Raw genomic sequence first — 144,179 nt, 5'->3', positions numbered from 1 at the left:
ATGTGTGGATTCATGCTTGTTCACATAGTTTTCTCGATTGTGGCTATGGCCATGAAGGCTTCCATGGTTGTATGGAAATGGTATTTTTGTTGAATAATACATGGTGATGGATGCTTTTGGAGGCTGGGTTTTTCCCTCAATGAGGGTTTCCTAGGGTATATCTTGTGTCACAATTTTGTGGGTATGTTGTCTATTCTCTTGCATGTATATTTTAATTTCATATTTATTTTAGATCTATTATGGGTTATGTGGAAACAGTTATATTCTTTGTTGCCAAGTTTCCTTACACGAAGGCCACTCCACACCTTTATCCACACCCCTATCCCCCGACTACTTTGGATTGTACCCAAGCCATTTCCACTTCCACTTTGCCAGAGGTGACGGGGACCTCTTCCACTTGCATCAACTCCTCACCTATATGTTTCTCTGAGTTTAACCATGCCTCCTCTATGTTTGATCACTTGACCATAGCCATTTGGGAGTCAAATTTCCTTTCCATCCCCACTACCCTATCCATAGTTCCAAGCACCATAATGCATGCCCTATGAACCATTGGTTCGATGCTAACTATAAATCCTTTCACTGCGACTTGACTTTAACCTTTGAGACCTCCCCTTCGGCTATCAATGATTTTTGGCATTCCTATAGCTAGTTTCTTCATGTGAATAAACACACTTACATTGTTTCACATTGTAGATCCTTATACGATACACTTTTCCAAGACCCGAAGCTCTTTTGGCACACCTTGTTCTCACATTACCCACCCTCGCCTTCCTCCATCGACCTATGCTCCCTCATCTCCCACACCACCACCCTTTATGACATCCCAAGTCAACCACCTCTCCATCTCATCTCACTCCCTCACTATCATATCTTGACCACTTCTATCATCCATGAGGCCATCAAATCTATGACATGCAATAGGGCTACCGATGAGTATGGCTTCTAGGCAGAACTACTCAAGCTCAGTAGTTTGGTGATTGGCTCCTATCTCACCACACTCTTTAATAGAGTAGTTTGTACTGGCTTTCATAAGATGAGGTTGATTTCTAACCCCAACAATTACAAGACCGTCGTGATTGGGCATATCTTTGCCAAACTTTATGCCACAACACTGAATACTATTCTTTCAAGGGAACTAGACACAATGAACTATAGGGATAGAGGTCAAGTTGGTTTCAAAGTAGATTATCAAACTATGGATCATATATTGACCTTACAAGCGGTCATCAAGGAGGCTCGCCACCGCTCTACGAAAGTCTACTATTATTTTGTGGACTTTCGTAAGGCATTTGATTCTATTCCTAGAGTTTGCCTTTTTCAAAGGCTTTGAGACATTGAGATATTAGAGATTCTTTTGACGACCATTATGAGACTCGATGAGTGGGTTGAGGGAAAATTTAGGGCTCCATTGGGGCTCTCTAATCCTATTTGGAGCATTATTAGGGTGAACTAGGGGTGCCCCCTCTCCCCCACTCTTTTTGGCATCTACATCAATGAGCTTGAGGGATTTATCAGAGACTCGTCCCTTCCAGGTGATGGTTGTTGCTTACATCAGGTTTTAGTCTCCATCCTTCTTTTTGTGGATGATGTGATTCTTTTTGCCTCCTCACCCAAGGGCCTTCAAAGAACTCTTGACAGCTTAGCCTCATTTTCTGACTCGAGATAGCTTGTGGTTAACTTGGCAAAGACTCGAGTGATGGTCTTCAATTGGTTGAAGACCTCACGCTTATATTTCTACTTCTAGGGTCAGGAGATTGAGATTGCCTCCTCATACACTTACCTTGGGGTCAAGTTCTCTAGTCCTCATTTTAGTTTGAGACCTACCATTCAACCCTATATCAATAAAGGGATGGGTTCCCTTGCCATGATTGAGAGATAGTGCTCTATACACCATTTCCAAGACACCTCATCCAAGCTATCCCTCCTGGACTCTTTGATCAGACCTATTGTTCTATATGATTCAGTCACTTGAGGACCATCATTGCTTGATTTAGATTAGGCCTCCATTGAGCGTATTCAGACTCTCTTCCTTCAGTGGATTATCAAATGTCATCGCTTCATCTCCCACAATATCATTCTAGCTAAGTTCAGAGCTCATCCCTCTGGATTGGGGGTTGTTTTTGACCTGATATCTCCACCATCTTCATTGCTTTGCAGATTCCTTTGATGGTCAAGACAGATACTCTTACCTTCCATACTACTCCTTAGTTGTGTTTGCCAGATCCAACACCTTTGTGAGAGCTTGTTGCTAATATGCCCAGGCCACATGCCTTCTGAGCTCCATCAGGATTGACATTGATCACCTACCCCACTTTTGGTTCTTGTTAAACACTCCTACTCATCTTCTTCCTTCTAGACAGGAGCTGAACAAGCATGAAAAACTTGACATCTGTAGATAGTACCTTGTTGCGAATTGGACCAACCCACCTGAGGGATTAAATCCAAGGATGGTGTTGTATGCTGAGCACTTTGTGGACACACGAGATGGGATTATTGCTCGACCTATATATTTATCACAAAGTTGTTACCATGCTCTTTAGTTCACATTAGGATCTTTCAGGGCTAGTTCCCACTGTTTATGGGCCTAGATTGACCACCACATTAATAGAGAGGACCGTATTTGCAAGCTATGCACATTGGCCAAAACCAAGACTGAGTTGCACTTCATTTTCTATTGCCCTATTTATTATGAGATCAGAGGGAGATTTTATTATTTATTTAGAGAGTTCAACTCATTGACCTCCTTCTCTAGCTACATTGATCAAAGATGTTTGGTACTTTATCTTCGGGAGGTGATGCAACTTCATGATCACACCTTATAACTTATTTTCCCCTAGAAGCAGGTTGTAGAGTAGCTCACTAAGGACTTCTTCTCACCCCTGCCCTCTAGGCAGGGTATGAAGCAACCCTCAAATACCTCCACCACTGTTTACTCCAGATCCATGCGACCCAGCAGGGATTATTTTCATCTTCATCTCCATCTCCATCAATGTCATCCCACGAGTACATCTCAAAAATGGCTACATGCTCTCCCCTACTTGGGTACGTATCCCTCACTACTAGACTTCTTCCATCCTAGGAAAAACCCTTAGTCTACATCTTGTATCTGGTTCTCTTTTCTCTTTTGTTTACTTTCCCAACCACTGTTTGGTGGTCTACTAGTTCTTTGCTTCTTACTTTGTAAGTTTTTTGTTCCATAGACCCTTGTTGGTCTCCTGTTGGACATTAATAAATTTATCTTATCTTATCTTATCTTATGTAATATTTTTAGTGTCATATTCAATCTATGTCTTTTATTCAAATATCACTATACCTTAGCATAGTTTACTCTACACACACTCATTAATATTACTTCACTCACAAAAGCATTATAGATTCTCATGGCTTGCAACTATCCTCACAAAGTGGCAAAGTCAGGCTACACCTAAGTATACTGCAACCTAATTTCACACAAAGAGTGACACAAAAATGGTCACAAAACCTACAACTTCATAGAATCTAAGTAATTCACTCTTACAAATTCACTCAACTCCACCACCAATTGACAACATTTTTTTTAACCTAAGCATGCCACACTCTAACTCCACCCCTCTACGCAATAACAAGCACAACTTCTCTTCAATATATTTTATGCTAGTTAACACCTGCCCCTTTGTATTACCTCATTCATTCATGTCCACCAAATACTATCAACATCTTGCATAATTACAAATCCCAACATCCTTGACATTAGTGGATACCCTACAGGAAACATAACCACTCATCAATGCAATCATCAAAAATCCCTATTAGTCCTCCAAACTCATGCTCCAAGTCCATCAAATCTATTTTTTCACAATACCTTATCAAATGAATTGTCAATTTTGAGAGACAATCCATAATTGTGGTGTTCTCTTAATACAATGGCAAATTTGAAAATTCTCCATGCTCTCCAATATATTGCAAACACATAATTTGTTCGGTTGCCAATTTCATATTTTCTAACATCTAATAGCATTGAGGATGATTTGTGAATCCCCTTCCAATTGTATTCTCCTAAATTTTATTCTTTTTCATAACCTTAATGCCATCTAGGGAGCCTAGAACTTGACCTTATTATTTGTCATATTCTATAGTTGTCTTGCATCCAAAACCACAGTAATCCAATTGTGATCTCTTATAAAACACCCAATAATTGAGGGATTCTAGTTCCCCTAAGAAGCTTTGCCAAAATTTACCTTCACCCATTAATCCTCTGAAGTATATCATTTTGCCTTTGTCTAGGATTAAAACTTGGAATAGCTTACTCCTCTTTGTGAACAAGGGGTGAATGATGCCTCTTACTATAACATAATATTCATTGTTTTTTTTGTCAATAGTGGCACGTTGTGATGGTTAGGTAATTTTATTGGTTTCTTACCATCAAGGTTCAAATCCTATTAGAGACAAGGTCCCTCAATGGTAGCCTTATCAGTTTTTTCTAGATCAAAGTGTTTACCTCTCTTTAAAATTGCATGGACCATATCAAATATCTTTGGGGTTGTAGAAGTTGATAATGATATCAACCCACAAGCCAAGAATTATCTACATGTACACCATCTATCATGAAGAGAAGATAAAACTAGCAGTTGCACGTTTATGTATGTGAAATGATTAGCCAATAGGTATGATTTTTCTAATTGAATGCAAGGAAAAGAAGAGGTTTTATGTTGCGATGGAGAAGAGGTATCAATTTAATCTTAAATGATGAGTATTGTAATGTAAATCTCATATATTGTGTTGAGGTGACAAATTAGAAAGATTTAAAGGAAAAAAAATAAAAATAAGAAATATTACAAGTAAACAAAGATACTCATTGATTAAGTGTGAACATAACCACTATGTGCAATGTGACACTTTAGTATTATGTTTAAGAGAGAACATAAATAAGTTAAAAAATAATAACAAGGAAATTTAATATTTTTAATCAATATGTGTTTCAATAAATTTCATTTGTTGTACTTAAAATCTATGGCGTTTGAGCTTATATTAGACATATATTTGAAGAAAATAAATTATTCTTCAAATTTTAAGTATCTTATTTGAGAAGTACAATTAGAAATCATATAGTTAACAAACAACCTAAAACATAATAGTAAAGAGTGTAAATCTAGTTAAGTGTTGTAGTTAGTAGTGTTGAAAATTGTATGTTGAAAGTGGTATATTGTAATCTACAAAAGAGCATTAGAATCATTTTAAGTTAGCTTAGTGAAATTTGATAATTCTCATGTAAATAATTTGTATTTTATCTTAATTTATTTTAATATTTGTAAATATATTTAAAAATATAAAATATTGTACACATAAAAAGAAGAAAATGTGATTAAAATGTATTTAACTTCTAAATAAAAAATCTACTTAAAATTATAATATAACATAAATTGAATTCACAAAAGATAAATCATATTAAAATTATATCAACATGTTTCCTTTAATTTTGATAAAATAGAAAATAAAACTCAAATATATAAACTTACAATAACTTTACAAAGAAAAATCAAACCAAAATTAAATAAACATACATTTAAATGCTTACAATAAAGTTATATGCATTTTAAATTTACAAAGGGAAAATCAAAATAAACTTAAATATAGCATGCAAAAAATCATATTTAATATATAAAAATCTAAAATGATACGTAACATGCATTTAACTTTAACTTCTAAATAAAAAATCAAATAAAAATTCTTTATTACATAAATTAAATTTCAAAAAAGATCAGTCATATTAAATTTATATAAATATATTTTCTTTAAATTTGAAAAAATTTCAAGAATATTTTTATGATTAACATATATTTGACTTCCAAATAAAAATCAAATTAGAATTATGTAAAACATACATTGAATTCTAGAAATAGACAATAAAACTATAATTATATAAAATTTGAGATAACAAAAAAGAAAAATCAATCTAAATTGTGATATTGCTATTAGGATTTATCTATGTGATTTTGAGTCAAACTCATTGACCCATGTTTCATGAGTAGTGATTCAACATGAATCCATCTCTCATGAGAATAAATGGAACACTTAGCCCTCATTGGATCTAGGTGATGCTCATAGGGGTGAAGCACCGAGACTTCCTGGGAGGTCACCCATCCCAATACTACTCCAACCTAAGAGTACTTAACTATGGAGTACTACTCAGGCTAGAGTAGTACTGGGATGGGTGACCTCCCGGGAAGTCTCGGTTGTTCACCCCTATGAGCATCACCTAGATCCAATGAGGGCTAAGTGTTCCATTTATTCTCATGAGTGATGGATTCATGTTGAATCACTACTCATGAAACATGGGTCAATGAGTTTGACTCAAAATCACATAGTTAAATCTTGATAGCAATATCACAATTTGACTTGCTGTGGAAATTATCTCCTACTTATCAATCAATCTAAAGTTAAATATAACATGCATTTAACATACTTTTAATATAAAAAATATCAAATGATACATAGCATTTATTTAGCTTCAAAAGAGAATTATCAAATCTTTGACCCCCCACTATTTTGCATTCAAATCTTACATGTTCCTTGAGTTTTCCTCTAATGATAATTTTTTTAATAAATGATGAACATGCATTTAACTTGTAAATAAAATCAATTGCATATAAATTATATATAATATAAGTGGAATTTCACAAAAGATGAACCACATTAAAATTATATAATTATAATTTCTTTAATTTTAACAAAATTTCAACAAAAATATTATGATTAACATATATTTGACTTCAAAATAGAAATCAAAATGAAATTAGATAAAATATACATTGAATTTTAAAAAATGAAAAATCAAACTACAATTACATAAATTTACCGATAACTTTACAAAGACAAATAAACATGCATTTAACCTTGATAATGAAACTCACACTAAAATTATATAATCTTATGTAACAATCATTTAAATTCAAACCAGAATTATCAACATTTGGTCGATGGTATTTTGCATGCAATTAATACATGTCCCTTCAAGACTTCATCCTCCATCCTCTATCCTCTAACTATACAAAAAACTCATTCGACCAAAAACTAAACATGTACTGTTGTAGAATAATAAAAGAAATTTAATTACAACATTCTTGGATTCTAATAATTTGAATAAGAGAATATCATTTTGCAAATTAAGAGGTCTTTTAGTATTCCTACAAACTAAAAGATCTAGAGATAGTTCTTGCTGTTTTGAAAACTACAAGGTTTTCAGATTTGATATGATTTCAACATAAATTATTTAGCCAATAGGCTATATGTGAGAACTTTGTTCCCATAAAATTATTTTCTTGGCTGAAAAATTGTCAGCCTTTGACCGGAAAACTGTTAGCCCTTGCCATTAGTTATTTTTTGACCAGTTTTATCTCACTCCAACTTTAACTCTCTTTTTTTTGCCTAATTATTTAATTTAATCAGCTATTATCTACATTGTTAACTCTTTTTTCTTTCTTATTTATTTAGAAAATTAATTAGTTGTTATCTTCACTTTTAACTCATATTTTTCTTTCTTTTTATTTAATTTTGATTTTTTTTTTTAATCAGTAAATGACCGAAGCCTTTGATTATATTAATTTAAAAATAAAAATACAATAGAGTATCTCTATTCAAACGGGCACCGACAGGAAATAACAGAGAAGAAAATCTCTAGTCTTGCCCAGGACCATAGTCCTTTATTATTACATCATAAAAGGGGCATACCCCAGTTGCCATATTTCAAATTTGATTGCTATTACAAGGAAGTGGTTTATCAATTCGAATGGTACCTTTACAAATCAAACATAATCCTATTCCAAGAAAATCGTTCTTGCCCAAATTTTTATGCTCTTAGTAGGTAACCCTTCTTTGTTATTTACCTGAAGCTCATGTATCTTACTATTATGTTGATTAGTTAAGAAAACTTAGAAAAAACCATTAGTATTGTTAGTTAAAAGCAATTGAGAATTTAATTTCCTAGTGGGATACTAAAAGGCTTTGATAATCGAGATCAATCCAAAAAAACTAATCATTTTCAAATTTGATCAAAATATTCACTTAGTCCTAATTTTTTTAAATCAAAACTAGATGCCACTTTAATAATTTAGAATCTTTCTAAAAACTGGGTTTTAATATGTTAGTATAAATCTCACTAGACTAATAGTAATTACTTCTTTCATATGAAAAAGGGGGTTTCATCCTTACTTATATCAATAATGCCATTAATAACATCGTATTAAAATGATGTTCTTACTTGAATTGCATTTGTGGAATGTTCTATAAAGTTACTTAATTACCCTTTTGGGATGCTTTGAATCATTTAAAGTTACTTAGTTTTATTATTTCCATTAGTCTAATTTTAATAAACATTTCTTCTATTGCAGATGTAAATAGAGCCTGAGGTTATTAATAATAAATATGTAATTCTTCTTGAGTGAATTCAATCTAGCTATTTTGCATCATTCAAAGGAGGTAGGGCATAAAATCACCATTGATAGAGAAGAAACATTCAAATACCAATTTCTCATTTGTACTTATTTTAGATGACTCTGCAAATTACTTTATACATAGTTATGTTTCACCGAGCTAGAGTAGATTAGGGTCTACATATTTGATTAGTTTATTACCATATTTAGATTATGAGTTAGATACACTTGAACACTACATCTATAATGTGATAAGCTAGAGAGAATAGGGCAAGGCTAAAATGGTAAATTAAAATAGTATAAGAAAACCATCCCAAACAAACAGCATCATTTAATAATCACATCAAAACAAAATGTATATAATTCATACATATTTATGAAAATGAGATATATAGAATGGTGTCTTTGGATAGAATAAGCTTAACTAATATATATATCCATACTAACAAACTGATTACTAAGGAAAGTACTAGAATATAAAGCAAAACAACCCACATAAGCTAGACTTCTTGAAACCTACAAAATTTCCAAACTTAACATCCAAATAAATTGTATGTTGTAATGAGCCAAACTAAGAAACTAAGAAACCAAAAGGAAGCTAGCTAAAGATGTATATGATTAGAAGAGCAAAGAAAAACCTACAGAGCAAAAATTGGCCAAACTGGCAGATAGGGCCAAAAATAGGGGAGGGAAGCCAAAAAACCCCAAGCTAAAAGAAAATAAGCGACATGAGAGTGAGAAAAGCTCTCCAAAATTGATACCTATTTCTAAAAAACCATAATGATCTTTGTGATGTCCTTGGGGTTCTCTACCTAGAAATTTGGTGGGAATTCAAAAGCACTCTTTTCCCAACTTGATTTTTCAATGTTTAGAGTGCAGAATTCTAGTGCCTCTAGATTGTCAAATTCCACACCCAGGTGGATGTATGCCTTAAAGATTCTGAGGTAATTTTCAAGCCAAATCTTGCTATTATCTTCAATAATCCCTCTCCACCAAAGGAGGAACTAGATGTTGGGCTCCATTTTGGGCCATTCCTTTTGAAAGGCCACGATCTCTCAAATGACCAAGGTGGGATGCCTGATAACCATTGCCAAATCAAAACTACCAGGTGGGTGTGCCATGTATATCTCTAGGAAGGGAATCCTCAGTTTCTCATCGATGCTTTTACTGACTTCTTTGAGACCCACACACCAAATTAAATCAAAAATATTAATACAGAGTCTAATCATTGCCCATTTTTCAACCTTAGCTCTGGCCAAACAACCTATGACTGTCCCTAATATGTCACTGTTAGTTTTCCAAAAGAAATTGTAACTAAAGGTACCTTCTTCAATGGCATGACTAACAGTTATCCTTGTCATATTATCCACTAGTTTCAACAGTCGATTCCATCATTCGAGTTTCACTTTTCCTTGGAACACCATGGGTCACACCTTTGAAGCATGCAATAAGAAGATGTTAGTGTCCATCATAGGGATTACACTGGCCAAACTAACAGAGGTGAGGAGGAAACTAATAAATAGAAAGTAACAAACTTCCATCGAAGGGTCTAGAAAAATCTAGATAGTTGATGTCACTATCTAAAGCCACCACATGACATCAGATCTTAATAATGATTCATAGATTTGGTGTCCTTATATGATGAAAAAAATTAGGGGAGAGATTGAAGGGTGAGCTGAAAGGGTGACAGGGTAACGACATACCCAAAAATGATTGATGCCTACTTGAAACTTGGCTAGAAAGTGTCTAAAATTTCTAATAATAAAACACAAACTTACCACCTTGATGTTGGCAATGACAAATTGAATTATATTAGGAAAGCCTTCTATGTTCTATAGTTTTATTTTAAGTATACCTGCTATGTTCAGACTGATATATGGGCCTAACTACTAGTGCACCATCTCCACCCATGGATGTTATATCGATGTAGATTGAATATTTATACAAACAGAAGGGTATATCTATGAGAGATTTAAAACATCAATAGATTGGGCTAAAGGGACAAATTTTTCAAAAGAAATGAGATATAAGTGCCCTAAAAAGAAGACTTGAACTTTCAGGCTACATTAGTAGAGATGATCAGCTATATAAGGAATTTAATCTTCAATTATATTGCTTAAGAATAGGAATTAAGAGCTAAATTAATGAACTCGGGATACCTGTTAACTATTAATCATTAGAGACTAAAAAAAATTCACCCTCAACCCCCTTATTAGCCAACTGATCCACCTTTTGGTTCCCTTCCTGGAAGATATGTTGGATCTGAGTATCTGGGAATCGGTCCAAAATATTAAAAACTTCTTCCAGTTTTTAATTTAGGACCCAATTTGGTGTAGGTATTTTCCTAATGGCATTAAGGACTATCTGAGAATCACCTTTGATAAACCTAAATCTAAGAAAATTTGGAGACCTTCAAGGACTTCAAGTTCCACAAGATTGTTAGTTGTAGGCTCTAAGAGTTTAGCTCTTCTAGCAATCCATTTGCCTGAAGCATTATTAATGATACAATTGATTCCTGCAATGTCAAGATTGACTCTTGAGGCCCTGTCAAAGTTTAGCTTGGTCCATCCCAATGGTGGGGAGGACCATTTACAATTCTTCCTTGCTTCTTTTTTCTTTTTTTTTGGTATATGAGTAGTGGGTTGATAAGGTTTTTCCATTTTTTTGTCATTAATCCATCCCAACTTGAAAATGTTCCTTCCTCCTTCTAGGTATTCCTTAGATGAGAGTTTAATGTCTCCACTATACAAGCTTCAATTTTTTTAATAATCTCATTTGCTTGCATATCTTGATTACAAAATATTCTTCTATTCCTTTCTTTCCAAATCTCCCACACAAGGATAGATGGATAGATATTCCATAGTTTACTATATATCCTTTGCTCCTCTGTATGGATCATTCCTTCAAGAATTCACTAAGGGATACTAGCATGGGAGTGATCTAGCCCAACATTTGTCTAAGCCAATCCCAATAAATTTTTGTGTATGAGCATGTATATAGGATGTGATTAGCATCTTCACTATCTTGTCTATAGAGTACACATCTCGATGGGCTCTCAACACCTAACTTACATTATCAATCTGCTGTTAGGATCCTATTCTGAGATTCTAGCCATAAAAAGAATCTTTCCTTTGGCAGACAGGCCAAGTCCTAGCAGAGAATAAAGGGATTGACTACTTCTTCCCATTCTCGGGACTGAGTGATAGCTCTATATCTATTTTTTACAGTATACCTACCATCTTGTGATGTAGCTTAGATGAGTTTGTCTTTTCTATCTAGTTACTTGATTTTCCTATTTTGGATTAGTTTCTCGAGTATCTTTTTACTTGCTAGATCTAAATCTAATTTTTCCATCAATTTCCATTCCCATCTTGTGGAGCCATCACTGCATATTTTGTTTTTATAATCACCGACATTGCACCCCCAAAGTTTAACTAGTTGTTTTTTTACATACTCTAGGATCCCCATTCTATATATAGGGGGGAACAAGTTCCATGAATCTTCCTATAATAAAGTCTCATCCCCAAATCCGACATCCCATGTAAGGTATTTACTAATTAGGTCTCGGCTTTAAACAAGGAAGTTCTAACTTTCAGATCCTTAAGGTAGGGACCTCATTCTAAAAATAGAATAGGGGTTAGCTCCATTCAGGTATTTTTCATACATGATTTTAGCCCATTTGTGGTCTCTTTCTACAAAAAGATGCCAGGTGAGTTGAGCTCCAAGTGCCTCATTCTACTAGCTTAAATTTTTTATGCCTAAACCTCCTAGTTCCTTAGGTTTACAGATGTTGTCCCATTTAATTAGGACCAATTTTTTACAATCAGTTGAATCATTCTAAAGGAAACTTTTTGAATTTCATGTCAAATTTCTTATTGGTATGTTTAGCTAGAGGAAGGTAGGAAACAGGGTAGGTTAGCAGGGTAGACAACACTGCTTTAATCTTAGTGACTTACCCACTTTGGTCAACCATTTATCTTTCCAGCCTCCTATCTGTACATATCCAATTTTTCATGAATACTATACCATGCCTTATTAGATTTACTTCCTTGTCTAATTTTATACCTAAGTATTTGCATGTAAATGTTCTTTTCTTGTAACCCACGATATTGCAAATCTATGATTCCTTGTCAGGCTTGGTGTTAATGAAAAAAAATTCAAATTTTGTAGCATCTACTTTTTTCCCAGAAGTTTCCATGTACTTTTGGATAATAGCATTGATATTTAGAGCCTCATTTATTGAACTAACACTTGGCAGGATGGCATCATCTACATATTATTGATGGGTAATATTGGGAACCTTTTCAATTATTGTAATTGCATTTATTTTCCTTCTATATGGGCTTTAGTTAAAGCTCTTCCAAAGGCTTCCACTAAAATAATATATAGGAATAGAGCGTTAGTGAACATATTGCCCTTTCAACTAATTTAACAAATTTACTCTATACCCAAGGTGTGAAAAGCACAAAATGCTCACAATAGTTAAGAAAATCTCATGTTATTTGACTTTCTCTCTGATTTTCTTTAAAGGTACAACTCCCTTATTAGATTTGCAATGAATTCAAATTATCTTTTCACTTTTGCATGAAAGTGCCTAAGGATCTCTCAACTACTCCTAGGTAGAGAGGTGAAAGAATCAACTCAAAAATCTCAAACTAACATTCACTATATATATATGTGTGTATATATATATATATATATATACAAATTCTACTTTTAAAGAATGAATAACATCACAAACTAATATCAATCATCCGAGCACCGTAACTAAAATGAATTTACAAAAAGAACAACAACCAATATCTTGAATCGTTAAACCAAAGTCCACAAAGTGACAAAGATTTGAACACTTCGAACACCAAGTTTCAAAGTAAAATCTAAAATGATTTATATATGTATATTAAACTTTTTCGTGCACATAGTCATTTGAGAGAAAAACATCCATATACTATCCTTTGATTGCTACTTTAAAAGTACCTATTTTATAAAAGTTTTTCTACTATCTACCTTCTAGCTATCTATTGCTAACCTTAAACTAGTTCAATGCCCTAGCATTTATAGTTTTTTCATATAAATCTGAAAGGCCTCCATCAAAACCTAGCCATTTTGGTTAAAACAAGAAATAGTTACAAAATAAGAAAGCAGTTAAAAAAAGAGCACCAAAAAGTAACAGAAAGCAAAAATTTAGTTCAAGCGTCGTCGCCAGTTTTCTCCTCCTCGCTGATGGTTTGACATACCAGCTTCCAACTTTGAAAAATATTCATAAACTCCTACATCACATGGGAGTGTGGATTCGTCAGGCTCAACAATTAGGCTCTACATGCATCCTTCTACCATTTGAATTCCTTTATCTTTAAACTCTGACACAACATCAGGTTCTTGTTGAGACACAACATCGATTCAATACTTGCCAACATAGTGAAATCATTAGCACTTGGTGATTCACCATCCCTAGTTTGTTCCATGGCTTCATTGAAGCTCTTCGTTAGTGTCTCAACATCCATGTTCCCATCATTGAACTATATGATCCCTGTAGGATTAACTACCTTCATATCCTTAAGGAGTTCTTTGTGCATTTCAGTAATTTTATTTTCTATGCCTTGCACTTCTTTAATTGTCTCCTTGTAAATTGATTCCTTCCAGACCATTTTGTTCTTCATAATGAACGACATGCAAGGATCCATTTTTTTCATTGGGTTCTCATTCAGGAACTTGAGGACCTTGAACTTCTTAACTTCAGCCACTTGAAAAACAACTGCTTGACATTGACCTAGCTCTGTTTCCCAAGCTAGAACTAAAGTTTGGATCTCTCCCAGTAATGATTCTCCCTCAACATAAACATTAGCGAATTCTAAAATAAATTTATTACCTTCTTTTATGATGATGTCCACCCAGTGCTTCACAGTATCGGTTAACAACTTCCCTTTTCATAGTTGCTTCATCAATTGTTGACTTCTTGTCGAATTAGGATCAAAGGGCTGTGGAGCTTGAATAATTGGCAATGCACCAAGGTTCATTAAGGAATTGATATATGCATCCATTGTCATCACCATGCATTTTAGTTCCTTTTTCTCTTTGCTATCCTTCTTAGATTGTGTCAACATATGATTAGCAAAGAATTTAAAGAAGTGATTATTGGTGCTTCTGTTGATAGTTCCCAATTCAACAAAGGTAACTTTGAAGCCTTCATCATCAATATATCTGGACTCCTTTTGTTTATTAGTAGCTATTTTAGTAGTGATTCTTCCTATTACTAGGTCTTTGGTAAGGTGAGCATCTGTCTTCGACTTCTTTACCTTTGAACCCCTAGCTGCATATTTAGTGACAATGTCTTTCACTAGTGTGGACACTGGTTGCAAATTCCTTTTCTTGCTGACTGTGTTAGATAGTCAAGAAGGAATAGTAGGGCTCACATACACTGCCTGAGCATCTCTAATAGGAGTTAGGAATCTAGGCTAATTTACCTTAGGAGCCTCGATGAATTGAACATCACCATCCACACCATCTAAGAAATTAAGGCCATCATTCAAATCCTGCCCTTGAGTCGACATTCTCTCCTTCTGAACTTTATGTTGCTTCAAGGCTTCAGACTTAGACTGAGATCTAGTTGTAGGGCCCATTTGTCGTTGCACCAAAAGCCATGACTGTTAGTGAACATGGAACACCACATAATTAACCACCTGTGGGCAGGGGAGCGCGTCGCATCACCCAACAATCTCCCCCTCGACGCGCATACCAGGTGCTTACGCGGGTCGAGAAGGCACCGGGGAGATTTGAACCCATGACCAAGCCAAAACCAGGCTCTGATACCAATTGTAGGGCCCATTTGCCGTTGCACCAAAAGCCATGACTATTAGTGAACATGGAACACCACATAATTAACCACCTATGGGCAGGGGAGAGCGTTGCATCACCCAACACTAGTCCTTGGAGTCATTGTTTGAAAATGAAGGGGCATCTTCTTCTATTAATCCTGAGCCAATATACTACCTGTAATAGGAGAAAGTGGGACGTCAGATGGAGATGGTTCAAAAAAAGAAACCACCCCTAAAAAGGGTTCATTGATAATTCATTTTCTCTTTTTCTTTAACTAGTCATCTGTGAAGGTAAGCATAAATCTAGCCGTTAGATTGATATCATCTTCTTCATCCTTATTCTAGTCAACTGCCAGAGACTTCAATTTACTAGATTCATCCCAACTAGGTTCAATTATATCCGAGCCTTCCTCAACCACTCCCTCTATTTTTAACTTCAACCTAAAGGAATTAATTTGCTATAGAGTTAGCCTTGAATGATCTTTTCTCAGAACTTCTCCTTCATCTCTATAATCTTTCCATAGATCTTCCAAATATGGAGTTATCGGCGGATGAACTTCAAGACCAAGAATTTGGATTGCATAACCTTTACTGTCGAAACTCCTCCTACTATGGTAAGAGCCAAAATTGAACCCAAGCAAATTACTCCCAATGATAGTAGTGTTGGTCATGCTACTACAAACCAACGAACCCAGCTTGATAGGAAAAGTTGTTTCCCAATCCTCTTGAGGTAAATTATCTTTTATAATAGAGAAAAGTTGCCTACATATCTCAGCCAAAACAAAATAGTCCAAAGCATACCATGGCAACTTTGTAGGTTCTTCTTCGAATCCACCTATCCTCAAGTATGTGAACCTGAGAAACTATATGAAGTAGCTTCCATATTGTTGAACTAACCTTTGGGCTTTAGGAGACAACCTACGTATCAGCATATTCTTTAGAGACACAAAAACATTCTTCATCAACACATCATGAACTTTCCTGAAATCTTCCAAGACTCTATCTTTCTATAGTAAAGGGCAATACTGAAAAACTGTTATTTCTTCACTCCATGAGGGAGAGGAGTAAGATCACAAGTATAGGCAATGCAGTAAGTTAAATAGGAAGCCATATCAAAATCCTCATGGGATTCCTTAGCACGTTTGAGTTGAGCCCTCAGTGAATTGGAAATAATCTCCACCCAATCCATCCATTGTTCACCCTTCAAGATGATTTCTATGTACCTATACATCCATTCTTCAAAAAGAAGCACATCGGCTGAACCTTTTACCCTATGCAACAACACCACCAGGTCATGAATATGGGGCTTCAGGTGGCCTTTAGTGATGACCTTGGGTAGCCTAGAACCTCCACTGTACATGGTCTTGGTCCATTTTCGAGCTAGGGTATTATGAAATTGGTTTGGGGTTTCTTGATATTCGGCCTAGGCTTGAACAGGGGAAAATGTAGCAAAGGTATTCCCTAGCAAATGTAGTACAGAGGCAATAGTGTCTCTTGAAATTGAGAGTATCATGTTGCCATATTTACTTACAATACTCTTACTTTTAATATCGTCATGATCAATACAAACTTGAAGAAGTTCAGGACTCACAAAGGCTGGGGGAAAAGAAGTATCCTTAATTAACCCACTAGTTAGGACTTCGATACACCCATTCACCTCATTAGTATATTCAAGAAAATTTGCCCGTAAATTCTCCAACTTAACCCCCTCTAAATTTGTATCACAAATGATTGGCTTTCTACATTCTAAACTTGAGACATTACCGAAGAAATGTAATACAGACCTCATTCTTAATCAAAAAACAAGGCTTCAAACAAATAATGTTGGAAATACAAAGATTTGCAGAACAAAACAAGAATTGCTAAGTTCTCACCAATATTCTGCTGAAAAAAATCAACAATTTTCTCTGTCTCCCTTAACATCTTCTTCTCCACACTTTCAATTCTTTGTATGATAAACAGAAAAAGAAAGCTGAGCAAGTTTTAAAAGGAAAGTACTTACGTGCGGAAATATAGGCTCATAATAAGGCATTAATGATACATCACTCCTTGTTAACATTCGCATGTTCAAAAGCCTTGTTGCATAAACTTTCCATTTAATGATTTCTTTTTCGGATGTATTAGTAATGATTTGTTTCAATGCAACATCCAATCCCTTTTCCAGTTGAAGATTTCTCACTTTCCCCATAATGATGATTTTTCACATTGGGAATAGAAATGTCCTTTTATTCATTGTTCTCTGAAATGACCATCAATTGCCTTACGAGATGATGACGTGTTGTACACCAAGATTTAATATCGCTAAGACACCTTCACCATTGAACAACTTTGAACTACTTTGAACCGAGGTTCGAAGTGGTTCAAAGTTCGATTCAAAGTAGTTCAAAGTGATTCAAAATAAAACTTTGTCAAATTGTTGCATATCTCCTCCAAGAATAGCTGTTAGTACAAAATCTTTGGTTGAACTAATTTGAACCAAGGTTTGAAGTGGTTCAAAGGGGTTCAAGGGAAGGGACAGGAACTGGGGACAATAGGGACTTCAAATAATCACTTCAGGAGATGGTGAGTATGTGAAGTGATAAGGAAAAGACTTCAACAAATGGATAGGCAAAAATTGAAGGAAAGACCTTTGAAAATGGTGACTCAAAGAACTACTAACATGGAGACAGCAGGTCTCCTTGTCTTATTCGTCTTGAAGTATCAAATAAACCTTCGAGGGTTCCATTAATAAGGATGGAGATCTTGGTTGTGGAGATGCATTGTTAGATGAAGTTAATCCATTGGGATGAGAATCCAAAGGCTTCTAAGACTTTGCATAAGAACCTCCAATCAACCATGTCATAAGCTTTTTGAATATCCAATTTCATGAACATGCTTGTCGATTTATTCTTGTAGGCTGAGTGTAGCATTTCTTGTATAATAAGAATACCATCTAGGATAGATCTGCCTGGAACAAAGCCGATTTGTTCTTCTGAAATAATTTTGGGGAGAATCGATTTAAGACGGTTCGCTAGAATTTCAAACATAAATTTATAAATGGTATTGCATAGGGCTACAGGTCTGAAGTCTCTTGGGGTTTCAAGGACTTCTCTTTTGGGAATAAGGGTGAGAAAGGTGTTATTAATTTCAGATAAGATTGAACCACCATTCCTTGATATTTCAATAGCTTTCCACAAGTCAGACCCAATAATGTCCTAGCATTTTTGGTAGAAGAAAGCTTGGAATCCATTGGACCTGGAGATTTTTCTGGGTTCATATTGAATACCACAAGTCTGACTTCTTCTAGTGAAATGGGGCTATTTAATGCCTTATTATCTTCTAGAGAGACTACCCTACGTATGTATTCAAGCATTTTTGTTTGCACTACCATATTCAAGAAATCATAATTATTTAATATTTTATGAAAGTGACTAACAAAAATCTCAACTATTTTATCAGGATTATCTATGATGATGCCCAATGAATCTTTGATGTTAATAATTTTGTTGTTGGCTTTGTTATGAAGGGTGCTATTATGAAATATTTTTGTGTTTCGATCTCCTTCCTCTAGCCATTTCTCCCTTGACTTTTGTCCCCAAAAGACTTCTTCCTTGGCCAGGATGAATTCCTACTTGGCAAGTAATTCTTTCTCTAGATTTTAGCTGTCATTATTGTAAGAAGATAAAGAACAAAATGAAATGAAATGAATCGAAGAGAGCTTGATGTGAAAATAGTTACCATAAACTCAAATCCAAAGAAAGTACGAAAGAATGAACAACCACCAATGAATCAATAAGAGGAGACAAAGATTTTGAAAGGGGAAAGCAAAGAAAACCCCTTGTGAATAATATGAATGAGGCAAATGCCTAAAGAATGAAAGAAGGAGAGAGAAGAGAGAAAATGGAGCCATAGGCTCATTACAAGAACTACATAGTGATTGTGTGTTGTAGAGAATGAGAGAGAATCATCTCTTATAAAGAGATGAAAAGAGTAATTATTTTTAACTCCCATGTGAATGATCGCCACATTCATAAGTGTGTGTATAACAAGTGTCATAATCCTCTTAAGGAGGAATAAACTATTTTTCTTAATAAAGGACATACAAAAAAAGACTTGTCCTCACATGTGGACTAGAGGACAAACAACATAAGGGATACCTTGGTTTATCCCATTTAATAAATACAACCAAGGAAAGATTATCAATTCTAACAATTCATCCCATTTTTAATTACTTCTAAGTTCAATTCTTTTAATCTTTCTTCGAAGTCTATTTTTTGTTTAAATATATTATTGAAGTGTTCGTTGCTCCACTTAAATATCTTTTCTTTAATCATTTTCATTTTTGAGATAAAAATATGCATTTTGGAGCCTTTAAAATTGTCTCGAGACCACCATTCTCTAATAATTTCTGTAAGTTTTTGTCTAAGAACCACATCTTTTCACATTTGAAAGGATTTCTAATTGGTTTGTTAGGTTTAGAGAGTTTGATATGAACAAGATAGTGATTTGATCCTACTATAGGAAGAATTGAAGATTGGATATCAAAGTTTAGTTTGCTCAATTCTCCTTTAAGAAAAAAATTGTCTAACTTCTCGACTATATAAGTAAAGTCTTTCCTTTTGTTGTTCCATGTATACTTGCCATTGTTGAGCGAGATATTTATTAGGTTGTTAAGATCTGACCAATTCTTGAATTCTTTAGTTGCTTGGGAAGTTTGTTGAATGCCTCCAAATTTCTCATCTATATTTAAGATAGTATTAAAGACATGTCTGATAAGAATGAGTTCATTGTTGTGATTATTAATAAATATACCGAGTTTCATCCCATAACACTTTTTTATCTATGTTAGAGGTTGGACCATAAATGTTAACTAGGATGAATTGTGGGCTAGTTTTGATGCTTTTGACTCTACTACTTACCGATAAATTATTTGAATTTATTAAATTTAAAGTAACTTTCCTAGGGTTCTAGATCATACATAAACCACCATAAGCTCCTCTAGATTCATGTAGGTAACTATTCAAACTACCTAGTTTATTTTCTAACTTAATTCCTTCTTCTTTATTTAATTTTGTTTCTTGTAATAGGATAATTTCAGATTTAAATTGTTTTAGGTTCTGTTTTAATAGACATTTCTTACTTGGGGCATTTAGGCCCCTAGCATTCCAAGTAGTGATCTCCATGCTACCTTGGGAAGGATCCTTCCCTTCCCTAGATAAAGTAACTGATTGATCTTTTGTTGCTCTTTTGCCTGCCCATAAGCTTCTCTGAGCTCCTTAAGAGATTTCCTTCCTCTTTTAACTTTACCTTTACCATAATTGGGTGAGTTTATCCCTTCTTGGTTCATCATGATACCCAGTTGATCTATGTTTTCATGTGCATTTAAAGCGGTTTCAGATTGTTTACCTTTTTGTTTCCTCGTTATCTTCATTAACTAGCTCTTGCATTATTTGTTCTGCAATAATAGTCTGATCAATTAAATTTTCTTCTCTCAGATAATCCTTTGCATGACTGCCCTCATCATGAGCATCACCTTGTGTTGTAGGTAATTTATGTTCTTGTCCTTGTAAAGTTGTACTATTCTTTTCTTTGTCCTCAATTAATAGCAGATGCTTTTTCAGATCTTCATAAGTATAGTTGTCTCCACTAGTTTTAGTACTTGTTGCATACAATTCTCTTTCTGTGATTCGCTGCTCTTATCTAAATACTCATAGTTAAATACTTGGATCAATTCTTTCGCTAGAAGTTCCAAGTTTTACTTCTCAATCTCATTTAGCATTACCATTTCCTAGTCTTTAGTTCTTTCCATATATTGTTTAAAAAGTCCTAAAGATCTTGAGTTAATGTTCCTTTTACCTTACCATGTATATTTCCCTTTGCTTTGTGTTCACTTAGGTTATGATCTGGAGATTCTTTCTTTGTAGATGGACTTTGCCAAAATTTGGTAAACATATTTACTGCCTTGGCGTTGAGAATTTTGGTTTCCCTCATAGTTTCTCCTTGCTCTTTCTATGGGGTCTTTGGATTGCCTTCCGTGAATTTGGTATTTCCATAATTTTAATTTTCAGCAAAAAATAATAGGTTATTTTCCATCTCTTCTATGCTATTGATCATGTTACCAGGAAACTTTTTAACCAGGATCCTTGGCTCAGTATCCGATAATTTTCATTCTCCATTAAGCCCTTTAGGTTTCTTTCCCTTCTTCACATATTTTGAATTTTTTTAAAGCTCTTTAATGCTAAGAACTATATTTCCTCTTCTTGTATTGGCCATATCTTGATTAGTCCAATTTATTCCTCCAATGAGATCTTTGCAACTTGTGTCATTTTGCTTAGGCTGGATTTCCAAGTTAGGACTGATACCTTTTGATTCCTTCAGATCTGACACTTTAGTGGTTCCTTGATTCTTAACTGATGATGTGAGAAGTTCCATTTTTGTATTTCAAGATCTTTCCTTTTTGTCCTCTTATGTTGGTTGAAGTATTTTCTTTTGATCTTTCTTGAGGGTATGTAGACTATTGTTGTCCTTTGTAGGAGGATTTGACTTGGTTGTGTTGCCGTTCTCTACTACTCCAATATCTATCTCAGAGCCTACTTTCTCCGTCAAGTCTTGAGGAGACTTCATATTTCCTTGCTCAAGTATGGATTTCTCTTGATATAACCTTTAACTTCTTATGTTCATCATGGGAAAGCTAGCAGGAAGATCCATAGTAGTTTGCAACTTTTTAAAGGTAAATTTCCTATCATCATCTAACTATCTAATAATCTTTGAAATTTTTCCTTCATATCTCTAGAAGTTTAGTTTATAGAGAGATCTATTGGTTATTACTTTGATGGGATTGAATTCTATGTTATTAGCCTTACAATTAATCAAAAGTTTGATGTTATTGCAGAATTCAAAAGAGGCATCCAAACCAATCAAATCTCCAAATGAAAGACCTATTTTCCTAATGATTTCTATTTGCATTAGTTTCAATGGGATGGATTGGAGGGAGATCCAGGTGGGAATCAAGAAATTTAAACTCTCTTCCTTACAGTCAGGAGACCACTCAAAGAATTTAAGCACATATCCTTTAAAGAAATAATCAAAAACATAGAGGAAGTCTTTTTTGACATATTCATCACTACAATGAATGCATAGTAGTTTATCAAAATGGTGAGAACTAATTACTTGGTTTTTACAAAAATCCTCAAGCCAAGTAATGAGATTGAACATTTCTAATTTAGGCCCATTCCAGAATGCAAATACACCAACATTTAGACACTCCTACCATTGATTCTCGCTATCCTGATTACTGATAATAAGGACCTTTTCTTCAAATTTGATAGGGTTTGGGGTGAAAGGTAGAAGGGACGGAGTAATAGGATGAGAAGGAGAGAAGGGATCTAAATTCCTTTGATGTGGAGGGATATAAGTTTTGCGAGTAGATGGGGGAAGATTGATTCTTGAATTCTCAATCTTCCAAGGATGACTCTTATGGGTGGAAACAACATCCCCATAGGGATCTGCTAAAAAGCCTATCTGTCAAGCATACCGGGTATATTTATTATTGTCTGCATATTTAGTAAGGTTGAAAAAGTGGATTTGTTTATCAAGACTTAATGTAGAGAAAATAAGAGGCCAAAAATTCTTATCCACACTCTGGGATACCGCCATATGATTGCTAGATTTAATTTGGGCGTGTAAAAGAGGGGCCGAAGAGACTTGGGATGGACGCCATTTGGTTCGACTGCTAGAGTTATCTTTTGGTAATTCCAAAATCTAATGCCCTGTTCTTTTATCATTGTTTGTCGGGTTCGCTACTGAGATAGATCCTGATTCATGATTGATTCACAACTTATTATATAGTTCTAGATCACTTGTTTCCTCTAAGATGGCAATTTGATTCGATGTTTTAACAACAAAATTGAGCACTATAAGGTTTTTATTGGAGGATGGGTGGAGATCAAAGACTTTCCTTGCCTTATCTTGTCTATTGCTAGGGTTTCTAGATGCCTGAATAGGTAGCTCTGCCGAAAGCCCTAATTTTTTTGGTTGCCATCTTTGATTTCTTTGTTGTATGCCTTTATTCGTAGCGGTCAATTTTCTCGCTTTTTCGCAATCTGCTCTACTTTCCATTTTTTCTTTCTCCTTTTTGATTTTTAAAATTGATTAAAGTTTCAATTTCTAAATTATTTTAACTAGTTTAATTTTTTTACTTCAAATAATAATTTTTAGTTTAGCCAATAGGATATTTGCCAGCGAAGTTCCTATTTTTTTACTATATTTCTCATATTAATTTTTTAAATTAATTTTTTGAGATTTTTTATATAATTATTCATACATTTAAGCCAATAGACTTTAAATTAGTTTAGTTTTTAGTTTATATAAATTTTGTTTAAGTTTTTATTTTATTTTATTTTTTATTTTAAATTAGTTTATATTTTACTTTAAATATTAGTTTTTAGTTTAGCGAATAGGATTAGCTTTTTTTTTGGTTGGTAATAAGTTTTTTATATTTTTTATTGAAATATCAACATTACATAAGTACTTGCAAGCTTCATTAAAAGCCATCCTTTTTACATACTTGCTATTTCACTAGATCCCTTTACATTTTAAGTCTCCAATCTTTTATCCCTTCTCCCCTCATCATAATAAAACCACCCCAAATACATCAAAGCCTTTAGAATTTGGCTTTATCAGATACATCCAAAGACATCACAAGATACACAAAACAAAAAAATTATCTTTGACTATTCCAAAAATTTGTTTTTCCTTTGTTGCTTGATCTTGTCTTCATGGCCTTCTTCTATGAATATTTTATTTCTTCATTTCCTTGCCAACACTGAATTGCCCTCTGATTTTCAAACTTTACCATGTTGGTCGGTTTCCCTGTCTAGTTCCTTTCCCATCACACAAAAAACCTTTCATGTGCCCATAGCTGCTTTTGTCAATTAAATGCCACAAAATTTAGACAAAATTGCCTTTCATCCTCTTCTGCTTCAACAATCTTCCACCCTTACCAAGAATTTTTCCTTGACCATCCCCCTTATCCTTCTTGCACCAACACTTCTCTTCCTAGGGTAATTTATAAAGAAACCTCTTACCTTCTATCTATTCTACTCTAGGAAGCTTTTAATTTCCATTCTCAATGTAGCCCATGCTTGTTTTGTGTAAGGAAACTTGGCAATAAAGAATATAACCGTTTCCACATAACCCATAATAAATCTGAAATAAATACGGAATTAAAATCCACATGCAAGAGAATAGACAACATACCCATAAAATGTGACACAAGATATACCCTGGGAAACCCTCATTGAGGGAAAAAACCCAGCCTCCAAAAGCATCCATCACCATGTATTATTCAGCAAAAAATACCATTGCCATACAACCATGGAAGCCTTCATGGCCATAGCCACAACCGAGCAAACTATGTGAACAAGCATGAATCCACACATCCCATGCCATGCTTTCAATCTTCACAAATGCTCCCTTGGCTAACCTGTCAAGCCTTGTCCCGCTCGACTCTTGCCTTTTGTCTTCTCCTTATCACTCTCTCTCTCTCTAGAACAACTACCCTTGTGGCTGCTTATATAATAGCAAGTCCCACAAAACCACCAAGTGGTATTACATAAACCATGTGCTAAAACCATGTGCTACCTAACCCACTGACCCCACATTTAATATTGGGCATTTAATTCTTTTCCCCAATATTAAATAATTACATGAAATATTATCACAATGTTACAATACAACTCAACAAGAATATTCCATGGGAATCTTTACATGTTGCACGTCCATCTAGGTACAATAAAATAAAAATATAACAATATTATGCAATGTGTGCAACACCCATTATCTCAACAATCTCCCACTTGTTGTATACATTGCATAGGGTCAATCCGTAGCCACATAAATGAACAAGGGAACAATCCCTCCCAACACATCCACCATCATGGATCAAAATACACCAAGTGCTCCATCCTAGTACCCGCAACAAAATCAAAGTATCCAGCATCTCAAACATAAATGATCTCACCTCCTATTATGCCACTCCCACTGGACATACATAGAAGCCATCCAAAGAGAAAACCACCCAACCTGTTGCATTAGAAGATCATAAAATCCTGTACCAACTGAAATTCCAAGCACAAAAAAAAACCTGATCCAAAGGTAATCACATGTATCTGTAGTTGTCAAAATATCCATAGCTGAAATAGCACCCACAGCAAAGTGCCAAACCCATCCAACTATCCATACCTCAAAGGTATAACAAGTGAATCTCATATCACTGACATATCCAATCTGTAACCTGCAATCACAAGCCTCAAGAGCAATACCTACCACATATATTCCAAGAAGCTCCCACTGCAAAAGATAATGTCAAATCTATAACCAATCCACTCAACACATCTCAAAGAAGTGAATCCATGTAGTATCAAGGACATTCACAATACATAAACTAATATCCTGCTAGAACAACTCTCATAACAAGTCTCCAATGCTCTCCCAAGTTCACCACAACCAACAGAGGAAAGAGATAAAGGAATAACCATGTCATCTCTCACATGACATACATGAGCACAAACCAGTGATCACAATCTCTAACCAATCTCAAATCCAATGTAAGCAAAACTAAACATCCAGGAAGATAACCAAGACCAAAGAAACCATGTAAATCATAACCTGTATCATGTCCTTCTACACACACCTCTAGATGTAAACTGTGCAAGTATGATCTCCTCCATAAAACCCCAACAAGAAGCCTCAACAACACCCAAACCATACCATATAACTAATTATGGATGTAAGCCTCTCACAAGAAGATCAAACTCAATAAACCCATTCCTAAACCAAGGAATAACCATTCCTAATCCAAGGAATATCCCCAATATAAAACCATCTCCCAAATGAACCCTCCAGAACTAACTCATGTACCATAGTTCAAGATCCATATCCATGAAAGACAAGCATAAATATAATGCAACTGAGAGAAAATAATGGGCTATACCTCTCAAGTAGCAAACCGCCGAGTAGACCAAGAGTGGGGAATGAGAATGCTCATCAAGATACCCAAGTCTCCAACCAAGACTCATCTAAGAACAATCTCCTCTCAAGTCCATATCAGGTGACTGCCCCTCGGACTTCCTGTTGAAACCATCAACTGTCCCAACAAATACTTCTCTAATCCAAGATAAATTAGTGTCACCACCGTCTCTAAGTATCCACGAGCACCTGTAACCAATCAATCTATGCCAACTCCAAATGCAACATAGCAATATCATGAAGTATCCAGCTTATGATCAGTGTACTCAATACTAAGAAATTAAACCAAGATCAATGTCAAAGTTCCAACCATGGCCTCAGGAACATAAACATGACAACATGATCTTACCATCTCAACCAAAGAGATAACATGCTCCACATGAACACACTATAACATGTCACAACTCTAAACGCGTATCAAGAGCATACCATGACATAATAATGAAACCATCCTCACACCAAGGATAACATGCCAAATAAAAGCATAAACCACACCTTTGCCAAGAACCCTGTGAGTCCTCAAGATGCAACCATCTCCACACACCATGAAGAAAAACCATCTCCACATACTAGGAAGAACCATCTCCATACACCATGAAGATAACCAAGAACTCCATGAGTCCTCAAGATCTAACCATCTTCAAACACCATGAAGATAACAAGTGCACCATGCAAATGTCAAAGATGCGTCTGCAGCAATAGGATCTAAGACAAACCTCCAACATCTGCAAACACTCAATAAATATATCAATGCCAACAACTCCCACTCAACCGTGGTACCAAGTCACCTATGGCATCATAAAATCCATCCTCTCTAAACCAAGAAGATATAAACCAAACTAGGAACTAATCCTGCACTGTCACCCCATCACTATCACAAGCTCTCACTAAACTGTGTATCCAAGCTATCCATGACATAATGATGAAAAACCATCTTTTAACCATGAGAATCAACCAAGGCATCAAACCATCAAAGAACTCAAAGTGCACATCATGAGCTCCTTAAAAGAAACCAAATAACCATGATCCTCAACCAAGAAGATATAGCACCATAACCAAATGTTAGGAACCTGTGTGTTCCTTCTGTTTATTTTGTTAGAGTAGAGTTGTTGGACGCATATGCTTTGTAAGTCGTCCCGTGAGTTTATTTTATTATCCCACATGCATAGGTAGTATTACTTTTCTAGATCGTACCCAGTATATAAGAATAGGTTGAGGCCCTTGATGGGTACGGACGAATTTATTGTATTGAGCTTGCTCAAAGGAGGTTACCCCCTCGAAGTGGCCGGCGATCAGTAGATTTATTCTGAGTTCTGCTATCACTTTGTATTCTGTTATTTCGAGCATTCTCACGATATTGCTATAAGGAGGTTCCTCTCATCTGGTATCAGAGCACTCTCTTGGGCTCGCTGGGTGGAAATTACATCAAATTTTTTCTGTCGTGGCCTTCAGGTTCCTCTCACTTCTAATATCTCTTGTTATTGCAATAACTCTTTTCAGTTGTTCTGTCTGTGAGTGAATTTTTCTCAGTCAAAAAAAAAAAAAAAAACCTTGTTTTATGGTTGTTACGCGTACAGGAGCAAAAATCATGGAAGAGGAAATTGCATCCCTCAAAACCAGACTTCAAGATCTGGATGACAAAATTCTGGGTCTTAACTTTCAGCAGTCAGCCATGAGCCGAAACCATTCAGGAGATACTGGGTCCTCTTCTGGCAATTTCCGTGGACCAAAGCTTGATTTTCCACACTTCGATGGTTCTGATCCGACTGGATGGATCTATAGGGCAGAGCAGTATTTCAGCTTGCATAATACTTTGGATAACCACAAAGTCTCCCTTGCATCTTTTCATTTGGAACATGAAGCTCTTCAATGGTTCCGTTGGTACATCAAGGCTAATGTAGGCCCAACGTGGAGCGAATTGTGCACCCTCATTTTGGAGCGCTTTGGCCCTAGTTCCTTTGATGATTTCACAGGAGCACTCACTAAACTGCGTCAAACAGGCACTGTAAGAGAATACCAGACAGAGTTTGAAAAATTAGCTAATCACACAGAGGGCTTGTCTGATGAATTCTTCCGTAGTTGTTTTGTCAGTGGTCTGAAGGATGCACTTCGCTCAGAAGTCAAAATGTTTCGACCTACTACAATGATGGAAGCCCTTGGGTTGGCTAAGTTAGCGGAAGACAAGATTAGTGCTCTACAACGCTCCAGATCTAATTTTGTTCCATTCAGAAATACAGGTTCTCACAACCCTCCAGTCATACCAGCTCCCAGAACTACTCTGATCAAGCACTTGTCTGAAACAGAGATGCGAGTTAGGCGAGACAAAGGGCTTTGTTATAATTGTGATGAGAAATGGTCTCGGGGCCATAGATGTGTTCAGCAAAAGCTCTATCTCTTGGATGTGGATTCTCCACCGGAACTGGAAGAATATGTAGATGCTCAGGAAACAGTGGATGCTGAGGTTGAGCCTCACCAACCTGAACCTCCTTCCCCAGAAGCTCCACCAGAGATATCTGTCCATGCTTTGGCAGGAGTCACTACTCCACAAACCATGCGGGTCCAGGGTTTCTTCAAGAAGATCCCTCTTACTATACTCATTGATTCTGGTAGCACTCATAACTTCATTGATCCACGCATAGCCAAACAGGCTGATTGCTTTATCCATCCCTGCTCTAGCTTTGAAGTCATGATTGCCAATGGGGGCACTTTACCTTGTAAAGGGAAATGTCGCAATGTGCGTCTCTCTATTGGAGATTATAACATGCGCTCTGACATGTTTGCCTTGCCCTTAGGTGGCTGTGATGTGGTTTTGGGTGCCCAATGGTTACGCACTCTTGGCCCCATTCTCTGGGATTTTGCTGAACTTTGGATGCAGTTTTCAGCCGAGGGGCACCAACACACTTTGAAAGGCTTACAACCAGGGTCTCTCAGCATCATCAGTTCACACCGTATGGAAAAACTTCTTAAGAAGAATTCACATGGTGTCATCGCTCAGCTCCATTCCATTCAGATGCAACCATCAGCAGTCTCTAGCACTCCTGCCGATCTCCAACACATTTTGGACAAGTATTCTGGTATATTTGCTGAACCTGTGGGATTACCTCCTTCTCGTCCAGAGGACCACCGTATTCAGCTCCTTCCTGGCAGTGTTCCGCCCAACATCAGGCCCTACCGCTACCCATTTCATCAGAAGACCGAAATCGAGATACTTGTCCGTGACTTACTGAAGCAAGGTATTATTCGCCCTAGTACCAGTTCCTTTTCTTCTCCAGTTCTGCTTGTTCGCAAAAAAGATGGGTCATGGCGACTCTGCATTGATTTCCGAGCACTTAATCATCTCACTATAAAGGACAAGTTTCCCATTCCAGTTGTTGATGAACTTCTTGATGAACTTCATGGGGCTCATTTTTTCTCCAAGTTAGATCTTCGTTCTGGGTATCATCAAATTCGGGTTAATGAGGAGGATATACCTAAAACTGCCTTCCGCACACATGATGGTCACTATGAATTTTTAGTCATGCCCTTTGGCCTCACGAATGCTCCTTCAACATTTCAGGCAGTGATGAATAACATATTTCGACCATACCTCCGGAAATTCATTCTGGTCTTCTTTGATGATATCCTCATATATAGCAAAACTTGGGCTGAGCATCTCCATCATCTGGAGCTTGTCTTGCAACTTCTCTCTGATCATCAACTCTGTGCAAAACTATCTAAATGTGTGTTTGGCCAGGAGGAAGTGGAGTATCTCGGGCATATTGTTGCACACCATGGAGTGCGGGTGGATCCTACAAAAATAGATGCCATGAAAACTTGGCCGCATCCTAAAACTCTCAAGAGCCTTCGGGGTTTTTTGGGGTTGACTGGCTACTACCGCAAGTTTGTCAAAGATTACGGAAAAATTGCCGCACCATTGACAGCTCTGTTAAAAAAGGATGCCTTCTCCTGGACCCCTGTTGCTGAGACTGCATTTGAACAACTGAAACAGGCTATGTGCAGTACACCTGTTCTCGCGATGCCAGATTTTTCCAAACCCTTCACTATTGAGAGTGATGCTTGCGGCAATGGATTGGGTGCTGTTCTCCTGCAAGATGACCATCCTATTGCGTTCACTAGCAAAGCCCTCTCTGGTAAGAATCTAGCCCTCTCTACTTATGAAAAAGAAATGATGGCTATTTTGCATGCTGTACAGAAGTGGCGGCCATACCTCTTAGGGAGTCATTTTTGCATCAGAACCGATCACCAAAGTCTGAAATACTTCCTGGAACAACGGGTATCCTCTCCTACACAACAGAAATGGGTCAGCAAACTCATGGGGTATGATTATGAGATCACCTACAAGAAGGGTAAGGAGAATATTGTGGCAGATGCTCTTTCTCGCACATTTGATAATCAAGCTTCCCTTTCCGCTATTTCTAAGCCCATTCCCAATTGGTTAGCGTCTGTTCAGCAGGGCTATGACAGTGACTCTTCTTTATCTCAAATCATTCACCAGCTAGCCAATAATCCTTCTGCTATACCACATTACTCTTGGGATGGTGCTTCTCTTCGATACAAGGGTCGGCTAGTGCTTCCTCAGAACCCAGCTTTACATCAGGCTATTTTTTATGAACTCCATGCTTCTCCTTCAGCAGGGCACTCAGGCTTCCTCAAAACTTATGAGCGAGCAAGGAGAAACTTCTTTTGGAAAGGAATGAAACAGACGATTCAACAGATGGTGGCTGAATGTGATACTTGCCAACGCCACAAGGGTGAAACGACCCTCCTTCCTGGCTTGCTCGAACCATTGCCCATCCCTACACGGATTTGGACTGATATTTCTATGGATTTCATTGAAGGGCTTCCTAAATCCGGTGGCAAGACAGTGATCTTGGTTGTGGTTGATCGTCTCTCGAAATATAGTCATTTTTGTGCCCTCAGCCACCCCTATACTGCCTCCTCTGTTGCACAAATCTTCATGGACCAGATATTTCGTCTTCATGGACTCCCTTCTTCCATTGTCTCTGATCGTGATGCAACTTTTACCAGTCATTTTTGGACTGAACTGTTTCAGAAAACTGGCACCAAACTGAAGATGAGTTCGGGCTATCACCCACAAACTGATGGTCAAACGGAAATTGTCAATAAATGCTTGGAAACTTATCTTCGTTGCTTCACTTCCGAACAGCAACATCAGTGGGCCAAGTGGCTCCCTTTAGCTGAATGGTGGTACAATACCTCTTACCACACTGCCTCTAAAATGACTCCATATGAAGCAGTCTATGGTCAGGCACCTCCAGTGCTCCTTCCCTACACTCCCAATAGCTCACCCGTCCAGGCAGTTGACATAGTTCTCCGCAGCAGGGATCAGATTCTTCGTACCTTACAGGATAATCTTCACATGGCCCGTAATCGAATGAAACAACAAGCAGATCAACACCGTTCTGAGCGCTCATTTCAAGTTGGGGATATGGTTTTTCTTCGTCTACAGCCATACAAACAATCCTCCCTAAAGCTGAAAGGGCGTCATAAGCTGGCCCCAAAATTTTATGGGCCTTATCAGGTTCTGCAGAAGATTGGTTCAGTTGCTTATAAACTAGAACTTCCTCCTTCTTCCCGCATTCATCCAGTTTTTCATGTTTCTTGTCTAAAGAAAGTTCTGGGTACCACTGTCAGAGCACAAACTACTCTCCCTGAAATGGATACGGAAGGATCCATTATCCTGGAGCCGGTGGCAATCATTGACCAGCGCACTCGCCAGCTTCGCTCTCGCTCCATCTCTGAGGTCTTGATTCAGTGGCATGGCATGCAACCAGAGGATGCTACCTGGGAACCCCTTCTTCAGATTCAACAACAATTTCCACACCTTAAGCTTTGAGGACAAAGCTTTTTTCTAAGGGAGAGGGGATGTTAGGAACCTGTGTGTTCCTTCTGTTTATTTTGTTAGAGTAGAGTTGTTGGACGCATATGCTTTGTAAGTCGTCCCGTGAGTTTATTTTATTATCCCACATGCATAGGTAGTATTACTTTTCTAGATCGTACCCAGTATATAAGAATAGGTTGAGGCCCTTGATGGGTACGGACGAATTTATTGTATTGAGCTTGCTCAAAGGAGGTTACCCCCTCGAAGTGGCCGGCGATCAGTAGATTTATTCTGAGTTCTGCTATCACTTTGTATTCTGTTATTTCGAGCATTCTCACGATATTGCTATAAGGAGGTTCCTCTCACCAAATCAGAAAATCTGAGCTAATGAACATCAAGTATGTAACTGTATAACCAATCATGTCATGCCAAAATCCATGACACCATGATCACATCTATGAACCGAGCATTTGGCTCTCAATATGTCCAACCTGTCAACATAAAATAGTCAACCACAATCCTCCACCATGACTGTCCCTGGTAACAACATCTCATCCCTTCTACATGAAGATAAAATCATGTGACTTAGGGCATATACAACCCAAATCCAAGCCACCAGTCTGAATATGCATCAATAATGAAAGATCAATGGGCAAAGACAACCCATAACCAAGCTATAAATGCAACATGTAAGTATAGACCGCTTACAACACTGCACAACTTGTAGATCCAACAAGTCATCACACATATCCAAATCAAACACTGATAACCATATCATCATGAGACCAATCTGAAATATGAACTGAGTATACAATGACATCAAATCTTAAATTTCTGATGCCATAAACTCACAATGTTACCATAGTCAAAATATACCTATAACCTGTTCAGATCAATATATCAACAAATAAATCATGCCAAACCTGCACCAAATCTGAACCAATGTGTAGAGCTCTCCAAGAGTTTTCTGTTGACTACTCGAAGTCCAAAATCCGACTCCATATGCCCAAGTTATGCCCTAATCCGTGCTCAAAATAAATAACATCTAACTTTAGGGCTCTTAAAACCTAACAAAATTTTAAAATCACAAAACCAAACCTACACCATGTTGTAGTGCTTTGAATTAGCTTTCCAACGCCTGTAAGAACTCTGAAATCCGATATTTTGAGAGAAAGTTATGGCCGTTTTACTAAGACAGTCTTTTTACCATTTTTTGTACGATTTTTCATTTTTTTTTTTTTCAGTGACGAAAATTTCGACGGGATTAAATTTGACGGCCATCACGGGTTGAAACTAAAAAACTCTTTCATTTTCTTTGAACATGGCCAAACTAGGGCATATTATATATCAAATTTATGGAAATGTCGACTCGGATCCAATGGTGAGGTCTGTTTTTACCCAGGAGGTCATTTTTGCAAGCTACCCCCCAAAACTCTCATTTAAATGAAACATCCAAAAAAATTATTTTGTCCAACAATTTCACATGCCAAAATTTTTAACATTCCATCATAACAGCAAATCCAAAATCCTCAGATCTGCAATAAATCATTCATATATCTTGCCCTTTCTATTATCCTCTCATGCATTCCCATGGATTCAATCTAGGGTTACAATAATAAAACCATAGCTCTGATACCACTTGTAAGGAAACTTGGCAATAAAGAATATAACCGTTTCCACATAACCCATAATAAATCTGAAATAAATATGGAATTAAAATCCACATGCAAGAGAATAGACAACATACCCATAAAATGTGACACAAGATATACCCTGGGAAACCCTCATTGAGGGAAAAAACCCAGCTTCCAAAAGCATCCATCACCATGTATTATTCAACAAAAAATACCATTGCCATACAACCATGAAAGCCTTCATGGCCATAGCCACAACTGAGCAAACTATGTGAACAAGCATGAATCCACACATCCCATGCCATGCTTTCAACCTTCACAAATGCTCCCTTGGCTAACCTATCAAGCCTTGTCCCGCTCGACTCTTGCCTTTTGTCTTCTCCTTATCACTCTCTCTCTCTCTCTACAACAACTACCCTTGTGGCTGCTTATATAATAGCAAGTCCCACAAAACCACCAAGTGGTATTACATAAACCATGTGCTAAAACCATGTGCTACCTAACCCACTGACCCCACATTTAATATTGGGCATTTAATTCTTTTCCCCAATATTAAATAATTACATGAAATATTATCACAATGTTACAATACAACTCAACAAGAATATTCCATGGGAATCTTTACATGTTGCACGTCCATCTAGGTACAATATAATAAAAAATATAACAATATTATGCAATGTGTGCAACACCCATTATCTCAACATTTTGCTTTCTCCTTATACATTACCTTATCAACTCCAGTTGGCCACCACATGAAACCCACTCTCCCTTTCTTCAAACCTTCCTTATAGTCTTCATAGCACTCAGTATAGTCGACTCTAAAAGGGACTCAATCCCCACTATTAAATCATCATGGAACAAATTTTTCATCACCCACTCTACTTCCTCAATCATACTTGCAATTTCTAGTCCCCATGCCATTACAATGGATGCAATATCCATGTTTATTTTTTAATGGTGCATGGAATTTTGGAAAAGTTCTCCTATTGTTTGTTTCATAGCTGCTATAACTCCTAGTGTTGGGCATTTCACCACCAGTTTTAGCCATTTATCCTACATTGGCCTAAAAAGGGCCTTTTGCTGTCGTTTTGTTTGAAAGGTAAATGTTGCCTCCACCTTCTATCACTTCAGTCACTTTCACTATTTCCAATTTTACTATTTTAGGTAGTTTGATTCCCTCTACCCATTAATTTATAATGTTTTTACTACCTTTTGCTTTAGGCCACTGTCCCATCATTTCTTCACACACTTCGACCTAGCCGCTTGCCATTTTTTCTCATAATGAAAGTCATAATTGGAGATCTTCTCAATCTTTCCCACCTCATTACTAACAGTCCTTTATATCTTCTGATATGCGCTCTCACTTCTTCCTTTCTCAAAAAGCTTCAATCCACCTCAAAAAGGTCATCATTTAAAACCCCCTTCCATCACTTGCCTCCAATATTTCCCAACGGCTACATAATTCATAAATTGGTTTTCCATCTTCTATTAAACTTGTTGCCATTTTGATAAAGCATCTACCTCCCTATTTACTTCCCTAAACACATGACAAACTTTAAACTCTTCAAATTCATTTAGCTCCTCCATGATAGATTCCAAAATATTTCTTAGGTGCCATGCATGGATTGAATTTTTACACACCGTCTACATCACCATCATAGAGTCTCCTTCTAAAATAATCTTCCTCCCTTCACACCTTTTAATACATTTCAAAGCTAACACAATAACTTGAAAATCCACCTCATTGTTTGTTCCATCTTTCAATTTTAGTGCTCCATAAGCCACTATATTCCCATAATTATCTTTTCCAATGCATCCCACACCTGAGCTCCCTAGATTTCCTTTTGAGGCTCCATCAAAATTTACTTTTAACTAGCCTACATCCGGAGCTACCCATTTCACTTCGTCGCTTTTCCTAGCTTTGGAGTTTGCCTTTCCTTTATCTCCAGCTTTACCAATTTTTATCCCTGGCCACTATTCTAAATTGCCATATCCGCTTTCATGAACACACAATTTGATAAGTTTTTCCTAAAGAATGCTACATTCACCACTTCTTCAATGGAGTGATCTATTTAGTTTAAAAGTTTCTCTAAAGTCTCTAATCTATCTTAAAAAATCTTTCTATTTCGCTCCTTCCACATCTCCCAAATCACAATTGAGGGACTAATTCTCCAAATGCATTCTAAACAATTCCTGTTTCCTCTCCTTGGCCATGAAATTAAAAGGGCCTTAAGAGAGGGACTCCATGGTCCTTTCCAACCTAGTTTATCTTGAAGGTGACTCCAACATTTTGCTACTACCACACAATTAAGTAGTAAGCGATCCACATTTTCCTCATCCATTCCGCACATAAAACATTTCGTAAGGCTCTGAAAACCAAATCTTTGTCTTCTCTCTCCTATTAAAATTCTTCCTTGAATTGCTAACCATGCAAATGTGCTAGCCTTTGGGAGAATTTCTCTACTCCAACACAAATCCCTTGCCTCAAAACAATCATCCATCCTAGATCAAATAGGATTAGCTATTAAGTTATTTGTATAATTGAAGTTTTAGTTTTTAAATTATTTAAATTAATTTTTTAAATTAGTAAAATTTTTCATTTAAATATTGATTTTAGTTTAGCCAATATGATATTTGTGGGAGTTGATATTTTTAAATTTTTAAAAAATATTTCTTATGTTAATTTTTCATAAGTGTCATTTTTACGAAGATTGTTTTTAAATAATTTTTTTTCATATATTTAAGTTGGTAGTTTTTAAATTAGTTTATTAGTAGGAGATATTTTTCCATAGCAAGTAAAATTGTGATATTGTTATCAGATTTAACTATGTAGTTTTTGAGTGCCTCATGTTTTGAGTAGTGATTTACAAGAATCCATCTCTCGTGATAATTAATTTCAGTTTATATTTTTTTGCTCCACTTTATACGTTTATTTTTTTCATATTTTTTTCTTATTCATAATATATTTTTATGAGAATATTTTTTAGATGATAAATTAAATAAATAAATATTATTTATTTAATTTATTGCAAAATTAAATTTTATCTTAATTAAAGTAAATACCTATCAGCTCATCGTTGTAAGTACAAAAGCTTGCAATTACTAGTTTTAAACATTTTATAGAAATAGTGAAAAAGTTAGAAACTTATACAATAATAAGAGAAATAGGAAACTTTCTAGTAAGGTTGACAAATAGTAAAGGGAAAGTTAAATCTATAATAGATTTTTAAAAAGTTAAATTTCTAATTTAATTGATTTTTTTACATGATCAAAAAATCATAAAACTGTCTTACAACTTTAAACTAAATTGCTGAGCCTATCGGCTAAACAAGATAATTTATACAATCTTAATTTCTTTAATTAATTGCATAGTGAAATCAAAGCAAAAAGTGATGAAGTATATAAAATTAATAAATAAAATAATAAGACTTTATTATTATTCTTTCTCTAAAATAGGACAGTAATCCCAAAACAGAAACTAGGCCTATGGTTTACCAAACCAACCACGGTCGTAGAGTATCGCCTGGATACTAGCCGAAGAGAATTTAAAAAGCCACCATCGCTTTCCCTCCATTTCATAGATTTGCAGAAGCAATTCAGGTAACAGGCGGCGAGGAACTTCAGATGATTTGTTTTTCAAAACCCTACGGTCCAGGGCGGCTTCAATTGTCAATTTTACTCTTTTCTCGGCATTACTCGTGCTTTAGAAGCCATGGCGGGAACAGGATTTGGATTCGGCTCAGAAAAAAGGAGCTCGTTTGGAGCAACTGCATTTTCATTCTCACCCTCGTCTTCGGCTTCAACAGCACTTCCTGCCTTCTGCTTTGGTGGTGCCTCGGCTTTTAAACCACCCACGCCTATGACCTCCTTTGCTTTTGATTCAGCCATGGCGGGCACAGGATTTGGATTCGGCACAGTAGCAGGGAGTTCTTCAACGCCTTCCTTGTTTGGAGCAACTGCATTTTCACCCTCAGCCTCGACTTCGGCTTCAACAGCACTTCCTGCCTTCGGCTTTGGTGGTGCCTCGGCTTTTAAACCACCCACGCCTTCGCCCTCCTTTGGTTTTGGTAATGTGGCACCTGCATCTCTCTTCGGAGCCAGTGCGGCCTCAGCACCATCAAATCTCTTCGGCGCTTCTGCAGCACCAACATCTCAATTCGGCGCCACTGGGGCTTCAGCACCTACATCTCCCTTCGGTGCCATCGGCTCTCCGCCCACATCTCTCTTCGGTGCCACTGGCTCTGCTCCTTCACCTCTTTTCGGTGCCACGGGCTCTGCGCCTACGTCTCCTTTTGCTGGTGTGTCAGCCTCATCTTCGGCTGCTGCACCTGCATCACTTTTCGGCGCTACTTCTGCTGCAGCACCTACATCTCTGTTTGGGGGCGCAGCAGCTAGTAATGCTGCAGCACCTGCATCTCTCTTCGGTTCTGCAGGCTCTTCTTCAGCAGCTGCGCCAGCAAATCTTTTCGGCCCTTCTTCAGCAGCTGCACCTACAAATCTGTTTGTGGCTTCTTCAGCAGCTGCACCTACAAATCTGTTTGGGGCTTCTTCAGCAGCTGCGCCTACAAATCTTTTTGGGACTTCTTCAACAGCGGTATCATCTAACCTATCCGGTGCGTCACTAGCGTCCTCCTCTGCGGCACCGTCTTCTGTTTTTGGCGCCCCAACAGCATCGTCTCTTTTCGGTGCCCCAGCAGCATCCGCTTCTGCTGCTGCACCATCGTCACTCTTTGGTGTGACGAGCTCATCATCATCGGGGTTTTCTTTCTCCGGGACAGCGGCAGGGAAAAAAAATTCTGCCGTGAAGGCTACAAGTTCCAATTTGTTTGGCACGCCTTCGCCATTCTCTTTGGCAACCACAACATCTTCTTCAGCCTCAACGCCTGCTGCAACTTTGGGAGGCTCCTCAGCATTATCTTTTGAAACCCCGGCACAATCTTCTACACCGGCTATGTCTTTCAGTACTCCCGCCACGGCATTTTCTACACCGGCCATGTCTTTAAGTCCTCCGGCGGGGAATTCGACTCCGGCTTTTGCCACTCCCGGCACTTCACTTTCATTTGGAACCCCATCGGCCCAGCCTTCATCTGCATCTCAACTGTCATTTGGGTTTGGCAGTATTGCTTCCACTCCTTCAACCACTGCTGCCATTACAACTACAAAATCTTTATTTAGCGAAGCGAGTGCATCAGGACAGACCACTGCTTCTGCCACTGCAGCCGTTTCGTTATTTGGGACGTCATCTTCGTCAGGGCCAACCTCCACTACCAATTCCGCTGCCTTTCCCGGTTTTGCCTTATCATCGTCAGAGGCATCGAAAACAACATCTGCAACTTCGATATTTGGTAAGTATCTCTCTTAAAGTTGCCGATTTATGATTTGGCTAACTTTGAAGGTTTATTAGTTTTTGAAATGTTGGCAGAGGTGACAAGCTGCATTTAAATGGTCTTTCATTTGCTTTTAAAATATTGATCAGGGTTATGGGCAGCTTATCATTTGCATTATATCATATTTTTTTAAGACTTTTAAAACCCGTCGTTCGTGAATGAACCTGATATCTTTACATCTCAATTACACCTGTTAATAATAACAGAGCTCAAATATCATTTTGTCCCTACAAATTCCCTACCATGTAGGATTTAGGGAAAGTGCAGGTTTGTTGAATACCCTGTTTCTGAGCGTTTATCAGGAAAGTTCACTATTTTGTGTCACCAATTAACGATAAAATTCAAAATAACCTATACAAACCTAATGTTATTGGGCGAGAATATTTTCCTAGGCTGGAAATTTTAGAAAATTATATTATGTAGACCTTTTGCATGTATGCATTGGACTAGTTTCAAGGGAAGATCTGCCAAATAATGTTCAGAGAAATATTGCTCGGCACGAAGCTTTATTGGATTGCTTTCAACAGGTCCTTGCACGAACTTGTTCAATTAGATTCAAGGGAAAGCTGATTGAAGGTAATAACCATGACATTCATTGTGTTAGCTCAGGAAAATATATTGAACGCTCGAAAACTATAAGGAAAAGCTATAAAACTATAAGGAACTCCGACTTGCTATGATAACTATGTCATCCTATAATAGCTTGCGGGAATATTTTGCTAGGTTGCAAATTTTAGAAAATTATATTCTGGATATTTTTGTTATGTATGTATTGAAGTTCAAGGGAAGATCTGCGAAAGGCAGTAATTGTGGCACATGCTGTGATGTGCTTGAAGCTTTAGTGGATTGCATTCTACAGGCCTGTGCATGGATGCGTTGAATTAGATTCAAGAAGAAACTGACTGTAGGTAATAACCATGACATACACTGTATGGGCTTAGGGAAACATATTGGAAGCTCTAAAACTTAGAAGAACTGTATGTTAGATAGGAGCTGTTTCCAAGGCAACATGCACCAAATCGTAAAGATGATAGCCATGCCATATGCTCAAACTCAAGCGGTTGATGATGACAAGTTTGATGTACATGTGAAGTAAAATACATCAATATACATTAAAGCAAAGCAACATAATAGTCATTTTTGATTGATATGAAAAATACGTCCGTGATGATCGGAGGATAGCAGCTGGAAGCGGCCATGTGTGAGGGTTTTGGGAGCTGGTATAGCTTCCTTTGGGCTGTGCAAACGTGGGGAAATCTTCCCATTTCTTTGCAATCTGCTGTGATCTTTTGCAGCCTTGATATTTTGGACGAAATTTTGTTGAGCAGGGTTTGATTGCATTGTGGGAATCAGTTTTTCTTTCAACATCTATATTTCTAAGTTTGTTTGCTGGGCTCTTATGGCCGCGAGCGGGGTCTCCAAGAGTCTCATTCTTGCTGGAGCTGGTTGTGATGGATCTTCTCTAGGGGCGAGTTCATAGGAGAAGGAGCCATTTTATGTTAGCGAGTGTTAGAAGTTAAATAAGGTTAATGGATGCTTTCCGCGTAGTCAGGATCAGCCTATCCTGGTTATTCCTCCGGAAGCAATAATGGAAGATGTGGACTATTTGGCCACACATGCATTGATATGCAAGTTTCTTGGTATCCGGATTTCCCTGTCGGCTCTGGAAGCTTGGATTCGCCGGTCATGGTAGGTGGAAGGTGATATGGATATTATGTTGGTTGGTAATAGCTACTTTGTGGTGAATTTCTCTTGCATGGCAGATCTAAATCGGGTCTTTGAGGGAGGCCCATATTTTTATGATAGTGTTGGTCTTTTTGTGAAACCTTGGCATATGGGGTTCAATTCTACTGAGGATCTTCCTTCAAGGGTTCCTGTTTGGGTCCGCCTGCCGTGGCTTCCTTTAGAGTTTTGGCGTGAGGATATCTTGCGACAGATTGTTACTGTACTTAGAAAGCCGACTGCTATAGCACATCAATCACTGGACAAAAGGTTATTTCTTATGCCCATATTTGTGTTGAAATTGATTTAAATAATCCTTTGCCAGATTCTTTAGAAATTTGCCTAGGCTCTGCTTCTTGGATCCAACAGCTAGACTATGAATCTATTCACTTCCGTTGCCGCATTTGTCATGCATATGGGCATTTACAGCATCAATGCCCTCAAGCCTCCAAAGGCAATGGTACCCCTGTTCAATTCTCTGGTCCAAGGATGGCCAATGATGGTAAGGGGAAGGGTCATAATGTTAGTACTAGAAAAGGCAATGTTTAGACTGATAGTACAGGAGAAGGGAAAGCTCAAATGAGCACTTCAAGTCAGGGGTAAGGGCCATCTAATACTACTGGACTGTGCTAAGGGGCGGAGTCAGAAGTGATCTCATCTAGATCGGCAAGTGGACTCAAGGTTCAATCGTTTTGAGGTTCTTGACAACATGGTCATAGAAGAAGGTATTCCTGCAGAGGCTCAATGTGTAGCTATGGGCTTAGAGGGGAGGAGTTCTATTCTTAGTGGCAACCAGGATGTTGTAGTTCAGCAGTTGCTAGAGACTTCTATTGGCCTTGAGTTTGGTGCCCTTGTGGTTTCTCCTGCTCCACAAGAAAAGGATGTTCTTCTAGCAGATTTGGTTAAAGATGTGTTTGCTTCTGGTAAAAGAAAGGGATCTTCTCTTGCTTTGGGCCTGATGCAAAGACCATTTAAGAAAGTCTCTTTTGCTACTCCCTCAAGAGTTGGGTGAAAGCAGGATTAGGAAAAAATTAAACTTACAGGAGATTTACTGGTAGAGTCTGGGGCTGTCAGGACCTTGGATGAGCATTTTCCCCACTTTACTCAATGATTATTCTCTCATGGAATTTGAGGGGGTTGAATAGCATCCCTAGACAAAAATCTATTCACAAGCTGGTGGTTGAGCATTCTTTGGATATCCTTTGTATCCAGGAGACCAAGCTTTTAGTGGACTTCATGTTTAGATGTGCTCCTAACATTTGGTTTCTAGGCCAATGTCAGTGCATTGGTGCTTTGGGGAGCTCTGGTGGTCTTGCCATTTGCTAGGATCCAAGGAAAGTTACGCCACTTTATTGGGTCTCTTGCCTCTTGGCTCTCTCAATGGTTTCTTCCTCTCTAGAAATTGGAGAGATGATTCTTGTTACTAATGTGTATGCTCCTATTGATCTCCTTGACAAGATTAAGTTTTGGGATCATATTAGGCATGTCAAAAGCTATCATCCTTTCTTGCCTTGGATTGTGGCTGGAGACTTCAACTCTGTTCTGAGTATGGAGGAGAAGAGGGGTGGGCTAGTCCACTTGGGTCCTTCTTCTGAGCTTCTTCGACAAAATATTGATCTTTTACATCTCTCTGATGTCAAACCTCTCAATGGGCTCTTCACTTGGAACAATCGAAGGGCTGGTAATGATGCTATCTCAGAACACTTGGACAGGTTCCTTTTTTCTTGTTTTTGGAATTTTGGCTCTCTTTCGCTCTCCTCTGAAATTCTTGATTGGAGAGGTTCTGACCACTGGCTTATTAAGCTCACAGCTAGTTATGTTGCTGTCCCCACGAAGCCTCCCTTTAAGTTCCAGTTGATGTGGCTTCGAGACTCTTCTCTTCATGACTTAATGGCTCATTGGTGGAGACAGGGAGGCCCTGCCTATGGCACTGCTAGGTTCTCCTTCTCTAAAAAACTTCAATATGTTAAAAGAAAGTTGAAGCATTGGAATGAGAATTGTTTTGGTAATCTCCACATTATGAAGAAGAGGGCTTAGGATCGTCTTGATGTTATAACCAGGCAGATTCGAGATTTGGGTTTTTTTAAAGCTCTTGGCATAGCAGAATCTCGAGCTTCTACTGATTTAGTTGAGTGGGCTCTTAGAGAAGAAATTTATTGGAAGCAGAAGGCTCGAGTTGACTGGCTTCAGGAAGGGGACAAGAACACCGCTTTTTTCCATAAATTTGTGCAGGCTCGATGTAACAGGAGTTACATTTCTTCTCTTGTTACTTCTGATGGGACGCATTTGACCTCCTCTCAAGCTGTTTCCAGGGAAGCTATTCAGTTTTACTCTGCTCTCTTTTCAGATGATTTACCTCCAGTAGAGATTGAGGAGACAACAATTGTATCTTGTAGTCCCTTTATTGTAACCAGGGAGATGAATGACTCTCTTATGAGGCCTATTAGTATGTTTGACTTGGAGGGGGTGGTCTTCAGCTTGCGGAAGGGCAAAGCTCCGGGGGTTGATGGCTTCCCCTATTGAATTCTTTCAGGAAGTTTGGGATATTATTAATCATGACCTTTTGGATGTGGTTCAGGAGTCCTTTTCCAACAAAGAAATGCTCCGGGCCTTGAATGCTACTTTCTTAGTCCTTATTTTGAAGAAGGAAGAGGCTAATCAGTTGGACTTCTTTAGGCCCATTGCTCTTTGTAATGTGGTCTATAAAATCACTACTAAGCTCCTAGCAGAGAGGCTTAAAGTTTGGCTTCCCATGGTTATCTCTCAGGAACAAGGGGGTTTTGTGGCAGGAAAACAAATTTTGGATGGGGTGGTTATTTCTTCCGAAGCTATTCACTCTATGTCTACTTCTAGGGAACGGGCCATGTTCATTAAGCTTGATATGGCTAAGGCTTATGACAAAGTCAATTGGGATTTCTTGCGGAAAGTTCTTTTGGCTTTTGGCTTTAGTTAGGAATGGGTTAGATGGGTTCTTAGTTGTGTTACTACTCCTTCCTTTTCGGTCCTTCTCAATGGTGAACCAACAAAGCTTGGGGCATCTAGAGGTCTTCGCCAGGGAGACCCCCTCTCTCCTTATTTGTTTATCATTATGGTTGAGGGACTTGGCAGACTTATCAAGTTTCATGTTTCCCAAAATTTGATTCAAGGATGGCAATGGGGAAATGGTTTGCCCACTCTTTCCCACCTCTAGTTTGTTGATGATACGACCCTTGCTTGGAGAGCTCGGATTCGGGAAGCTAAAGCCTTTCAGCTCACCTTGGATACTTATTTGGCTACCTCTAGGCAGAAAATTAATGACCACAAGTCCTCTATTTTTTTCTTCAACACTCCTGAGCCTATCTAGTGGAGGATTGCTAATATCCTGAGATTTCAAATTAAGTCTCTCCCTTTGACTTACTAGGGGGTCCTTATTGTGGTGGATAGACAGCCTAGGCTTTTCTGGAAAAGCTTGTGTTGATTATCAAAACCGCAGATTGAAATCCTACGAGCCTTGCCTGCTCGATGCTGGGATATCCAACCGGTTGAGGCCAACTTGATGGGATTGGTCAATGTGATCTAAATCCCTTGCGCTTCCGGCTCTGCAAGACCAAGGCGGTGTACCTGATCCTGGACAAAACACTTGAAGTCCAAGATGCTTAAAGTAGATTGAGTAGAACGCGAATACAATAAAAGTTTTCTAAATGACAAGAAATATAGGAAAACTTTAAACTAGCAATTTATGAACTGAGAAGAAAAGTAAATGATTGAAGTAATGTTTAAATAGATTAATATAACATATGAATATATTAATTCCTCTAATGGAAAGAAATGAAACAATTGTTAGCATATGGATTATGAATCAGGAGTAAAAGACCAGTGCCTAATTAAATGGGCAATCAAAGTCAACATTATAAGCTGAGACGTACAACTTTATAAAGTTCGATATATTAAACTATAAACAATTTTAATAATTCAAATGCGATGGATCAATTATATAAATGCAATTTAAAACAACTCTAAAATGCACTTTAACTCCTGTGGAGACAAATTAGACATAAATACGAAAACAATAAAATATTTCACAATATTTACGTTTATCAAACTTAAAATGCAATAATGATCCAATCCACTTATCTGAATATTAAAATATTTATAGAAAATAAATAAAAAACATTTACAAAGGACACAACTTAATAATAGTTTAAAACTCCGAAATATAAAATAAATAATAATGCCAAAAATAAAATCACAACAAAGACATTCCTTACAAAAGATCCATCTATTGCGAACATATCCGGATCGCACAAAATCCACTCACTAACTCAAATCCACGGGCTTAGTTCAAAAGTCCATTTCTCCGCCAATTGGAAAAATATAATATTTCATAAAGCATACAATAGGTAAAAATTAAAAATATGGATACGAATTGTCTTCTCTCTCCCCTTGTCATTTGACATTATATATATTTATAAAGGTAAAAAGGGTGCAAACGAAAAGACACCACTCTTCACAATACCTAATTGCAATATATAACTATGTGATAATATTAAAGAAAGAATTTTAGTAAGATGAAGATTAAACTTCCGATGCACCAATTTATCCTGACATTTCCGACAAAGACTATAGTTTGAGAAAATAATTTCCTCTTCCTGAAGTGAAGTATTTTATCGGCATGGTGAAACCCGTAGAGACTTGGACACTTGTTCCCTTCCCTGCGCATAGGTTCCACATCTATTCGAACTTCACACTTTGACTTCTGCTATTTTTTCAGCCCGCTATACAAATCTTCAGACTTGTAAAAACAAAGAATGTAATCAGATATTTACATCCGAACATTACCAGTATGTTAATACATCAGAATCTTTGCAACTCTTATCAAAGAGTCTTTTGAATGCTCCTTCATTGTGGTTTTAGTCATTTGCGAATTCCTGTTATCACCAATGATGCTGCTTAGAATTCCCAGCATATGCTTCCACATTTTAACGGGTCCCCCAAATCTATGGAATGATTATCTTTTCTCATTAAAGCCACTTCCCGTGGATACAATTAATGGTGTAAACTTTCAATTTTGCCGCTCTGTAGCATGGAGTACCTTTGTAATTGTCATTTGAAGAATTAAAAGTGAAGATAATATCACATCTTCTAGTTTTGGGACCATGTTTCTTCATATGCAGATTGCTTTGGATGTTTTTTAATCCACGTGACTGAGATCCCATATCATGCAAACACATCATGTCTGAGAAACACCAAGGTGTCTGCAATATGAAGATAGCATCTTGATTTATCCTTATTACTTGTTCTTGAAGGCGCTTGGTTTCATTTCCTCATGGTCTCCATATGCACTGCTGTTATTTGCTCCTCTCAGAATGACTGTAAAACTCCACCATTGTTTCCAGTTGTTATGCTATACATCAAGCATTAAGGCTATTAACATATTTTGTGCAGCTTGGCCAACAGGCGTACTTTTAACCTTTAGAGATTTTATTAATTAATGGTTCCAAGATTGGTATATATGCAGCAACCACTATGGCATCTACTTTGGCAAAGAACCTAATACTTCCTAATGCTCTGTTGTGTATATCACTAGAGTCACCATAGAAATAGGATACCAAGAAAGACAGAAGTTCAGAATGATCGAAATTGTGAGATTGCGTGTCAATGATTATCTCAGATTCATACTTGTTTCTAGATTAGGAGAAACAGAGATATGTGTTGCTATACAACTGTCGGCTATTTCCTTTCGGTCCATTCAAGGTAATGTGAGCATGGTACTTTATTGAAACAAGCACTTTATATATGCATGTTGATGCACTATTCTCCATCTTCTATGCTAATCTTGATCAGCTAATAATTGCTCTTGTTTGTCAATGCAACTTAGAACTATTTGTGCTGCTTTAACTATATAGATTGGTTTTCATTACTTAGTGTCCGACACACTTTCTTTGATTTGATAGGCCTTTGTTTCAAACAAAGCTGCTAGCCTTGCTTAACTCTTCTTCTTCTTTGAGTCTTCTCCAAAGGGAATCTCAGAATTCTTTACTCTGATTTATCTTGAAAGTTTACCACTTCGCAAATATTTGCTTCTTAAATCTTATCCGAGTCCTTTAAATGTTGTGGCCTTTTTCTTTGGCCATTATATGTTGCTCAAACCGTCAGTCGTTCCGTACATATTTGCCATCTTTGTAGTTTGCTTGAATTTGCAGGAGTAAAAGCCAGTGTTCCAGACACTGATACATATTCCCTGAAGGTTTCCACATTTTTTTATCTGGGCATACATTCTGAATATGCATGAACTTCATCATATTTTCTGAGTTTTTTGGGTGTGGATAATATGCCTTTTGCCTCAAAATTCCATTCCTGGAAATGAGGACTGCTGCTATATTGTGAGCTCAAGACTTTGAGATGGCCAATGGTTAGGAAAAATGCTGGAATAATGAGCATACATTACAATTTTCAGAATGATTATGAAATAAGAGTAAATTCCAAATGATAGTGGCCATTTAAACAAATACTGTGACTGTCTCAGATTTAGGACACTTCAGCAGGTTGCCTTTGCTGATTGGAGAAAAATTATAAAACTATCTAAAACCCTTCATTATACCACAACTTCAAAGTGTCACAGCAAATTTCTCTTCAATCACATCTCGGCCTCGGTTGTTGAAAAGATCCCCAGACCTGTACATTTCAAGCTAGTGAATATGAAGATTCTCCCCTTGGCATGACATTTGGGAATTTGAATATTGCAAAAATGTAGAGTTCCATCAGCTTGCTTGACAAACTTCGGCAAAAAGTCAATCATTGGACTCATAGGTGGCTCTCTACTGCTGGCAGGGTGACACTCCTTCAATCGGTCATTCAGGCCCTTCCCATATATAGAAGCATGGTTTAGGCTGCCCCGGTGTATTTTTTTAAGGAATTTGATGCTCTCTCTCGCCAATTTCTTTGGAGTGGCAATTTGCAAAATACCAAATGGAGCCTCATCAATTGGGATACTGTTTGCAGGCCAAAAAACGAAGGAGGCCTTGGCCTTCGTTTTGCTATCTTGTGCAGTCAAGCTCTTGCTGCCAAGCTTTATAGGCGATGGTGTTCTAGTCAGTATCAACTTTGGGCCCGTATCTTGTCACATAAGTATTTACCTGGTGTTGAACCTTCTGATATTTCCAAGTTTTCTCTTGTATAATGGACACCTAGGAATGTCCAAAAGCTGAACCAAGGCTGAAATTATATTGATGCTGAGAATGTTGTAATCAATTACAAAGAGATGTATTCCAAAGGCCAAACCCTAAGGGAATGACGTCTAGAATGTTACAACAGAGAATGAACGTCCTCTATTGCCAAAAAAGAGTGTGATTCACACATCCAAGCTCTTATCAAATGCAAGTCATAATCATCCGATACAATAATCCCATGCTAAACAATGAGACTCTCACCCCTATTTATCCTATTCCTTCACCCTTCTAGAAAGAACTAAAACATTAATTAGTTGCAAGTGCTAGAAGCTTCCCCCTTCCAATAATTAATGCACTCTCTAGAAACTCCTCTCTTGCAGTAATTAATTGTGCTTCTAGAGGCTTTCACCTTTCCAATAATTAATACACACTCTAGAAGCATCTCCTTTGTAATACAATAATTAATTAAATAAATTAAATAAATTAAATATAAAGCCACCTTTTAATTTTAATTTATTTAATGGCTTTATAAGAAATTAATTTAATTGTTAAAGTGGGAACATTACATCTTGAGGGAAGGGGTTCTATGGTGTGGAATACCCTCAAGATTGGTGCTCACTTGGTGAAGAGAAGTTTATTTTGGATCTGTAACAAAGGCACTGAGGCTCTATTTTGGAGTGATTCTTGGAATGGGCATCCTCCTCTCTTATCCTCTCATCCACACTTGCAGTCCTTTTGTGATGGAATAAGGTGGTTCATGATAAGAAGGCTTATAATCTGGGCCTTGTTGTGGGTTACAGATGGAAGAATTCTTCTGATTGGCCGCTGGGTGGCTCTTTGGGAGATTGGTTGGAACTATCTCAGATATTGGCTTCTAGGGAGTGCAGCTCTCTATAGGACCTTGATGTTTTGGCTTGGGGAGGTGCTTCTTTTGGTAAGTATTCTGTTTCTTTAGGGTACCTTGCATTGACGAAGCAACTTTTTGGCGAGGTGGATGTCTCTTGGTGGAAGAAAGTTTGGAATAGCTTTTCATGGCCTAAGTGTAACTTTTTCCTTTGCATTCTGGTTTATAATCGTTGTCTTACTTGGGAGAATCTCTGCAAGCAAAGCTTCCAGGGGCCTTCCATCTGTGTTTTATGCCACTAAAGTGAACAGATTGTTTCTCACTTTTTTTTCCAATGCCCCTTTGCCAAACAGATTTGGCACTTTTGGTGGAGTCTGTGGGGATGCACATGCTGGCATGTTTCCTCTCTGCCTGAATTTTGGGACCGTTTGGGCCATCCCTCTTCCAAGACTTCTTTTCTTCAGGTTGCTTGGACTATTGGCCCTTCCTTTATATTATGGCATGTTTGGCTTGAGAGGAATAGGAGGATCTTTCATAATGTGCAGCTTGAGATCAGGCACCCGTAGGGGAAAATTGTTAATTCTCTTTATGAAACACTCCTAGCTAAATATGACATTGGTGGAGGTTTGGATCCTAGAGATGCTGGTATTTACTCACGCCTATCCTTTCCTCTTCAGGGCAGCACTCCCTCGGTCCCTCACAATTGCTTTGGGAATAGAGTTAGGCAACACTCTTAACGTGTTAATTGTAAGGGGCATTGGTCTCCTCTTGAGACGGGCATTCTTAAAATCAACACTGATGGCTCTTCTCGAGGAAATATTGGTCAGGCTGGTATTGGGGGAGTTGGGTGTGATAGTTTTGGTGATATTCAGTTTCTGTTTTCTATATACAAGGGCTACCATACTAATAACCTCATGGAAGCCCTGGCTATCCTGATTGCAATGGAACAGTGTTGTCAACATGGTTGGAAAAGAATTATTTGTGAGACTGATTCGCAAGTGGTTGTGAATTTATTGAATAGTTGGAACCTTGTGCATGTGGATTGGCATTTGGCTCTGGTTATTCAACAAATCATTCAGTTATGCAATTCTCTGGATTCTGTGTCTTTTATGCATATCCCTTGGGAGTGGAACGGTGTGGCTAATTGTTTGGCTACATGGGCTTCTGAGCATGGATTGGATTGGAACATTATTGATCATACAATGCTTCCCCTTGATTTATCTCAGATGTTGGTTCAACTTGTGGACCAGAATAAAGTTTTGTAGTTCTCTTTGTTTCTTGTGTTGTTCTGCTCTCTTTGGTATTCAATAATTTTTTTTATCCCACTTTTAGTTAAAGTATTGTCTTCTGATGAAATGTTAACACAAACATATACATACCACTACAATTAAATGATGAAGCTTTTGACTTAGAATTGAGTTTATTCATTTAACATGCTTCTAGGAATGTCTATGCTTCATTCACAGAAGTTCATTTCAAATGGATATGCATCTGGTCTATGCTGCTTCTATATTATGAAAAGTTGCATGGTCACAAAATGAGTCATAGTCCTATAATATCTGGTGAAAGTAAATATCAACCATTCCAATCTGTTTGACTTGCCTCTAACTCCATTTTGGAAAGCCAATGACTTCGTCAAATAAACTACATTGCTCTTTTTATTTTGAATGTGAAAGTTTAGGTAACTAACACCTGGGTTCATTCTTGACAAAACTTTTGGCGTTTCCAATAATGAGCTTTTAGGGAGAATAATATGGCTAATTCCTACCAATTGTCTGTCTTGTATTATAGTGCTTTGTCTGTCTTGTATTAGAGTGCTTGGATCTGCATACTGATTGACACAATATTGCCAAATTTGCACATGTTAGCTTACCTTCAATCTTTTGCAAATTAGGACAACCCTACATGTAAGTATGGATTTTTTCATTGCCAAGAATGTGTTGACATTCTTGTGGGTTTGGCTTGCTATATTCATTAGACTTGAATTTGCATAATACTAAATAATATGAAGTGAATAAAAGAGTTTGAGTATCAATTTGTAGGAATAATGGCTAGCAATTTTGCTACTTGATGTTTATGGAAAATGATCTAATAGATTTGGGGATAGTTTATAAAAAATCTTTGAATAAAATATATAAAGTGCAAGACCACAATATGGTATCATTATTAAGCATTTCAAAATTTACTTGTAAATGGAAGAGGAAACAAAAGTACAAGAAACTACTTTTTAAAATAAAACCTCATCAAAATAGGGGAAAACCGATTGATAACTATGCTCTCTTTCCACTGACCTAGTAAATTTAAAGGATTGCTGCAAATGTAATGGTACTGCCTGTTTTTCAATATACGTTTTCCAAAGGCAGCAACCCCTTATATATATATATATATATATATATTTCATGAATCATTATTATATTAAAAGCTCTCACATAATAATTCTTAGATATATATAATATCTCTCTCTCTCTCTCTCACACACACACACACACATATATCTTACATATAATAAATAAATATATATTGTAGATATATCTACAACAATATTGTCTCAAGGTTTATTCAACTGAAGCTACCAAACATCAACACTTAAACACATGATAGATATTACACCATTGGTAATATTAGAAATGACAAATTTTAATGATAACTTTGATCAGAAGGTCTGCACCGTTTTGATATCACATTTGATATCATGAGTATTGGCCTTTCAGAACATTAACACATGATATTTACCAAATACTTTGAGTATTTGCTTTTCAGAATAACAACACATGATATTCACCAAGTACTCAGTATATCTATACAAGCAACTCATAGACTGTCAAGTGAACAACATCTAACACATAGTTATTGATTTACAAGATATATTCATCATGATCTGTTACAACATTTACATAAAATGTATATCATGATTTAAGTTATTGTAAGATTGTCAACTTCCAATAACTTCTACAAATACAAGTGATAATCATTTGGAAGTCATCACTTCCTCATGTTATACATAGGGATTAGGCCCATTAAAACCATACAATCACACATGTGGACTTTCGAACTCCCTTTGAATATTAATCATTTAAGCTCCTCATCCAAAGTTGTCTTTGAAGAAGTGTTAGACTCTTTTTGAATCTGATATCAATATCTCTTTTCCTGCAAGGACATTCTCGGAGGAAAAGATCAAGGCAATAGCTCTTATTGTATGTATTGAAAATATAAATAAGAGAGACTAAAATAATAGTCAATATGCCAATAAAATGTAGATAATTTTAAACTAACGTCATTCCCTCTTATCTTACTTCGAGAATGATCCCCATAATTCCTATGTTCCCTTGAGTTTTCGGGACAGGGACGGTAGGGGATAGCGGGACGAGTTTTCAGGACGACAATTTTTTTTGCCGATTTTGGGGACAAAAGGGGATGACAAATGGGGACGACTATATAACAATAGTGAAAATTAAAATATATAGAGAAATTTAAAATATTTATATGAAAGCATGGATGAAGCATGTACTTATACATAATAGAACCTTAAAATATATGAATCAACATAATTTATATGCCAAATTTGTGTTACTTTGGGAGTTAGTCTAATTTGTTCTAAAAGTTAGAGTCAAAGTCCCCTAGGTTTCCCCAAGTCTCTGAGACGTTTCCAAGATAGGAACGACTGAAAATGTACTAGGGATGCGTTCTCGGGTAACATTGCATAATCCAAATATGGTAAATATTTAATTTAAATATATACATTGAACATATATGCATATATTCCATCTTCTATATACATATTTTAATCTATAATTTCAGCATATTATTACCTTATTAATATTACATATAATAATATAGAGTGACAAATTTATATATTCACTTATATTCGTAATAGAATAGACAATTATACTTACCTCCTATACTTTAGTTTCTATCACCTTCAACGCCTGATTGATGTCGGCATTCTTAGATTACAATTTGGTTGCCACCTTAAGGGAATTGATGTCCCAACTCATTATTAATCCCATGTACGTTTTCTTTTAAAATTAATTCAACTATGCTTGGTTGTGCATGATTTCTTTTTGGGATGGCGTAGACTCCCAACTTTCGTTTGCTAGATCCTTAGCTTACATGACAGATGCCCTAGGGAGTATTCCTCTCTTCTTTCTTGTAGGCCTCCTTGGTATTTCGTACCCCATTGTATGTGTACATTGTGAATGATTTTACATTCTGCATAACTTGTTCACCCTGTTATGGGCAACTACAACATCTCATAGAATTCATTATGCTCTAGCAGACAACCCTTTATAGTCCCGTGGCTTCTACATTGAGATGCTTAAAACAGGTTAAAAGACATTATCAAAGGCTCCTAAATTATTTTGAATCGCTTGGGATGCCTTTTTTAATTTGATAGCCTCTAAAAAACAAATTCATCAAATCCATTTTGGTGCATGATCTGCAATAACGACATCATTCTGTCAAATAACATCATGTATTTGACAGATATACATCCCTTATTTCAAAATTCTAAACCAATTCGCGCTGGCAAAGATGGTACTAGTGACGATTGTGGCATGGAATTCAGTTTCCCATCTGCAATCTCATCTCTTTGAAATTATCCAACTCCTTTTAACAAATTCCTTAGTTGGTGAAGTGTTATTGGTGAAACATGTAGAGTCACGTTTACTAAAAGATGCTTGGTGCTACCAAATCTGACACGATAGCTAACTCTTCTCATGTATGCACAAGCTGCTGTAGGGGGAATTATTAATACAATTCTGCTCCATGATAACAAAATAACATTCTTTTCATTTTCTGTCACCTTCTATCCACCATATAAAGGTAATTTGATAAGAAATTCGATGTCTACATTAACCTAAGTTTTGTCATGATTGGTCATTTCACCTCAAGTGTATCATGCATAAGATGGTAGCTTCAGGGTTACTATTTGGTTGTCTTATTCTTCCAATTAAACATAGAAATCACTGCTTCCTTTTCTATTTATTTGCAGCCTGCCCTGATACCATGTTAAATTTAAAGGATCACTGCAAATGTAATGATTCTACTTGTTCTTCGGCATGTGTTTTCTAAAGGCAACAATCCCTTATATTTATATATTGAGAATAATCCAATAAGGGACATGCCTATTCATTAAATATATAATAATAAGTTTTAATTATATATATAAAATTTCCATGAATTATTAATAATTATTATATTAAATTCCATCACATGATAGTACTTAGATATATAAATTTATATCTCATATTAAAAAATAAAATAAAATATACATACATACATACATACATACATACATACATACATACATATATATATTATATCTCACATATGATAAATATATATGCATGCATATATATCTACAATGGTATTGTCTCAAGGTTTATTTGATTGAAGCTACCAAACATTAACAAAATCCAATCTTAAATAATAGGAGATAGATAGAGGGACTAGAAAGCCATTTCCAAACAAGGGTTGGAGATGGAGATGTCCATATTAAAGACAATGCATATGGTACACCTTCAATAGATGTTAAGTGCTGAAATGGGTTAAAATGAAATATGCAACATTTGAAAATATTGAAATAGATTAATTATATAATATATTGATATTTTATATTCTTAGCACAAGGGAAAAATATATTTAAAACCCTAATCACTTGGACATGACAATGGAATGTCAATTTGATGTTTTGAACATTGGAGATTGAAAGCTCTATATAAGGAAATTAAAAACACAATATTTTTGAAGGAAACAATTTGTTAATTGAGAACTGAAATAGAAACAGTCTAACCTTAACTGAAGGTACATTAAATCACCATTAGATAATTAACTTTGACTATATTAATCTAAGCAAACAGATTTCCACAATCCATGAATATTGAATTAATTTCTGGGGAAGATTGTGTGAGAGTTTTTTCATCAAAACTCTCACACAATCTTCCCCAGAAATTAATTCAATATATTAATCTAGTCCCTTTCCTTATTGGTCAGTCTATTAACTACACCAACTTGCCCCCAAAGTTTACAAATCTGTTCAAGCTCAAAAACTGGGTGAGAATATTTGCAGTTTGATCTACTGTTCTAATATATGTTTTAATATCACAATCCCATCTTTAACAAGTTGTTTAATCAGTTGACAAATTAGCTCTATGTGATTGGTTTGCTCTTGGAAGCCTGTATTTTGTACAAGCTCTAGTGGCCCTAATTGTCACAAAATAGGGGTGAAGGTTGTGCTTGAGATATTTGTATGTCATCAAGCATCTGTCATAGTCATACTACCTTATGTTGCCTTCACAATTACCTGATGGTATGCTTTGGTTGAGGAAAGAGTTACTGCAAATTGCTTCTTACTAGCCATGTGACTGCACTTGTATTAAGACTGAAGACATACACAGAAGTAGATTTCCTGTCATCAACAAAACCTTCACAATTTGAGTTTGGAAAACTGATCTGCTGAGACTTTTTGCTTTTACATTACAAATTCACACAAGGCCAAAGTCTACCGTTTCACATATCTAAATACTTGCTTAGCTGCAACTGTAATGTTATGTTTAGCTATCATGAAACACGATATGTAGATCATGACATAACTTAGATCACGTCTGGCGGTTGTAACATAGATTAGGCTACCCACTCGTTATCTAAAAGCTGGCTCATTCACCTCTGTTGAATCTAATTTGGCTGATAATTTAAGCCCTTTCTCTGTACGTATCGATGAAGACTTGCAGTCTACCATCTCAAATTTATCTAGCAAACTCTTTGCATACATTGATTGATAAATGAAAATGCTGCCACTTGTTTGTGTTGGCATAATGATGAAGATGGCTGAGTTAGAAAGCATTAAGTGTTGAAGTGGTGTTGTCATTGCTGGCAACAAAGCACACTCGAAGTGATGGATCATCCATATCAATGTAGCTACTAAGTGTTCAGTGTACTGGTGATAGGACAGCCTTATGTGAAACAGATGATCAGCGGTGAAGATTTTAGGGGATCCATGTAATGTTGCTCATATGGAAGCATTGATAGTAACATATCAACCTATGTTTGGAATCACATTAGTTAGTTTGTAGTACAGGGAGAGATCTGAGGAAGAGAACCAGTGGTATTGGCTAGGAAAGAGTTCTGATAGAGTAAGCTTGATTAAATTGGTAAATTGGTGGAGCAAAAGTTGAGGGATGAATTAATTTTTTGTTGAATTGTTTGGTGCTGACATCAAGGAATTTGAAGTGATGAATTGACACACTCGCTCACATGTTTTAGTTGATTTAAAGGCCTGACTTTAGTAACATGTTTGAGGGTTTTCACCGACATGGAAAAAGGTCTATAAAAGGAGATGCAGATTGTATCGTGGAGAGTGGCGATGCATGAATGTGATTTGTGATGTTAGGGGTAAGAGGTGTCATAGTGTTGTAGAAGCATTCTAGAGCAGTGCATTTAGAAGAACAACAATGGATCTGTCAAGCAATGAGTGCTACAATTAGATGATCATTTGAGTCACTAGTCAAGGCAAATCATAGCAGGTTTGAGGTCTAAATCGCTCAACATGGTTACTCCTAATAGGGTAAGCATGATCCTAACAGGTCCGAAGGTTAGGATATTGTTGCAGTAGGGAGACATTGTGGTTGCTAATTCCCATTGTGCTTTTGCCCTCTAACCAAGGGTTTCCATGATAAAATCTTGGTGTTCTTGTGTTGTATGCTGTGGATGTTTCATTTACTGCGTATGTTTCATTAGCAAGAGGTTGTAATGACAGAATTGTAATCAAGCATTCTATCCTGAATTTTAAACTTCTCATCCACTCAACATTAGTGCTCTTAACAATAGTTTTAGTTCTCTGATTGAAACATCTATAAGCCTTGATTTTCAATGAATAGCCAAGAAACATACCTTCATCATTTCTTGAGTCAAACTTTCTAATGTCACCATTCCTTTTAATGTAACACTTCCAAAGATTCTGAACTGATGGTGCATGTCCAAACCAAAGTTCATAGGGGTCTTATCAGTACCTTGTCTGATTAACAAACTGTTGTATTTGTTACTTCTCTCCGGAATATCTTTGCTACATTATTCTCAAACATAATAGCTCTTGCTGCCTTTGTTACAGATCTGTTTCTCCTTTTTGCTATACCATTTTTCTTAGGTGTCTTAGGGGCTGAAAGCTGTCTCTTAATGCCATTTATTTCACAAAAACTGTGAAACTCATTCAATTTAAACTCTCCTCCTCTATTAAGATCTCAAATATTTAATCTTTAATCCACATTCATTTTCAACTCTATTCCTGAATATCTTAAACTTCTCAAATGCTTCAGATTTTTCTCTAAGAAATGTTACCCACATCATTCTAGTGAAATTATCAACAAGAATCATGAAATACCTTTCACCATAGAAAGCTCTTGCCTTTATAGGACCACTCAAATTTGTGTGTACAATCTCCAACTTTGCAGATGTAGTAAACTTCTTGCTTGGAAATGAATTTTTCTTTTGCTTTGCCAGAACACATTTGTTGCATACCGCGTTTGTAGGTTTCACAATTTTTGGCAAATCTCTAACAAGTGTAGTATTGATCTTCATAATGTTATCAAAGTTTATCTGAAAACACCTTTTATGCCAAAACCAACTGTCATCAACTTTAGGAACTAAGCATGTCATCTTAGTAGGATTTAATTGAAAAACATTACCTCTTGTCCTTGTACCAGTACCAATTAACTTACCATCTTTATCTTTGATAATGCACGTCTTCTTTGTGGATTGTAACTGATATCCCTTGTCAACTAGCTGTCCAACACTCAAAAGATTATGTTTCAAATCATCCACAAGGTAAACATCATCAATATTAGTGTTTCCATCAAGAGTAATAGACCAATTTCCCTTAATATGACAGGTTGCATTGTTTCCAACTCTAACTAAATAGATCATTTTCCCTTTATATGACAGGTTGCATTGTTTCCAACTCTAACTGTTGGCATTCATAGCTATTGAATTCAAAGAATTCGTTCATATCTGCAGTCATAGGACGTGAACAACCACTATCAATAATCCAATCAGATTTATTTTTTCCAACTTGTGATATTAATGGTCTTTCTTCCCTAACTTCTTTTTTTTCAGGACTTTCTTCCTTAATAGCAACAAATCCTATTTCATCACTTTCATTGTCACTTTGCTCAAAAATCTTTCCACACAAGCATCTAATTACTTATCATTAGCAAATAGACATTTCCTTGGCTTATGAGGTTTCTTCTTATACTTTCTTTCTCTCTTAGGACATTTAGAAGAATAGTGATCTTACTCATTACATGTCAAACATTTAAAGATTTTCGTACCTTTAGCTTCTCTCTGAATAAGCAGGGCAAGACCTCCTTCAATTTTCTTGTCTTCGTTTGATGTTAAGGAGAACTTTGTGTGATAAGGGAATTGATGAGGAACCTATCTCGAGGAGAAGTCTTTTCAAGACCAAAGGTAAGATGGCTGGAAAATATTGCAAAGTGATTATTGACAGTGGAAGTTCAGTAAATTCAGCATCAGAGGAGTTGGCTACAAAGTTGCTATTGTAAAGGTTGAGACACCTTAAACCCTATCATGTTTTATGAATCAAGGATGAACATAAGCTATTGGTAAGTGAACAAAGCACCATATAGATTGACACCTTGAAAAAATGAAGAACTTAATAGATAAGTGCAGGAGTTGTTGTAGAAAGGCTTGATCAGAGAAAGTTTAGGTCCGTGTCTTGTACTTATTTTATTAGCACTGAAAAAGAATGCAGAATGGAGAATGTGTACTGATTCCAAAGCTACTAAGGAGATCACAATGAAATATAGGTTTTCTATGTTGAGGATGGATGATATAATGGATTGTTTGAGTGGAGCAAATAATTTTAGCAAGATTGATTTGAAGAGTGGTTATCATCAGATCCACATTAGAGAAGGTGATGAATGGAAGACTGCTTTAAAGACAAAAGATGGTTTGTATGAATGGTTGGTTATGCCTTTTGGTTCGACAAATGCACCTAGTACTTTCATGAGGTTGATGAATGAAGTTGTCAAGAGATATTGGGTAAGTTTGTGATTGTTTATTTGGATGATATTCTGATATAAAGTAAGACTAAGGAAGAAGCTATAGCCGTATCATCATTTGGGAATTAGCTTCAACACCTCAATTCGGCGCCACTGCGGCTTCAACACCTACATCTCTCTTCGGTTCTGTAGGCTCTTCAACAACTACGCCTACAAGTCCTTTTGGGGCTTCTTCAGCAGCAACACCTTCAAATCTTTTTGGGGCTCCTTTAGCAGCCGCACCTGCAAATCTGTTTGGAGCTTCTTCAGTAGTTGCATCATCTAACCTCTTTGGTGTGTCATCAGTGTCCTCTTCTATTTTTGGCACCCCAAATCTGTTTGGGGTTTCTTCAGTAGCTGCATCATCGAACTGCTTCGGTGCGTTTTCAGCGTCCTCTTCCATTTTTGGTGCCACAACAACATCGTCTCTTTTCAGTGCCCTAGCAACATCCTCTTTTGCTGTTGCATCATCATCAGTCTTTGGTGTCATGAGTTGCAGGGAAGACAAATTTTCAAGGAAAGAAAATCCGAAGGCTACCAAATGTTCCAATTTGTTCACACCTTCATCCTTTTCTCTTGTGAGCTTGGCATCGTTTGAAACTTCAACGCTTGTTGTAACTTGTGGAGCTACCTCAGAATTATCTGTTGCAACCCCCACACAATCTTCTGCATATGCTGTGTCTTCGACACTTCGGCCATGGGAAATTCTACACCAACCATGCCTTTCAGTACTCCGGAGGGAAACTCTAGTTTGGTGTTTGCTACTTCGGCCACACCACTTTCTTTTGGAACACCAGAGACAATATCTTCCCCTGCATCTCAAGCGTCATTTGGGCTTGGCAGTGTTGGTTCATCTTCTCCAACCAAAGTTGCAAGTACAAGTAACATTTCTTTATTTGGTAGCATAAGTGCGCTATCATAGACAATTACTTCTGCCGCTGTGACATTTGGAAAGTCATCTTCATCAGCACCAACTTGCACTTTATCTTCTTTTGGAAGTCCAGCGACTCAATCTTCGTCTGCATCAGTTGGGTTTGGGTTAGGCAGTGTCGCTTCATCTTTATGTGAAATTCCTCTCTTTGGTGGAACAAGTGCGCTAGCACATACCACTAGTTCTGCTCCTGTGACATTTAGGAATTCATCTTCATCAAGACCAACTTCTACTTCACTTTCTTGTGTAACACCAGATATACTATCTTCCTCTGCATCTCAACCTTCATTTGGGTTTGGTAGTGTTGTTTCGTCTTCTCCAACCACCGCTACTGCTACAAGTAAAATTCCTTTATTTGGGGGAACAAGTGCGCTATCACAGACCACTAATTCTGCTGCTGCAGTTGTACCATCATTTTGGAAGTCATCTTCATTAGGACAAACTTCCAATTCACTTTCTTTTGGAATTCCAACAACCATATCTTCCTCTACATCTCAACTGTCATTTGGGTTGGGCAAGGTTGCTTCGCCTTCTCCAACACCTGTTGCAACAACAACTAAAATTCCTTTCTTTGGTGGAATGATGTAAAGTGCCTTGACAATTTTTGAAGTTTTATCCTTGTTTTTCTGCCTTAGGAATTTTGTCAAACACTTCCCTTGTAGCCTCAGTTTGTTGATGTTTGTTGTTTTGCTATGATTTTTGAATGCCAATGATATTGATGAATACAAATGATTGCAAAATAATTAATTGGAAATCAAAGTGATATGCAACTTCTTTTTATTATTTTCCAAATGCAAGTACATGAAATTTTGATGTAAAATGCACACCTACAGCCAAGAGGTATTTTCACAAACACTTGGCATGCATCCTATGAATGACTATGCAATGAGACGTTTTTACAAACATTTGGTATACAAATTGAATAGCTGAATTAAGTTGATTTCCCTTCAATACTTCAATGTTTAGAATGATTGAATACTTTGGTAACAAAAAGACATATATTACTTGTCAAATGTATCCATCTACAATTGCCAAATGTAAATACCAAAGAACCTGGAATAAGTAGCTGAGATGACATGCTTTTTGGCTTTGCTTTTTTTTTCGGATTTGCTTTTTCGGATCTGCTTTTTCGGATTTCTTTTTTGGCTCTACCTTTTCGATTTTCTTTTTCAGACCGCTTTTTCGGACTGCTTTTTTAGATCTACTGCGAAAACTGAAACCTTTCTCCTTGCCAACTGATGTCAAAAATTAGATGCATGGGTTGAACAAAAATCACTGAATATTATCTCCCAATTAATCACAAATGAATTGGCTGAATACCAATTCCTCCACTCCCAGCTAGGGTTCATATCTCACAATCAAAATTGGCACCTTAGAGTCTTCAAACCCTCAAGCAAGTATGCAAGCACTAAGGCTCTCAGTACAATAGATGAATATGCAACTCAAGATGTGTAAAATGACCCCCCAAAGGCTCCTTATAAAGATTTCACAAGCAACTCCAAGAAGCTTCTAAAAGAATCCAACACTTTATTCTTTTAAGTGACTTTTTTGATATTTTATTATGTTAGTCATTTTATTATTAAATCAATTAAATATAAAGTTACTTTTTAATATTTCATTGTTTAGTAACCTTATAAGTAATTAATTTAATATATCTTTTCCCCCCTATTTCTTCCTTTTTAGCCTCCGGGGAAAATAAAGGCTAAAATAAAATAAGTAGTTGGTGCTTGTCAAAAAGGGGACATTACAAACGAGTGTGCTACCATAGACCACAACTTCTAATACTATAGCCGTATCATCATTTGGGAAGTCATCTTCACCAGGACAAACTTCCTCTTCACTTTCTTTTGGAACTAGATCTTCCTTTGCATCTCAACTGTCATTTGGGTTTGGCAGTGTTGCTTCATCTTCTCCAACCATCGATGCTACAAGAAGTGAAATTCCTTTAATTGGGGGAATGGGTACGATAGTGCATACCACTACTTCAGCCACTGTAGCTGTACCAACATTGGGGAAGTCATCTCCAACAGCACCAACTTCTACTATCCATGCTGCAGCTCCTGGTTTTGCCTTGTTGTCTTCAGAGGCATCTATAACAACACTTGCACCTTCAATAGTTGGTAAGTCTCTCTCTCCTTGTTAGTGCACCATGCTTTACCATTTACTGTTTGATAAACATTTGATGAGGTTATGGTGAAGTTTGAAGGTTTCTTAGTTTTTGAAATGTTGGTAGAGGTCATGGGCTGCTTTGGAGTGTTGTTTCTTTTGCTTATAAGATCTCAGATAGGGTTATAGGTAACCTGTCAATGTGTAGTGGTGTTGACAGGTTTTAAGATCTCTAAATCTAGTCAGTGGTGAATTTAGTTGATAATCATTTCGCCTCAATCACACAACTCAATAATCACATAAGTCAAATATCTATTTGTGTGCGCAAAGTTCTCAAGCATACATGTTTGTAGTTGGCACCCAATTTCTGAGTGTTTCTCTGACACATTACCATATTTGTGTCATCAGTGAGGTTTAAAATACAAGTAAAGTAAGACAGCCCTTATGTATTTTATGGAGAACAAGCTTTACCAATGGCAACAACAGCTTGGGGTAATACTTTTCTAGGCTCAGACTTCGAAGAATTGTTTGCTAAAAGCTCTTCATGAATGTGATAATTATGATATGCTCTTATAGCTTATGGAATAAACTTGCGAGGCTTAATTATATTCACCTCTTGGAAAAATAGTTAGTTTCCTTTCTTATATTTTAAGTAGATATTAGAAAAGGTTGATATTGAATATTGAAATAAAATAGTTTATTAAAATAATATTATTGTTAATAAATAAGATTGTTAATATATACTATTTTACTGATAAATTATACATTTTCTTTGGTCAATCGAGTTCCATTGCAGTCCTTTTGTCTCACTTAAGGGTTTCTTCTTTCTCCCAAGTAGCATCTACTTATGGTAAATTCTTCCATTTGATTAAGAATTTTGTAATAGTCCTATTCCTTAATTTCTTTTATCGAGTGTCCAACATAACCTCTGCTATTAGGGTGAGTTGTCCTTCATCATCTAGGAGTGGTAAGTCTTCACAAGGAGTTACTTGTTGTCGTAGAACCTTCTTGAGTCTAGAGATATGAAACACATCACGAGTCCTACTTTCTTTGGGAAGTTCGAGCTCCCCAATCTTCTTCAATACCTTATATGGTCCATAAAAATGAGGCTTGAACTTTTATGTACCATTTCTACTAATCGAAGATTGCTTGTATGGTTGTAGACACAAAAATACCAAGTCTCCAACTGTAAAGGTCCTTTCTGTTAGCTTCTTGTCTGCATAGATCTTCTGTTGATTCTGCGCTTGACATATAGTCTCTTTTAACATTTTGATAATATTTGTACTTTGCTTTACGAAATCTTGTGCACTTGGTACTTCACTTTCTTGAGGGATTAAACTTCCGAAGGATGTGGCTTCATATTCATAGAGTGCCTTAAATGGGCTCATTCCTATTGACATATGATGGGTGGTGTTGTCGTAGTATTCCCCTAAATGTAACCACTTAATCCAAGCATTTTGTTGTCCTGTAACATAGTTCCTTTGGCATCCTTCTAACGACTTATTAACCACTTTTGTTTGACCATCTGTTTGAGGGTGATAACTTGTACTAGGAGTTAAAGTTATTTTTGCAAGGCGAAAAAGTTCTTGCCAAAATTTGCTAAGGAATTTGTTGTCTCTATCACTTATGATTTTTGGTGGAAGTTCATGAAGTCGGAAAATTTCTCTAAAAAATAACTCTACTACTTGATGTGCTGTGTAATTTGTGGAGAAGACAAATTAGTGAACTTATTTTGTAAGTCTGTCTACTACTACAAATATATTGTCCTTCCCTTCTACCTTTGGAAAACTTGTTATGAAATCCATGGATATATTATTGCACTTTTGGTTTGGAATGGGTAAGAGTTTACTAATCTTGTTGGGTGTGTTAGCTTAGATTTTTTTTGCTGACAATTCACTTACATATTTTAGTACATCTTTCTTCAAACCCTTCCAAGAATATTTCTCTCTATTGCTCTTATATGTCTTATAGTATCCTTGTCCTGCCAATGGGTTATCCTTATCCTTGATTGAGGGGTTAAGTATACTCTTCCTTTGCGAAGGATGATATTTTCCCAAAATTTAAAATCTTCATTAGGTAAAATTCCTTCCAATATTTCCGTAGTTTGGGGATCTTGTATGTATTCTGTTGTGATTTCTTCTTTCCAATCTTTTGAGATGTTTGTGATAGTGTTGATGTAAGGTCTCCTTGAGAGAGCATCAATAACTCCATTATTAATGCCTTTCAGATATTCTATATCAAAATCATATGCTTGGATCCATTTAACCCATTTTTGTTGTCAATCATTATATCTTTTTGATTAAGGAAGAACCGTAAGCTATTATGATCTATCTTCACAACAAATGTCCTGCACCCAAGTACTATCGAAATTTCACTAAGGCATGCATTATAGCCAACAATTCCTTATCATGTATAGAGTAGTGTTTTTTTGTATTTGTGAGCTTACGACTTTTAAAGGCTATTGGATGTTTCTTTTGCATAAGTACTGCCCCAATTCCTTCCCTTGATGCATTACACTATAATTCAAATGACTTGGGTGAAATCTGGAATAGCTAAAAGTGGACAAGAGCACATGGTTTCTTTAATTTTCTCAAAAGCCTATTGTGCTACATCATTCCATGCAAAAGCTCCTTTTTTTGTTAAATCTGCGAGTGGGGAAGCAATTTTGAAGAACCCCTTTACAAAGCGTTGGTAATAGCTGCATAGGCCACAAAACCCAAGTTGGGTGAGTGTTTTAGGTTTTGGCTATTCTTTAAGGGCCCGTTTGGTTGCAAGCGTAGGAATTGAGAATTAGAATAGAAAATTTGAATGAGAATGGAGAATGAAGAATAGGAATGGAAAAATGCAATTCAATTTTGTTTATCCCTTGTTTGGTTATGCAAGCTTAAATTGGAATAGGGTTAACTTGCAATTGGTGCCATTTGAAAATATTTCTGAAAATGCAATCGGCGCCATTGGAAAATCGCTGAAATATTTGAAAATATTGAAAACAAAGTTCCAGCGCTCACCCCAGGTCAAAGCGGATTTGAAAATTTAATCAAATTTGAAAAAGTTAAAATGAATGCAAGAATAGCAATTCCAATTACAAGTATTTTTTGGAATGGACAAAAGCTCATTTTGGGGCTAAAATAAGAATACGTATTCCCATTCCCTATTCCTATTCCACGCACCAAACAAAGAATACAAATCATATTCTAATTTCCTATTCCTATTCCAGTTGTATTCCAGCAACCAAACGGGCCCTAATGGCCTTGAGTTTCCCCTCATCCACATGTTGCCCCTTTGCATTGATTTTGTGTCCTAGGTATATGGTTTCTTCAAAGCCAAATTCACATTTTGAAAGCTTTGCATATAGTGATTCTGCTTCCAAGATCTTCAGAACTTCTTTGATATGTTGGAGGTGTTCTTCCCATGATTTGTTGTAGATGAGTATGTCATTGAACAATATGAGTAGGAATTTTCTTAATTGGTGTTTGAATATGTGATTCATACATGATTGAAAAGTTGTTGGCGCATTGGTGAGACCAAATGTAAGAACCATGAATTCAAAATGTCGATAATGGCACCTAAAAACAGTTTTGCATATGTCTTCTTTCCTCATTCTTATTTGATGATATCCAGATTGTAGATTGGTCTTTGAAAAATAACATGCTTCGTGTAATTCATCCACTAGTTCATCAATCCTAGGAATAGGGTATCTGTTCTTTATAATTTTCTTATTTAATGCTCAATAGTCAATGCACATTCTGATAGTACCATCTTTCTTCTTGACCAAGACTATTGATGATGCAAACGAGCTACTGTTGGGTTGTATATGACCCATCTCCAATAACTCCTTGATTGTTCTCTCTATCTCTTCCATGAAATTTCAGGGATGTCTACAAGGGGTGGTTATTTGTGGTTTTGCTCCTCTAACTCTAGATAATGTTCAAATCCTCTTTTTAGGGGAAGCCTCAAAGACTTTTGTATCTTTTCAATATAGTTTGAATATCTATATGGATGGTTTCTGCTCTTGGGTTTGATCTATCTAATATCATACATTGTGCAATCCATCTCCCTTGGTCATGATTGCCTTTTCTTTTTTTCCATTTTCTTACAAGAGAACATCTTGGGGGAATCATTTGGCATTCCTTTTAATGTGATTTCTTTCCCTTCACATTGGAAACAAATCTTTGAATTAGGGCTATCCATTATGAATTGCCCAAGGGAATTTATCCATGGCATTCCTAGGATAATGTCATTTTGAATATTTGTCACATAGAAGTTTCTGTTAATTGTGTGCCCCCCTAGGGTGACTTCTATTTGGGGTACTATCTTTGTACACTTGTCCATGAATCCATTTCCAAAAGCCACCTTGAAACTCTTAAATTCTTGTGTTTTTAGTTTCCTCCTAATTACTAAGTGTTTTCCAATCGAGTCACGTGTAGCTCCTAAGTCCCCCAATGCAATTATTCTTTGTCCTTTAATTGTCCCCTTGCCTCAGATGGTTCTGTTTTCATTTTCTTGGGTGATGACAACTAATATCCTCTATGTTCATGTTCTTCATTTTTTGTTTTTTTCCTTGGTGTATTATCTTCACATATTTCTTCTATTATGTTTATTTTCCCTCTTTTACATTGGTGTCTTGGTTTCCATGGTTCCTTACATTTGAAGCATAGATTTTTCTGAAATAGTTCTTCCTATTTTTGGCATCGATATTCCTTATTCCATGGTTCTTTGTAAATATATCAGGGTCTTTCTTGGCAATCTCTCCTAGGTCCTTCATTTCAATAGGCTAACTTGGGCCCAAGATTCTTAGATCTTTCTCTGGAGTTATTGGATTCAATTTTCTTTGCCTTAGTGATGGCTGCCTCTTAACTTTGGGGCTCAAGGGGTTTTACATCTGCTTTAATGGAAACTTTAAGTCCTATAAACAGATGAGTAAGTTGGTTGTGGGATAGATATGGAACCATTAATGGTAGGTCTTGAAACTGATTTGCAAATTCTTGAACTGACCTTGATTGTTTGAGGTGAGTTAGCTCTTGGAAATACCTTTCAAAATCTCTTTGATAAAATCTATTCATCAAACTTTGAGTGAATTTTCCATAGTTGGTAATTTTTTTGGTCCTAAAGCAGTTTTTCCATAGTGCCACCATTTGTGGGCTGATCCTCTTAAATCAAGTATCTCGAATTTAATAGCTCCTTCTTCAGTCATAGGACTATATGATAAATGTGTCTAATTTTTGGATCCATGATTAAGTAGATTCTTCTTTTGAACCATTATACCATGGTAGTTTTACTTTATTGACTTTCTCCTAAAGGTCTTCATCTACACGATTTTTCTTGTTATTTTCCATGATTTTGGTTTTGTACTGTTCTTCAAAGGAAATAAGTTGTCAAATGTTTTAATCCAAGCTCGCATATAGTTGTGCAATTTCGTCCACATTATTTGTGGTTGTTTATTCTTCTACAATAGGTTCTCCTCTTGGAATGAACAAGGGAAAAATATCTCGTAGAATTGAACTTTGTGATGGAGGTTCGTTTCCCTCATGGTTAGAATGACGATCCCTCTGTGGACTAGATCTTTCACTTTGATTGTTATTGTTGCTTAATTTTTGTATAGCTTCTAGTAGTAGTTTATTAGGGTTTTCGATTCTTTGATTAGTTTGTTCCACAAAGCTTCCCAATTCTTGGGCTAGTTGTTTGGCCAATGTTTTGGGAACTAACCAAAGTTTCACAGGATGGCAAGATTATGCTTTGATACCATTGTAATGTCCCCTCTACTAGAGTTAGCAAAACCTACAAAATAATAGTTACAATCTTAATAATAACAAATCTTCTTATACTTTCCTACCCTCTAGCCTAAACCCAGACCTTAAAAATTTCTCTAGGTCAGGTTTCGTAACCCTTAGTTATTCAACCATCTTTTCTAAAGTGCACCTATCAAGGTTCACATATGCATATGTTGACACCATTAGAATATTCTTATCATTACACTTCCTCAAGAATGTTGGTTAGATGGAGATAAATCTCACATACCAACATTATAGAAGTTGTATTCCTTTAATATATGTTTGGCCAAACAGACATTATACCCATCTTTGATACCAACACTTTATATATCCTTCCATATGAAGTCAGCCAAATAAGTAGTTAGACCCATCTCCGATATTAACATTAGAATTGTAATTTATTGCATCAGCCAAATAGGAGTATTGCTTTTTTCTCAATGCAATATATATATCGTAGAATCACTTAATTCTTTTTTTTCATGTCAAATTTGTCTTGCATTTCAAATTTTTGGATCATAACTTCTTTCCATTTGCTGCCTTATGCCTGAATGAATTCCTTGTCATTTATATCTTCACAATGGGGAGGATGACATCCCTTGATAATGAAGAAATGCTCCTTTTCTTATGCATATGTTATACTTGCCACCCTTTTATTGACATCCAGTGCCCCTTGATAAAAACCGATGCCTCTTGTTGGACAAGAATTAGAGAAGTAACAAAAATGTTAGATTTTAGATTGGCCCTCCTTAATGTTTTTTTCCTGTGTTCCACAGGGACGCGTCCCCTATGGTTTTGGGTCATACTTGTACCGAGGACGGATTTTGGCTGTCCCCTTTTTCGAAAATTTGGAAACGTCCCCAAAACAACCAATTTTTTTGACAAGAAACTTGGGGACTACCAGCAATATTGGAGACGATTTTGCCGTCCCCTATTTGTCCTTGAAACTGTTGGCCGTCCCCTTTTTTCCAGGTAATTTGGTAAAGGCAAAATGCCCTCAAAAAGTCAATTTTTTCTAATTTTTGCTGTTTGTGCGGCCCTTAGTTGTCGTAAAGACATAATAAAAATATGCAACCCATATTTGGTCAATTAAAAGACTAACTCTTCTAATCATTTTTAGATTTGACATACTTGCTAAGTGGAAGAAAAAAAACATAAGAGCAGTAGCTGTAGTGAGGAAAAATTGCGTTTAGTATTTACTAACTATTTTAGTTGGACTTCTTTTTATTTCATTCTGATTTTAGCATGGTACTTGAGCCTTTAGGCATTTTGATTTTTGCTATATATTTATGTGATATTGACATATTTTTATTATGGAAGTATTTAGTATCTGCTGTTTAATAATATTCTATGTATTGATCTTCTAAAATGTCTATGGTGAATGGTTTATCAATGTTGTGATATGTGTTGTGAGGTTTTCACACATTGCCCCAAATCTTGGGGACCTCCTTTTTCTTTTAATCACCTCGGCAAATTTTTGGATTGCCCAAAATTTTTTGAGTTTTGAAAATGTCACGCCTTGGCAACTTCAGGACAGATATGGGGAGGCTTAGCTTATTTTCACCCGGTTTTCTTAACTTGATTTTCCAGAGCTACCAATTTTATCCCTAGGCTGAATAATTTTCTAAGTTAATTTCAACTTGGCAGGATAAAATTGTGAATTTTGTACTTAGACGTTTTCTTTTGAAAATTTGGTTTTAACTTTGTAAATTTGGATAATTTTCAAAAGAGAATTTTTTATTAGACTTAAGTTTTTGGAAAAATCTCAAATTTTTTCTTTGGTGAAATTTTTTTAATTTTGTTGAAATGAGGAAAATTGCAAAAAATCGATTTTTGGTTCTAGATGCAATTTTATTTTATTTTATTTTTAACTTGGCAAATCGATTTGGTAGAAAATTGCAAAAAATTGGCTTTAATTGGATTAATTGCCTTGAAATTTTTTAAGTTTTTAATGAATTTAGTAATTTAATATTGAAAAAATGGCTTTTGGTTAGCCAAAATCCAAATTTAATGACGTATTAATTACTAAACCCTCATTAAGTGGAAATATTTAACACCCTCAAGGCCATTTAATTTCGTTTTGCAATTGGAGCTAATTGGTAAATTTAAAAGTGCAATTTTCTTTTGGCAAAATTTATTTTTTTGAGCTAAGTATTTAATTGTGGGCCTTAACTTGAATTTAATTTTTGTTTTTTGTTTTCTCCTAGACCATGTAGGCCAGCTTTATGGAGAAAGAAAATTGGCTATAAAGAGAGTCTCCTCCCCATCTGTAATAGACACCCAAGAATGCCCAAAAGCTGAACCAACTACTGAAATTATATTAATTCTAAAAATGCTGCAATCAAGTACAAAGGTATGTATTCCAAAGGCCAAACTCTAAGGGAATGACATCTAGAATGTTACAACAGAGAATGAACGTCCCCTATTGCCAAAAAAAAGAGTGTGATTCACACATCCAAGCTCTTATCAAACGCAAGTTATCATCATCCGATACAATAATCCGATGCTTAACAATGAGACTTTCAGCCTTATTTATCCTTTTCTTCATCCTTCTGGAAGGAACTAAAATATTAATTAATTGCAAGAGCTAGAAGCTTCCTCCTAACAATAATTAATGCATTCTCTAAAAATTCCTCCCTAGCAATAATTAATTAAATCGAGAGGCTTCCGTCCTTCCAATAATTAATACATACCCTAGAAGCTATTAATACAAAGTCACTTTTTAATTTTTAATTGAATGACTTTAATTTCTTATCCTCCACTTAGACTTTGGAGAACGTGAGAGCTAAATAATGGGATCATTACACCATCTCATTTTCACAAATCATTTCTTCCTCTCCATGTGGGCAAATTTTGTGGAGGAGCAGATTTTTTTTAGACTTGGGCGAATTTTGTGGAGGGCAGTTTTTTGCATGCTTGGGTGATTTTTGCTTGCATTCCTCCATTTTCAGGCCTTGGCGATTTTTCTTGTGGGCAGATTTTTGCAGATTTTGGTGATTTTCTCCTCCATTTGTGGGCTGCGATTTGTGCCCTAGGTAGCATTTTGGGCAGATTTCAGACTTCATGCATGGGCGAATTTGAGACAGAGGCAAAATTTTCCATTCTTGGCATTTTATTGAGACAGATCTGATTTTGATTTTTGAGCAATTCATGGTGAAGGTCTGATTTTTTCCTACTCAGGACTGCATTTTATACCAGATTTTGGCAATTTTGTTGGGAGAAGAGATACATATGAAAGTTTGATTTTTGCATAAAAGGCAAGTGTTGGATACTTTTAGGAGTGTAAATTTCTATTTGCAAAGGGATTTGAACTACTTGAAAGTCATATCCTAGGTTCCGAAAAGTCGCTGTAAGTTTATCGGTTAAGGTGAATTTTCATCATCTAGAGTTGCAAGGAGTGCTTAAGCTGACATCCATCTTTCGTTCTAGTCTAAGGATTGCTCCGCTTGGTTCTTCTTGCCTTTTGGTCCACCACTCTACCATCCCGTAATAGGGCGACGAGCATGGAGGATGATAGTGCAAGTAAGAATCCCAAGCGGGTGAACACTAAAAAAGACAAAGAGGATATGACGCCCAAAACTTTCTTCTTCTCGAAAATGAAGAGAATAACTGACACCAATATCTGTATAGTGGACATGATATGGATGAGGGACAAACTGAAGGAAGGAAAATCCCCCTTGGCAAAAAGGATTTACAAGAGTGGAATTGTACAAGCAGCGACCTTTCCTCCCACATTGCCCTGTCCAGAATTGATTATGGAATGTGCATCCGGATTTGATCTAAATAGTAATTCCATCATTTTTGATGAAGGGAAGAGAGTGTTGGCTAGCATTGGCGAACAAGCGATTGAAGAAACATTTAACATTCCCCAGTACAAGGGCATGACGATTGTAATGATGGATCAAGCAACTAAGTCATTTCAAGATAACCAAGGGGCTTATTACACGCATCTAAAGCAGAATTGACGTGAGGGAAGAAAAGGAGTTAACAGATCATCGAGGCTTACAGTGGCAGATTTCAAACCAGAATATGGTGATCTCGTTGTCCTGCTCAATCGGATCATGGGCCTAGCTCAAGGAACGAGATTTGAAAATTGGATGTACTTCTTCATTGATGAGATTGAGAAGGGGAAAAGAAGGTTTCATTGGGCCAAGATCATAAGCGAGAACTTAGAATTGCAACCCAGAACCGTGCAAAACCAAAGGCAATTCTACATCAACTCCTATCTGTTCTACCTAATTGCTAGATTGTACAAAAGTCCAGGACTTAAGGCCTTAGGAGAAGTTGGTAGCGGACCGGGGCAATATTTGGTACATGAAGGCTATCTGGAGCTCCATTTGCACAATAACAAAGATTACAAGATACTTTGCGATGACTTTACCATGAAGACAGTAAGGGTGTTACAAGGGACACCTGCTAAGAGACTTTCATCGGAAGTAGAGATAAAGAATTAAGAAGTTTGGGAGTTGGTTCATCCAATTTCCACAGTTTACATACATTAGAGTGGCAGGAAGTACAGTTTGTCCCAAGAGGCTTCCAAGGTACCCACCCGACAAGGTAGTTTTGTTAGAATTGGCTAGACAACTTGAGCACTATGATAGAATATTGAGAAACGAAGAAAAAACAGGCATTTCATTCTCAATCATAATTGGCAATGATAGTTGCCCAAATCGGGCCTCCTTTGAAGCCGTAGAAAAGGAATTGGAATGGTATCATCTAGGATGGTACAGAGCAAGGCAAGGGTTTGACCCTAATGGTCTTATCAAGGCATCTCATGGAAACGAATTCAAGCATGTTCCCACCATAGAAGACTTTTGGGCCAACACCAAAGATGACTTTCATGTGAGAAAGCTAGCTTTCTCAAGGCTGACGGTGAACATGATGAGGGCTATTAGATGGAGAGGCCTTGATATTCCGGATCAACTGGAGGATGATGGAAATTTGTTGAGAGAAGACTATGATATAGTAGAAGGAACAAAATTGAATCCAGTAGGTTGGGATGACCATTAGGATCCTTCCTTGGAAGCACTTACAAGGGTAGTGGATTTACATACCAAGTCATGGTATAATGAAGGACTATGGAAGCTACAAAGACAAAGGATTCCCCTTACCTATGAGATGATGAAGCCAAAAGAAAGACAAACAGAATCAGTTGGGTTGGGCACAGGAATGAAGGAAATGGCCGGCAACAGGAAATAATTAGAAATGGATAGAAGAAAGTTTTGGAGGTAGATAAGGGCAAAGAACATCCAGAGCCTCCAGCCAAGAGACAGCATGTAGCACCATCAAGAGAGAGTATAGTTGAGGCTAGAGGCCAAGAGGTCAATTCAAATGATAAAGGGGCCGCGGTGGAGGTGAGCTCTGATTCGGAATCAAGTGGCTATAGTGAAAGCACCGAATACTCCCCTCTCTCGAAGAACCAGCAAGGAAATGATATGGAAGAAACTAGTAGAGAAGAAGATGGATCAATCGACATCGAGGCAATAAGTCAGGAATTTGAGGCCGTTGGTGATGCTTTGTTAGTCGAACCAAATCCAAATTTGGGGAGATGCACTGCACCACTATGGTTAAGACAAATGGTTATGCCAAGAGGCGAGGTAGTAGCGGCCTATACAGCTGAGGACATACAAGGGTTAATAGAAAAGGGTGATAGCGAGAACCAAAAACAAATGGCAAGAATGGTGGCAAGGGTAATCAGGAGCGACGATGATGATCACCGAAAGGTTCAGATTGCTATTCCAACAATCAACAAGGCAGTGAATGAGATTGTGGCCCAAGAATATGAAATAGTGGAACATAACTTGGGAAGGAATACAGATGATATGGAGTGTGAGGAGATCTAGGAAGGTATAGCATCGATCAGAGAGAGGTCAAGGAAGGCAAATGAAAGGATAGTAAAGTTGGAGGCTTAGAACAAATATTGGAGAGATAGCTAGCCCATCCAACAGTTGCACCAAGTAGCCCTTCCTCAAGATAGCGGGAGCAATTCAGGAGAGATATCAGCTTAGCTACACGAAGTCAGGGATTGGATCCATGATACAATCCAAGATGGGCGAAATTTCTTGCCTTCCTTTGTCTTGACATTCCAGTCATTAGTAACCGTTAGAGACAAGTTTAGATTATTCGAAGAAGAGTGGAAAGGTTTCTTTCCCATCAAAAATTTGGCTATTCCTAGGCTACAGGCGTTCATTGGGCTACCAGAGGCACATTTGCAAAGGGCCAGGTTGGTTGATGAGAGAGGATTGAGTATAGTTGAATCTTGGTTTGTTGCATTGACTACCAGATTTAGAACACTTGAGGAAATACATAATGAGATTGCACGGCACAGTCCAAACGTTGACACTTCCATTTCAACCATGATGAGCGACGTTGGAGTGGCACTTGATTTTGAGGATATCAGAGAAGGAGATGTCAATGTAATAGATTTTGGATCGAGATTGGAGGAGTTGGGAAAGGTTGCCATCAGGAAAAAGCATTTGGGCACCCTTTCCTCTCTCAGCGCTTTTATTGGATTTGCAAAGGAATATGAGAAGGATCGCAAAAAGATACTACAAGCAGTGAACAGGGTGACAAAGTCAGCGGAACTCAAGGCGAAGCACACACCTTGTCTTCCTATGGAAGAAGTTAACGAAAGGCTAGCTAAGTTAATTGCCTTAGCTAAGAAAATGAAAGAAAAAGGAAGAGTTATATTAGAAGATCATTTGATGTAAGCCCAAGAGGCAAATTTCCCTTTCTTCTAGAATAGGACAAGTGTCTATTTCTGATTGGCCACCATTTTGGTGCCTTCTCATTGGTTGCCACTTTTTGCACTTTTTCATTGGTCCATTGATAAGGTGGCAACTTCTCATTGGCCGATGGGGTGGCAACCCTAATTAGGGTTTTGAGGATCCAATCTGGATTGTTGATCTTGTTTTGATCTCCACTGTCCGTTGTATTTTTGGCCCCTATAAAAGGCCATTTTCTCTCATTTGTAAAGTGTCGGAGAAATTGTTGCGAAGATAATACCAAAATTGCTCTCTTTTTCATTGTTGCGATTTGCATGTTGATTAAGAACATTGGGTGTTATTGCATGTTTTCTACTTCCACATAGTTAGATTTTCTTTCAAGTTGTCTTAAGTTGGTTGCATTTGAAGTTGTTTAAGTTAAAGTAGATGGATAATTGTATGGTAGCATTGGTAAATGTTTGATAGGGATCAATACTAGACCACTAGCATCCTAGTGGCTGGTTGGGAAGCCTGGTGTAGTAAACTAGTCTATTATTCCTTTGAATCATTGCACCTATGGAAGTGAGGCCGCTGGTCAGCTCTCATTAGGTTCGATCCCCGTCCATTTGCTAACCTTCCAGTCATAGGAGTTGGAGTAGAATAGTGAGTAGTTGGGTAGTTGAAGCTCAGGGAAGCAAGTTAGAGGAGTAAGTTAAGTATTAAAGCACATCCATTCACCTTCCACAACCATTGCTTTCCCATCAACATCATCACTGGCAGACACATCCTCCATCATCATCACGACCATCAACATTATCTGCTTCCGCACATTTCACAAATCGAGCCACCATCACCTTCATCCCACCAAAGTCCAAGTCATCCTTGAATGAATAGCGTAAGGCTACCTACGTGATTACCAACGAATCAAATCGATAAAACTGAGCGAGTATCCACAAGAGTAAGGAACATTGGAGTTATTCTCATATCCCATGAGCAATAACTTTTCAAGAGAGGAATTGTATGTTTGATACTCCGTATCAAATGTTCAATTGCTAATATGTTATGTAAGTGATACAAAACTCGCATCAACAATATGCATATTTGAATTCTGTGTCTATATATAAAAAAATCCCCTATGTTTTTAATCGCCGTCCTTGAGGTCCCGCCCCCTAAATTTTGGCTTCAACCTGTACCCTTACTGGAAACATGTTCCTGTTCCTTAAAATGTCCCCGTCTCAGAAACTCTGTGGAGCATAATAATTTTTTTCTAATTATTATTTATGCTGGGTCATCTTTGCTTTGAAACAAAGTTACCATATTCGCTCAAAAAATGAGGAAATTAACCATTCGATTTTCTCAAATTCAAAGTTGGTTTGAAATCATTACAAATTCAACTATTACCATCAGAATTCCCTATAAATTCGTAGTTTTGAATCCTGGTTGAATTCGGAGGAATTTTGAGCAAATTTGGTTGCCGTCAGCAAAGCTCAGGAGGAATGTGAAATGAATTTGGGCAAATTTCGAGGCCACATCATCTTATTGACTTGTCAACTTAGTTTTAGGTAGCGATTTACATATGAAAACTTAAAACAACGCCGTTTGGGGTTTTCCCATATTGCAACTCACATTTGGCAGTGATAGTTTGGTATTTTTGGCAGCGGCAGTGTGGATGCGTATGTTTGTTGTTGGCTTGGTCTGGTACTCGTTGGAAGGAGCTTGTCCCCATTTATTGGCTTGGTTTGGATATGATTTGATAATACATTGATATTTGACCACCTATGAGTCTACGATTGATTACTGATTAGTATTGTTGACATTGGTGTTTTAAAGTTTTTGGACTGAAACATTCACATGGTGGTGTATTTTGATATTTTGTCATGCCATTCGAACAAAATCGTTAATATATGTGGTGGTGTATGAACTTATTTGTTGCAGCATATTTTACAAATATATAAAAAAAAATTCTTGTACGAATGAACCCAAAATGAATCCGAACCCAGCCCAAATTTTTTTTGAATGAATTCCGAACCCGAATGTCAAACCTGCATCCGAACTGGCAACTTAGCTTTGAAACATTTTATAAGGCCAATATTTATGCCAGTGGCTACGGGGCAACTTATATGCACCTGTAGCCAGTGTTAAACAGTGGAAATCTTTTATACTTTCATTAAATAATGGTGCATATAAGTTGCACCATAGACGACACCGTGATTATTAATTTTGTGGTTGGCCTCGCATTTTTTAATTGCCAAGGTTCGTATGTTGATTTATTTATTATATTTCTTTCCTTATGATTTTATTGTGGTTTGGTTCTATCTATTCATCTGGCTGGGGATTATTAAAACAGAACAGGTGTAGGGTCTATTTCATAGTTGAAGTTTGTGATTTTGTTTTGTTGAGGACATGAGAATAAATTTACAATTTTTCTGTAACAGGTTTTGCAAAGAAAATTTAGTAGATTTTAAAGGGAAACTAATGTGAAATAACATAGAGATGCCAGAAAAATGGTTACATATCTTTACTCTTATCTTACATGTAAAAGAATAAGCTTTAATTAATAATTTATTGGGAGAATTCATTCCAGCTACTAATACTGAAGCACCTACATCTCTTTTTGGTCATACAGGTTTAGCTTTAGCAGCTGATCCTGCATTTCTTTTTTGGCTTCACAGCTTCTTCTCCAGCAACACTTACATCTCATTATGTTGGTGCAGGGACACCTCCATGTACAGTATCATTGCCTCTCTTCAGTGACACAGCATCATCATCTTCAGCCGTGGCGACATTGCCTCTTTTTGATGTTGATACCTCAGCATTCTCCTCCTGCTCGCCTTCGTCTACTGTACCGTCAACTTTTTTGAATGCGTCAATGACATCACCGCTTTTAAGTGCCCCAGCAGCATCCTCTTTGGCTGCCATACCAGCATCTCCCTTTGACACTGCATGTTTATCTGAACCATCATTTGGGTTTGGCAGTGTTGCCTCATCATCTTCAACCACTGCTGAAGCTCCAGCTTTTTTACTTGGTGGATCAAGTACACCATCACTGTTCAAAGCATCGACTGCTGTTTCTGTGCCACCATTTGCAAAGTTATCTTTATCAGGGTCATCTTTCACTACCACTTCTGCTGCATTCGCTGCTTTTTCCCTGTCTACATCAGCATCAACATCAACAGCTGCACCTTTGACATTCGGTTAGTCTCTTTCTTGAAACTAGTGCATTATGATGTGTCATTACTGTTTGGTAAATCTTGGGCTTAGTTTGGAAATTGTCTTCCACAGCCCATAACTTTGACTCAGACTCGGGACTCAGAAAAATCTTGGCAAAAACTCAGCAAAATCTTGGCAAAAGCTCAGTGAAACTTGGCAAAAAGAAAAACATAACAACACGAAAAGAAAAACTGCTGCATTTAATGAACACATGAAGTCTATTCTATCAAGTTAAAAGTCCAGCAGTTTCAACAATCCATGAAGATTATTATAGTAGATTTCATGATTACACTGAGTGAAAATTTTTACGTCAACATTTTCTATCATGCTACATGATCCATCGTCAGGATGAAAATTAGGGAGTAAAGTAATGCAATTAGTAGAAGACAGAAGGCTGAATAGATGTTGGGAGAGGTTTCTAGAAACTAGTAAGGAAGAAGAGGGTAATAGAAATGTTGATGTAAAAATCTGCCCATAATGTAACCCAGAAATCTACTATTTCAATCTATTCTGATCATTAGTCTGTCGTAATTTAATAAAAATACAAAACATGTCATATGGCCCTTAGGCTTAAACCAATAAATTATGCTTTCATTCTTGCAGTCCACAAATGTTTTTGAGGACTTGACTGATACTTATCAGCAGAGAATGGGTGTGATTTTTTTTTTGTACCTATAAGTTACAAGTCAAGTCTGGGAATTCCACGAGTTTTCTAGCAGAGATCACGGTGGAGAATATGGGAAATTCGTAAGATTTCCTATCGTTGTAAATGTTGGCAGAGATTGTGGGCTGCATTTATATGTTTTTTCCTTACCGGTTTGATCTTGGGCAAGGTTTAATGGGTATCCTTTCAATGTGCTGTGTGTCTTAGACCACATTTTTGAAGACTTGTAAATCCAGTCACTACTGAATATTCTTGATGATTATTACACCAGGCCCACACTTGTTATTGATAATAAAGTTTGAATTTCTTTTATGTGGACGAAGTTCTTAAGTATGCAGGGATTTGGGAAATTCAGGTTTGTTAGTCATCCAGAGATATAAAGCTCGAATATCAATTATGTTGCCACACCTTATATATGTCACCAATCAGGTTAAAACTAAATACATAATCCTAATGTATTTTTTTGGAAAGCAAACTTTACTGATGACAATGGTGCGGAGAAATATTTATTAGGCCCAAACCTTGAAAGGATTGTATTATAGAAAATTATATTTTGATAGGCTGCAAGCTCTAGAAAATTATATTCGGGAGATCTGTGCAGGAAAGATCCACCAAAGGTAGTGACTGTTGCTCATATGCTGTAATGTTCAGGGAAATATTGCTGCACGAGGCTTTAGAAGATTTTATATCACAGATCTGCGCATGAAGCCTCGTTAGATTATGGGAAAGATTCACCGAAAGTGGCAGCCATGATATGTACCATTTTAACTTAGGAATTGGACTCTCTAATTCTTCAAGAATTGTATGTTAGGTATGTACATGGATTTGAGCCTCTTCGATGGAAAGATCCTCCAAATATTAAAGGTGATAACCATGACAATGATAAACTATGAAAAATATTGTCTTCGGATGAAAAATTATGACAAACATAAATATGCTACTCGGACTAAGATATGTGCACAGTACTTATGCATGATTTGATTTTTGATTTTTGTCAAATCCATTTTACACATCTGTACGATAACTTCTACAAGAGAATTTCGAGGTAGACCTTTTGTCAAGCTTGCCTACAACAAATTCAAATAGCCTAGGGGGGATTTCAGGGCGAATAAGTAAAGGGCACTGAAAAGTTAGGTTTATCAAATACATTCCTTGCCAGTTCTGAAGTGTAAAATTTAGTTAGGTAACACAAGTTTGCCTCAATTTTGTGGTTGTTAGACATGAAAGTATAATAATTTTCCTCTAAATTTATATTGCATGCCAAAGTGATGCCAAATGATATTTAAATTTTGGAAGTTTTCAGTTTTGATAGGTGAATCTCAGGGTAGATGATTTAATAGATTTGAGGAAAGCGCTCATAAACAAAATGTGTATTACAAAACTTAAGTAATGGTATCATGCAAAATTCTTTATTATTTCTTCTAAATGAAAGATGAAGCAAATTTATTAGTACAAAGTATTTATATAAGTAAATCTATGTCTGGTTGCATCCTTCTGGATGTCTTTATCCTTTAGATTGGTACATGTGAATGACGCTGGTTAGGAATGATACACATGTATCTGAATCTATATATCACCACACTATACTTAGGAGATATATTGGATAAGATTAATAGATTGGTACATGTGAATGATGCTGGTTAGGAGTGATACACATGTATCTGAACCTATATACCACCAAATTATACTGGGGAGATATATTAATTACAATTAAGACAATCCATATGTCTGTCTCCATCCTTCTGGATATGTTATCCTTTAGATTGGTTTGTGTGAGGGATGCTGGTTAGGTGTGATACATATATATCTGAATCTATATAATACCAAAGTATACTTAGGAGATGTATTGGATGCAATTAATAAGAATGTTATCTGTTTAAAATCCAAAAGAAGAAATCAATCGTGAAAAACACAGATATAAAATACCACATCAGACTATTCGAAATATGTATTTAGCTACACTTTAAATTTTTCTTTTAATTCTTTAGTTTAGTTTGATTGTGTTCAGTCAACGCATGCATGTTTACTAGGTTGTCAATTATTTTCTGTTTGGTTTGATATAATTGGGTTTGGCTGTAACATATATATTTTAAATGTGAGGCAAGTTTATTCCCTTTGTATTAAACTTCTAAAGTAAAATATATCAAGAGTTCAGACCATAAACAGAAGAACTCGGCTTGATTGAAAATTGTACCCATTGATCACCAAATTAAAAACAATTAGAGACATAGACAACTCCTAGGAGGAAAGAACCCGAGCCAACCTGCAAGTCAGTCCAGAGAGATGACATTGAGCTCCCTGGTAATGGTTCAACCATCCTCATCCATAGTAAACCTAGCAGTTTGAACAAGAAACATAATCACTCTTTTTGCATGCTTATCACATTCCTGGTCCAGTTGAGGGGAATAAACCTTAAGTGGACATCTTAGGGAAGAGAGGTCATATTTGAGGGATAATGAGCTCTCTCCATTCTTTGTCATGACATTTTTTGACTGCATTATACTGCTGTTGTCAACACCAAAAAAAGAACCTGTCACCCCAGCTGAAGCCATTGAATGGAACCTGCTAACTCACAGCCTAAAATAGGAAGCAGCTGTCTAGGATGAACTAATATGGCTTCTAGGTTAACATCTAAACCGTCCCAAAATTTAGGCAGAGCCTTGTCTAGAGGCATGGGCATCCCAAAATTTAGATAGAGCCTTGTCTAGAGGCATGGGCTTCATAAGCTCAACCAAATCAGACATAAATATTGTAGAAACACCAGAGTCTACTCTATGACTAAGTTTTGCTTCCAATAATTTTGACCGTGACATATGAAAATATCAGTGTAACTAGGGGATGCGTCCCCCCACCAAAACCGGCCCACATTTGAGACAGGGGGATGACATATCGACATCTTGGGCGATGACACTTAGAGCACCACCTCTGCCGAAGATGGTGAGATGTCTCCGAGACCCCTGTGGGTGTGGGGGATGCGAGGGGGGACACCAGGACATCTCCTGCGGCAACAAGATGGGGAAAATAAAAAAATAAAAAATATAAGGCATTATTTTAATATTTGATTGGTGTTATTTTTGTTATAATGGGATGTGGAGCCCATTCCTTCTCCTTTATTCAAAAGCTTTCTATTCTTTATTTTTTTTAGTCACATTTGCATTTCTATATTTGAAGATTGATATATATATTATAAATTTAAAATTATATAATTTGACACTCTTTCATTTGTTGATGTTCAATGTTTGTTGTTTGTCATTTGATCATGAATCATGATGTTCCAGTTCAAAACTTCAATGCAATGTTCAATGTTTAAATTTTTCTACATCTTTATATCTTATATTGTATAATTATAGTACATCTTTTCATAACTAGCATTTTAAGTACCATATGTATAGTATATACACCCTTGCTCCCCTCGCCACCCCCTAATTCCCCCACCATCCCCCCGCCGCCCCCCCCATCAAGCAGGGCGGTATAACTATGAAAAATATACAAAAGTTAGACCAAATGGTTGTTAGAAACGGGATGTCAAAAGCACATTTGCCTGTTTGAGTAAAATTTAAAATTTAGGCTCCATTTATGAGTTGTACTTTGTAAGCTAAAAAACCAAATGCCAATGGAACTTGAAGAGAGCCTTTACTTTAAAATCTAGCCTTTGCTTAAAAAACCTCTTCTTAAACATTGTCTAAAGGGTAGGTCTGCTCTTGCCTTCAAAGAATGATAACAAAGTAATTGATGGTGTGTAGAGCCTTGATTAAGGATATCTAATTTCCCTTTCCACCTTTAATAATTACTCTCTATTACTATTGGTTTATTTGAAATAATGATGTAATCTTCCGACTTGCAAACATTGCTTGATTTACTTGGTCCTTGTCAGTAGTTAGAATTAGTAGGCTTGTCATTCACAGTCGACTGCCTTTGTATTATTCCCCCGTTCAGACTTAGTTGCAGTCCCCATCAATATATGTGATAGTAATTGGTAAAAAATTGTTCAATTAATTTTAGTTGATATCCCAATAAAGATGTTGACTTCCATTAATTTTGGACTTTTGGATGAAGATGATACGTGGGTAGGGTTGGGAATAGTAAGACATTGATCACTACGGCACAAACTTGATTCTGTTTCAGAATTTAAACACTAGGACAACAGGTATGCTTGAGATGAAACTCTTCGAATCCTTCATATTAACATCTTGTGGGGATGGAAACCCTCCTAGACAGTTAGTATTACAGTTTTTTTCTCCTTTATCTATTTTTTATGTGTATAAAATATGCATATTGTTTTAATCAGTGTATTGAAACATGTTCACTAGTTAAACATTATCTCTGATTAATATTTATTAGATACTCTGACACACATACAAGCATGCATAGACACACTCAAAGTATAAGTTTAATAAACACCTCATAAATATTGATTAATACTGATTATTGATTTGGCTAAATCAACCAATAAATCTGTGTGCAGAATTAATCCTTTAACTTGATTATATACTGCTATCCATTTAATGAAATTGATGTACATATGATAACATTCAAAGTGGATCGATTAATAACAGTGATCACTATTGCTATTAAAATGACATTGTTATGTTTTTTATGAATCAGTGGGTTATGAATTATGGGCTAAGTAGCTGTATTCGCTCAGAAGTAATGAAATTCGATATTCGATTCGTCTTTGGTTCGAAGTCCACGCCTATTCACCTGTTGCAATTGAAATTACCTGCATATTCAACCCTGGTTGAATTTCAAGCGACTATTGATCGAATTTGTTTGACATGAGCGGACGCTAGGATGAATACGAATTGAATTTAGGTGCCACATCGTTTTGTTGACTTTTCAAATTTGATTTTAAGTGCCTTTTGACTTTGATGAAACCTAAAACATTGCCGTTTTGGCATATTACAACCTAAAACGATGTTGTCAGTGCATATTTGAACCCACGTTCAGGATTTCCGATTTTTCTAAGCGACAGTTTGTGATTTTTTTATTTTTGATGGCAACAGATGTGTGTTAGTCGTTTGGTTCTTTAGTGGAGGCAAGGTTGTCTGCATTCACTAAGTCGTGAGCCTCTACAGTCAACCTCTATAATCAGCCTCTAATTGCTACATGTATTACTATTTTAAATTTTTAATGTTTTGTCAATTTTTTATTTGTTTTTAAATTTTTAAATTTTAGTTAATTTATTATAATCATGTTACAATATAGTCATATTGTATAGCAGTAGGCTTGCAATTTTATGATAACAGTCAACACTAATTAGCAGAGAATTCAATTCACTACTAATTAGTGTTCAATGTTATCCATTTGAAGTGCTTGTCATTATCTGTAGGTATAATACAACTATTATTGTTGTCTATAGGTATTTACTATTTACTATTACTCTATTAGTCTTTAGACTATTTCAATTTGTGTTCACTATTATCTATTTGAAGTGGTTGCTATTATCTTCTCATTGTTGTAACTTGTTTTTTTTGTTTGTAGATTCTATCATGGTTGTAAGTGCTTTTGTTGCCAATAACTCTCATTTCAAAATCGGCAGATGCTCCCCGCTATGGAAACACGTGGAAATACTTCGACCAATGTTGGGTGGAGGAGGTTGTGTATGGATTTGTAACCATTGCAAAGAGGAATCAAGTAGTTCCTATAGTAGAGTGAAAGCACATTTGTGCTTTATTTCTCAGAAAGACATTAAATTTTGTACAGGGAAGCCAAGAGCAAATGGAAAGCTACCTAAAATCCTCCTTTCGAATCACATTGTGAACAAATACATTCAAGAACAAAAGCAAGCAGATGAAGCTGCTGGGAGGGCAAGTGCTACTCATCCATTGCAAAGCGATAGGGCTTCAAAGAAAGGGAAAATGCCATCTATGTCTTCAACTTGTGATACCAATAAACCACCGACTTAGGGTCATCCATTCTTACGTTTTCCTCAACAACTTGTAAGTAAGAAAACAATGAGACCATTGGAAGCATCATTTCAAAACGATGCTACAAACATTGTTGATCAAGCTATAACAAGATGTGTATATGGAAAGAGATTATCATTTAATGTTGTTCGCTCACCATATTAGAAATACATGGTGAGAGCAGTTAATGATGCTCCAAAGAGGTTCAAGGGCCCTAGTTATGGGAAGATACTCACCACTTTACTTGATGACGAGGTGGCCCGTGTAGACGCTGCCATGCTGCTCATCGAGGATTCATAGATCGAAACAGGTGTCACAATAGTATCAGATGGATGGAAAGATGCGAGGAACTATCCTCTAGTGAATGTTATTGCGGTGTCTACAAGAAGTGTAATGTTTTTGAGAGTTGTCGATTATAAAGGTCAAGGATGGTCCTTTCATTATAAACATTCTCATCCAAGTCATTGAGCAAGTCGGCTCTTAGAATGTTTTTCAAGTAGTAACTGAAAATGCAAAGAATTGTAGGGCTGTTGACTTATTGGTTGAGGAGCGGTACAAACACATTTTTTGGACACCTTGTGTTGTGCACTCTCTCAACCTAATGCTGCAAAAAATTGGCACTAAGGTTGATTGGATTAAAAAATTGTATGAAGAGGCACAAGATATCCAAATATTTGTCACAAACCACCATATTTAGACAAGTCTCGAAATTGGAGCTCTTAAAGGTAAGTTCAATTGTTTAAAATTTTAACATGTTTAGAAATCTAGTCGCATTAGTTTAGTAATTTTTTTATGTTTTTAAATTTAAATAGATTAGTGTTGATGTCAATTTTTGTACCTAGCAATTGAATATTTGATACGGGATATCAAATACACAATTCCTCTCTTGAAAAGTTAATACTTATGCGGACATAAGCAAGAACTCCAATGTTCCTTACAACTGTGGGTACTAACTCAGTATATCAATGTGATTCGGTGGTAATCACGTAGGTGGCCTTACACTATTTGTTTGAGGATGACTTGGACTTTGGTGGTGATTCGGTGTGAATGCTAGATGATGTTGACGGAGAACGTGATGGTGATGGAGGGTGAATGTTCTTGTAGCTTACAGCTTCTTAACTTTCCTCTTCAAAACTCCAACTCCTAACTACTTGCTATTCTACTCCTACTTCTATGAATGGAAGGATTAGCAAATGGATGGGGATCGAATCTAATGAAAGTTTACCAATGGCTCCACCTCCATAGATGCAATGATTCAAAGGAAAGTGAACTAGTTTACCACACAAGGCTTCCCAACAAGCTGCTAGGATGCTAGTGGCCTAGTTATAAATCCCTATCAAACATCTACTAATACTACCATGCAACTATCCATTTACTCTTTATCTTACTTAGCAACTTCTTGAAATGAAACTTACTTTAACAACTTCAAAATAAAAATCTTATTCTAATTAGTGGAAGTAGAAACTATGCAACAACACCAAAAGCTCTTAATCACCTTGCAAGTCACAACAATGAGAAAGAAAAATGATTTTGGTATTATCTTAGCAACAATTTTTATTGACCCTTACAAATGAGAGCAGATGGCCTTATATAGAGGCCAAAATTTACAATCGACAGTAGAGATAAAGAGGCAAAATCAACTATCTAGATTGGATCCTAAAAACCCTAATTAGGGTTACCACCCCATTGGCCAATGAGAAGAGGCCACCTCGCCAATGGACTAATGAAAAAAAGGAAAAGTGGCAACCAATGAGAAGGCACCAAAAAGGTAGCCAATCAGAATTAGACACTTGTCCTATCCTAAATGAAAGAGAAATTACCACTTGGGCAATACATCAAATGATTTTCCAATATAAATCTTCCTTTTTCTTTCATTCTTTTAGCTAAGGCAATGAACTTAGCTAGTCTTTCGTTAACTTCCTCCATGGGAGGGCAAGCTGTATGCTTTATCTTGAGCTCAGCTGGTTTCATCATGTTGCTTGCTGCTTGTAGTGTCTTCTCATGGTCTTTCTCATACTCTTTTGCGTATCCAATAAAGGCATTGAGGGAGGAAAGGGCCAAAATGTTTCTTCTTGATAGCAACATTTCTTAACTTATCCAATCTTGATCCAAGCCTTGTCTCATTGATGTCCTCTTCTTTGATATCCTCAAAATCAAGTGCCACCCCAATGTCGCTCATCATGGTTGAAATGGAAGTCTTGATGCCTGTACTGTGTTGTGCAACTGCATTCTGTATCTCCTTAAGTGTTCTCAATCTGGTAGTAAGGCAACAAACCAAGACTCTACCCTACTCAATCCTCCTTCATCAACCAACTTGGCCCTTTCCAAATATTTCTCTGGTAGCCCAATGAACGCCTGTAGCCTGGGAATAGTTAAATCCTTGACTGGAAGGAAATCCTTCCACTCCTCTTTAAATGTTCTGAATTTGTTTCTAACAGTCACTAATGTCCTGAATGTTGAGATAAAGGAAGGTGAGAAATTTCACCCGTCTTGGATTGTATCATGGCTTCGATCCTTCACTTCATGCAGTTGAGCTAATATCTCTTCTAGGTTGCTCCCCCTGTCTTGAGGAAGGGCCGTCTAGTGCAATTGTTGGATAGGCTGACAATCTCTCCAATATTTTTTCTCGGCCTCCAACTTCATAATCCTTCCATTTGCCTTCCTCAACCTTTCTCTGATTGAAACTATACCCTCCTAGATCTCCTCACATTCCATGTCATCAGTGTTTCTTCCCAAGTCATGCTCTACTATTTCATATTCTTGAGCTGCAATCTCATCCAATGCCTTGTTGATTGTTGGTATAACGATCTGAATCTTTCGGTGACCATCATTGTCGCTCCTGATTACCTTTGCCACCTTTTTTGCCATTTGTCTTTGGTTCGCATATCACCCTTTTCTATTAATCCTTGGATGTCTTCAACTGTTCGGGCGGTTACTACCTCGCCTCTTGGCATAAGCATTTGCCTTAACCATAGTGGTGCAGTGCATCTTCGCAAATTTGGATTTGGTTCGACTAACAAGGCATCATTGACGGCCTCAGGCACCTGACTTATTTCCTCAATATCAATCGACCCATCTTCTTCACTAGTAACCTTCATGTCATCTCCACGTTGGTTTTCTAAGACAAGAGAGTACTCGGTGCTATCATTGTAAGCACTTGACTCTGATTCAAAGCATACCTCGATCGTGGTCCTTTGTTCACTTGTGTTGTCTTCTTGACGTCTACCCTTAATTATACTTTCCCTTGATGGCGCTGCATTCTGTCTCTTTGCTGGAGTTTTCGAATGTTCTTTTCCTTTTTCAACCTCCAAAGCTCTCTTCTTGCTTCTAACCATTTCTTATTGCTGGCTACTTCCTTCACCTTTCTATCCGACTGATTTTGTTGGGTCCTCTTTTGGTTTCATCTTCTTGTAAGGTGTATCCTTTGACTTTGTAGCTTCCTTAATCTTTCATTATACCACGACTTGATGTGTAAATCAACTGTCCCCGTAACTGCTTCTAAGGAAGGATCCTGACGATCATCCCAATCCATTAGATTGAACTCTGTTCCCTCTACTGTAGCATAATCTTCTCTCAGCACATCTCCATCATCTTCTAGTTGATTGGGAATATCAAGGCCTCTCCATTTGATATCTCTCATCATGTTTACCGACAATTTTGAGAAAGTTAGCTTTCTCACGTGAGTTATCCTTGGCATTGGCCCTAAAGTCTTCTATAGTGGGAACATGTTTAAATGCATTTCCGTGAGATACCTTGATAAGACCATTAGGATCAAATCCTTGCCTTGCTTTGTACCATCCTAGATGATACCATTCTAATTCCTTCTCCGTAGCTGCAAAGGTGACACGATTGGGGCAACTATCATTGCCAATTCCGAATGAGAAGGTAATCCTTGTCTTACCCTTGAGTTTCATTATTTTATCATAATGCTCAAGTTGCCTAGCCAATTCCATCAAAACTACTTTATCGGGTCGGTGTTTTGGAAGCCTCTTGGGACAAATTGTGCTCCCTGCTACTCTAATGTATATGAATTGCGGAAATTGGATGAACCAACTCCCATATTCTTAATCTTTGCTTTTGCTTCTGATGAGAGCCTCCTAGCAGGTGTCCCTTGTAATACCCTTACTGTCATTATGACGAAGGCATCACAAAACATTTTGTAATCTTTGTTGTTGTGCAAATGAAGTTGTGGATAGCATTCATGCACCAAATATTGTCCCAACCCATTGCCGATTTCTCCTAAGGCCCTAAGTCCTGGATTTTTATACAATCTAGCAATCAGATAGGTCCCCATGTAGAACTGCTTTTGATTTTGTACGGTTCTAAGTTGCAACTTTAGACTTTGAGACTTTTTAGCCCTCCTTAGTGTGGTTTCAGTATCTCTTCCTTGTCCTCAATTTGTCTCATGCTTTTATATTATCTCTTGCCTTTTGATGTGGTGCTCTAAGTGTTGCTTTGTCACCTTTTTGGTCACATCTTCTAATAGGCCTTGTATCACCATATTCCATATGCACTCCCTTTGAACCTTCTGGAGGTTTTATCTCTATCCCTCTTTGGGAACAAGTAGACCTAGGTTGACTTGTTCTGGAGCAGGTCAACCTTAGGTCAACCTATTCCAAAAGATGTTGACCCAGGTTGACCTCTTCCTTAGTGATTGTAGAGCTTGAGACCCGAAGTTCTTTAGGGTTCAAATTATTAACTCTTTGGTTCTCAGTTGGTTTGCATTGTTTTCTTGCTTGAAAACTTGTATATAAGGAGGCTTGGGGGCTTCATTTTCAAATCACACTTTCACAAGACATCAAACAAGCAAGACAAGTCATTCAAGTATTCGAGCATCCATTAAGTGCAAGTTTTTTCCTTTTTGCATCAAGCTTCTTTCTTCAAGGTGGCAGTGGAGTTTGACTTCAAAGGAAGAGATCTATTATTCTTGTTCCTTCAAGTTCTTCTATCACTCATCCATGGCACGTCACATACATTTCTACACATAAGGTTTTAGCTTCTTTAATTTCCTTTTGGTTTCTTTGAGTCAAGACTATTACATTCACATACTTGATCATATATCGAATGCAATTGCATCTTCAAAGGTAATGGTATCTTTAATTTGATATTATTCAGTCCTATTACATTATAACATTTCCTTTATCAATTATATTTTATTTCTAAAGTTGATTCCTCAATCTAGGGCTTGACCAAGGCAAGTACTCATCTACCCAACAACTAAATTTTTTTATTTTAAGTGTGTAGGAACATGATAGTGAAATTGTGGTTACTGATATGAAAACAACTCTTCGAAAGCTTTCCAATGAATTTGGGTTGACCTTGTTACAATCCTTGGGAACATGGTGACATCGCATGAATTGTTCCAAAACAATTACCACCAAGTCTGCATGTTCTTTGCTCCTCGTTCGAAAAAATAGTTTCTAGGTTTTTTTAATTCTATTTAGAGATTCGAAGTTAGATTTGTAGTTACAAGTCCAGATCTACACTCTTTGGAGCAAAAACACATCTTTTTTTATGCATTTCTTGGAGAGTCCTTTATATTTCATTTCATTTCACATATTTAACATAATTATGTATCGTAATTGGGTTGATTGTATACTCATTAGTTCAATTTTGCATACACATTATCACATACAGGCATCCCTATATTGCATTCCTTTATTGCAATTCAAATTTGGTATTGGCATCCCTTCCTTTTGAGCTTTGCTGATATAATTTGGATTCGAGAGATAATTGTATTTGGAGATTCTCCCTTTCCCTACACACATCTTTGAATGTTTAGTGTGTCAATTTCCCCCTAAACAATTATATCTTATTTATAAGAATACTCGAGTTAAGGGATCAATTATCTACAATTGGATATATAATTGATAACAAAGAATTAACAATGTTGACTTTCAACATACTTCTCGCACCTTGGGAATCGTTCATACAAGAGATAAGTGGTCAATCCAAACTCCTAAGATTCAACTAATGAAAAATCAAGACTAATCATCAAAGGGATTGATAGGATAAAATCACAAACCTATGTCACCCTTTTATAAAGGAAAAGGCTAACAAAAGTATAATTGTTAAGCTTCAATGACATAAAACTAGTAATATTATTTAGAATATAAAAATGAAGTAAACTAATGAAGTGTGTATATATAGATGAAGTTTAAGATTATAATTTTTAATAATTTGGAATAAGAATTGGTATATTTTCCTAATTTTTATAGATAATTTTTAGTTGCTAAAAAATACTGAAAATTAGGGGTTTCGTTCCCATCACAAAACTCTATGGAAATAAACTTATTTCTATTTGAACTTAGACTATGTTATAGATAACATATATAACTAGAACAATAAAAAATAAAATTGACTTTGAACCTACATTTTCTCTTTTATAATGATTCTGTGTTGCATAAAAATGTAACTAAAGGAAAAAACATTAAGCAACTAATGCACATTCCTACATTATCATGCAAAACTTCAAAATATGAAAGAAGACATGTAAATGAACAACACAATAGCACTATGCAAACCTCATGAAACCATCAAGTCTAGATGATTTCATTGCTCATGGGATGTGGTTGCTCACAAGTCCAACAACATAACAATAAGGTAGATAGTGCTTGTGGAAATGAGGAGAGGGCTCTCCTTTTATAGGAAAATGGATGCAATGGACGGTTAAGATTGAATACAAGATGGAGGGCTAAGATCTCTCAGGATTGATGAGGTGTTAATGAGGTGGAGGACAAGTAGACTCCACATGGATTAGGGTTTTGACCATTCAAAGGGGGCAATATGCTCACACATGTGTGAGCAACCTTTGATGGTGACATGATTAATGAGGTGTGAGAAGCATGGCTTCTCAAACATGTGTGAGACAACTTGATTCTCATGCAAGAGGACAAGTGTGCACGAGTTGTGAGAAAGATGGCTTCTCACACGTGTGAGACAACTTGACTCTCATGCAAGAGGACAAGTGTGCAAGAGACATGCAAGACATGAGGGATGAGGAAAGTGTGAACATCTCTCACACATGTGTGAGGATTCCTCACACATGTGTGAGAACACACTTAGGATTAAGAGGAGATTAGCTAGGATGATTAGGAAAAGAAAGCATGATTAAGGAAGTGGGTAGGTTTAGCATGATGGGTTAGGTAGGATAGTGAGGTTAGGTGAGGGTCAAAAGTAGGAGCCATGTGCTTAAATAGGATTAAATGTAATATTTAATTTCAAATGGGATTTAGGCAAGGAATTAATTAAGTAAATGACATACTTAATTAAAGTGAAAGGGGTTAGATGCAAGTGGGAATAGGTTAAGATTTAAATAAACCTTAGTTTAGTTAAATCAAGGAAAGGGGAATATAATTAAATAAATGTAAATTTATTTAATTAAATGAAAAAGTAATTAAATAAATAATAAATATTTATCTAATTGGTTAGAAAATGGGTTTTGGACAAATTTAGGTGTCTACAGATTCAAATTTCAACTCACCTGAAATCGACAATTTTCATGTCCCACCACATTTTTCAAAACAAATTTGTTCTAACTAGAAGAAAAATTATACATCATGGAAAAGGACTCTCTCCTCTAGGACATCATATAATTAATTTTTTTTTGATATGATTTAATATTTTTTTTTTCTTTATGAATATCAACATCTTTTCGAGTGTTAAAATATGTTCTTATAGAATTTTTAAATTATAATATACTATGTCTAATTGAAATATTATGAACTCTATATGAGAATATTCTTGACCTTGAGCTCTATAAAATGGTGTTTATATGTTACTAAAAAAATTATCATAAAAATAGTAAGATTTATTCAAACGCCCATTTTTTGAAATAATTTTATTTCTTTAGTAATTGGGTACAAACTAGTATAAAACATGTATTTAATAGACATTTCCAATTGGAAAAGTGTGAGACCATATATAACTTAGCCAAAATGAATTTATCTAGATCACATGTTTGAGGAAAATTGATTCTCGGATAGAAATACTCAAATTTAGTCATTCTGATAAGTTAGCCTAAAGGGTGACACAACTTTGTACTTTTACCCATCATAATAAACAATTGTGGTGGAGACATTCAAGTATTGAGTACAAATTCACACAAGAAAGGGAAGAAATGAAACTTTGAACGAAAAAGGGGAAGAGACAACAATAAACATTCATTCAAAAGAAAGGACATGTCTAAGGTGCATTGCTATAGATGTGACAACTATGTACATCTCTCTGTAAAATGCTCATAAAGAATCTCGAGGCAAGACTCATTATCAAAAGTCAAGGGTACAAAAAAATGGTCAATTTTTCAACATTATCAAGCGAATTAATGACCAATGTAAATACTTGGGTCTTTGACAATGGAGCATCTCATCAAATAATCGGATTCAAAGAGCAATTGGATAGTCTTGAAGTGTCTTCAAATGAAGAAGACACTATTTAAGATAAGTCGACCTATATTGTGAAAGGAATCATGACCTGCACAATTCAATTAAAGTCTGGAGTTTCTTTACAACTATCTGGAGTATTATTTGTACTAGGCATCAAAAGAAATCTAGTATCCATCTCAACCTTTGAAGACAAAGGGCATCAAATCACCTTCTTGGATGGGAAAGTTCTTACTTGGCCTAAGAACTCAAACATCAAGAATGCATATAGAGTAGGAGTTCGTGATAAATGTTTATACAAACTTTGTAATGTTCAAACCCAAGCCTTAACTCATATATTTCCACTGCAAATGAAATATGACATAGAATGTTAGGACATCTTCACTTCCATGGCCATCTCCCATAGAGAAACTTGTTATTGGATAACTTAAATTAAACGGGTTGTACCTTACATAAGAACTCTAAAGTGATTTTTAATTATAGTAAGCAAAAATTAAAAAATGTACTTGAATTTATTCACATTGAGTTATGTGGACAAATAACATTACCCTCCTTAGGGGGATTTTTATACCATGTTATTTTTGTTGATGACTACTCGAGGAAAACTTGGATTTATTTCTTAAAACTTAAAGATTCAAATAAAGTACTATCAAAATTCAGTGAATTCAAACCGTTAGACATGACTAAGAAATGAATCAAAACCCTAAGGTTAGATAATGGGGGAGAGTATATCTTAGAAAATTTTTAATTCTTTTTGCAGTACTATTTGGATTACAACGTTCCATATAACCCTCACAAAATGGGGTAGTAGAAAGGAAGAACATGACCATAATAGAAACTGCTAAAGCTATGATGCATGATTAGAACATTCATACCTCATTTTGGGTAGAAACTTCTAATATTGCTATTTCCATAGAAAACAGATGTCTTCATTCTATTCCAGACAATACAACTCTTGAAGAAGCTTTTATTGGAAACAAGTTTGACTTAAATCAGTTAAGAATCTTTAGTTGTCCAACCTATATTCACATTCATAAGGAGAAAAGATCTAACCTAGAGCTATTAGGAAAGAAAGTGATATTTGTTGGATATAGTGAATCATTCAAAGCCTATAGGATACATGTTCTTGGTCAAAAAATAATTAAACTTAGCAAATCTATGTAACTTTTGAAGAAGACATCACATTCAAAATATCTTCATACATTAATGAGGCAGACGATGACTCCTCAAGACATGGAAGATCTTGACATTGAGGTTTAGAGGGAGATAATTGTAGAATAATGAACCTATAAGCCCTAATCCTTAACCTCTTGAACCTATCACTAATAGAAACATACCACTCTAGGCAATGAAAATAATTAAAGAAGAAAACTATGTTGCACCTAAGGGCACATTTAGAGAAAGCAAGAAACCTAGAGGTTACTCAAACTATGTTGCCCTTATGAGTGAACTCATTAAGTCTGAACCTTAAAGGTTGAATAAACACTAAAAAATCAAGTTTGGAAAGATGCCATGATCGAAGAAGTACCAATTCATTCTAAAGACCAATGTGTGGACATTATGCTTGAGCCTAAACGAAAATCAATTGTCTCATCCAAATGCCTATTTAAAATCAAACATGTGTGCATATGGAAGTATTGTAAAACACAAGCTTGATTTTTTTCTAGAGGATTCTCCTGGAAGGCTGGAATTGATTATAAAGAAACATTTGCCCCTGTTGTCTAGTACACTTTTGTGAGGACCATAATTGTATCACCGCCTTGAAAGGATGGAAAATACACATGTATCTAAAGGTTACATTTCTAAATGGTATTGTAGAAGAATTATACCTAGAGAAAGTTGAAGGATTTATTATTCATGTTAATAATTTTCATGTTTGCAAATTCAAGAAGGCTCTCAATGGCCTCAAACAAGCCCCTTGCGCATGACATGGAAGTATATATAGTTACCTCACCAAGATGGGATTCTACAAGAACAAAGTAAATCTACATCTTTACTCCAAGGTAACAAAATGTGGCATGTTAATCCTTGTCCTTTACATTAATGATATACCATTCATAGGTGAAGATCACCTCACCATGAAATGAAAACAAGATATTGCTTTTCAATTTGATATGAAGGACTTGAGTCTCTTGCATTACTTTATAGGATGAAGTATGACAAGAAGACAATTGTATCATTCCAAATCAAGGTAAATACACTGTTGATATTCTAAACAAATTGGAATGATGGATAGCATACCTATGTCTACACCCATGAAACAAATCTACATAAACAAAAAGATGAAGCCTCATACATAGAATTAGCTGATCCTACTTCTATCAACAAATAATTGGATCATTGATGTATTTGTTGAATACCGGGCTAGATGTTTGTTATGCATAAAATAATCTTAGTACACGTGTGAACCTATGAAAATGCACCTTGTAGCAACAAAACATATCATGAGGTATCTACATGGAACCATTGGACTAGGACTAAAATATGATAATATAGATATACGTCTACATGAATATTTCAACTTGGATTGGGTTGGTAATGTTGTTGATCGCAAAAGTACCCCAGGATGTTGTTTCAACTTAGGATCTGCCATGATATCTTGGTTCAACAAAAAACAATCTTTATTTGCACAGAGCTTTATGGAAGTCGAGTACATTGCAACATCAATTGGAGCTCTAGAAGCAATATGGTTGATGAAAGTATTGATAGGGTTGTTTGGACAATCCATAGACCCCACTATTATACACTGCAATAATCAAAATTGTATTTAACTTTTAGTGAATTCAATATTTCATAATAGAACACATTGAATCTTAACATTATTTTAGGGACATGGTGAAATTTTTTTTCATACAACTGAGATACATCAACACAAATGAGCAAATTGCTAATATTTTAGCTAAGCCCCTCACAAAATTAAAGGTGGATTATTTCAGAAGTAAACTTGGTATGGTATAAATGTAATTATCTTTTTTGAGGTTGATTCTCAATAAGTTTTTAATGTTAAAAGATATCTATGTTTACATTCTCTTCTTATCATGTGAGTTACTACATGATTATGTAGAAACATCAGTAAGGTGACAATCCTTCAGTGACATTTGATTGTGGTTACTATTGTAAGGTGACAATCTAAACAATAGTTTAACTTGCTATCATGATGGATGCCATATGGATGATGTCTATAGAATTATGATAGTGCATATGTCTCATGTAACTAAGTACATAGTTGCTGAGATATGTTAGGGTAGATGCTATGAGACTTAGTATCATTGGAGACATGTGCAAATATCTTCTTTGGTAGCAGACTTAATGCTAGTGCACATACCAAGGAAGATATAAGTATGCAAATGTCTTATGGTTGTACCATACTTTTGATGATACCATAAGGTAACATCTAAATGATGGATATATGTAGTTATCCTTAATCACACCATTTTCAATAATATCATATTCAGATGATTTTTCCCCTCATAAGTTGAGAGTGCATTCCCTAGCTAAGAGGGAGTGTTAATGTTGTAGTTTCAGTTAGATTAGTTTGATTAAGAGACAAATTGTTTAAATTAGTATATTGAAATATGTTCACCAGTTAAACATTATCTCTAATAAATATTTCTTAGATATTTTGTTAGAAATGGAAAAAGAAATATGTAAATTAGCATTACCAAGAAAGAATCGAAGCGAGTTAATGCATGAAAAGATATTACCATAAGATAGAAGAGAGAAAGCTTCAAGATCCAACACCATGAGACAATATATTTGAAAAGGGGAAAGCAAAGAAAACCCCTTGTGAGCATTATGAATGAGGCATGAAAAGCCTAAGGAGAGAGAGGGAGAGAGAGAGAGAGAGAAATCACTCATACAAAAATTGAGAAGAGGAAGAAACCTCATTAGAAATGAGAGAGGATGGTCATCTCTTAAATAGAGATGAGAGAGAGGAGTTAGAATGTAACTCCCATGTCTATGAATGCCACCATTCATAAGTGTGTGAGGCCAAGTGTGAGATTCCTCTTAAGGAGGAATAATTTAAATTACAAATTACAATAAATATTTGTCCTCACATATTCCACTAGAGGACAAAATAAGATGTAGTAGAAAAGAGACAAAAAAGAAATATATTAGGATACCTTGGCATTGAGGAACAAAGTGGGACAAATGGGAAATCCCCATAAAATATCATCCTCGCATTGAGGAACAAAGTGGGACAAATGGAGGGAAACTCCATTGAAGTAAGTGCACACCAATTATAGGTTGGAGGGATACTCCACAGGCTAGATAAGGCAACTACGAGTCAGTTTAAAACTGTCGGGTCCACCATAGTTAACCTTGAAAAATTGGCTCCCGATGCAACTTACACAAGATCAAATAAAAAACATATAAACCAATGGTATAAAACCATAAACTACTACCATGAGCATAAAGAGATGCTATAAAAGCATAAAATTGCAACCATGTGCAGATAGATCATTAGAACATAGTAAAATCAAATCATTAAATAATGAAGGCAATAGTGTAAGATAACTCATAAACTTGAAAAAAATATGCAGAGATAACATTGAAGAGCAATAAGCAAGATTAGTGTATGGATATCAGGTAGAAAACTCCATTAAAGGTGAACATGGGTATGTAAACTATTTGAAGGATAGAAAGAATTAAAGATATTTACTTTACACAAGAACATACACATCACAATCAAAATAGCTTGTATATTTATCTTGGTATATATGTGTGCACCCATATATACTTGAATAAATATACCTAAAAAAAATACCATAGTATGAAATCACACTAGTACAATTATTAAATCATAGCTTAATGCTAGAAAAATGATTACCCCTTTGTTTTTTTGGAATAATCACCTTTATGTTGAATACCTTGGTCCAAAATATAATCTCAAGGTAATAAGAACATAAAGTCATGGGGCTAGAAAAAATCTCCCCTTTTTCCCATACATATGCCTCCAAGATTAGAAGTGTTTTAAAAAGAATTTTTTGAAATAAACATTAAAAAAGATATAACTATGTGCATACAAATAAACTAATAATATATAAAAAAATGTCCTATTTCTATATAGAAAGAGATGTGTAAAACCATAGTATAATTGATTGTGAGACACACTAATCAATATTTGGTGAAAGACAAAGAATCAGTGAAAATTGTAGCTATGAATCATCCCCTTGAAAAGGTACAAGTTACAATGAAATTAATATACCCTATTTAACATTTGGTGCAAAATCTAGCAAATAAATCAAATTTGTAGCATCCTTTAGCAAGTTCTTCAAACAAACAATAAATGCAATATGTGTTATGCATATATGAGAGTTTGAACTATTTAATTTAATTTTGTAAAATTAATATAGGCATGCTTATATAATATATAAACTAATAAGATATAACCTTCTATTGAAGTACTACACCAAAAAAAGAGTGTTTCCTACAAATAATAATCAAAATGAATGTCTTTTCATATCATTTAATTTAATCTATAGATTAATGATTAAAAATAGAGAAAAAGATTAAAAAAAAAAAAAAAAAACTTAGATAAAAAGTTTTAATAGGAAAAAGCTTACAACACAACTATAAATTATAAGCTGCTTACTTAGAATAATTGAAATAATGAATCATAATAGTAAAAGAGACAAAAAATTGATACTCAAATTTCATATAAAACGTTATATTACACTTATTTTTAAATAAAATAAATGTTTAGATTAAAAAATAAGGATTATAACAACAGACAAGAATAATAAGATAGGTGTTTTTGAAAAAAAAAACACTTTAATGGAAATTAAGATATATAAGATAAACCAAAAATTATGATTACTTGGTAACATTAATACAAATAATAACAAAGGAGCAGAACAATAATGAGATAATGATACAAAGAGAACAATGAATATGATTAATATAAAATTTGTTACAGCTAACCTTGCAAAAAAGGTTAGTAAAAAATGATAGAGTTCAGATAAGGGAGATAAGAATATACTAAAAAAAATATTAAGAAACTTTCCAGAAAAGAGATTGCAGAAATTGATTTGAAATGATTTGATTTTTGAAAAAAGTGACAGAGAATGTAGAGAACGAAAAAAAATGGAACAAACTCATAATAGAGTATGAGCTGGAGTAAAACAACAAATAGATCAAAGACGTAATATAAATCATTCAATCCTGCATAACAAGTGTTAACAACTAAAAATAGAAAGAATATAATGAGAAAATCTGAGAAAAGGAAGAATAAGAATTATGCATGTAAATAATCCAACGCATGTCCAGATAATTTAATGCAATGAAATAAGAAACAAAAGAAATAACTCAGATGAAGAGTGGGTGGGGAGAGCATGACACCTATCAAATGGAAGCTACAAATTTTACACAGAGACGCTCTCATGGCGGGAAACTAGACCTACGAGTAGAGGCTAATCCAGATGCTAAAGAGGGAATCCATGCGGGTGAAGGCTCTCAACAAACGGGTATGCCAAAAATTGAACAAGGGCAAAGAAACAACTGAGGGCAGAAAATACGAGATCGAGGGTTACAACGGCGAGGTGAAATCAGGGATATCTGCAAGGCTGTGATCTTCAGTACATTTGGTGTAGGCTCGGAGCAAAATCCCGAATCAACGGGTGCAACCCTACCAATGGCACTTTCTCCAAAATCTGCAATCAAGGTGTCTGAATTCCTCTTCGGATCATGAAGAACCTTAAAGCTAGCAGGCATAACACCTGATTATAGTTTAAGGCATCTTCTGTAGAATCCAGAGCAGCTATGATGCCCACGGGCTTCCCATGAAAATAAACAAGTGATTTCCTGAGATTCTCCCAGGCATCAGCCACCATTGGATGAGTAGCAAAAGGGGTATGACACAAGGAGCCAGGAGTCCCCATTCCAGATTGAAAACTCATGCTCGGAGGAATGGCGGCCGTCGCCATTGCCTCGAGCCGCTCAGAACTCTTTATGGGCTGCAATCCCACCTTATTATGGCTGGTGCTACTGGAATGAGCCGTGGAGGCCAAATCATTAGGGCTTTTCTCATCCATCGATCTGGTTTCCAGATTCAACGGCCTCGGCCTCATTTCTACCATTGCCCCTCCTTCCCCACACGCCAGAGACAGGGAATCCATCGCTAGCATATTGGAAGGCATTTGGCAATCAAAAATTATACACTTTCCATGAGTCGATTAACAAGCGTGAAAACACCCAATATTTATACTTCGAACAAGCTTTTCCCCCAAATCCAAGCGAACCAACAAATGTAAACTAATAGAGGAGGATTTTGCTCTTTAGTTCCCCGAAGTTAAGTAGATTTCAAGACAGGAAGTGAACAGGAAACATACTTGAGGTTAGAGAAAAAAAAAACGACTTAGAAGGTGAAAATTGGGACAAGCACTGGAATTAAAAAAAAATTAAATTAGGAGTGTGATATCTTTAAATTTATATTATTTTCTTTATCGACAATTTATCGAAACCTACACAAATTAGAGCAAATAGGAGTTAATCGAGTTTGGCGGTAAACCAGCCAAATCCAAAAAAAATTCAATTTCTTCCAACTTAAGAAGATTAAAAAGGAATTAGTGAAATCTCTCTCAAGAGTCTCCTTCAAATTGTACCTTCATGCAAACACTCAAAAACAAAGATTAAACTACTCTGATACCATGTTAGAAATGGAAAAAGAAATATGTAAATAAGCATTACCAAGAAAGAATCTAAGCGAGTTAATGCATGAAAAGATATTACCCTAAGATAGGAGAGAGAAAGCTTCATGATCCAACACCATGAGACAAGATATTTGAAAAGGGGAAAGCAAAGAAAACCCCTTGTCAGCATTATGCATGAGGCATGAAAAGCCTAAGGAGAGAGAGAGAGAGAGAGAGAGAGAGAGAGAGAGAGAGAGAGAGCAATCGCTCATACAAAAATTGAGAAGAGGAAGAAACCTCATTAGAAATGAGAGAGGATGGTCATCTCTTAAATAGAGATGAGAGAGAGGAGTTATAATGTAACTCCCATGTTTATGAATGCCACCATTCATAAGTGTGTGAGGCCAAGTGTGAGATTCCTCTTAAGGAGGAATAATCTAAATTACAAATTACAATAAATATTTGTCCTCACATATTCCACTAGAGGACAAAATAAGATGTAGTGGAAAAGAGACAAAAAAGAAATATATTAGGATACCTTGGCTTATATCCTAATATATTATAATAATAAAGAAAGGTGGTCTAACCTTGGTTTATAAACACACCAAGGAAAGATTACAACTTCTAACATATTTACATAGACAAGTTTAATAAACATTTAAAAATAATAATAATTTGATTAATACTACTTATCAATTTTGCTCTATCTACAATTTAATTTTTGTGTAGAATTAATCCTTTAACCTGATTATATTTTGCCATCAATTTAATGAAATCAATGTACATATGATAACATTCCAAGTGGATCAATTATAGCAGTGATCACTATTGTGATTAAATTAAAAAAACAATATTTTTATGTTATGGATCAATGGGTTATGAATTTTGGGCCATCTCTTATATAGAGACATGTCTCCTTGGCACATTTTTATATTCAGATCGGGTCTGCTCTTGAAACACACAAATTACAAAAATAGTGATATTCAATAAATATTGGCTTACAATCCAACTTAGCTATTCGAATCTGCAAAAGGAATTTAAATAACTCATATCAATATTTAGGTAGTATTCAAGAGTTTCCTTGTCCAATCTAGATTTTTGGAACTTCATTTGTTCATGACTTCAATATATGAACTCATTTGTTCTTCACCATTATAGGATGGTGCAATTTATGAATTCTTATTATATAGGTAGATCTGCCATTTAATAATTTTGTTTCATTTTAAACATTATAAAATTCAAGGAAACATGATAAACTATTGTGAATGCATTAATGATAGAGGGCATATTTCAATTGTCTAATAATCTTATTCTATTTCTTTTCATTTTTAATTTTAGTAATTTTCAGAAGCCTTTTACATCACCTTAGATCAAATGTGTGTATTATGAAAAGAAAAGCATGATTGCTTTATAAACATATTGGCTGACAATCCAACTTAGCTATTTGAATCTACAAAAGGAATTTAAATCACTCATATCAACATTTAGGTAGTATTCAAGAGTTTCCTTGACCAATCTAGATTTTTGGAACTTCATTTGTTCATAACTTCAATAGATGAACTCATTTGTTCTTTAGCATTATACGATGGTGCAATTTATGAGTTCTTATTATATAGGTAGATTTGCCATTCAATAATTTTGTTTCATTTTAAACATTATTAAATTCAAGGAAACATGAAAAGCTGTTGTGCATGCATTAATGATAGAGCAATTATCTAATAATCTTATTCTATTTCCTTTCATTTTTATTTTAGTAATTTTCAGAGCCTTTTACATCACCTCAAATCAAATGTGTGTATTGTGAAAAGAAAAGCATGATTGCTTTATAAACATATTTACAAAATGTAGCACGTTTTTCAATATCATTATATTAGTGTGTTATATTGTTTTGCATCTTTTATGAATAGGGATCTTATTGGACCATCTTTAGTAGCATAATTATAATTTTATAGAAAGAATCATGTAGAAGAGATAATAAAATAACGAATTAAAATTTTTGTTCTATATTTTTAAGCAAACAAAGAATAAAACATAAAAATAATAGTGTATTAAGAAATCCTTAGCATTCATATATAAAAATAAAAATAAAAAATATAAAAGAAAGTGTCCGTTTACATTGAAAGGAAAGTTGTCATTTTCAATTAGATAGTAAAAAAAGTCTCAAGTCTTCTTCTTTTTATGATACAAATAAGAACAATAATACTATTATATAATTACGCCTCTCAACTAATAAAACCTAGACTTATATTTGTCTTTTGACCCATATAATTGAAACTTTTGTTATGAAATTAACATCTCATGTTCATGAAATGTTTTATTTTTCGATATTTGTTAGATCTTTGATGAGACCATTAAAGACATTTATCCTCAATTTTATGATAGTTCTTACATCTTTAACTATAATGAAAAGAACATTTTGAACCCCTATTCCTTTTGTCTTATTAGGTTTCTACTTTGATAGAATTTGGAATTGTTTCAGAATCTTCATTTCATACTGTCTTATTAGGTTTCTACTTTGATAGATTTTGCTTCATACTGTAACCATTGACACTTTTAATTTTCATTTGGTGATCCAGACATCTAAGTTTATGGATTTGCTTGTTGATTGATGAGAGTAACATTATTTGATGTATTATTTTTCAAATATAAAGAAATGAGTTAATTATAAAAGAAATTATTGAGGAATTCTCTCAGTTAAACATGTTCTAGCTGGAGTAGTATTCGGTTGGGTAACCTCCGGAAAGTATCGATACGTTATCTTTGTAAACAACACCTAGATGAAATGAGTGCCAAGTATTCCATTAACCAAGAAAGATACACAATACTCATGAACATAGATCAATGAATTTGATTAAGAAAGATACACAATTGAATTGAATCCTGAGAGTAATATTTCAACAATAAGGGAAATGTATAATCTATGATATATAATATCTGATTTTTGGGTGCACAGATTGTTGTAGTAATATGCACTGAACTCTTAATTGATACTGCGGAAGCTAACCTCGAGATGATACAATTGGACAGTCGGGAGATCTAATTATGAAAGTCTGATAGACATTGATGATTATGTGTTTAGAAATCATTTATTGATTCAAGTATGATAGATATTGACGATTATGTGCTTAGACATTATTTAATCGAACTTGATGTGATTTAAGCTAGGTGGCAACTGACATGGTTTCGTGTTTGGGTTTTGCAGCTAACATTCGAGAATGGGAGGATGTGATCAACCGCACTTTTTCTCAGATGGTACTATGTTTTCCTAATCGAGACACAACAATTAGTGACAGGGCCATGGAAACAGCAGGCCAGTTTGTTCAGCTTTTTGATCTTTTGTTCAAACTACATCTGGAACACACATATGCTACCATGGTAGAGAGGGATCAGCTTCATGAGAGAGTAGCAAAGGCAGTGGCCGAGAGAGACCAAGCTCAAGTGGATCGAGATAGACTGCAGGTCCAACACGATGAGGCTCAAAACAGAGAAAGAGAAATGCAGATAGAGATCCAACAGCTACGTGCTAAGATAGATGAACTGACAGCAGAGCGAGATCATTTGCAAGGAGAGCTTGAGGCACTTAGAGAAATGAGGGTAGCAGATATACAAGTATGGCAGAGGATGGATGCACTGGCAGTGGAGAATGGTAGCTTGAGAGAGGCATTAGGGCGAGTAGAGGGGCGCCTAGAGGGGTTCATTTTAGCACAAAGGAGCAATTTACCCTCCCAACCTTGCAATCATGACTGAGACAACCTTATTGTATCCTCCAAATCCTAGACCACCTTCATAAGATTGAAATATCACCATTGCTAGACCAAGTATGAGATATGGGTAATTATCAATTTTGGGGTGTTGGTGTTGTAAATGGATAATTGATTATTGGAAGGATCATGTGTTTATGGGAAAATGTGTTTTGGTTACATTATGGTATACATTTTGGTTACATTATGGTATAGATAGATGCGATGGTATGATAATCATTTGGTTTATGCTGATGATTGTTTAAGCAATTAATATAAATTATCAATTCAACTGAATCACGCCGAATACAGGAAATAAACTTAGGTGATTAAAGGAAACATAAGAAAAGGAAAAAGCCATGCGGACGATACCAATTTAGAAAGGATAGATAAGGCGTACAAAGGGTTACTGAAAAGACAAAAAAACAAGAATATGAAGAGTTCATAATAAGAATAAATAACTAATTAGCATTGAACATAAAGTTTGATATATGACCATTTTTAAATATATGTATTGGAAAGAATGAAATATTAGAATATAAGAAGGGAACATTAAATAAGATGTGTTAAAAAAAAATACTGAAAAGTATATTCATAGGATTATGATTATAGGCACTATGGGAAAAGAAAAGAAATCATCATTGACATGCAAAATGAAATTTCAATCGAAGTATGAAAACTTAAAGTTGAAAACATGCAAAACAAGCATACTAAAAATTGTTAAAAGCAAGAAGTTTTAAGAGGCTCCTTGAATTGTTGTCCTCTATTCATAGTTAATAGTGAATAGGACAAGTTCTCCCTTGAGTCTATCTTTCACATGTACATTGCATTAGGTTTCTCTTAGAATGAAAAGAGTAATGGATAACATGTTAATTATAAGGTCATATGAGCTACTTGCAGAAGACCAAAAGATGTCCCAAAATATTTAAATAATACTAATGGCGTCTTGAGCTCTTGCTATGACACTCATAATACAATAATGTCTTCAATAACTATGTGGAGAAAGACCTTGAAAAGAACTTTCAGGCTTTAGAGGTATACCAAACTCAACATGACAGGTCAAAGGATGTGGACACATGGGAGATAAAATGCTTGTCTAGTAGTCCTAAAAGGCAAGAGGATTACTTTGTAGATCAATTTTTTTTAAAGAAACAATATAATAATTTTGTTTGAATTGCTAACTTGGCCATTGGATTATACATAGTAATGAGTAGAGAAGTCATATTGGGTATGGAACATATCTAGAAACTTCTTCACCTAATTATTCTTGTAAGGAGAGTCCTTAGTAAAAATAGAAACAAATGTAAAATGCTACTTTTCCATTAAAAAGAGAGATATAAGCTTTAGCGGTAGTAGATTTAAGTGTAATTGCCCCCTTCACATTGTAAATAGTCAATCATTATAATGATGAAGGCACAAAGTAGAAGGAGAAATCTTATAGAGAAGCAAGACCTTGCATATAGAAAGTCCAAAGTGAATTAAGAGGCTGAAGTTCCTAAGTAGGAACATAGATAGGAATCCTATGTCAATGTTGGAATTTCTTTTCACAAATTCATGGGATATAAAGGTTGTTTTGCAAGTGTCTTGCCATTGAAGAGTCCACATGCACCATTATATGACAACTATAGAGTAGTAGTGATTTTTCATTTGCCAAGCAACATTATAATAGGGTGTTATACTTGTAGTATACTACATTTTGAAAGAAAAATGTATTGAGGAACATTCTTGTGGATGCACACTATTTTAGAATAACTAAAAGAAAAACTTGTTAGAAAGTAAAGTCCACCAAGATAATTGAGAGGGGGTGGGGGGGATTAGTTATCCAACTATTAAAACGTTTATCAACCTTATTAATCCTTGACCATGTGAGCAATATAATCGAGAACCATAAGAAGATACACATACAATAACACCATATATGTTAATTAGGGAAATCCTTGATCAGAGGGAAAACCCTAATGGGGATTGTACCCACAAAATGATGTAATAATATAAAAGTTCCTTGTAAGAGGATGAAAATTTTTAGGAGCCAATGAAATACATTTAGTACATATTAGTCCTTGTTAGGAGATTCCAACCCTGTTAGGAGTTGTAGAAGGCAGATGGACCCACTGTCCAAACAACATCAAGGGTAAGATCATTGAACTCATTATCCAACTGATCTCTGTATTATTTCTTACAAAATAATAGAAATGAAATAAATCGAACTCCTATGTCCTCTTGACTAGACCAAAACCTCTTCTAATCTCAATATCAGATCACCAACTTCACATCCAAATAATCCATTGGATTGCTCATACGCATTTACCAGCTTCACATATCACTTGTTTGATACAAATGGAACACTCACTAGTACATTTTGACTCATTTTTCAATGAAAATTGGTCTAATTTTCAACTCATGTTAGTCAACTTTTTGACCAAATGCTTTGTCGCCTTTTTTTATCATCAAGAATTCGACCAAGTCTTGTAGGTGTTGGAATTGTGACGATGTAGTTGGTCGAAAATGATGTCCCTTGTTAATAAGACCATTGGTCAAAATTTCAACCAAGTTTGGTCGAAATGTCAACCAAATCATCTACCAGGATGCCAAACCCACGATGACATCATAGTCAATGCTTTGGTCAAAAATTCCACCAAAGATTGGTCAAAAGTTCAACCAATGCTGGCCCTTGATCGACTAGGATGCCAAACCCACGATGACAATTTTGACAAATCTTTGGCAAAAATTTTGACCAACATGTTTTGTTTAAAACTTTTGTTTCTAGAAGATAAATATCCAAAAGTAGTCACCGACAATAGCCTGGTCAGTGATTAGTTTGGATATTTATCTTCAGGCCTTTGGTGAGTATACCACCACCTTGAGATGAGATTTCACAGACCTATATTGATGTCACTATGAGTGGCTACAGATGGATGAGGTTCCCATCTATCAGGGTTTCTCATTCCCTGCATCTAGACCACAGAGAGGGAGAGAATATATGTTATTGCTTAATTAAATGAATCTAGCTACAAGAGAATTGCAATGCCTCAAGTAGTCATTGCTTGAGGAGATGTAACCTCGGACTCACAAGTAACCTTAACAAATCATCAAGTCACTCACTTTATTTCTCTAAAATAGTACATAGTAGACAATTATAGTAACAACTTAGCAAATAAAAAATCAAGGCAAAATTTAAGTATATCACATGTGCATTGGTTGATCCACCAACTATTGGCAAAACTAGACTTTATACATAGTCCAAGAAAGTGAGCTTAGTTACATCTTAAATTTTACTCAGATGTCTTAGTCATGTTTGAACTCTTAATCAACAAACAAGAATACAAGAACATGCAAGAATTACTACATGAGTTAATGAAACATGATATTATCATCTTGCAAACTCCTCCAGATCCTATGGGTGTCAATTCATTCCAAGACAATGTCAACAAAGTTTTCTGGCAATTGCATTTGGTCTGTGTCCTCTAACTTCTTCCACATAGGTTTCAAGGGCCCTCTTAACAAACAAGCATCCATTCACATTATACCATTAATAACAATGTGATAGTATAATAACCATATTGGACAATCACATACCATAATCATTCATTATATATAACATATATATCATATTAAGTGAAAATATTGTCCACACATTAAAGTTTTATGGAAGTAATGAATAGGATAATTAAGCTAAAATTGTACCAATTGCAAGACTCATAACTTCCCCCATTACACTTTTAGTTTTCCTCACACAAACAAGGACCTAAGATTAAAATATACCACATCACATCTATAACCTATGAATTTTTTCTTAGTATCTTTTTTTATTGATTTTAATTATTTTATTGTTTTGGTCTAAGTAGAATTTTTTTAAGAGTTTCAATGTCTGCCATCTCATCATCAACATCTTTTGCCTCCTCCCCTGCATCATCATTCTCATGGTCCTGCCAATACACAACTTAACTAAGAACATTTGAAACTTCATATAAAGCACTACTATTATTTCAAGCTTACATGGAAAAAATGAAAATCAATCATTACCTTGTGTTGATGTCTAGAAAATAAGCAGGCATTTAGTATTTACTAGTTTCTCTAAAACAAAACTTATAAAAGTTGAACTAGACTTACACTAAGTGGCATATCATTGTCGGACAAGTCGTATTCTAAAGAAACTTAAATTCCTCATCCTGTCACCTGCATCTCTTGCCCAATCAAAACCCACAATGCCTTGCAACATCAATTCATCATTCCGCAAAAATCTCATACCAAAATGTATTGTGCCCTTCAATTGCAATAACTCATTGTATCTACCTTGACTATTTCAAAGACTATTTCTAACATGACTAATAGATGTGTATTGTATGTGAAAATATGAAATAGTATGGCATGTTCTCTGCAACAAAACATATTGTGGTTGTTTGGGGGAAGAAATCATTAAAATGAGTGCTCTTCTTTGTAAAAACCACTCATTTGAAAGTTATCAATTTAGGAACTAGCATGGCAATGGGCTCTCAAAGATCATTTGGCTATAATGAATTTCCTTTCTTTGGCAATAAAGATGTAAGTCAACTTTTATTGGTACCTCCAATCTTTACCTCAGAGATTTGATTACTTCTAAAGCTAAACCAAACAATAGATATATGATGACATGATGGAGTTTTCTAAGACATACATGTTGGCCCAAATTTCCTATATAGTAAAATAAAATGAGTACACCCATTATTTAGCATAGTAATATAGGATACATTTTTCAGAAAACTCTTACAATTATAAAGTAAGCAAGAAGAAAAGAAAGGTCAAATCAACTAATGAATTGAAAAATAATGATTTGAAAAAGCTTCAAAAATTAGATTTTGTAACATACAGTAGGATACAATTGATATTGATAAACATCTTACTTGGGATCTTGAGTTATGTGATGCAACACAAATAATGACTCTGCAATCTTAGGTCGTAGAAGGTTATGGCAGTCTACCTATCTAATTATTATGGCGGTTCGCAAGGTTGTTATTTCTAGCGGTTCCATTACTAATATTGTTCTTATTGATAACCATTTTAGTAGATATGTAAAATAGTTAAGGGAGTGTTGATTATTTTTTATTAGATTATAAAGACATGCCAGTACAAAAGAAGAGAGCAACTATTTGAGCCACATTTTAGGTACTATTTTTCAAGTAGAGTTTCCTTATTATTGCATATAAGTGGATGATAGAGTTAAAAAAATCAACAAACTTTGAGTTGAGAATATTCAAGATTATAGGTACAAGCTACAATGGAAAGTTAAAGCATGAGAAGCATTCCCTTTCAATGGGATGGTTGCTGTAGAAATCTATTGAGATGTTTAAATAGAAAATATATTAGACATGCTTTGTGAGAGATTAAGATAAATAAGCACACAAGACTAGCACATGACTTCTACCAAGGCACATGTTAAAGTGCCTAATACCTATATTAACATGCATAATAGTTTCACTATACGTCTAAAGTAATCATCTCTATAGTGATTAAAGACAAACACTAATGTTTCACCGGTATGAAAATCATCCAGATGCAATAAATATTTGGTAAATTTTTAATTTTATAAAAACACACAACTGAATACTGAGAAAACATAACAAATGCATAAGTCAAAAACCTCAATTGATAACAAGAAGTCATATTCACATAATTAATAATAATAAAATAAGGTATCACAACAATTGTATAGAATTCATCTACAACAAATTCTAAAATGTGTATATGATATTTATTAACAGTGTGTAGGACATCTTTAGGGATTTGATTTTTGCAAATGCTTAAGCTCAGTATCTTTTCTTGCAATGATTTCCTTCAATTTAGAAATCTGTTCCTTGAGATCCCTAACATCCTTGCTTTCCTTGTTTCTATGTGTAGCACCCAGTTCCAAGCTGGACACTCTCTTTGCAAATTTCAAAGTGTTGATTGTCTCTGAGTAAGAGCCAATGTTTGGATTGAGATGTACAAACATAAGTTCTTTGCTTGTTCACTGAGGGAATCTTGGAATTTGGGTCAGTTTGCTGTTACGATATGGGACATGCACACTCTTATTAGCTAAAGAAATTATAACATCCCCAAGAGAAAAGAGAGATTTGTTTATGTGTTTTTCTTCTTTAAGTATTTCCCCAGTGACCTTTGACTTGTCAATCCTCTCACTCCTAGCAAGATCAATCAAATGAACGCATCCTCTTACACTTGCTCCACAAGATAAGTTCGTCCCTTTTGGTGGAACTCAATATTTTGCAATTATTTGTTCACCTTTTACCTACTTTCATTTCTTACCTTTGTATGTCCTAGATAGATTTTGTGATCAAAATAAGGAATCATTTATTGCTTCTCTTTGTGTTTTAATAGAAAATAACTATTAATCACTGAAGTCAAAGAATCCTGTTGCAGAATTGCACTCCTAGGGCTTACTCATCACATGGAGATATCCATTGATTGATCTAGGCATTGGTCTTGTTTGAATTCATGAAAATATTCTCATTTTTGAGATTATCGCTATAGCTACAACGATGGGGTATTAGATATCAGGGTATCTTTCAACAATTGCAGTTTGGGTAGCTTGAAATAGGGTATGATGTCACTATATAATATAGCGATTGGATTCATCATTGTGCGAAGAAGATTCATTATCGATATGGCGATGAGCGATGGAATTGAATTATCGCTATAACTTAAAGCAATATATCTCATTGGTGAGTGGAAGATATGGAATTTTAGTATAGCGATGAGTGATAAGTCTTTATATATCACTATATGTTATAGTAATCATGATCTATCATTGAGTGGTGAGGGCACAAAAAGGATATAGCGATTAGCAATGAAACTTGGAGATCACTGTAACTTATAGTGATAGATGGTTGTATTATTAAAAGGACATCACTGTGAGTTGTGATGATAAGTTGAATGTGATCAGTAATCACATTTTGTATTATGGAGATATAATGATCAACGATGAGGTGTGGGATATTGTTATATGTTATAGCAACATTTCAAGTGCCAATATTGAAGGCTGAAGTTTTGATATCACCATACCTAATAGCAAGAAGGTGTATTGGAGATTATAGATGAAGGGTTTCTAGTATAGTGGTAAGCAATGGTGATATCGCCATTTTTATAGCAATAGACATGAAGTTAGAAATAATTTTCTATTTGTGAGAACAAGCTATAGCAATCATAATTTCATATATTTATATCATTGAAAGTTGTGGTGATCAAATGTTTGAATATGTTTCATTAGGTACAAAAATAAGTGCACAAAATGACTTCTGATAGCTAGTTCATTTGCTACAATGATAAAAAATGGCTTTATGTTTCAATTCATGTGGAAAGTAAATGTAATAGTGCAATCTATTTGGTAATAAAAGATAATCATTACTAGTTTGAGCTCATAAATTCTTAAAGGAAAATTGTGAGATTGTTGTTTGTATTTAGTTTTTATAGAGAGTTGTACTCAAAAAAAGTTTTAGAAGGTTTCATGGAGAGTTCTAGTTCTACTTAGAAGAGGAAAGTTAAGAAAGTCAAAAAGGGTAAAAATGATAAGAAGCAGAAAGTAGATGATGAAGTGCCACTAGGGAAATTGAATGAAGACCTCATTGAACAAATGTCTTTTGTAGGTTGTAAGTCAAGAAGAAGCAAATTCACATCCCTAGACAAAATTGAAGACAAGTACAATGACATTGGAAATGTATGGACTAGGACTAGGGGTTATGAACTCTTTTTGTATCATTATGTGAAGAGAAATCACCAGGCACTTATCTATCATCCTTGGGAGATGAATTTAGGAAAATTGATAGTGGCAAATGTGGTTGTGAATGTGGAGTTACTCAAGGTCATTATAAGAAAATATACTGTTGAAGAAAGATGCATATACTACAAGGATAGGGAAAAATTCATGGAGATATCTATGGAATCTCTAAATGAAGCTTTTAGACTCACTGGCAGTTTAACTAAAAGTTTGCCATTCATAGAATTGAAAAATGAGCATGAGAGGTCAGATATTTTATATATGCAATGGAAATTGATGTTGCATAAAATAAAAAAGGAGCCTCTAACTATAGCAGATGGACCTCCATTCAACATCAAAATATTTAAGACATACTTAGACATGACATACTAATCATGTGGACAAGTAGGAGGGATGGAAGCACCTGATTTGATGGAAATTGGGCCCATGGTATTAGCATTAGACATTCAAATGCCGGAGCCTAGACCCTATGATTATGTAGAGTATGTTGCTGATAACATTCATACTTCTTTTTTTAACTTTGAAGATGTTCAGTACCCTGCTTTTGAACATTATTCCTTGCTTATGCATATGGTTTTATATTTTGGACAAATGAGAGGATTATGGGGTGAGGGTTTGAAATTGAATTTGAGGGAGTCTATTGGGGAAGTGAAGCCTATTCAAATGTGGACACCAATATGGGATTATAAGTTCAGTGTTTCTTGTTACCTTACATTTGAAGATCATTTTGATCAACCTTTGTACACATTGTTTGGACACCAATCTTTTCCCTCAATTAGCCCTAATATTTAAAGTTTTTTAAGACCTAGGGACAATGGGTTGGGAGAGAAAATCAAAAACAATTGGGGAGGCTGGTATGCATATGATTACTTCACTTGTATCATGACATTTGGGTTTGAAGGAAGGCCATATAGATTACCAACATTAGTGCTTGGTAGAATTGCATATCTAGAGATTGTAAGACATATGTTTGAATCTAGCAAACAACATTTTAGAGGTAAACAGAGAAAGTAGACTTTCCTTCCAATAACTTTATCTTTTGGAGACTTTACTATTTGTGCAACTAAGTCATATGACAAGATTGGAGAGAAATTGAAGAATGAATATCACATGTACACCATGAATTCCTAGAGTCATTATGATCCAGAAGGATACATTCAGACATGTAGGAAATCACATAAGTTGGGTGATTATATTCACCAAGGCATTGAATATGAGGAAGATTTCAAGAATTTGGAGTGGGAAGAAGTACTACAAAAGATTCAAGAATAAAATAGGGAACTGGAAGAATAAAGGGAAAAATCCAAAGAACAATTTAAAGAAGACATTAAGAAGATTCTAGATTCCCTTGTTCCAATTTCAAGAACTATAGACAAGCCAGTACTTCAACCCTTGGAGCATGATGTGCATATCCTTGACAAGATAAATACTAAGAAGGATGAAAGATTTTTGGAGTCAAGAATTTTTTTAAATAATGATGCTTTTATCAAATCCAAGGAGTTTATAGCCATTTTGTATAAACATGAAGACAAATAATTGAGACAGAATATCCAAAACATCTCTCCTGAGAATGAACAAGAACTAATGACAAATTTGAAGGAAGATATCAAAAGAGAAGTTGAGCATATGACTTTGACAAGAGGAAGGCAACTATTGAATGAAGTAGGGGTGATGGTTATTCTTGGTTGGGATTTGAGTGAATCATACATTTTTGATAGTTTAATTAAATATGGTAAACAAGATATGAAACTTGATGTACAAGGAGTCAAAGATGTCATAATTGGTTCAAGATTTGTGGAAGATAAAAAATCAATGCTGTTGTGGGCCTTATACCCCCCACACAAAAGTGCACAAATTATTGATGTTGATAAGGATTTTGGTCACTTTATGACACTGAAAGTAGGGGCGACAGACCTTGGCAAGGTTGTAGGTGTGCAAGTGGACCTAACATTGTTTAATCAAGTAAGTTTGAAGTGACAAACATTTGAGAGGGATAACTCGAAGACATTATATGAAAATATGTTAAAGTTAGGGAAGCCTCAAGTGAAACCAATGATACAATCATCTTTTGATGCTCTAAGAATTGAATTAAAGAAATTTCAAGAAGAGAATGCAAGATTGAAAGATGTTTCAATGATTAGAAGAGAAGTCTCTGGCACTCTGATTAGAAATCATTTTAAGAAGTTGTTTGAAAAATTAGGTTAGGTTTGGGATATTTACAGTACTTATAAACCCCTAGCTTTGAGACATAATGAGATATATAAGAGCTTGGTCAAATAAAAGAATAACATCAAAGAAGATAAAGATATTCAGAAAGAAGAAAGGTTGATTGAGGATCATACTGCATATTCAAAGGAATTTAAGTTTTCTTTTAGGTTAATGGAGGAATTGGTTATGGAACAAGTTATATATTGGCATGATGAAAATAGGAATACCATTGACCATGAGAGATGGATGTATATGTGTTATGTGATGTAGGAATAAGCCCCAGAACTTGCATAGAATGATGACTTGGAGATGTCAAAGGCCAACATGCAGATGGAGCAGATGTTTGAAATCGAGATCAAGGAAAGAGAAGTAATCAACGATACATATTTACTGGGAGATATCAAATATGTAGAACACATTAGGAAATGCAATGATTTTATTGAATCACCATAAGTCTTTTTTCTATAAACTTGTTTTACATGCATACAATTAATTGTCAATGAGTCGGTTAGTTGTAAATTTTGTAAACAAAGGGACATACCCTTTCACAATGTAACCAATTTGATGCTTATAATTATAAGGGTCAGATTTAGAATAGGATATCATATCATATAGAATTACTGTCAAGACATTATTCTTATAGTCATACAAAGAGAAGTTGATTCTATTGTCTACTTTGGATTTTGTCAACTATATGCACCAACAACACATGTAAAATTGTGGTGAAAGTATCTTCAAGTTCAATACAAAGGCTTATGTGCTTGATTGATCTTTTGGTGATATCATTCCTATCTCTTTCATTTTTTTTCCTTTGATCAAATATTCAAAGTTTTCTTTAATTGATAGTCCAATTGGGTGAATGCAGTAAGGGATTTCATTATTTAAAAACTATAGTGTTGTATTAAGTGATTAATCTATATTACTGTCTTGTTGAGGCAAGTGGTAAATCTATTGAAGATGGAAGATCGAGTACTTAATCTTCCTCTAGAGATTCATACCTATACCATAGAGTATCATCCCACCATTCTAGACCTACAATGAATGAAATTGATTAATTAATGAAGGTATGTTAGTTTGAGCTTCACTTGGTTTAGAGAATACTTTAATATTCTCTACTTAATGAGGCCAACCACATGAAGGTGGAAGCTCATCTGCCCCACGCCCCCAAACATCAATCTAAATTCCCCATTATAATCTAATTACATACTTCATTTATTCATTCATCCATCCATTTATGAACTATAACATTCAATCAATACAATCACATAACATTCAATAATATGCAATACTAATCAATACTTCATTAAAATGTAACAATATTCATTATCATGACATAAAAATCAATATTAATACGCAAGATAATTACGTAAACTAACATTCTTTCATTATCCAACAAAGTTATCAAAGAGCATTTTTTTAAAATCATTTATTCTTTTTGTTTTTCTTCGCTTTCTTAAGGAAAAGGATAATAGGATCATCAATATCTTCCTCATTCTCCTCCTATTGTGGCACAATCAATGCCAAATTATGATGCCTCCTCCTATTTTGAGGATCACGAGGCTGCTACACTAAAGGGGGCTCTATTGTAATAACAAGTAAATGGGTTAAGTTTACATACTCCTTTTTTTTTTTACTATTACAAGTATTCCATTAATCAGTAGAATGTAACATGCATTTTTCTTACCTGACAATGCCACATCAAGTACAATAACATTTTGATCCACTGCCATCTCAACATGTTGAACACTTTGAACATGCTCCACTCCTTCACCATGATGTTCAACATGCTCTAAAATATTCAAAAGAAGGTTACACATCAAATTATAATTTAAGATGTTAAATTGTATTCATAATTGCATAATTAATTTACAGTGGAATACTAATACCTCCACCATATGATGCATATCATGGCCTTCATCACACATAGGTTCTGTGATAGGATTTGAAGACTGCAATGAAATGTTATGCCCATTGTTATGCAATCAATTTATGTTGGAAACTAACACTAAAATAGAAATTTTTTAACTATTGAATTTGATTTACTTTTCATTTGACCAATTTACTTGTATCTTATTTGATGCACCTAATTATTGGGTATGGCTTTTAGATTCTTAGCGTAGGCATGCAACCACAACTTTATAGCCTCCTGTCAAGGCAAATTTTTTATCTTTATCCCTAGGCTGAACATTGAATTCTTTGCCCTATATCTTTTGCTTAATATCATCAGTTTGCATGTGTGATTTGATTAAATAAAATTATTTACAAAATTATATAATTTTTTTTAGTATGAAATTCCATTGGTGCTACTTACAAGTTGAGAGTGAAGATTCATATAGCCATTAGAGCCAAGTTTGTGTTGGCCAACCTTTTTTAGTTGTTTATGTGTCTTGTAGTCTATGAAAAGTTCAAAATATATTAGATTATATATTTACAAAGATCACTAATTAGTGCACAATTACATTCTAATTAATACTATCATGACATACCTTTTTTTCCCTTTTTTGGTTCATTTCCTTTACCACACAACCTTTTCTCTTTTGCATCTTCTATTATTTCATTCCACTCCATTGATGGAATCATAGGAGGATGCTCATACTTTGGGTTATCCTTTAGACCCCTTCTATATTGGTCCCTCAGTCTTTATATGTTTGGATGCTCTTTTGAGAAGTAGGGCACTGTCAAAAATGTTTTTTCTAAAAAGGTCCTCACAAGATGTAATGAGTTGATTTTTTTTTCTAGGACCCTGGTCATTCCACCTTTAAAACATAAATAAATTGTTAAATCAATAAATTTAATATAGTACAATAAATGGAAGAAAAGAAAAATATTGTAGCAATGATATGAAACTATGTACCTTTTATGTATGGTGGGTCCAAACAACTTCAATACCATTTCGAAAAGATGATAATAGAATATATCATTTCCTACAAAAACACAATGGATTATCAGTCCAAAATGAGTTATGTGTAAGTAAACTACAATTACACTATAAATAATAACAATTTTAAAGCACTTGGAAGCTTTGGTAATTTTAACGGAAACATAGTTTTCTTGTTCAACAATAATGTCCCCGCAAATGAACCAATACTAGTCACATGGATTGTTCCAAAAAATGGTTCAACTTCAGTAGTACTGATCTCTATTGTTCTATCAACTGATGGTGTATTTATTAGTGCACAAAATAGGTCCATGAGCATAAAATTTACTCGACAAAAATAATAATGCATGATTAGCACATTATAAAATATAGCAAAATAAGGTTTTACCAGTTGTACTTGGCATAGTTGAAGATGTATGCAAGTTCCTTGTTGTGGACAATGCAGTCGGCAATATCAGAGTGATGACCAAAGGAGGCCTCCACACTTCATCATGAGCTAAAGAAAACATTGTTAGCAAAGACACTTGCAATGGATAAAGATCAAATAGGATACTAGCTAGAAGTATCCAAAAATCAAAGTTTAGTGTTATAATGTTGATGAAAACAAACAATGTTGCACCAGTAGGGCCACAATTTTTTTGTTATTGTCATATTATTTTAGATGTACCCAATGAACTTCATGTATTGATTCTTTCATTTGGAGTAACAGATCCAACTCTATCACCATATCAATATGGGATGATTGGTTTCTATGGGAGAAATGGATAGCTTCTTATTGTGGTTGCATATACAAATGATATGTTTGGAATGATGGTAGTTGCAGTTGTGATTGGTTTCTATGGTTGGAAAGATATAATTCTCACATTTCATTTTTTGGTGCACTAGAGCTAGTTTGCATATGCACACTAGGTTTATCTTAGTATAACTATAGTAGTGCAAAAATTTGATGCAGGAATGCGGTGTACAACTGCTGCATTCTTTCTGTCTCATAGGAGTTTTTATAATAGACTTTGGAGCATAAATCAAACCGTGATTTTCAAGGGTGTCCAAAGGAGAAAGCCACATTGTTAACAAAGATATTTGCAACATTTTTGTTTTCATTTGCAATGGATAAAGATCAAATTTAAGTGTTATAATGTTGTAAAGAGAAAGTGTTACTTACATGAAGGTTGTGCACTACAACCCTCACCATATTGACCATGTTGTCTCACAGGTGTCACAAAATTTTGTAAGAAGAACACATAATATTTTAGATCATGATCCATAAGATACTATAAAATATAAACATCTATTGAAATTTATTATTGCTTAAGATTAATTACTGCTTACATTCAAAGAATAGACTCTAAGTATCAATTCATCTTTTAGTGCCTCTGTCTCCTCGGTTATGTTTCACTTGAGGAAAAGGTTAATAATTTCATCACTATACTTATTTATAAGCTTAAAGTCCATGAAGTTGGGGTCAACACTACACGTGATGTCATCTTCAAATGCTGCCCAAGTTTCAGATCACATTTGATCTGCTATCATTTTCACTTTTCCCTATCAATAAGTATCAAGTTGTGACATCAATATCAATAAAATTCTATCAAAATAACTCCAAATCCATAAAGAAAAGAACATAACAATATGACATTTTTTTCTATATAATTTGTACAATTACAGTAATCAAGGTTTAACCTAGTTAAAGAAGGTGTGTGAGCTGGTACATCCCCACCTTTTCCTTGTGGTATATCCATATCACCCTGTGAAAAAGATTAGTAATTCTTACCAATCAGTAGTGAAATAAAAATAATAGACTTACCAAAAGAATTTATTAATAAAACATTATATTGTATATTGGAGTCAATTTTAATTGGAGGCAATTGGTTTAAATGTTATACTTACTAGTCCCATGATACATATTTTTTTTGTATCTACATGATTCAAATTTTAATCTATTAGAAGCTCTTCCCCTACACTTATTGATTTTATCACACACACAAAAACATGATTTCCCTCGCATGCCTTGAATATACACTTCATCCACTTATTAGTTGCAAAAGATTGAGAACTATTTATAAATCCTGCAATATGCCCTATTTTTTTTGGCCTTCCATCAATATACATAGCGAGCCTTCTACTTTGATCAATTTCTTTGAATTGTATATAATTTGGTGACAATGCATACCTACGCATACTTTTTTTATATTGCACACTCCACATCCAATTGTTGTAATTGTAACAATGTCCTACATACTCCATCAATTTAAAAAAATTATTCTAATTGACTTTTATGCCACCCATGGAAAAAGGCCCAAATCATGTAATGAAGATGGAGCTATGCGATATATCCTTTCGTGAACAGAAAAATTAGTGTTAACTGGAGGTAGTTCCTTGGGTACCCATTCTTTTTGAAGATGTGTGTACCTGAGGGGAACCTTCCTATTGCCTTCACTCTCATTATCATAAGAACATGACCCCCCCTCAACAAGAAAAAAGTACATTTGTTTATTGATTTTTCTTCTAATCTTTTGACCTCTAGTTGATCTCCTAATTTAGACCTACTAGATGTCTCTCTTTTGTCTTCTATGCTCACATTTTCCTTACTCGAGGAAGACATATTAGACAAATACCTATTTGGTAATAGCTGCAATCCATAAAATGAGAAGATATGCAAATAAAAAATTGTATCTATAGGGTCTACTGACTTATACCTCTCGATCCATGTCACTGTGCAAAATCCTGGTCAAAGGCATTAAATAGCTTGCATATGTAAATCATTTATCTTAAGTTAGGGGTAAGTGCACCAAGTTGTGGAGCCAAAAGGGGGGTATAAGTAGCCACATTTTTTCTAAAATCAACAATTTCTAAACTTCGACAAGAATTTGAAGATAGTTATGCTCAAAATTTTAAAATATGACAAAAACAAAAGTAGTAGTCCTTTGAATCTAGTTTCTAAACTACTACTTTTTTTTCAAAATGGTTTAATTTTAGATCCTCAAAAAAGAGGGCCATAGAAAGTGGTACTATTTTTTAAAGAAAAAACATAACACAATGCAAAGTGTGGCCCCCCTAAAATTTTAACTTTTTTTAAAAAAATTGTTTAATTGCTCTAGTCAAAAGTTACCTAACATTGTGTAGTTTATCCTAGATTTTTTGAGTAATTTTATAATGTGTATTTTTTTATAATAATTTTTTTAATTGAAACACATTCCAAAAATGTGAAATATTTGTGTTCTCCCCCTACAAATGATTGAAAACTAATCTAAAATCAAAACTTCTTATTTTCAAAGTGTGTAAAATGGAGTCTAGTTTCTAGAAAACTAAGTTGTGAAATTCAATGAATGAGCTAAAATATATAGCCCAATTATCACATCTTGGTTTTTGACAAAAAATGGACATACATTCAAAAAAAATTATTGTTGAAAGAATTAGAATAGTTCAAATTAAAAATAAATTATATGGTTATATAGCTAACACAGAGATCTACAATGTTATGTAACCTAATTTTATCAATGCTCAATCACGAGGAAACTTGAAGGAGAGCACACAAGAAAAATAAATCATTTTTTGTATGTTTGCAACAAAAATATCTCAGATCAGTTTAGAGACTCCAAACCTTTGGGTTGGATCCCCAAGAGCTTTAAATCACACATGTGCACTATAGCACGTGTGGACTATTTAAAGCATTTTTTAAATTCAAGCTTGCATAGTGCATATGTGCTTTAGTGTGCATGCACTCTTAAAGCTCGAATTTCAATAGAGAGGGAAGGAGAGAGGGTAGAGAATGAGAGAGAGTAGAGGTTTGGGAGAGAGTAGGTGGGATAGGGAGAGCGGGAGGGAGAAATAGAGAGAGAGCAGGGGATCAGAGAAGGTGGGGGGGAGAGAGAGAGAGAGAGAGAGAGAGAGAGAGAGAGAGAGAGAGATGGGAGAGGGAGAGAGTGAGAGATAGGGAGAGTAGGGGATGGGATGGGAGAGGGTGAGAGAGAGAGAGAGAGATGTGTATGAGAAATATATAGTAAAAGAGAGGAGTGGAAGAGAGATTTAGCTAGAGAAGTATGAACATGAAGATCAAGATAGATACATGAATATATATATATATATATATATATATATATATATATATATATATATATATATAGAGAGAGAGAGAGAGAGAGAGAGAGAGAGAGAGAGAGAGAAGGGGATGGGGGAGGGTGGGAGAGAGAGAGAGTAGGGGATGGGAGTGTGTGTGTGTGTGTGTGAGAGAGAGAGAGAGAGAGAGAGAGAGAGAGAGAGAGAGAGAGAGAGTAGGGGGTGGGAGAGTGGGAGAGAGGGGGAGAGGGAGTAGGGGATGAGAGAGAGAGTAGGGGGTGAGAGAGAGAGAGTAGGGGATGTGAGTGTTGAGAATAGATTGAGGGAGATTGTTGAAGAAGGATACTACTGAGAACATATTGATATGAGTATGATAAATATGTTTCCATTATTTTTTTGTCACTAATGTCAAACCTGTTATTTGCTAGTAAGACAACTGCTTATATGATTTAAGTACTATCACTTATTTTATTGATGAAGAGGATTTGATCAAAATGATGTAACAATAACACCTAGAGGAAAAGTTGAGTTATGATATAAAAAGGGAGTATAAGAATCAGCTAAGATAGTGATGATATGGTGTATTGATAATCTACTTAAGGTCACAAGAAAAACAAGTTAAACAAAGTTTGTTTGCAAAGCTTAACCAAGTGGATAGTAGGAGCCGAGCAAAGTCAATGCAAGCTGAGCAAAAAATTAGTTGGACCTGAGTAAAAGTCTATTTTAGTGTATGTTGAGAAAAATACTAGATACTGAGCAATGTAGTATGTGCCGAGCATTAGAAGTAAGTTAATGCTGAGTGGCTACATTACTTGAAAGATTGTGAATTTGATGGATTTGAGCTAACAAGTTTTTTTTCTTGGATTATGTGAACCAAATGGAAGATAAGATCGATGAGTTGGTGGCACAAAATTCATGGTAAACCTTTTTGAGGAAAATTCAAACATGACCGAAGGAGAAGTTTCTAGAAGAGATATGGAATTAGGGTCATATTCATTGAATCCTACCTAATTTTTTCTAACCCTAAATTGGACAATGAAGAATGAATGACAAAAGATTTAAATTTCCTATTTATAGGAATGGCTAGTCAGAAGCAAGAGTTGTCATGTACAAGAACCTAAGAAAGACAAGGAGTCAAGGGTTTTGCTTCATCAAGTGACCTAATAGAAGAGTTTGCATTGGCCTGTTAAACAAGAAGGCTTAAGGGTATGAATGCTTGAAGGGTGAAAAAGCTATTAGAGCTAAAGAGTGTGAAAGCCAAGAAAAATGGAGGATTGAAATAGAGATCTGTAATCTGCAAAGGGAGTTGTAAGTTATTATCAGATCAAGCCTTACTGTTACTATCTAATAATTGTATCAATCTAGGGTAAATTATTTGGATTAAGGTTGACCTAAGAATCATTTGTAAATCCTTTAATCAATTGACATTCCAAGTGAATGCTCTAAAGTCCTCTAATAAGGCTCACTCCTAATAGGGTGATTGAAATCCTTTAACATGGTCACATTTAATAGTGTGTATTGTAACCTTTAATAGTGTTGGCCTTTCACAGGGAATCACTTCAGAAGAGTGAAAAAGAGTAGCACGTTACTGGTGGTTTTTCCCAAATTGGATTTTGATGTAAATTATTATGTCAAGTGTGATTTTTGAATCAATTCTCATGGTTACATTTCTACAAATTGATTTGATAGTAACCTACAAGTTTGAAGTGATTACATAATCTTTTGGATGCATGCATATGATAAATATTTTATGGGTTCACTAAACTGTGAAATTTTTTATTTATGCATCTAGATTTTGGATAACTAATTCATCCCCCCTCTTGGTTATTCTAAAGAACTCCAAAAATTGGTATCAGAGCTATTTTCTTAAGAGGACTAGTTTGAAGGTACTAGAAACACAAAGATCAAGATGTCAAAAAGAGATGTACCCAAGATTAATAGAGATAACTTCCCTACATGGTAAAGTTTGATGAAGCTACCTCTTAGAGGACTTGGAGATCATGCAAAATCTATAATTACTATTGAGCATATTGACCCTACTAGAGCCCCAACTACAGAGGATATGAAAAAGAAGAAAGAACATAACTAGACAATGCTAGAGATTGCCTTTGCCCTAAGCTATGCTGAATTTGATGATATCAAAAGTCTTGATAATGCAAAGAAAATGTGGGATGCCTTGATCACTATCTATGGAGGAGACACTAATGTTCTAAGAGCCAAAGATGAAATTCTTAGAGGTAAGATTGATGATATGAGAATGCAAGAAGGTGAAAATATTGCTCAATATGCTTCAAGGATAAAAGATGTTGTTAATACAATAAGAGGATCTATTGGCACAATAGATGATGATACTATACTAAGAAAAGTTTTAAGAACACTACTACTTATATATGCTATTAATGTTTCCATAATTCAAGAACTAAGATTATCGGGGAATACTCTATCACTTGAAGGTCTGGTAGGTAGGCTGATTGCTTTTGAGCAATCTAACTTTGATAATTACAAACCTGAAAATATTGAATTTACTTTCAAAGCTAAGTTGTTATTGAAGGAACCTAATGAGAAGAAGAAGAAGAAGAAAATAACAAAGTATATGTCTAGTGACATTGATATAGATGAGGAAGATGTAGAACAACTTGAAGCACTACTAGCAAGAAGATTCCATAGAGGTAAGGCAAGTTCAAAGGTAAATTACCTATCATTTATTTCAATTGCAATGAGGTTGGTCATATTGCTGCTTGATATATAGAGAAGAAGAACTACAGAGGTGGTGACAAGTACAAAACTAGAAGAGATGAAGACACCAAGGATTACAAAGATAAAGGCAAGAAGTATTGCTATATTGATGAAGAGGAAACAAAAGATTAATTTGATGAACATGATGATGAAATGGTGTATGTTGCAATGAAGGATGAATATGATGAAGATGAGGCAATTGCACTTGTGACTTTTGTGGTCAAGAATGATAGATGGATCATTGACAGTGGGTGTTCATATCACATGTCTAGAGATAAAAGTAAGTTCATTGCCTTGAATTGTTATGATAGAAATAGTGTAAGATTTGGTAATGATGCACCATGTTTGATAAAAGGAAAAGGTTCTACCAAATTCATAGAAGTGACAATAATTACTATGTTGAAGGACTTAACTATAATCTATTGAGTGTGTCACAACTAAATAATTTAGGATGTAAGGTTGAGTTTGAAAACAAGATTGCTAAGATATATGACACTGATAGAAAACTGATTAGAAAGGGTGATCAAACTAGTAGTAATCTATTCTATCTTCATATAGAGGATGCTACTTGTCTAATTGTAAAGTTTGATGATGTGTGGCTATGGCACAAAAAAGTTACATCATGTTAATTTTGATAACTTGGTTAGTATCAGTAACATGAGAAAAGTTAGAAGTTTTCCCAAGTTGAAGAAATTTGATAATGTAATATGAAAACAATGTCACTTAGGCAAAATGACAAAGTCAAGTTTTAAGAGTAAAACTTATACCTCTAAAGGAATACTAGAGATTGTTCATACTGACTTGTGTGGACCAATTAAAGTGCAAAGCTACAAAGGAGATAACTACATTATGCTACTTGATGATTATTCTAGAATGATGATAGTTATGTTTCTAAAATAGAAATTTGATGCTTTCCAAATGTTTAAGTGGTACTTAGCAAGAGTTGAGAAGGAAATGGGTAAAAGCTTGAAGTGTTTTAGATCTAATAGAGGTGATGGATTTATATCCAATGAGTTTGAGATGTTCTTTAATAACAAAGGAATCAAATGACAAACATCTGCTCCTAGAACCCCTCAATAAAATGGATTTTTTTAAAAGGAGGAACAGGTTTGTAATGGCCTATGCTAGGACACTCATGATGGAGAAAAATGTTGCTTTGAAATACTGGAGAAAAGCTGTAAGTATAGTTGTCTATACCTTGAACCGTGTGCAAGTCAAGAAAGGTACTCATTCAAAACCTTGTGAACTATGGTATGGACACTCCCCCATGTAAAATATTTTAAGGTATTTGGAAGAAAATGCTGTATTCTCAAAGACTTTAGGAATGGTAAACTAAATGCAAAATGTAAAGAAGGTATATTCCTAGGTTATTCTAAAAGAAGTAAAGCTTATAAGTATTTAAATACTAACACTAACAAAGTTATAGAAAGTGAAAATGTGAAATTTGATAAATATACAGAAGTATATGAGGCTGAACCTATGAAAGAACTAGAAGAATATAAATTATTTGTATACTTTTATGAAGGTATGCTTGCTAAAGAAGATGCTACAAATCAAGCTACAAACCAACAACAAGTTTCAGTGACTACTGAGTCACATACCATGAATGTTGAGTTGCATTTAGGAACTGAGCTACATTTAGATGCCAAGTTTCAAAATGAAATTGAAGCACATTTTGATTTTGAAATTAGTGTACATGAGAGAGATGATGAACTACCTAGCAAAGATGTACATAGTGACTCTGAAGTTGAAAGACCAAACGAAGAAACCAGAGCTGAACCAAGATTGTCCAAATATTTCAAGAGACATTATCCTACTGCACAAATTATTGGAGATAAAGATGCTAGACCAATGACAAGAAAAATATTGAGAAATGATACAAGTTTATTGAGAATGAAAGAACCTAAATTAGTGAGAGATGCCTTAGAAGATGTAGACTGGAGTAAAGAAATGGAAGAACAAATTGAACAAATTGAGAAAAACAAAACATGGACTCTAGTTCCTAGACTAGAAGACAAAAACATGATTGGCACCAAGTGGGTATTTAGAAATAAGCTAGATGAAAATGGTGAAGTTACAAGGAAAAAGGAAAGATTAGTCTGCAAAGGATATGCATAAGAAGAAGGAATTGACTATGGAGAAAAAATTTCTTCTGTTGCTAGATTGGAAGGAGTAAGAACTCTACTTGGTTATTCTACATACAAAGGTTTCATAGTTTATCAAATGGATGTTAAATCTGCATTTCTAAATGGCATATTAGAGAAAGAAGTTTACATAGAACAACTAGAAGGACTTGTTGATGTTAACAATAAGAACATGGTATGTAGATTACACAAAGCTCTATATGGTTTGAAACAAGTACCAAGAGCTTGGTATGAGAAAATTTAGAACTATCTTGTGAAAATTGGATTTGAAAGGACTGATAATAACAACAATCTATACATGAAGACAAAGAAAGGTAAAGGTATTTTGTTATTTGAAATTTTGTTGATGATATCATATTTGGAGGTCAAGATACTTTATGTAAAACTTTTGCAAATGAAATGAAGCAAGAATTTGGGATGTCTATGTTTGGAGAGATCAAGTTATTTATGGGTTTGCAAGTATATCAAATGAAATATGGTATATACATCACTCAGACAAAGTATGTCAAGGAGATATTGAATTTTTTTGGATTGGAAGATTTCAAACCAGTAAGTACACCTATGGTGATGTTGGTCTAAATTTTTGAATGATAAAATTCCTCTATCACAGAATAGAAAATTTATATCGTCTCCATTAATGGTGATTAGGGTTCCTAGATAAGTCATATTTTTGTTAGCCTCTGAAATTTTTGTTAAAACCCTGTGTCCCATTGCTTTTAAAATTTTCCCTGGCGCAATTTTTTAAAAGTAGGAGGATGAGCGAATATTCTTTTCCCACCCGTGTGAGTTTGTTGTTCAATCCTTGTGAAAGAAGTTTTACTCACCGTCGAATCCTTTTGAATATGCAGTCTTTGTTAACTCGCTATGAAAAAATGCTCAATTGTTAGGTATAGTGAGTTAACGAGATTGATGACACATGTCTGTGATACTAAAAAGTGAAATCCGACATCGAGAATTTTGTTAACATGAGGTAAATTTTGGCACATGATGTGTCCCAAGCTTGTCAGTTTCAAGAATAAATGCACGTGAAGAAAACTATGAATGGTGTCATCAACATCCAAGTTTTTTCAGCATTCGCTAAGTCGCTATCGAAAAAATCCATGCGACTTGATGGTGGCAACATAGTGAATGCTCAAATTTTGGCAAAAGGGCAGTGTTCTCCTAAAGGGCTGATATGACCGTGGAAGTTTCCATGCAACATTATAAATGTGCACAGCCACCTCCTCTAACACCAGCATTAATTGGAAGGGTTTTCAATCAATATGTTTTTTGTTTTCTGTCATCGAAATTGAGAATCAATCAAAGGTCACTATATCGCTAGTCGAAATAAAACACCACTTTCTTGATAGCGACATAGTGAGGGCCTGATCATTGCAAAACATGACGTTTCTATTATAACTACAAATATTCTGGAGGATCCCAAAGAAAATCTTGTGCAGATTTTGCTTTTACTTTTGTGCAAGTGGAGCTTTATTTCCTAGCGTCTGTCTACCGAGAGGTCGCTAGCCAGATATTTAGTGTTTTTGCCGATAGCGATGTGGCGACCCACCTAAAAGTCACAAACACGGCAAGGCCAAGAACATGTGATGTCATTAATAGATAAAAAAGGAGTACATGTGTGTGCCAACATGTTCAACCATCTCAGCAACATAAGTGTATGGACCCACTCCCCATGAACAAAGAACAAAAAGAATTTTGATCGTTAGATCAAACCAGGATCAAAGGCCATTGTTAATTCACTATGGAAAAATGCTCGAAAGTTAGGTATAGCGAGTTAGTGAGCGATGGCCCACCACTATTGCAGTAAGTTGCTGTCCACAAGATCAAGTATTGATCGACGGTGCTCATTAAATCACTATGAAGAGATGTGCGATGAATAAGTATAGCGAGTTAAAAATCGAAGGACCTACCCTTTTGTTCTTAAATTTCATTTTGAATATTTGCCATACGATCAAAGCAAGATCAGTGGTTATCGTTAGCTCGCTATGGAAAGGTGCTCAAAAGATAAATATAGCAAGTTAGCGAGTCGATGACACGTGTCCTTGGTCATCCATGGGCCCAGTTTGAAATGCCAGCTTTGAAGGAAAGATACAGATGGAGGCAGTTTATTGGTTTGACTGCCATCATGCTGAAAGGAACATTGAGTTAGCTTAGTTTTCATTCCTGGAATGTAGGATTTTTCAAGAATCAATGGCACAAATTTAAAAAAAGAAGTGTGATGCTACTCTATTTTCCTATTATTCACATTTATGATGAATGAAGCTTCGTATGTGAAAAAATAGAGTATAATATAGATGATTTTCATTCATTCAAGTCCCACGCCAACAAAGATTTCATGTTTTCTGAGCATAAGAACCTGTCGATCAAATTGTGCTAAGCTTGGTAAAGATGTGAAGCAATCCCACATCTATTCGAGAGCAACTAAAAAAGTTCAAAGAAGGATAATTCTAGTGAATCAAGTAAGTGCTCACACATAACCTCTGTGACATTCTAGTTCCCATCATTATAATGAAGATGCCTCCTAAGAAAGCATTTTCTGGGCAAGTTAACTATATGGACAGGAATGTCCATGATGATTTGTTAGACTTACTCCCAGGATCCACTACAGAGCTTGCATAGGTTAAAAGGTTAATTTCATTAAACCCTAGGCTTAAAATTGCTGATGGCTTATATGACAAGGGGAATTGGGTTAGGGATGCAGTAACTACTCAAACTGGCCTTGTTTTGTTTAAGAAGTGGTTTTTAGAGAGGAAGTTGTTTGCCCCTCACGCTAATATCTGGAATTTTGATTTGGGAAAGTTAGTAGTTCCAAGTGTTTTCATGGATTATGATTTGCTAGAAGACATTGCCAAAAATTATGATCAAGCCATTAGGGTTGTGAGAAGAAATGATGGTGTGCCTCTGATCTCAGTTAGCCCTGATGGTGTTTTTCACTTAGAACCATTATCAGATTACCATGTGCTAATCAATTTGTTAGAATTAGAAAAAGAATACAAAGCAAAGAGAGATGTAATTAGGGGAGGTGCACTGAGGGCACACATTGGTATTGTAGGAACTCTGCCAGTAATTACTACAGCCTTTAGAAAACCTTTTAAGAAGAGTCTTTTCACTTCTCGGGCTGTAGAGATATATAGGACCCTGTGCCATGTTTTTGGTGAGGATGAGAAAGATTTCATGCCCATTGGCCTTATGTATATGATGGTTCAAATTGCTTCTTTCGGTGTAGATGTTATCTTTGATTTTACCTCCTTTTTAGCTGAAGAAATTTACATTGGTTTGGTTGGAATTGTGAGAGGCAAAGTGGAGGAAACTTCTGGCCACTACTCTCTATTGATGCATATGTTCTTGTTTAAGGGGGTGACATTTTTCAATAATGAGATGGAATTGAATAGAGAGGAAAATGGGGAAACACTGCCAATCCAGTTGTGGAGCGCAGATATGACCTGGGATGCAAATAATGCTAGTTTTGCTAGATTTGATAGATATTTTGCTTCTAAATTGAGATATCTCATATTGAGTGACAATCCCAAAATCCCTAAGGTAATGATGAGTCTCATAGGCCTATGGATAGCCCCCATAATTTGAAAGTATCACACAATTGGGGAGATGTTATTCCTTACCCTGTTTCTACTATTTTCAGAATCTATGGTTTTAAAGGGAGTCCTCATGTCTTGCCTTACCAAGTACCTCTAAAGGTAGGAATGGCAGAAGTTTTGTGGCAACTAGGAGGAATATAAGAAATGTTTTTTTCGAAAAGGCAACTAGGGTCAATTTTGCCTACCTGCACAGTGGCCCATCAGTTCATAATTACAAAAGGGGGTTGGCTCTTTCTGTATAAATTTTTGGATCAGTATATGATGGCTATCTCCCATCCCCATTTTTGTGATTCTGAGGGGTTTTTCAATCATACTTTGAGGCATAGGATTAAGTTGGTACCAATCAAACATGATTCATATTATCTAGAGGACATTATAAGAAATGAATTCTCATTACAGGAACAAGAAACTAAAAAATAAAAATAGAGAGTTTACTCCCAGGTCCTAGAATTCATTCATTGTTTTGATCAGAATTATAGTCCTTTAGATAGTGCTAATACAGAGGCTGACAAAATAAATAAACTCATGAGTAACTTCCCTACAATAATGGAAGCCATGAATGAGAAGAAATAATTGTTATTTGATTCTCATCCTGATAAGGCCAGAGATGTCATGAGGAGGTTGGTTTTCACTCCTAATATTGGAGCTGGTCAAATAATTGTACAAAGGAAGCCTGGTTACACTATAATTCAAAACAAAAGGGCTCTTGTAGATAAGGACAAACAAATAATGGGATCCACCAGTACAACCCTAGAGGAGAGACCTAATGAGCCTAGTCCCAAGAGGCAGAAGGTAATGAGAGAAGAGAGGCCTTGAGTCAAGGAACATTCACCCACTCAATCTCCTTTGAGGATTGGAGAAGAACAACTCATAGGTGAGCAAGTTGAGGAGATGGGATCAAAGGGAGGTACTTTTATTACTCAAGTAGAATTGGATGAAGGTAACCCTCCAAAGCCTCCTCTATCGAGTCTAGACCTAACAATAGCTAATTATAGAGGAAGGGAATTGGACCATGTATTAGAATAGGCAAGTCATCAATTTTTGGTTGATGACAATTTTGTGAAATTTAGGGCTTTTTAGTGGTTTGCCTAGAGAGCAAACATGAATATGTTTGAGGAAAAATGCAAAAAAATGAAAACAGAGAATTTAGAAATGGATGAAGCCTCCATCCAAAAACAAATAAAGGAACAAATGATGCAAGAGTTCCAGAACATTACCCGTGAAGAGGGAAGGAAAATGGTAAAGACTTCTAACATACTATTGTTGCCTAATTGGGATATTGCGGATGCATTAATTTTCAATTCTATTTCAAATAGATTGGAGTTGCAAGACCCAAATAAAAAGGACTTTCAAGGCACCACATTTATTGAAGAGCAAGCTGCATTGGTCAGTTGGTCATTGAAGAGAGGCTCTAGAGCCACATCATTGCAACCAGATGAGTATGGATTAATGGGGAATATACTTGTGAGAAGGGTTGGTGACACCTCCCATGTACAGGTAGCATACTGGAATGTGGATTCTTCCAAGTTTCTTTTGGCCACTGCTAAGAAGGAGGAACAAGTCATGTTTTAATTGCAGAGCAAGTATGAGACAGTGGTTGATGCTTATAATAAAGAGGTAAAAAAGAGAATTGAGCTTGATAACAAGCTATTGGAAAAATCCATCAAGCCTAGAATAACATACCCTCACCCCCCAGTTGAACCCTTCAAATCCACCCCCCTCATAGAAATACCAGATGCACCCCAAAAGCCATAGTATTACACTATTGAGGATTTTGAAGAAGAAAAAGGTAAACTGTGGGCCTTACATGTAGAATTGGAATCCAAATATGAAGATAAACTAAGAAAAGCTCTCACATATTTGGAGGAAAAAGTTGAATGGCTGCTAATTTATGATCAGTTGGCCAGGGTGACCAATATTTGGGAGGATTTGAAAGCCAATGATGAGGCTCTAAAGCCTATTGTGAATAAATGGGTAAGAAGGGAGAAAGAAATAACATTTTTGTGTTTCTCTATTATAGATGATTCTTTTGATCAAATTGAAAAAACATTTGATATTATTTATGATCTTGCTGATTTTGACAATAAAAGAATTCATTTACAAAAAGTAATAGTAGGCTACTTGAACAAGTACAAGAGCCAGAAATTCAGTTTGTTTCCTCGTGCCCTAAAAAAAAGAAATAATTTGAAAAGCAACGAGGAATGGGCAAAAGAACTTGATGATTTATTTTTTTTTGAACAAATTGGTAGTGTATTTTCTCTGTCAAATCTTGAGAATACATGAATATAGAATGAGTTGTGTTTCCTCTGAAGGTCATTCTGAGTCTATTGTAAATTGTATACAATTTTCAAGGAAAATGAATACAAATTATGAACTATCTCGATATTAGTTCTTTGTAAACTTTTTCTCCTTTTGATTACTTGGTTATCTTGATGTTGTATAGGTAAAGGCTTGTGCAATTAAATGCAATCTAATTAGGTTGTATATCTGTTTATCACTGCTGTTAATTCAATGGATTAAGTAAAAGCTCTGATGAATATGATAAGATTACTATAGTAGGGGAAATGATTTTGAATGATGAGTTCTGATAAGAATTGCTGATGAAATTTGTTATAAGGCAACTAATTAGATCTAAGAATTTGCTGTAGACTCTGAACCCCAATGGATTAGGCACTGATCAAAATTTGATCTAGCTATAAGAGAAATGTGTCACAAATGGTTGTCAAAAATGCCAAATTAAATCAATTTTACTTTATTTCCTGTAGATCTTAAAAGTTGGCCAGTACTTGTCTGCATGGAATATTTTAGCTTTAGTTAGCCACTATTTCTGAGAACACCTACAAATCTATAGAAGAATTTTTGGCCATATTTTTTATATGGGATGTGTTTATCAAGTTATCAAGAATTGTGTATGTATTTGAGGATTTGAGATGAGAATCAAAATGAAACTAAAAATAATCCTCATACAGTTTTCCTAGTCTTCAATCATCCCTGGGTATACCCACCCTAGTTTTGCAGAGCCAGAAGAGTAGAAAACCACCCTTGGTTTTGTTGAAGTTGGGCCCAAATGGTTTTGCACATATAATTGCTAATAAGAATTGGCTAGTCTTTAGATTGTGTGAGTATTATCATCTTGGTATTAAGCATTTTGTTGCTTAGTAGTTTTAAAATGCCAACAGGTGGCATGACATAAATTGTCAAAGAATGATGATTTAGCTAAGGTGAATCAAACATTACATACATTTATGATTGAAAAATTATAATATGTAGTATATATCAGACCTAATATTGCATTATCTATAGGGATAGTTGCAAGATTATTTGCTAATCCCAAGGAATATCAGTTGATGGCTATGAAAAGGGTAATGAGATATCTGAGAAGAATAGAGGAATATGGTCTATACTATAAGAAAAATGAAAAATTTGAATTAAGAGCCTATACTAATGTTGATTGGGATGGAAAACATTGATGACAGAAAGAGCACTAGTGGAGGAGCATTTTTCTTAGATAATAGGCTAGTTACATGGACTAGTAAGAAACAAAATCTTACTTCACAATCTACTGTTGAAGTTGAATATGTTGCTGCTATTGTAAATTGTACAAACATTGTATGGATCAAATAGCTACTCAAAGGTATGAAGGAAGAGATCACCAAACTAGTGATAATTTATTGTGATAATAAAAGTACTATAAATATATCAAAGAATCTTGTGATGCATAGAAAGACTAAGCACATTGCAATCAAGTATCATTACTTGAGAGAATTAGTTGAAGATAAAGAGGTCAAGATGGAATATGTTAACACAAAATAGAAAATTGCTAATATCTTGACAAAAGCATTACCTAAGGATGCTCATGAGTATCTAAGAGGTAAACTATGGGTGATACCCCTATCAAAGGCTATTTAAGTAACAAGAGGAGTGCCTTGCATCAAATAAGTTGATTTTCATATATTAAAAATTGATGCAATCGATCTTACTTTAGGAGCTACCTAAAGTAATCAAAGAGTTGAAACTACAAATTAGTCACAAGCAAGGTGATAGAGGGAGAAACGAAAGAAGTTCATATCCACATATTAAGATGACAAGTCTTTGGCATCCTTGTCAAAGAGGGAGAAATACAAGAATTAAATTGATCCTAGAGAGAAATGTTACTGATCAAGGGTAATACAAGAAAGAGGAAGATAGTTATTGATCAAGAGAAATACAAGATTGGGGATTGAACAAAGAGGGAGAAATCCTAACACATTGTATGAGGGAGAAATGCTGATAGAAAGAAAATGTATCTACTGATAACGTCTACCTAGTAAGAGGGAGATAATTATAGAAGGGAGATATAAGAAGTAATTTAGAAGGAGTTATAAGGATGACACAAAAGATTTTTGTAACCTATTGAGAAGATGAAAGTTGCTGATAGACGAAGAGATTTCATTCCAAGGAATTATTTTCTTTTTTGGTATTTTGTTGGTCTTACTATTTTAATGTAGCCCATTTGGTTGATCAATTTGGTTTACCATCAATTCCAAAGAGGGAGATTGTTGAGAATAGATTGAGGGAGATTGTTGAAGAAGGAGACTGTTGAGAATAGATTGATATAAGCATGATAAATATGTTTTAATCATTTTTTGTCACTGATGTCAAACCTACTATTTACTAGTAAGACAACTGCTTATATGATTTAAGTACTATCACTTACTTGATTGATGAAGAGGATTTGATAAAAAAGAGATGTAACAATAACACCTAGAGGAAGGGTTGAGTTATGATATAAAAAGGGAGTACAAGAATTAGTTTAGACAGTGATAATATGGTGTATTAATAATCTAATAAAGGTTGCAAGGGTTGGCTACTCTAAACAAGTTCAGAAGAATAAGTTAAACAAAGTTTGTCTGCAAAGGTTAACTGAGTGGATAGTAGGATTTGAGAAAAGTTAGTGCAAGTCAAGCAAAAAATCAGTTGGACTTGAGTAAAAGTTTATTCTAGTGTATGCCTAGAAAAATAGTGGATGTTGAGTAAAGTTTAGTTGATGCCAAGCACCAATAAACTTTAGTTCATGATGAGTGATTTTCTAGTGGATGTTGAGCAATGCAGCATGTGCCAAGCATCAGAAGCAAGTTAATGCCGAGTGGCTGCATTACTTGAAAGATCACAAATTTGATGGATATGATCTGACAAGTTTTTTTTCTTGGATTATGTGAACTAGGTAAAAGATAAGATCAATGAGCTGGTGGCACATAATTCTTGGTAAACTATTTTGAGGCAAATTCAAAGAGGATTGAAGGAGAAGTTTTTAGAAGAGATATGGAATTAGGGGTAGATTCATTGAATACTACCTAATCTATCCTAACCCTAAATTAGACAATCAAGAATGAATGGAAAAAAAATCTTAATTTCCTCTTAGTAGGAATGGCTAGTTAGAAGAAAGAGTTGTCATGTGTAAGAACCTAAGAAAGAAAAGGAGTCAAGGGTTTTGCTTCATCAAGTGACCTAATAGAAGAGTTTGCATCGGCATGTTAAACAAGAAGGCTTAAGGGTATGAATGCTTGAAGGGTGACCAAGATATTAAAGCTAAAGAGTGTGAAAGCCAAGCACAATGGAGGACTAAAATAGAGATTTGTAATCTATAAATGGAGTTGTACATTGTTATCAGATCAAGCCTTACTGTTACTCTCTAATAATTGTATCAGTCTGGGGTAAATAATTTGGATTAAGGTTGACCTAACAGTCATTTGTAAATCCTTTAATCAGGTGATATTCCAAGTGAATGGTCTAAAGTCCTCTAACAAGGCTCACTCCTAACAGGATGATTGAAATCCTTTAACAAGGTCACATTTAACAGTGTGTATTGTAACCTTTAACAGGGTTGGCCTTTCATAGGGCATCACTTTAGAAGAGTAAAAAAGAGTAGCATGTTATTGGCATTTTTTACCAAATTGGGTTTCCATGTAAATCATTATGTCAAATGTGATTGCTGAATCAATTATGTTTCATGTTTACATTTCTGCAAATTGATTTGATAGTAACCTACAAGTTTTAAGCGATTGCATAATCTTTTGGATGCATGCATGATGATAAATGTTTTATGGGTTCGTTAAGTTGTGAAAAGTTTCATTTATACATTTGGACCTTGGATAACTGATTCACCCCTCCTCTTAGTTATTCTAAAGAATTTCAACAATTGATAGTAGAGCCATCTTCTTAAGAGGACTAGTTTGAAGGTAAAAGAGATGTACCCAAGCTTAATAGAGATAACTTTCCTACATGAAAAAGCTTGATAAAGCTACACCTTAGAGCACTTGGAGATCATGCATAATCTACAATTACCATTGAGCATGTTGACCCTGCTAGAGCCCTAACTACTGAGGATATGAAAAAGAAGAAAGAGCATAACTAGGCAATGTTGGAAATTTCCTCTACCCTAAGATATACTAAATTTGATGATATCAAAAGTCTTGATAGTGCAAAGAAAATGTGGCATGCTTTGACCACTATCTATGGAGGAGACACTAATGTTCTAAGAGCTAAAGTTGAAAGTCTTAGAAGTAAGTTTGATGATATGAGAATGCAAGAAGTTGAAAATATTTCTCAATATGCCTCAAGGATGATGAGAGAGAGAGAGAGAGAGAGAGAGAGAGAGAGAGAGAGAGAGAGAGAGAGAGAGAGAGAGAGAGAGAGAGAGAGGATTGGAGTGTGAGAGAGAGTGAGAGAGTAGGGGATGGGAGAGGGAGAGTGAGTGAGAGAGACTAGGGGATGAGAGTGTGTGTGAGAGAGAGATAGAGTAGTGGATGGGAGAGGGAGAGTGAGTGAGAGAGAGACTAGGGGATGAGAGTGTGTTTGAGAGAGTAGGGGATGTGAGAGGAGAGAGAGAGAGAGAGAGAGAGAGAGAGAGAGAGAGAGAGAGAGAGAGAGAGAGAGAGAGAGAGAGAGAGAGAGAGAGCTGATGGGAGTGTGTGTGTGAAAGAGAGAGTAGGGGATGGGAGAGGGAGAGTGAGTGAGAGAGAGACTAGGGGATGGGGGTGTGTGTGAGAGAGAGAGTAGGGGATGGGAGAGGGAGAGTGAGTGAGAGAGAGACTAGAAGATGGGAGTGTGTGTGAGAGAGTAGGGGATGTGAGAGGAGAGAGAGAGTAGGGAGAGAGAGAGAGAGAGAGAGAGAGAGAGAGAGAGAGAGAGAGAGAGAGAAGGGGATGGAAGTTTGTGAGAGAGAGAGAGAGAGTAGGGGATGGGAGGGAGGCAGAGAGAGATAGAGAGATAGAGAGAGTATGGGATGGGAGAGGGTGGGATAGGGATAGATATATTTTTCACATAATGCATATGCAATATAGTACGCATATGCTTTAGAGGGCATGTGCGCTATAGTGCGTACACACTATATGAAAACACCAAAAAATGGTCATAACAAAAGTTTGGGTCCCTATTGATCCATATTCTATTTTTTGTCTATTGTGTGTTCTTCTGTTCCAATAAAAAACATGGGTTTCATGCTGTTGGAAGTTAGCAAACACCATATTCAATCATTGAATACACTATTTGAAAGTTTTTTAAATATTCTTTCATTCTATTGGAAGCTAGAAAACACCAAATTCAATCATTGGATACACTATTTGAAGAGTTTTTGAATATTCTTTCTATAGAAAAGGTTAGTGCAATAGTTTTAAAATATTCTTTGTTACTATATAGAGACAAATTGATTATAATTTGACAAGTTGTTTAATATATAGTGAATTCATTAAAATTTGTATGTTTGAATGAATTTTTATTTGGAAATGGTTAGAAATTTGACAAGTTGTTTAATATATATTGTGTATTCATTGAAATGATTATAATTTGTCTATGTATTTGAGTGATTTGTAATTTACAAATTGTAACTAATTCATTTTTTTGAATAATTTGACATATAGAAATCATCATCGTGCCAAGGAAGAAACCAAAAACTCAAACAACTGATGAGAGGGAGAGAGATTTGGAAATTACAAAGAAAATTGTAAAGCTCTAGGTTGCTAGGTAAACCGTAGTCCCAAGCTCATCCCTTCCTATTGAGCACTTGAACATTCTTAGGCACACTGAACCAAATTGACCCTAATAGTCACTAAATGCCATAGGGTAGCGACCTTTTATGGGGCATATCTCAAAGCTCATGCAAGATATGGATGCAATTCTAGGTGCTACAAGACCATGTTGTTGAGACCTACAATAAGCTCTCTCTCTTTTTGGAGATCGAACTTTGGTTTGATTTTGTGGCCCCATCTCAGGTGATGCTGAAACTTGTAGTGTTGGGCAGTATAAAGTTGCAAACTGTTGAGTCTCTCTCACCATTCATTGTGAGATTGAACTATCTATTTTGTTAGCTCTAAGTGGTTGAGTAAACTCTAGTCCCAATCTTGTCCTATCCCATTGAGTGCTCAAACATTCTTGAGCATGCCAAATCAAATTGACCCTAAGAGTCACTAAATGCAATAAGGCAACAATATTTGATGGGGAATATCTTGGAGCTTGTGCAAGGTATGGATACAATTCTAGATGCTATAGGACCATATTTCTGAGACCTACAATAACGTCTCTCTCTTTTTGGAGATCAGATTCCATTTTGATTTTGTGGCGCCATCTTGGGTGATGCTAAAACTTATAGTGTTGGCCAATTTAAAGTTGCCAACTGCTGATTCTCTCTCATCAATCATCATGAGATCAAACTATCTATTCCATTATCTCCAAGTAGCCAAGTAAACACTAGTCCCAAGTTCATCCCATCCCATTGAGTTCTTGAACATTCTTAGGCATGGGGAACCAAATTGACCCTAAGAGTCATTAAATGCCATAGGGCATATCTCAGAGCTCGTGTGAGGTATGGATGTGATTTTGGGTGCTTTAGGACCATATTTTTGAGACCTACAAAACCTTTCTCACCGTTTGGAGATTAGATTCTATTTTTCTTTTTCCAACACATCTTGGGTGATGCTGAAACTTGTAGTATTAGCTAATACAAAGTTGCTAACTGTTGAATCTCTCTCACTACTTGTCATGGGATCAAACTATCTATTCCATTAGCTCCAAGTTTTTGGGTAAACCCTAGTCTCAAGCTCATCCCATCTTTTTGAGCACTCAAACATTCTTGAGCACACGTAACTGAATTGACCCTAAGAGTCACTAAATGCCATAGGGTAGTGATCTTTGACGGGGCATATCTTAGAGCTTGTGCAAGGTATGGATGAGATTTTAGGTGCTACAGGACCATGTTTCCAATACCTACAATAACCTCTCTCTCTTTTTGAATATTAGATTCCATTTTAATTTTGTAGCCCCATCTCGGGTGATGCTGAAACTTGTAATGTTGGCCAGTACAAAGTTGCCAACTATTGAATATCTCTCACTATTCATAATGGGATCAAACAGTCTATTTTGTTAGCTCTAAGTGGCTAGGTAAACCCTAGTCCCAAGCTTGTCTCATCTTGTTGAGCACTCAAACATTCTTGGGCATGCTGAACCAAATTGACCCCAAGAGTCACTAAATGCCATATGGCAGCGATCTTTGACATGGCCTATATCAGAGCTCGTGTGAGGTATGGGTGCAATTTCAAGTGCTACAAGATCATGTTTCTAAGACCTAAAATAACCTATCTCTCTTTTTGGATATTGGATTCTATTTTGATTTTTTGACCCCATCACGGGTGATGCTAAAACTTGTAGTGTTGACCAGTACAAAGTTGCCAACTACTGAATCTCTCTCATCATTTGTCGTGGGATCAAATTGTCTATTCCATTAGCTCTAAGTGGTTGGGTAAATCCTAGTCCCAAGCTTGTCCCATTTCATTGAGTGCTCAAACATTTTTGGAAATGTTGAACCGAATTGACCCTAAGAGTCACTAAATGCCACAGGGCAACGATCTTTGACGGGGTATATCTCAGAGCTCGTGCGAGGCATGGATGTGATTCTAGGTGCCATAGGATAGTGTTGTCAAGATCTAAAATAAACTCTCTTTCTTTTTGGAGATTAGATTCCATTTTGATTTTGCAGCCTCATCTTGGGTGATGCTGAAACTTATAGTGTTGGCCAGTACAAAGTTGCCAATTACTGAATCTCTCTCACCGTTCATTGTGGGATCAAACTGTCTATCCTATTAGCTCTAAGTGGTTGATAAAACCATAGTCCCAATATCATCCTATCCCATTAAGCACTCAAACATTATTGAGCATGCTGAACATAATTGACCCTAGGAGTCACTAAATGCCATAAGGCAATGATCTTTGATGAGGCATATCTCAGAGCTTTTGTAAGGTCTGGATGCAATTCTAGGTTCTACATGACCATATTTTTGAGACCTACAATAACCTCTCTCTCTTTTTGGAAATTAGATTTTATTTTGATTTTACGGCCTCATCTTAGGTGATGCTAAAACTTGTAGTGTTGGCCAGTACAAAGTTGCCAACTGTTAAATCTCTCTCACTGTTCATCGTGGGATCAAACTATCTATTCTGTTACCTCTAGATGGCTAGGAAAACCCTAGTTCCAAGATCATCCCATCTTTTTGAGTGCTCAAACATTCTCAAGCATGTCAAACCAAATTGACCCTAAGTGTCACTAAATTCCATAAGGTAGTGATCTTTGATGGGGCATATCTCAGAGCTCATGTGAGGTATGGATGCAATTTTGGGTGCTACAAGACTGTGTTTCTAAGACCTATAATAACCTCTCTCTCTTTTTGGAGATCAAATTCTATTTTAATTTTGTGGCCCCATCTCAAGTGATGCTAAAACTTGCAGTGTTGGCTAGTACAAAGTTGTCAACTGTTGAATCTCTCACTATTCATTGTGGGATCAAATTGTCTATTCTATTAGCTCTGAGTGGCTAGAAAAACTATAGTCCCAAGATCGTCCTATTTTGTTTGGTGCTCAAACATTCTCGTGCATGTTGAATTGAATTGACATTGAGTCACTAAATGCCATAGGGCAATGATCTTTGATGAGGCATATCTTGGAGCTTGTACAAGGTATGGATGCAATTGTGGGTGCTACATGGCTATGTTTTTGAGAGCTAAAATAACCTCTCTCTCTCTCTCTCTCTCTCTCTCTCTCTCTTTTTGGATATCAAATTCCATTTTTATTTTGTAGCCCCATCTCAAGTGATGCTAAAACTTGTAGTGTTGGCTAGTAAAAAGTTACCAACTATTGAATCTCTCTCACCATTTGTTGTAGGATCAAATTGTCTATTCTATTAACTCTGGGTGACTAGGTAAACCCTATTCCCAAGCTTGTCCCATCCTATCAAGTGCTTGAACATTCTCAGGCATGCCAAACTAAATTGACCTTAAGAGTCACTAAATGCCACAGGGAAATGATCTTTGACAAGGTATATCTCGGAGCTCGTGTGAGGCATGGATGCAATTCTAGGTACTACAAGACCGTGTTGCTGAGATCAAAATTAAACTCTCTCTCTCTCTCTCTCTCTCTCTCTCTCTCTCTCTCTCTCTCTCTCTCTCTCTCTCTCTCTCTCTCTCTCTCTCTCTTTGGAGATCGGATTCCATTTTAATTTTGTGGCCGCATCTTGGGTGATGCTAAAATTTGTAGTGTTGTCCAATACAAAGTTGCCAACTGCTGAATCTTTCTCACCATTTGTCATTGGATTGAACTATATATTCTATTAACTTTGGGTGTCCAGGTAAACCCTACTCCCAAGATCATCCCATCTTATTGAGCACTCAAAATTTCTTGGGCACAGTGAACCAAATTGACCCTAAGAGTCACTAAATGCCATATGGATGCAATCTTTAATATGGCATATCTCAGAGCTCGTGCAAGGTATGGAAATCTTCCAATCACCTATTAATACTAAACTATAAACTATAAACTCTCAAAACTCTTAAAGAGCTTGAACAAAAAAACTCCAATACTAGATTACCTTATCAAAACCTTTCCAACTACTAACTTTTAGGCTCATAGTCATTGAGTAGAAGGCAGATTCTTTAAACCCTTGTCATCAAACCCTTGTCATCAAACCCTTGTCTTCAAAGCCTTCCAACACACATACAACTCTAACCAAGCCACTGTCATATTTTGAATTTCTGATTCTTTGTATTTTCCATGTAATGAGAAGGTATTTACTGATTCTCGGCCATATCCATAATAAGAAACAAAGGTATGGTGTCAACTTGTAAGATGGTGATCTAAAACAACCAAGGGAAGCTTTAAATCTTCCTCCACTTTATATAAAGATAACATGTAGGTATTGTGATCATTTCACCCAAAGAAGCATGCAATTTTGTACTCAATATATGAATATAAAGAACTTTGTGAGATAGTTGAAGAATCTCTTAGAAGGATGGAATAGATGAGAGACTAGAGGTTGTGAGATAGTTATCTTATTCAGCAAGGAAACCCTCATTATAATAGGGGTTTGGAGGTTTGTGTATCTCCTCAACAATTAGGACTTTGAAAGTCAAAAGTTTGTAAGATATTGGAAAGGTAAAACTATAAACAAGTCCATTTGTTATTTTTATTTGAAAGCTTAATGAGTTGGGAGTTATAAGGTATGTTTTAGGCCTATTTGTCTAGATCTGGGCCTGCAAGTTATATGCTTTATTCAATAGTTGGGAGTTTAAGTTTTTGGACTTTAGTCAAGCTTAGTATTGGGTATCATTTTGGATGCAAATTAAATTAAAATGAAAAATGTGAAATGTACATAAAACATAAACAAAAAAAACAAGATATATATTATGATAACCAATAATGTCATACATAATATATTATGATAACCAATAATTTCATACATGAATAAATATATAATATATTATGACAACCAATAATGTCATACATGAACAAACATATCATATATTATGATAACGAGTAATGTCATAAGTCTAATAATGTCATGCATCAAATATATGTCATACATCAAATATAAAATATCATATATACATCAAATGGATGTTGAATATGTCCACTAAAATAAACTCCAAGATATATGTCCACTAATGCCTATACATGTGCATCTATCCCTATATCTTCTCCTTTCCATGAGGGGAAGGATACAAATCCCTAGAGGTCTTTGGTCATTGTATAGAGGGAGATGATCGGTATGATGGGGTCTTCCTCACATGCTCACTCATCCTCTTGTTTAGGCTCCTCTCTAACTAGAGCTGATAAAAAAAAAGTAGATATGAATCAATAATTATTATAAATTGAAATCAAATATTTGTACACACAAAATTAATTATTTTCTTATTGCCATCAAATAGTCACTCTGTACATCCACCTTAAAGGCTTGCAGATGATCAGGTGTAACAACACCATACAACAATTCAATTAATATAATCACTTATAAATAAAATTTAAAATCTCAATACTAACTATTATAAATAATGACTAAAACTAAGAAAACTCTTTCATACCTTGGTCAATGGCTCTGAACTAGCCATTATGAAAACAACTCCATGATCGATGGATTGACGAAGATGAGGAGTCTCAGATGTCAACACTGCATGTCATATAATATAATTTATATGTAACATGAAACATGAAACAAATATAATCAAATAAATTAAATTAACATGAAATAAATGTACCTCTACGAAGCTCTTACCACGCCTAGGCTCAGAATCCATTGTGAATGTCGATGGTCCAGTAGAGAACTAAAGCATAATTATTTTATGAATCCTTCATATAATAAATGAATAAATTGATAGATACCTATTGACTCATTGACGTGATGTAAAATGGGGCTGGGGAGTCTGTACTAGGGCCATCAACACTCTTACCTTGAAATTTCAAACAATGTCAAGACATGCTAATTAAATAAGTCATTCACTGTACATACAAAATGTGATCAAATTAGTTTATTATAATTATAATTTACCTATGTCAATGCTAAATGTGCCACTCAGGAACTCATCATTGAGTAGCTCATCATCCATAGTATCTCCAACAGGATTTCCAAATGTGCATAAGGATCCACATGATCTGCACATGTGAGTAGGATGTAAAGAAGGCTCCTCCTCAACTAATTAACTGACACAATGAATGAGGGTCTGTGTCAAAGCATTGATAGTCCCTGGAGTACTGGTCTCTACATGTTCCTTCACAACTAAAAGAATAATAACATGCTTCCCTTATAGCTTGAAAATAGGTGCCCTAACTGCATTAGGGTCACAACATGCCCCTGACCTCTCAAATGATGACCCCCCACCTCTACCTCGAGATTCTAACATATCAAAATAATTGGGGATCTCCCTAAGGAAAAATTCACACTACAATTTTTTAAAGAAATACATTGGAACCTCATGATTACTGTAGGGAGGGGCATCAAAGACCATCCACCATCTATCCCAAAAGTTATTTGTAATATCATCACATATGCACTAATGGATGGGGAACCTTTTAGTTGTATGTTTAACAGTGTCTTGTTCTCTAGGCCTTTTAAACAATACACAAATGCTACCTTTTTCTATGTCCTTTTTTATTACATCTTTATAGGATAATTTATTTGCATAATATCTTCTTTTTTCTTCTCTTTTAACACACCAAATATCCAACTGACCACTAATAGAAGCTACATGGCTCATAATGGACTTAAGGGACGATGCCAATTGTGCTCTTATAGGATTGGTTTTTTCACAAGCTTTCAACCTACCAATGATTGCTTCTAATTCATTTCCCCTCTTTCCATTTTGTTCATTATGTTTTCTGGGGTGCCAGGAGGAGGTCTTTCAATCAGTGGAGGTTGTGGAATCTCTTGCTCTTCTTGTGGAAGGTTTTGATTTTGATCTTGTGGAGGGTTTAATAAAACTGAAATAACTTACAAAACAATGTAAAAACCTACAAAATAATGCAAAAACATATAAAATGATACAAAAAAGAGAGTAGAAAAAATACTACATGATCTCGATCTTGATCTCTAGTGACGAAGAGGCATTTTGAGGAGGCA

General features: G+C 35.7%; 1 protein-coding gene across 1 annotated transcript; it reads left to right on the top strand.

Moving 5' to 3' along the window:
- Positions 1-37,281: 37,281 nt before the first annotated feature.
- LOC149559709 (uncharacterized) lies at positions 37,282-104,083 on the top strand. Its single transcript, XM_089824257.1, has 4 exons — positions 37,282-37,393; positions 37,449-39,057; positions 77,086-77,565; positions 103,366-104,083. The coding sequence occupies exons 1-4, from the start codon at positions 37,337-37,339 to the stop codon at positions 103,908-103,910; spliced, it is 2,691 nt and encodes an 896-aa protein (XP_089680383.1). The 5' UTR covers positions 37,282-37,336; the 3' UTR covers positions 103,911-104,083.
- Positions 104,084-144,179: the final 40,096 nt, after the last annotated feature.

This window comes from Cupressus sempervirens, chromosome 4, assembly GCF_028749045.1.
Source record: "Cupressus sempervirens isolate cs-2001-9-10 chromosome 4, ASM2874904v1, whole genome shotgun sequence".
Classification (NCBI taxonomy): Eukaryota; Viridiplantae; Streptophyta; class Pinopsida; order Cupressales; family Cupressaceae; genus Cupressus; species Cupressus sempervirens.
The sequence above is the reverse complement of the archived record's forward strand: the minus strand, read 5'-3'. Positions and strand labels throughout refer to the sequence as shown.

Coding starts and splice junctions, on each gene's coding strand:
- LOC149559709 (XM_089824257.1), top strand. CDS start 37,337: ATGATTTGTTTTTCAAAACCCTACGGTCCAGGGCGGCTTCAATTGTCA. Junction 39,058..77,085: donor ATCTGCAACTTCGATATTTG/GTAAGTATCTCT, acceptor ATGTTGGTGCAG/GGACACCTCCATGTACAGTA. Junction 77,566..103,365: donor AGCTGCACCTTTGACATTCG/GTTAGTCTCTTT, acceptor TGGGTTTTGCAG/CTAACATTCGAGAATGGGAG.